Consider the following 132,136-nt stretch of genomic DNA (forward strand, 5'->3'; position numbering starts at 1 on the left):
ACGACGCTCCGATTGCCAGGCCGTCGGTAAAATTGTGTGTGAAGTCGGCTGCCAGGTTGAGGTAGCCCGACACCTTGATGTCTGTCAGTGGAGAGAAGGAAGAACTAAGGTCAAAGCTTACAGAAGAGGTCTTCAACATCCTTTAGACCGGGACCTCTAAGCTGAAAGAGAGAGTGAGTAGGGACCTCCTACCGCATATATATTGTATACAATTGAGTTGCATATTAAAGCAGTGCAGAATGGCTGAAAACTTCTTCTGTAGGATTGAATCAGCCGTTTCTGTTAGGAGGTCACAATGTTCTGACGGTGCCAGCAGCACATACTTGCGGGGACATGACTGACAAGTCAAAAGAACCGCACGTTTCAGCTCACAGGAAGAAACACAATTACATTCTTACCCTACATGCAAATGAAGGCCTTGATGATGATGATGATTGACACGTGTTTTAATAAAGGCCAAGAACACGTGTTTGCAGTTTCAGATGGCCGACAACAGAGTTGTCCTGAATCTAAAACCACTCCCAATGTTCACTTGTTATCAACGTGCCTACAGTAGTGGTTCTTCTGTAAAGTGTGTCTGAGTTCAGTGAAAAGCGCTCTATAAAATAGGTCTGGGTATCACCAGTGATCTCCCAAATCAATTCTGATTAACATTGGATTGCATACTGTACATTACAAATGCTTTATTAATCCCACCATGGGCAAATTCACACTGCTGCAGGAACAAGGGACTGGGGGAAAAGTACAAGACACAGATAAACAAACATTAATTATAAGGAAAATGCCACAGACTTCAGGGCATTTCACTCATTTCCTTCTTCATTTTTACACAATCTTTCTGTTTCATTGAAACATTTCTTTGCAAATAATTCTGCATTAAAAAATTGTAATTATTTGGTCATGCATCTTGCTTAAGGGTGGCTAAAGTCCTACAATTTGCTCCCAGCTCCCCCTTGCTGAGAGACTGGAGAATAAATTAGGTTACAAGTTTATAGAATGTATAAGCAAACTGTTGATCAGCCTCCATTAGGACAACGCATCAGGAAACACTTCCATAGTTATATATCAGCGGTTTCTGTTAAAAAGAGGTCACAACGTTCTGACCACAACGGTGCCAGCAGCACCTGCGGGCACATGACTGTCAATAGCATTCTTCCCCTACATGCCAAATAAAGGCTGGATGATGATGATAAATGGTTGACACGTGTTTTAATGAAACCCAAGAACACGTGTTTTCAGTGCCAGATAACTGGAGTTGTGCTGAATCCAAAACCACCTTGTTCACTTGTCATGAACGTGCCTACTGTAGTGGTTTTACTGTAAAGTGTCTTTAGCTACTTTTTCCGACAGGAGGGATTGTTGCAGTTCCAATAACATATCGTTCTTAGAACGCTTTTTTCTCGTGTTCTGACTGGACCAATTTGGGGATTATTAAGTTCCTCTGGCCACAGTTGCGCATAGTGGTGGTTAGACGGCTGTGTTATAATAACAAAAGGTCAGTTCCTATGGCCACTTGGCCAGCGCAAAAGCAAATGGAAAAAAAACGCTTTGGGGGAGAGTAGTTAGTAGAGCTGTTTAGAAGTGGACTGTTCCTATAACCACGTGGTCGGAAAGAGGCTATAGAGTTCTGTGAAACGCGCTTCATAAGTAGGGCTGGCATCGTCAAGGATTCCCCAAATTAATTCTGATTCACAGGGTTATGATTCGATTACATTAGAGATACAATTCAATATCAATTAGGTTAAGGAAAATTCAGTTGCAATACCAATTTTGCGTGGATATCAAAGAGATTCTTCTGTTGTTCAATCTACAAGCAGGGAGCAACCTGCCCATATTTGTTTTTTAAACACAGCAGGTTAACGTTAACATTAAGATCTGAACCCGCAAAAAGTTAGCTGTAAGTACTTTTTACCTACCACATTACCATAATAAAAGTCTAATTGCGGACTGTAATAACCAATATCAGATCAATCAAACAAACTACCGAACTCTACATAGTAAAGACTCCATGTTTTACCCTTGACTGAGTTTTACATTTTTATTTCAGAAGCTCTAAAAAAAGTAGCATTGTATTAGATTGTAGGGATGTTTCAGGGCAGATAGGTAATGTTTTATAAACTTGAAAAAAATTAATTTAGGCAGACAAATTAAATGGGGCACAAGTCTGAGCCTCTGGTAATAAATGTGCATAGGTCACTTCTATTCTGCCAAACCAGCAAGTTAATTGGGAATTATCTGCTTATGATTTTAAATTGTGAATATCTTGCGTGATGCGTCACCTCACTGCAGGTCAGTACCTGACCAGCAGAGGGAGCTGTGTGTTAAATCTGTGCAGATCTAGGTATGGTTCACCTGTGCTCTTCTCCTGTGTCTCCTCTTTCTTTGGCACCTTCTTGTCTTTGCTTTCTTTCTTCTTCTTCTTTTCCTTATCTTCTTCTCCATCACTGTCCTTCTCCTTGGGAGCATCTGAAATGTGACATAAAGTTCAAATTAGGCCCGTCTGCAGATCAACTATTGAGATTACGAGTAGTGGCTACAGAGGCCGATTTAATGACCATTTCTACGTTCATAAGTCCTTCAGGTCAATATATACTGGACATACAAATATACAAGATAACACATGCTAGAAACTGGAGACTTTCACTTCAGGGGCAATGAATACTTTGTCCTGCAGATGAATACTTTATGTACTGTATAACAATGAAAAAAGTCTTCTGTCAGGAAGAAGTTCCAGCGCCGTACCATGCGAGTGGCCGTGGGAATGTCCGTGGCCGCTGCCTCCCTTCAGGGCCCGCACAAACTTCTCCACAACCAGGAAGGCGATGATCCCACCGAGAACCCACAAACCCACTGACATCATGTGACCGTGGGCGGCTCCTGTGCAGGCAGAGGACAAATCAGCGCTGGTTAAAGCTGGGATACATGTGGATAGAGTTTGGTACATACTGACGGTCATTGTTTTCCACCCGTTTTGACTAATACCAGCCCATTGAAGCTGTAGGGTAGTTTAAATATATTTAGGATCTTTTTGTTGATTGTACTTTATCTTAAGTTTTACAGCCAATACAGAATACTTTATTATTTAAAGCGCCGTATTGCTGAAAGTGTTTAAACGTGTAATATGTCTGCATGGTATGAGCATGAGTATGTCTTTGGGAAAGAGCAGAAATAACTGGGATGCATGTACTGTATAACATGCAGATGAACCAAAACGCCACACAAACTCTGATTCTGTTCATCCCCTTCTTAAAGAATTCATAAAACTGCCCTCAGGAAGACGCTACAGAGCCGCCGCAGCAACCACGAACCTTTACAAAAAGTCTTTCATACCAAATGCGATAACTTTGCTAAATGTGTATCCCCCTCACACTGTTATGGTTGCCTGTGCCGTGCATGTTGTGCTGTGTATTGGATGCAAGGTGATTTACTATGATGTGTTGTTAACCAACCTATGAGGCCAAAGTCAAGTTTTCACATAAATGCACAGTAAAAACTAACTAAAAGATGAATGTTTCTTCTGCTGAATCCAGTATACAGTTGTGTTTGGCTTTTGTACATTTCGTTGACTATTTGTTACCTGAAATCACCCGTTAACAACACTAACTGAATGATACATTAGCTAAAAGGATATTGCTGCGTACCATGGGAGTGGCCGTGGTCACGTGACTCCTCACTTGCGTGCGAGTGTCCATGATCTTCTTCTCCGTGGTGAGAGTGGGGCTCTGTGCACAACAAATACGATACACAAGAGGAAACGGACATTAAACACAAACAGACAAACGGAACGTCCTGCTACCACGTCCGTTTTAGATGAGCATTCGGTTATTGGTTCAGACGAAAGGATTTTTTTGTATGTAGAGTATGTACACATACACAATATACAATATATACAATGGTGCTCATAAGTTTACATACCCATGCTAAAGTTGATTAAAAAGAGGAATAAAAAAATCATCTTTTGGAAATTGGAAAAATCCAACCTTTAAGGAAAACTATTTTCTTTGTGAATGAATAATGTTTAGTAAATAAAGAAATGCAGGAGGCATAAGTACACACATCCCTATGTTAAATTCCCATAGAAGCAGGCAGATTTGTATTATTAAAAGGTCAGTTACTTCATGTATCTAGGATACTATGCATCCAGATGAAGTTCCCTTGGAATTAAAATAGCCCCCCCCATCATCACATACTCCTCCCCATACCTAGAGATTGGTATGGGGAACTTTCCATTCATTCAAACCTTTATTTAACCAGGATAAAACACTTTTACAAGAGTGTCCTGACAAGTGGCAGCAGCATGTTTCAAATAGACAGAGACACTTACTTGTAAATACATAAACACACTTTCACTCATATTCAAACAACAATGTCATCATAAAAACCCCCGGGTCCTAAATCAATTTAAAAACAGTGGCATACAGACTACCTTTCTGCAAGGACCTTTAACAAGCCTTTAGAAGAATAAAATGAGACCAACTCCTTCAACTGGAGTTCATTTCATAGCATCATCTCTCAATGCAAATCAAACCAGCTATTAAGCTAACTGAAATAAAACCATGCCAATAACTAGGTATGGTGAAGGGGATCCTGTATATATTTGAATCCGTCTAAATTTCGCAGAAGTGTCAGAGATGGGAATCTAACTCTGCTGGTCAGTCTCCAGACAGCATGAAAGTGAGTTCTCAGAACAAAAAAACAATGTGAGCTGAAAGGAGAAAAAATGTCCTTCCTTTGTGTGTATGGAGTAAATTACCTGCCGTAGAAGATGTAAATATCAAACAGATCAGGGAATACAAGCTTCTTTGGATGGACTACCCACCCAAAGCGTGTGGAATGAGGTGGAGGAAGGCGTCTCCCAGCAGTCCACCGGAGGCGAAGCTGAGCAGCACTTTGAGCAGGTTCTGGTGCTGGTCGCTGTTGGACTGAACTGGGATCAGAAACAGGATGAGGAAAGGAGCCGCGCTGATCAGCAGGGTCGCTCCGATAGCCTGCGCACAGCGATGGAGGGAGGATTACTGATGATGAACGTCATCAACAAGGCAGCAGAAAGGACAAAACAGTTAGAGAAACAGTCAAACAGGAGTTAGACGAGGAAAGGAGCAGAACTCAAATGTTTTGATTATGACATTGTTGCATCAGCTCCAATAACACAACAATAAAGAAATCATTACATGGAAAGCCTGCTCCCGGGACGCTTACAAAGGATATAAAATGTTTGTTTTTGGCCATATATCAGTCTGAGTCCTGCTATTGGAGTTGAATGAAAAATAGAGTTGAGCAGATTTATGCTCAATTATTTTATATTGTAACGTGTTCAGGTAAACAAAATAACACGAACACGTACAACAGAATATGATTATGAAGCAACACAACCAGTTATGGGTTTTGAATGTCAATTTCACTAAATCACTGTACCAGCCCTTTAAGAACTAGTTCAACATGTGTGTGTGTGTGTGTGGGGGGGGGGGGGGGGGGGCTTACTGCCAAGAGTGAGATGAGACTATACACACCACTCCTTTGTCTCAGAGTGTTATCGATCCTCTCATCAAACTCTTAGCAAGAACACAAATAAGCATAATTTTCCCAAAATTTCTCAAACAAGTTCTTCAAAATGTTGATTTGACTTTGTGATCGGGCTCTTCTTAAACAGCCTTTTGCCCATTTTTAATCACGCAGGTTGACATATTCGTACTTTAACGGTGTAGATTGTAATGGGAGGAATCAGAGCTTTATTCAGTCTAACCCAAGTCTAACAGATAATAGATTTCCCTGGCCAAACAGACAACCCGTTTTAACCCATGACCAAACCTGTGTCCACAGCTCCACCGTGTCCCTTTTCTCTCCTTCTGCCTCCCTCTTCACCCTCTCCCCTCCGTGGGAGTGTGCGTGTCCACTCTCCTCCTTGTGCACCCGAACAATATCCTCCGCATCCTGATGAGCGTGCCCATGTCCGTGAGCGTGTCCGTGAGCATGTCCGTGAGCGTGTCCGTGATCGTGAGCGTGTCCGTGATCGTGAGCGTGCCCGTGATCGTGAGCGTGCCCGTGATCATGAGCGTGTCCGTGATCGTGAGCGTGCCCGTGATCATGAGCGTGCCCGTGGTGTTCCTCTTCCTGGAGAGGGATGTTGGCCTCGGCGCTCCACTTGCTCGCTCCGTGGAACATCTTCACGTCTTCATGATCGTCTTCTCCGTGGGAGTGGCCGTGGTGATGGTGGCCGTGGCCGTGGCCGTGGTCGCCATGGGAATGGCTATGGGCAGTGGTTGAATGTGAGGCTAACAGGAGTACTGCAGATGTGGCCAGTGTCAGTGCCAGCAGACGTATACAGCCCATATTATCCCCTTTGACAAAGAGAAAAGGGAAGAGGTCAGAATGAATAAAAACTCACTGGTCAGGCTGCTCAGAATGATATTAGTCACTATTAAAATCACAGTTTTGGAAAGGCGTTGCATTCGTTGAAGAAAAACAGGGAAACAAATCAACAGTGAAACTACTATAAAATGTGGAAAATTCCTTAATACTTTCCCGTTGAACCTTTTAAATTCCCCTTCAGAACACAAGACAAAATAAGAGTTTAAAATCTAATGTTCAAAAATAATCTTTTTGCTTGATTACAATGTTTTTGCGATTGTGAATAGCCAAAATTGCGATCGAGATACTGATAAAAAGATTGGATTTAGTTGCCCTAATAACCACTTACTTTAATAAACTCCACCAGATAATCAAGGGAAATGATTTATGTTTTGCCTTGCTACATTGTACACATTACTGTGATAATGCAAATAATAATAATGTATACTTTATTAATCCCGCATGGGGAAATTACCATGTTTTACTATTGTTATTACACACAGACCTGAATTACACACACATGCTCAGTTCCTATACATGCACTAATGGAGAGATGTCAGAGTGAGGGGGCTGCCCGTAGAAAGGCGACCCGAGCAGTTGGGGGTTCGGTGTATTGCTCAAGAGCACCTTGGCAGTGCAGGTGAACTGGCACCTCTCCAGCTACCAGTCCACTACCATACTTTGGTCCGTATGTGGACTTGAACGGAATTTTTGTTCCGTTACCCCACCTTGTGTAATCAAATTATCAGATGTAGTCAAACGTGTTCCAGATTAACACCACATCCTGCTTTAATTATCAGATACCCGTGCATCTTCACTGAGAAGGGGGTGTATGACCTGTCTGCAGGTAGAGCTCTTCTTTCTATAGATCAGATCAGCCAGTTTGTATGATGGTGCCAACATGGCAGCTAGCCAAAAAGCACTCAAAATGGAGATGCGTCTGCTGCATTAAAGTCAGTAATTGAACAAGTGCTCCAATGTGTCGTGTCCATAGACTGTTAACAGTAATAATATACAGTCTATGGTCATGTCTTAAGAAAAGTAGCAATACGACAGTCTAATAAAACCCTTGTACATCACTCTAATGTTACAGCCAGTACAGGTGGGCCTTATTTGAACTGCCTCATTGCTGCTGGGTATCATAACCTGTCATAATAAAACATAATGTATTAGTTTATTTATGTTTTGTGTTGATAATCTGAAGGATAACTCACTCTGCAGGTGACTACAGCTGTCACAATACATTTAGTGGAGTAACGAGTACAATATTGGATCCCAAACTGGAGAAAAATAAAGCAGCATTAAATGGAAATACTCAAAGTAAGTTAGGGTTAGGGTTATTGTAGTTACTGGAGTAAATGTACTTATGTTCCACCAGTGATTCATGTTATGCTCTGCTGTTCATTGGCTGCCTCGCCATGATGTAAAGCTGTTATAATATATAATGCGGACAGTGTGAAGGAGAGTAGTCATCAGTCTGTATCAGCAGGTATCGCGATACCTGCTGATACAGACTGATGTAACTGCAACGACACTATCCCCGTTAGCTTATTCAAAAATCATCCTTTTCACTTGCAAGTCAGAGTTAGCTTTGTTTTGAAATTGTGTTTACTCGGGGGCTTCAGACATCACGTGTGGCGGTAAAGCGGATAATCTGTTATCTTTCTTCTTTTTTAAGTGTTAACTTTAATCCCACAGTAAACAGCAAACACTCCATGTCAAATCGCATCTCTGGTTTGTACAAGTTGTACAGAAAGCTAAGGTTACTAGCTAACGTGCTAGCATGTTGCTGCAGCAGTAGCAACATGCCTAACTGCGACATACAGTAAAAAAACAAACAATTACTTCTTACCGGATTGTGTCCGATATCTCTGCCTACTGGGCTGCTGAATAACTCTCTGTTATGCGTACAGTGTGTTAGGTAAACTGCTAATGTTTCTGTCTGCCTTGATGCTACTGGTAAGACGTGGCATTTACTTTGAAGTAGGCTCATCAAGATCTCGCGAGAACGCACTCAATTCCATGTGTGCCTCCTTCTGTGTGTCCTCATCGTCCCTACTTAGATTTAAAAAATAAAAATAAAAAAACTTGTTTTATTTTCATGAGCATGTTATCATAACATGTGAACGTATTTTGCATTATTTCTTAAACTTTTCCACGCATAAATACTGGAATAATTGGATTTGGCAAGATGTAAGAAGAAGACACAGGATGTCTCAATAGAAGTATCGCGAGATGAACGTGTTGCGTTGTAGACTAATCACTTTAGGCTGCTAGAGACAGCAGCATCCTGGAGGAGAACAGGATGGAAGAAGTGTGTAGACTGGTTATAAATGTATGTATTGAAAATGGGCCTTTTTAGATTAAAACAGCATTAAAAAGCACATTAACTTAAATAGAATAGAATGCATTTTATTATCACGATAGCCTAAATACACATGTACAACAACATTAAATTATTTGAGTATTACCATTGTATACTATAGTGTACATTTTAGAGAGAAATAGTATAGGACTTTGAACTCCACAACACGTTGTCTCGCAGTAGTTTTGTTACTTTACCATTTTCTATCCCCTTCTCTCTAAATGTGATTATGTGAAGGTTTTGATAAATAGTTTCTTTATGAGTTGAAAATGAATTGCCACAAAACTGAAAGTGGTAGAAAGCTATAATATTTCCATTTGTCATTTCCAACAAGTCACAGTGTGAGGGACACGCCCTCCGCAGGTTCAGCATGAAAGACAAAATCAGCTGACTGTAGCTCCAGGCTCCTTATACTCAGCAAAACAAGATGGAGAAGTTATTTGTGCTGCTGATCTTCTGTCACGTTACATCTGCGGGTAAGATCCGTCGGGACTGCTGCAACTTGTTTAAAGTCACTTTGTAGCGCGACATTGGGAACACAGCAGTTGCACTTTCACTTTGTCACGACTTTACATAACAGCAACGCCATTACGTGTCTATGTAGGCTCTGACACTGAATGCATATCGTCACCTTCCTAAAATAATCGCCTAAGTCATTTTTTGACAAAAAGTATTTTCTTGCCTATATCATCTCCTCATGGTGCTGGCCACCTCTGGTACAATTTCCTACATTCTCAGTTGAACAGGTCATGTGATTCTACGCCTTTAGTATAACTGCCTAAGTCAAAATATGTTCGGTATTTGGTTCAGTTTTTTGTGTTTTCTGAAAAACGTGAAAAAACGACTTAGGCGATTATTTTAGGAAGGTGACGATATGTTCTCATTCTCATTAGGACCCGAACACTGAAAGGGCGATGGACGTATTGGTTTTGAAAAGGAGTTTTATTATTTTCTGCTGCGCAATCGCATCAATAAAAGGCTTAAGATGACTTTTTTTCCCCAAAACTTTATTAAAAAAGTAGGCTATATTCAAATATACTACAAATAATTGGCCTAATAATAAAATGTAGGGAGGTGTGGGGGGTGATTAAACAATATTAATTACAATTAGACAAAATGAACATACTCTTCAAAAGGGTCACCATACAATATGACAGTTGTGTTACTCTTTTCTTTCTATAGGTTTGAGAGACTTGTATTTATATTCCTTGAATTCACTTAAAAACGCTGTGAAATTGGGGGTAATATTAAAAAAGAAATTACAATTTGCCAGATAAAACCAATAGGTTGACAATTAATTCAATTTTCAAATGTTCATGTTCAAAATGAAAAAGAACTATATTTTGACGTTCAATATTGCTAGTATGATTGTTTTTACACAGAATGCAATGTGTAATTCAAGTCCATAAAGTAATTCAATGAATAGGCAACTGTCCCCCAATATCATTGCTTATAGTTGGTCTGACATAATTCAGTCAACATTATATATTACAGGGATTCCAACACATTAACTAGTTTTCCTTAATAATGATCATAACAATGCACAAATGCAAAAGAGCATGAGCTCAAATAGGGCTACGTTAAAAAAAAAGTTAGACAACCTAGATAATAGATAGATACTTTATTATATATTCCAACGGGAAATTCAAGGTCCCAGTAGCTTAAAGACACAACATACACATACATCATAAACAGGATGATTAAATGGCAAATCCACATGAATAACATAGACAATAAAAGAAAAGATATTAAATCAAAAAATCCACATGAATGTACAAAGAGACTTAGACTTCTCTTTATTAAGGGATGTAAGCATGAGATGCTTAGGGCTGGGGTAGGGTCTATATTTTAATATAAGCCTATTCTGTTTTCTTTTTTTTTATCCCATTGTGATTTAACAGATTTTAAATGTTTCTCTCTTTGTCCTGCAGTGAAACACTCCCTGAAATATTTCCTTACTGCATCTTCTGGAGTCCCTAACCTTCCAGAGTTTGTGGGCGCGGCGCTGGTTGATGAAGTCCAGGTCGGTTACTGTGACAGCAACATCAGGTCTGCAGAACCCAAACAGGACTGGATGAGGAAGCTGATAAAGGACGACCCACAACACCTGGAGTGGTATGCTCTGAAGTGTTCGGGGAATCAGCAGGTCTTCAGAGCCAACATTGACAGCTTGAAGCAACGTTTGAACCAAACCGGAGGTACAGTATGTTTATGTTCATCGGCCGTAGCCAGCCTAGTGGAAGGGGGGGGGCTTTTTAATCACCAGTTTGTGCTGGTATCTTAACGAGCACGCTTTTAGATGCACCGGAAATATTTACTACGATGTTGTCAAATTGGTTATCATGTACCACCTTTTTATTGGTCAAAAGGCAAGGCACGCCTCAACATTTATTGTTTTTGTTTTGAAGTTAGTTGCGTGGCTTGTTGATACATTAGTGTGTGGGGGGGGGGATCTCTGGGCACCTCACCACTCGATTCAGGAGCCGATTTGACTCTAAACCGATTATCAATGCCTCTCGATTGTGTGATTTAAAAAAAAAATACATATTAATCTGAGTTTGTTAGATTTTGACATGTGCAGTATTTGTCACACACAAGTTATAATGTTTTGTCTACTGAGGTTTTTTATTTTGTAGTCATACCATGCAACATGCTGAGTCACCTTCTCTCTCAGTGATCTTCCATGTCAGAGGCTCAGTCATGTTTAAAGGCGGAGAATCGGCTTCTTAGAACATGAAACACGAGGGGGTCGGATGTGATAAAGTAGATGAACAGCCTACTTGTGTTATTTTGTCTTATTAGATCATGTGCATGTATAAAAAAAAAATCCTTTTGGCCATTTTTGTGTGGGTTTTTTCTGCACTCTTGCCTAAACTCTAAGTTGTCCATTATCCCATCTTTCATCTTTCCGTCTTTCTGTCTGGAGACAGTAACCTTTAAATAAAAATCAACGCATTTCAAAAAATAATAATTATAATTGATTATTAACTCATCTGCATCGAGTATCGAATCGATCTAGAGAGAATCAAGCTGCATCTAAGAATCGATTCTTTTCCCCACCCCTATACATTAGACGTCGGATTGTTGGATGTCGCGTTGCCGTTAACACATTCCCAACAGTAGCCTGGTGCTTTTAACATGATTAGGGCTTCGGTTTGGTTTGGATCATTTTATTAGCGGCAGATTGAAATTATTGGCTACCGTTATTTTAAAAGACGCTTGTTAATTACAACAACAAAAAACAAGTTAACAAAAAATTAAATTATGGACCTTTGGCAGTGAATATAGCTTCCAGCTTCTCTGTGGTCATGGTCACCTTTGCTGTAGTCTCTCTCTCTCTCTCTCTCTCTCTCTCTCTCTCTCTCTCTCTCTCTCTCTCTCTCTCTCTCTCTCAGGTGCCCACATCCTACAGAGGATGAACGGCTGTGAGTGGGACGATGAGACCGGAGAAGTTATTGGTTTTAATCAGTACGGCTATGACGGAGAAGACTTTATTGCGTTGGACCTGCAGACGCTGACATGGATTGCTCCAAAACAACAGGCCTTCATGACCAAGCTTCGATGGGATGCTGAGAAAGCTAGATTAGAGTATAATAAAAACTACTACATCCACAAATGTCCTGATTGGCTGAAGAAGTATGTGCACTATGGGAGAAGCTTCCTGCAGAGAAAAGGTAATCACATAGACAAATCTACTGTTGTATGGGCTCAGTGTTCATGTGGCTTTTCTGTTTCTAATGCACTGCAACATTCAAATAAAAAGGAAAAAATAAATTAGATTAGATATACTTAATTGATCCCAAATTTGGAAATTTCAGTGCTACAGCAGCTGCAAAGAAAACTCCCTCACACTGTCTAACTTGCAGAAAATATGTAAAGTTTAACAGTTGGCAACGTTTCAGTACTAGACCATCTTTAGGCAAAATAGTGCTACAGCGTCAAAATATAAGACAGACAGCACACATACAGAATATACAGGAACAAATAGGATAGACTTATGGAACTATTCAAAAATAAAGATAAAAAACAAAGGAAAAAAGATGTAGATGCATACAATTCTAGTGTCTGCCTCTCTGCAGAGGTTCCCTCAGTGTCTCTCCTCCAGAAGTCTCCGTCCTCTCCAGTCAGCTGCCACGCTACAGGTTTCTACCCTGACAGAGCCATGATGTTCTGGAGGAAAGATGGAGAGGAGCTTCATGAGGACGTGGACCTCGGAGAGATCCTCCCCAACCACGATGGATCCTTCCAGATGAGTGTAGACCTGGACCTTTCATCAGTCCCAGATGAAGACTGGAGGAGGTACGACTGTGTGTTTCATCTCTCTGGTGTGGAGGACAACATCGTCACCAAACTGGACAAAGCAGAGATCAGGACCAACAGAGGTGAGACTGGAATCAGACGTGATGGAGCTTGGTTTGCTTGGAGCTATGGTCTTTGTTACCTTTGCCAAGGTGGTTATCTTTGTGGTCTTTTGTATTTATTTGTTTGCAGCCGATTTCAATAAATGTCGGTAGGTAACATAGGCCGTAATCCAAGAAAGAACTTCTGAGAAACTTGTGCGTATAATGCCAACATTTTAATTTCAACCTTATTGTCCCCAAGAGGAAAGTTGTCTCACAGCCAAGTAAAACACAGAACACAGGCTTGAACATAAAACTTAATAAATACATAACACATACAATTATGTTAAAAGATCAGCTAAAAAAAAGCAGTCACAAGTGGTGCCTGTATTGGAGACAGTATTGAGATGATAGAAATGAGGGAGAGGGAGAGACGGTGAGGAAAATAAGTATTTGAAAACCCTCCTATTTTGCAAGTTCTCCCACTTAGAAACCAAGGAGGGTCTGAAATTGTCATCGTAAGTGCATGTCCACTGTGAGAGACATAATCTAAAAAAACAAACATCCAGAAATCACAATGTATGATTTGTTAACTATTTATTTGTATGATACAGCTGCAAATAAATAGTATGCGGACCAGTGGTGACATTTACTGAGAGTTGCTGCAAAAGTTCCTTTTCACACGTAGGTGGCGCCACGAGAAAATGGTAATTATGTTAGTCTGTGCACCAGAGAACAATGAGAAAGAGTGAAGATCAAATAGCACCACTGTGTGGCTAATTGAAAAAGTGCCTGTACATTTTTGCTTTTAACTCCTAAATCCTAAACTCTGAAGTGTAGAAGCAATGGCTTGATAAGTTGTTACAATGTGAATGAACACAAAGTGTGCGTGTTGTGTGTCGGTTCCAGTTCGTCCCTCAGAGTTGCCGGCTGGTGCTGTTGTTGGAGTGGCTGTAGGACTGTTGTTGCTGTTGTTGTTGCTGCTGACACTCTGCATCTCTGGACTCTGGAGAAGGAACAATTATGGTGAAGAAAAAATATGTTTTTACTCCACTAATAACTTTAACATGAATACCGCTGATAGTCTCGTCCTATATTATGTGTGGTACTTCAGGGAAATCAATCCATTTATTATTGTTCTTCTTTTATAAATTCTGAAATGTAAAATTGTTTTCTCTCATCTGTATTTCAGGCTTCCGGCCTGCTAACAGTAAGAATTCTACCTTAAAATACACTCAAATTGATTTTCTTTTCCCCCGTGTGGACAACCAACTAATACCCTGTTCACCATAAAATAAATAATGTTCTGCAAATTGAGGACACTAATATGAGAAAAAATGTGTTTGCTACTTTTCTTGACAGGGTGACAGCAAAGATTAGAAGAGGAAGCTGAACTCTGAGTGAGGAGTCAACATTTTCCTTGACAGGTTTGTCTCTAAGAAAAATCTAGAGATTCCTGACTTGATGCACGACCGTCAGAGCTGAAGATTGCCCTGAAGAACTGTGGAGGCACACCAGCTCTGGTGCGACTGCTCCGGAAGACCACAGATGTGGAGATCAGAGAGTTGCTCACAAGTACAAACCACAATTTACAAATGCTTTGATGTTACTGAATGTGCAGCAGGGATTGATATCACAGGGAGCCAGGAAGTTTTCTTTTCACATAGCTGAAGATGTTCATATGCACTCAAACAAAGACACATTTTTCCCACATTATCACTATCATAATAGTAATAATTAATTATAATTAATACTAAAAGTCCAGCCTTAAGTTGACCTTTTCAGGTGCAGAAGTTTCTTACAAGTACTTCTCATGATAAAGTGGTCAGTGTTACAGTATAACACACATACTCTTAGGGCTGTATTGAGGACTACAGTATACAGTTTGAATCTTTTTCCAAATCAGTTAGGGAGATTGTAGTATTTTCCAACATATTTAACAATGAATGAAACTTTGAAGCCAACAAAGTAAATGAATAAAAAACAAACAAATCTAATCATCTAGAAATTTCTGAAATATCTGTAATTCTTAATCATTTCCTAAGAAGTTTCCTGGCAAGAACTACATCCTTTGATGATATTTATAGTGAAGGTAAGGGATGCAGTTATTAGGGGGACTAATGACCTTCATACAATCTTCTTAATCACATACAGATACGTATGTTGCCTGTCATTTACAACCACACACACACTCATATAAGGAACATTCACTAAATATCTGAATATTTGGCTATACACGTAAAGCGTAAGGTCACAGACATCCGGCAAAAGAGAAGGACACACGTTTTAGCAATGCTCATTTGGTGAGAATGGGGCCTGGCACCTCAGCATTAATCAATCAAATGAGCCGATAAAAACAGTGAGCATATGATCAACGTGCTTTCAATAATGAGCTGTGGTGAAAGAAGATGTTGGACGACCTGCAACTGCAACGTCCTGGTTCAGTTCGAGCTTTGGGATCATTTTGACAATACATGTGTGCAGAAATTGATAGCTACCAAATTAAACTTCTCTCTCAGATGCTTGGCACAATATCAGATGTTCTGCTGGAGGTATAGGGTGCTATTAGTTGTGTGTAATGTCACAAGTTGCTATGTGTAATTGCGTTTGCATGTAATAGACATGTATTGACATCTCTCTGTCCTTTTTTTTTAAAGAAGAATTTAAGATAGAACACCTTAAAGTCACTGTAAAGCCCCTGCAGAAATATTATGGGAATACGTTTCAGGCCTGAAAATACTAAAGTGTTTTTTAGATTTTACAACAAAAATGTATTTTTCAATTTTCTTTTACCCCCAACATAATGTTCACCTCTAACCTATAAACTGAACCAATGGGTTATGAACAATACTTAGTGACCAAACGCTGGTGAAGCACACAAGCGTGTGTTTCAGATCAAAGATAAAATCCTGCTGCCTTTCAGCTCAGGGAGAGGATGTCGTTGCACAGAAAGAAGTGACTCCGGCAAACAGCTGACTTTACTGACGATGATGAAAAATATCCTTTTCTTACAGCTGCAGCATGACATCATGTGTTATGCATTACTCTTTGCCAAATATAACATATGGTTATTACTTAGTAAAACAGTAGGAAATTTAATTCTTCTTCTTATTATCATTATTATACAAATTGTGCTGTTTAAATATACACATATTTTAGTTTCTTCAGAGCAAGTTTACTCTGGAGACCACAATTGATAACAACAAAAATATTCTTTGATTGCAAAATATATTTATTTTATTCATTGTCTTTGTTTTTTGATTTTTCAACTTTAAACACATTAGAAAAGTCACAGTAATTTTAGCATATTTACAGGATATATAGTTAATATGTGACAGTCTCATAACAATAGCTAAGCAGGCTGAGCAACAGGTGGTGGCGCACTGGATATTACACATGCATATAACACATGCATTTGGTGTGGGAGACCGCTGCGAGACATCCACCACGACACGGTGGTTCTTGAAGGTGACTACAGGTGTGTTTGGATCCATATCCAGAGCAAGCATAGCCATAGATTCAGTGGTCAGTGTTTTTGGTTAGAATTCTATGAAACCTCATGGTATTACCTGGTCTCCCTGGTTAACACCCAGGATTGTAAACTATGCTTTTAGTATCTAGTAATTGGTGACACAATACAGCTCGCAGGGTGATGAGAAGGATATGTATCAACTTGTCTAACTCTTGGGGTAATGGTGAGTAAGCTAAACTCCCAATAAGTGTGTTCTTTTAAGGAAACTAACGTGTGCAGGAGGAGCTGGGGATCAACCCACCAACCCTGCGATTAGTGGACGACCCGCTGCTCAAGTATTGTATCTTACCCGCATGTCTGTGGGAGGAAACCGGAGCACCCAGATTAAACCCAAACAGACAGGGAAAACATGCAAACTCCACACAGAAAGGCTCCTGTTGGATGGAGTTTAACCCTCCAGGAGCCTTTCTGTGAAAGGTCGATGCTAGCCACTGAGTCACAGTGCTGTCCTAAAACGTGTAACTCTTACCAATCTCACTAATCATGCCTAAACCTAACTAATAAAGGCAATAAACACTAGCCTATCACAGGTAGTGTTGGCCGCGTCACGACTTCCCATCCTTGGCAGGAACTTTACCTTATGTTTACGGAGATGGATCATTGAGGTGGCGGTGTGGCGTGATTTTTCTTCCATTGCACCGGAGACTACTGGAGATGGGAGGAAGGGGGGTGTACTTCATCTGACTCTTGGAATGTAGTGGGAAGCGATCATGGGTTAGGGTGTGCTTTGCTATGTGCCCAGACACATACGTCTTGTTTGATTTGTCCTCAGACGGAGGCAGTTTGCGAATAGGGGGCAAGTGGAAATGCTTGTCCTCCAACTTGAGCTTCCTCAGGTCATCTGTAAGCCGTTTGTTCTCCTCTTCCAATTCCTTGTGCTTCGCCTCGTACGCCGTGAGGACTGCACGTGATGCCATAACTTCTTTTTTCAAGTGTCCGTTGTGCCATTGACACTCTTGGTACTTTTTTATTGCGTCATCCGGCCGCCGTGTCAACTTGCACTTCAGATCCTCAATCTCCTTTTTCTGTTCCAGATTTTTTCCACCTATGTTTTTCATAGAGAGCACGTACTGTCTCTGCTGGTTGAACAACATTTTTACAATGGTATTCCTATTTCTCGTTTTACACCTAGTTCTCTCTCGGCGTGAACTAGCTGCATGCCGCTGCTGCATTGTGTCTTCGAAGTTATGCTCAAGCTGAAGTCTCTTGATCTGCGGCCTGAGAGACTTGACTGTCTCTGCATATTCCCTGATCGTTTCTTCTAGCTTGGCCTTCTCGGCATCCTGGAGGTTGAGCATCCGTGTTTGCTGCACAGCTTGTTCGTGGTACTGCTGCACCTCGAGTTCCAACTTCTCCTTCTCTGCTGCAATCTTGGCATATTCCTTCTCTGCCAGCTGATGGGCCTTGTCAGCAGAAGCCATGGAAAGCGTCTGTGCCGTCTTTGTTTCTGCCAGCTGCTCTCTCACGTTTTCCAGCTGGCATCTCAGAGAATCCAAATTCATCTTTACCTTGACCAGCTCTGTGGTCTTTAAATCGGCTTCACGGCAGTTGCCTTTCAGTTTTTGACGCAGTTTTCGAATGGTGTCGTTCATCCTATTCATTTCCGTCTGAGCCTTGAAGAAATTTTCCGTGATGAGTTTTTTCTCAGTCCTGATACTCTCAATCTGGATTGTTAGTCGTCTTTGCTGGCTTTCTGACTCAGTAATCAGATTTCTAACAGTCATAATCTCAATGTCTCTGGCCATGGTGTGCTTGGTGAGCTCTCTCTTCTTTTTTTGGAGTTTCATTTTGAGTCCACTGCAACTGTTGAGTTCATTTTCCAAGGACTCAATCAGCTTACGCTGTTTCTCTGCCTCTTTTTTTTGATTTTCAAAATCCACTACTAGGGATTTATTTTCTTGCTGCACAATGTCCATTTCGTATTCCAGGTCCGTACACGAATTGGTCAATTCCTCAATCTTACTCGTCAAGAGCGCTATCTCCTTTGAAAGTAGATGATTTTCTTTCTTGTAGATGTCCTTTTGTTTTTTGTATCTTATAAGTTCATTCTGTTGTCTCTCAAATTGTTGTTCTAGTTTCTTAAATCTGTCTTTAAATGACATCAGCTTTCCTGCTTCGTCTTTCCAGTGGTTTGCAGATAATTTCACTGTGTTTAACTCATCTGTTATCAAATTGAAATCTTTGTCCTTCTTTTTCAACAGTTGGTTCTGTTCTTCAATTTTTTGAGGGCATAACGTTTATTCCCCGTCAACTCTTGGACCTGATGACGTAACGTATGCACACGCGAGATTAATTCTTTTTTGTCAGTCTCTGTGTTGATCAGCTTTTCAATCTCCTTCTCCTTCTGCTCCCTGAACATCTTCTCCACAGAGAAATTGTTCAGATATTCCTGAGACTCCTTCGTGAGACGCGCAATTATCTTCTCTGAATTATCCTTCTCATCAGCCCTGTCGGTCTTTTCGTCCAAAAGTTCCGTTTTGACATTGTTTAGTTCTTGTCTTAACTTTTCTACATGCCTGTCCTTGCGAGCAATTACCTTTGTGAGTGTAGTAACCTCATTCTGTTCTTTTTTTAAGGCGATATCTGCTGCTACTAGTTTGGCAAGCCTTTTTTTCTGCTCTGTGTTTTGGTCCATTAACCGTTGCTCGTTGAGTTTTACCCTGGAAAGTTCACTCTTTAGTTTTTCTATTTTCATAGATTTAGTCTCAGTTTTTTCTACCGGCTTCATTGTGATTGTCTGTTTCATATATTCAATGTATACTCTAAAAGTCTTTCCTCCTTATTCTCTGTGTGACTGGAATTGCATTAACAAGCAACAGATACACGGGTCGATGTTTACCTCCTGTCAGGTGTCTTTCTCATGCACTGCGGCCCAAGGAAACTAAGTGTAAGGTAATTAAAGCATATACGCATAGTTTCCTGAAAATGAGAAATAAACTAGGACACGTTCAGCATTCTGTTTAAGTTAAAAAATGTGAAATGATCTCTAACAAGGTGCTCCCACAATAAAAGGTTGGAGGTACTCCAACATCAAACTGAAATGTGATGCTATGACACTGGATGCATCTTAAGTAAAAACAGTGGTGATGTCATGACATGCAAATGATGTCATCATCAAGATTAAAGGCATAAAAGGCAGAGATGATGCTAGACTGTTTTTTATGAGTTGTGATGATGTAACCTCTTTGGTTGCCCTGGGTGATATTGAGTTTTGCGGGTGATTTCAAAACTAAATCGTTGCTTTGAAGTTTTCCTCCAGTTAGGAAATGATCGACAGTAATCGTCAATTCGATCTAATAATCAGGTTGACAAGTAGACTTGTGCCAAAGGGGGCATTTTGCTTATTTTGCTTGTCATTCTAATTCTATTATTAATGGAAAGTAGACCTAAGGGCAACCCAACACCCCCGATACATTTGACACCCTATGCAATTGCCTAGGTCGCCTTTAGCAATCGCCATAGCAATGGTCTGATTTAAAGTGGGAAGCCTTAAGATTTCAGTTCTGGCTGATTCAGAATTTCTATTCGAGTGGAAACAGTGGAAATGCGCTGAGAGTTTGACAGTCTGGAGAATAGAGATAGAATGCATCTCCGGAGCTTTGCACAGGTTACCATGGTTACGCATCTTCAACAGGCAAAGAGGCTTTCAGGAAGTGACGTGGCGATGACAGCTCAGTGCGTCTACACGCTGTTTATTCACAGTACCGCAACAGTGTGCTGACTAGTTGATAATATTAAGTATGTAATGCATAGTATGCAATTTTGGACGCTTTAATGATCCATTCTGAGGAATATTTCCTGTTCTTGAACCTGTCTTTTTAAAACTCTTTTTATTTAATTTGTTTTTATTTAAATAAAGCATTTAAATGTCCAATCCAACATGTGTAGTTTCTGTCACCACCATGAGGAATTCTATTTCTATTTTTTAGCATTAGCACCAAATTACTTCTCTACGCATTGCTCTAAAATAATGTGGGCCTCACTATACTGCAAGCTGAGTTTATTTTAAACATTTTGAAATTAAAGACATGGGGATCAGTTACATGCAAATACCCTGAAAAAAAGAAAACTTAAGAAGAGACCAAATAGACGATTAACAGATTTTGCATTTGACATTCTGCTAATCAGCGTTACACACTCGTTTTCAGTGAAAGTATCTAGCACTTGCTCCAAAAGTTGCCAAATGACGTCAAACACTCATTTTCATAGTGGTGACCTCATCAGATATCATTTTTATAATTTAATCTCCGTGGTTGTCGGCCGGCTGCCTGCTGCTCACGGAGCAAGAGGAGAGGCAGAGAGACCTTGTGCTGTAGGCAGAAGAGCCGTGGACTGTGATTAATCTGATTAATCTAGTATGGATTGCAATCAAATTAAAATATGATATATCTCACTTTTCTGAAGTCACTCTTTTTAGAAATAAAGAGTAAATCTGGAGAGAAACTCACAGAGTTGGCAACACTGCTGCTAATACAAACTAACTTCAAACAGATAAATAGTTCTCTATCATTTCAGTCTTGGTATTTTTAGATAGTATTCATTTTTACCACTGTACACACAGAGCTGACAGACGTAGCTGCGTTAAAGATGACTCCCCACTCGGCTTTAGAGCTGCTCTGGCTTTTTGTTTTACACTCGAGACGTGATGCTAGTCGTACAGTGCGGTCTGGAAGTGGTAAAACTGTGGCACTTTTTAGTTGTTGTTGATTTTGATTTTCTTCAGCATGTTGGTTAAAAAGAAAAACAGTGACTATAAAAATGTAAGTACTAACTGTAGTGGATATGAACGCATTGCAGTAGTGTGTCAGACCCGGCTGGCAGAATAACCCAAACGCAGACAAGGAGAAGTTCAATGAGAGTTTATTGATACTAATCCAAGCACCAGATGACCAACCAAGGTGAAACAGAGGGAAATGCTGTGACGGCAGGTGAGTGAAGACAATCCGGGGGTGAAGAGTGTTGACGGTCCGTAGCAGGATAACTGGAGGTGAAGACAGAGAGACAGACGTTACAAAACACGAAGACAGACACGGAGCAAAACGACAACAGGCAAAAGTCAGATGAGGCGCCAAACACATACTGAGAAGACTAACGATCCGACAGGGACTGGATGTCAGGTCACGGTATAAGAGCTGGTGGTGATGATGATGAGACACAGGTGGGTGCTGGTGATTAGGCTGAGCAGGAACAGGTGATGAGTGAAGGAGGCCACACCTCCCCAGGTTGCATGGCAACAGGAACCATGATGCACAGACCGAGACAACAAACAAACAGACAACAGGATCAGAGCGGGGGATGCCTGACATAGTGTGTGAGAGCATTTCACTTTCACACTCCTGGATGTGGGAAACGTGTAGCACAAGTTGAACACTGCACGTGTGTCCATGTCTATATTTTTGATATTATACCAGCAGCACTGCGCAGTTTGTTTATCTGTGTCTACAGTACGATTTTGAGTGTGTCTCTTTGCCTAATGCCATCTGTCCCCCCCATCATGTCCATCTCTTTTTCTCTCTCCACATCTCTCTCCCTCTGTCTTTTTTCTTTACAATCGGACCGTAGAGAACTGTGTGTGCATCCTGAGGAACTTGTCGTACCGTCTGGCAGCAGAGACATCTCACAGCCAGCAAGGGGGGTCGGAGGAGCTGGACGGTCTGTTATGGGACACCGGCGGTAAGGACGCAGAGAGTTCAGGATGCTGGGGCAAGACGAAAACAAAGAAGGGACATGATCAGGTGGGAAAACAGAAAGTTGGAAGAAGGGAATATTTTTACAGTTCTTACTTTTTGTTATTGTTCACATACTGCTGGTGCTTCACGAGAGATAAAACTGGATGGCAGCCTCAGCTGAAAGTTCACTGAGTTTCTTGTTGTGTTAACTGCAGATCTCCAGTTAATAATGTGATGGATTATTATCATGGCTAATGATAACTTGGATTCATCGTTGTCTTACGCCATAAACACTTCTCTGATGAATATCCAGACAAGCTTTTGGACTGTGTTTGGTCTCAGCTGAATGCTGTTAACCTCTACTTGTTTGTACAAAAAGAGGGTCATATCCTGCAAGAATATTCGTAGGGAGCAATGCTAACTTTTGACGGTGTATTTGTGTGCCCGCGCACGTACGCATGCACGCACGCAATTAAAGTTGACTGTGTCTCCGTTCTGTGATAGGCTAGTCACAGTGCCAGTCACAACGCCTCTCCCCTACTCTATTCTGTGATAGGCTAGTCCCAGCGTCCCTCCCCTACTCTATTCTGTGATAGGCTAGTCCCAGCGTCCCTCCCCTACTCTATTCTGTGATAGGCTAGTCCCAGCGCCCCTCCCCTACTCTATTCTGTGATAGGCTAGTCCCAGCGCCCCTCCCCTACTCTATTCTATGATAGGCTAGTCCCAGCGCCCCTCCCCTACTCTATTCTGTGATAGGCTAGTCCCAGCGCCCCTCCCCTACTCTATTCTGTGATAGGCTAGTCCCAGCGCCCCTCCCCTACACTATTCTATGATAGGCTAGTCCCAGCGCCCCTCCCCTACTCTATTCTGTGATAGGCTAGTCCCAGCGCCCCTCCCCTACACTATTCTATGATAGGCTAGTCCCAGCGCCCCTCCCTACTCTATTCTATGATAGGCTAGTCCCAGCGCCCTCCCTACACTATTCTATGATAGGCTAGTCCCAGCGCCCCTCCCCTACACTATTCTATGATAGGCTAGTCCCAGCGCCCCTCCCCTACACTATTCTATGATAGGCTAGTCCCAGCGCCCCTCCCCTACACTATTCTGTGATAGGCTAGTCCCAGCGCCCCTCCCTACTCACAAAGATTTATTGTGTTGCTGTGTGCAACTCCGCACAAACACACTCAGGACACAGAGAAGTGAACAGCTCTCTCTGTATCTCTCAGGTCCGCGGGGATTTTCCCGTTAACATTTAGGGTTTCTTCAGCTTCAGGTTTGTTTTATACTTCGGTTTGAACTAGTACCTAGTAACCAGGAGACTTCTGGTAACGTGGGGTTTGTTTAGACATGGTGTTGGTAGAATGGGACTCGGGTTGCATCTCTGCCGTCAAAGTTTTTTGTTTTTTTTTAACTGCCTGCTGGCTCTAACCAGTTTTTTGAGTGTCTGAAACTTTCTTGCTGTGTTTTATAGAAAAGAATACAAGGCAGTTGCGGTATAAATAAATATTGCAAATTAAGATACACACACACACACATTCCAACCCCCCCCCCCCCATTATACATTATAATTGCAAGCACATTGTTGTATTTATTGTTGCAAAACTTGTTATATACTGTAGGCCTATATAGTTTGTTTGTTACCATGACAAAACCAATGACACTCAATGCTGATGCTGTCATGGAAAATTCTAATCAGCAATAAATATAACAATTTCTGATCAACCCATAACTATTTTAATATCTGATAAACCCCCCCATTTCAAGACAACCCGACCCACTTCCGGTTTAGGCCCCGCCCAGTCCGAGTACGGATCCGGATACAGATAATTCATGTGGTAAACAGATACAGATAATGCTGTACTCGCTCATCCCTAGTAAGCACTATTTCATTTTAACGTAGCTAACATTAGCTAAAACAATATTTCGACGTTTTCGCATGTGGAAGTTGGTGTTCTTTTGACAAATAACAAGCTATTTTAGCTACTAGCTAAGTTAGCTACGCCATGTCATGGTTTAAAGTAACATTAAAGCCTTAAAAACAGGCTAACATCGCACTAGCCGCCCTTTTCACGTTCATTTAAAATTAAAATACCAGTGTTTTAGCTAGCCAAATGTAGCTACTAATTTGACTAGCTAGCTAAGAACCATTACGTTAACGTTACACATGCCATTAACGTTAGCTAACGTTATCGTTAGGCATAATTGAACATTACCCTATATCCTTTACCGTTGATGCTAGCGTTAGCTAGCAAACAGTAACTGAGTACCGCACCTCAGTCATACTTTGCTTGTATCGGTTAGTTTTCTTTTTTTGGCTTAAATGGAACTGAAACCTCAACTGGGAACATAGTTTAAGACTTGAAAACTTGTTATCGAATCAAATGGTAAGGTACATTTGGAATATAGCGATAGGTAATATGTCAACTAGCTAGCTAACGTTAAATTTTATTTTTAAAAGGTGAAGAAGTTCAGGGGGCGTCTAATTGCCTGCTAACGGTCGTACTTATACGTTGTGATTATAAGGTTTTATTTTTACCCTGCTTATCATCAAATGGTACTATCTAGCTATGTAAAACAGTTTAGTAAGACTGTGGTTAGTTTCTGTACATTCGGTATGAACAATTAATCTGGTTAACAATTGATTTTAAAAACGGTTAAAAAACTGTTTGAAGTGCCAACGGTCATAAAATATCAGTTATTAGTGTTGAATAATATAAAGTATGAAATGTTCCATTACTATGTAATTATACATGTTTTCATGTATTAAGATGTATGCTGCAGTTGGGTTTGAAAAGATTATCTAAATCAGTGATTCAATGGTGTGGGCGCCATATCATGCTGTGCAATTACCATTGTTTGTCTCAAGAAAGATAGATCAAGACAACCCTTTTGTGTCCTCACCTACCCCCCTCTCTCCTCCCTGTCTCTGTAATATGGTTTAGAACAAAAGACTATTAACATATAGAAAGATACCGTTTGCTCCACAAGAAGGGAGCAAACTCCTGTCTCCCACCACCTGGTGTCTTAGACTGAGATAAGACCCTGGAATGCTGATTTACTGTATTCTGTTAGACCAGGGGTCGGCAACCCAAAATGTTGAAAGAGCCATATTGGACCAAAAAAAAACAATATGTCTGGAGCCGCAAAAAAATAAAAGCCTTATAGAAGCCTTATATTGAAGGCAACACATGCTGTATGTATCTATGATAGCTATATTAGCCTAATATCAAAATGACTAAGTTAACTACAAATACATAATGAGCCTTCATGATTAAATGTTTATTTTTACTAACGTGCATCCTGCAGAGAATGACGCACCACGTTACTACTCTGTTGTGCGATGTCGCCTCCAGTTTAACTTCATTACAACATTAATGAATTATGTTTCATTGCTTTGATGAAATTAATAAAGAAATCAGATTTTTGATTTCTTTTCTATTTTGAGGATTTGAAAAACAAAACGGAACGTGCATAACGTGCCCCTTATCTGGGCAACAGAGTGCAATAAAACGCAGCCTACATTTTTAAAAATAAAACATCAACCTTTTGAAAAGGTAAAGTATATAAAATCAAATGAATAGAGTTCAAGTTTGACGTCTGTGCAAATGCCAAGCAAGTCAGTGTAAGAGTAAAACGAAGCAGCATCCTCTTCTCTTCTGACACGCAACCAACGCAGCTACGCTCGGACCCGAGCAACAAAACACAATAATATCCCTAAGTGTCATTCCAAATATATACTGACAAAAATCAGATATCACCTTATAAAAACAGCCACTTTGTTACTAAAAATGTGCCTATGACAGGACTGTTCTTACCCGTTTAATGTGACTTCTGTTTTCGGACGTCATCGGGCATGTAAGATTTAACTTCAATCTTGACGCAGGACTGCAAGCTCTCATCTGTGAGGCGGGTGCGATATTTTGATTTGATGTAGTTCGAGAATATCTGCTCGCACAGGTGTGTCGGGTCACAGCCGCCGGTTTGTTTACACCAGCCCCCGGCCCTGCATCCCGCCGTACTGATAGAAACGTGTGTCGCAGGCTCTGACGTAAATCTTCGCTGACAGAAGAGTTGAAATTTAATATTTATTCTACACATTTTTACAACATTGAAAAACGTTAATAATGTTTGTGTCATGTTTGTTTTCCTACAGAAACCATATTAAAATAAAAAATATATTTCCCCCCCCCATGTTTTTCCATTTTCAAACATTTTTGAAAAAGCTTCAGGGAGCCACTAGGGCGGTGCTAAAGAGCCGCATGCGGCTCTAGAGCCGTGGGTTGCCGACCCCCGGTATAGACAAAAGTAGGATAATTATCTCAAAATATAGCTACATGATAATTTTTTGTATTCTCAGAATAGCTTTTAATGTGCTAAAGTCAGCTATTTTCTATAATAATTTGAACTATGTAATTGTCTGAGTACCCTTAAAAGTGCTTCATGACTAAAATGTATTGTAAGTAATTGTGTATGACTTATCTCTTACTTTAGCAATTCATGTAATTTGGTAAAGACATTTAAAGTAATTTTGTGTGACCTATACTGATCAGTTGTGTTAAATGGGTTAATGCAGGATCAACTGATTGGCACATCTTCCTGACATCTGTACTACGTACAACATATGTCAGGAAGATGTGCCTGAGATTGTAAAATGTAAAGCGGTTGTTGGGACTATGTATAATATACGTTAGAACGATGTATATGAGCCCGCATCTCTACGACGTATTATATACGTTAGAACGATGTATATGAGCCCGCATCTCTACGACGTATTATATACGTTAGAACGATGTATATGAGCCCGCATCTCTACGATGTATTATATACGTAAGAACGATGTATATGAGCCCGCATCTCTACGACGTATTATATACGTTAGAACGATGTATATGAGCCCGCATCTCTACGACGTATTATATACGTTAGAACGATGTATATGAGCCCGCATCTCTACGACGTATTATATACGTTAGAACGATGTATATGAGCCCGCATCTCTACGACGTATTATATACGTAAGAACGATGTATATGAGCCTGCATCTGTACGATGTATGGCATACGTTAGAACGATGTAAATATATATACGTTGTGGAAAGAGCGGCTGCACGTCGCAGAAACGTATAGCAGCGACGTCTCGGGGACGTCTTGCCAGTGAGCAGACGACCAAACTACTACGTATCCCCGCCGTATTTTGATTACATCGCCAATACATCGTGGAGACGTATATGTGCTTACTGGGTTGATGCCCATTTCAATGTGAAATAAAGGTCCTTCTAAAGCTACATTTGTTTTTCTGAAGTAACTATAATAGGAACATCCAGCATTGTAGTCATACAAGAAGACATCGGTAATTTCATAGAATTTGTAATTAATTAAAAGTGCCTTTTTATGTTGGCTTTAATACACATAAATATAACTTAAATGTTACCATACTTGCTTTTCTTGTGTATTTTGAACGTTTTTAGTAGGTAATTGAAAATGCACTAGGTGCCGTTTAATCTGTGCAGGGCAATTGTAAAATAACGTACAATCACAAATTGAAAAGGAGAATTAAACAACTTACTTAATTGCCGTAACTGTAAGGATTAAATCAAATGTGTCATGTACATTTGATTTAATCATTACAGTTACTGACATTTTCAAAGTATGAAAACTAAAAACCATACAAGGACATGCAATGTCTATATTTAATTCTAAGAGTACATAAATACATAAAATATACAAGACCCTTTATGTGAAATTACCAAAAATACTTTCACCTGTGAAAGTGGTGACTGCTAGAGTATATTCATTATTTTATTCCAGTTTAATATTCATAAAATAGTTTTAATCCACTACTTAATGTTACTACTATCACCTATCAAACTACAGCAGAAACTAGGTCAACCACAATAAATTGAACCTCTAAATACCAAGTGCCAAAAGTTGGTCCGTCTTTTCAGCAGAAGAAGCTGAACCAAAAATGATTTTCAGGCATGATTATAATCAGAACACATTTGAGAACTTTGGATGTAGTCAACGCAGTCTGTTTTCGACATCCAAATGAAATGGCACCAAATACACCGCTCTACACCAGGTCTTCCTTCTGGAGGCTGTGGTCATTCAGTTTTCAGTGTGGATACCTTTGTAGTAATAGTAAAAGACAAACATGTAGTTAAGGCATGGTAGATCACAATGAATTATATTAATATATGAGCTAATATATGAGGCACACTAAATACTGCATTTTAAATTAATAATACCTGCTTGTGCATGAAAAACTGATCTTCCTTAAGTGTGAACTGCAGACGTGACTTTTCGTGGTTCAATTTGCTGGTCTCTCTCTCCTCCTGTTCACCAACCATTGCTTCAGTCTGGCATCATCAAAAGGAAGTCTGTTTGGAAAGAAATTCATGTTTATACATCCCAAAGGTGTATATACTCTCAATTTACACTAACAAGGCACCATATCTGCTGTATGCATCTGTAATGAAAATGATTGAAATGTATATTTAATAGATTAATATACTGTAGTACCCCAATGTAACTTTACAATAATGTCTAATTGTTTCATGTGCGCCATTTTATCGCTAACAATCTGACCCACTCCCCTGCCCGGAGACCTTCAAGTCAACGCGCTCCCCCCCGCAGCTTTGTCCGTGTGGTGATGCTGTGTGGGTGATGGGGTATGTGCCTGGTAACCTCTCGCCCAAAAAAATACGCATCCCCAACTGGGGTGGGGTGTGCCGGGCTTGCCCTGGCCGTCCTTCCCTCGGCTCTGGGTAACGTTGCCCAAACTTTCGGGATACATATATTTGAGTCAAAAGTAGGTCTACGTTTGACGTAAAATTCCGCCAAACGAAACTCAGATATGAGGGGTTATTTCTAAATCACACTCGGCCCCAAAAATGATCTTAACCCGTGCTAATAGGGTTTATGAATTTGCAATATAACGTTAGCTACATCAGGCTTTGATTTTAAGCTAACGTTACCGTTACATGCACATCGATTAGCACTAATACCACCTATTACAGATCACAGGCGAGATCGTTGCATATACTGTATTCGACTGTAACATTAAATACATAGAAATACATACATAGACTGTATGCGTTTATACGGTCTGCATAGTATTATTAGTTAGCCCGCTAGCTTGCTTAGCAAGGTGCAATCTAATAGCTAGCTAACTGATATTAATTGAGATGCTAACGTTAGCTAACGAAAAACTGTATTAAATCAAGATATAATTTTACTTACCGGAAAAACAACTGCGGATTCCTTTGAGTGTCTTGCCGTGCAACCGACCGCTAAACAAGACAATATTATCCGACCAAAGTGTCAGTCACTGCGATGAAACGTGGGCAACCCCCGTGCCATGGACAAGCATTGCCAACACTCTATCATGATTGACAGGCCGAGAACTGTCAATCACATCATAGCCACGCCCTAAAACAACCCCTGCTTTATCGCCGATTTTAAAATCTACGAGACCGTAATTTAAAAAATGATCATCATTCTGTGTTGCAGAATACTTAAAACTAGCGATCGAGAGCACAAATTCATTATGAAGATGTTTACTGAGTTAATGAATCAAGTGAGAAGTGGCTCATTTCTCCATAGACGTCTATAGAAACCGACCTCTTTTGCAACCACGCGTGTCGCCCTCTGCAGGAATTCAGATAGAATGCAGGTTTAAGTTACTTGTTACACTTTGCCGAACCGGATGCTCTGTCCATCAATAATATACAGTCTATGGGATCAACCCACCAACCCTGCGATTAGTGGACGACCCGCTGAGCATTTAGGCTGCTCAAGTACTGTATCTTACCCGCATGTCTGTGGGAGGAAACCGGAGCACCCAGATTAAACCCAAACAGACAGGGAAAACATGCAAACTCCACACAGAAAGGCTCCTGTTGGATGGAGTTTAACCCTCCAGGAGCCTTTCTGTGAAAGGTCGATGCTAGCCACTGAGTCACAGTGCTGTCCTAAAACGTGTAACCCTTACCAATCTCACTAATCATGCCTAAACCTAACTAATAAAGTCAATAAACACTAGCCTATCACAGGTAGTGTTGGCCGCGTCACGACTTCCCATCCTTGGCAGGAACTTTACCTTATGTTTTCGGAGATGGATCGTTGAGGTGGCGGTGTGGCCTGATTTTTCTTCCATTGCACTGGAGACGACGGAGATGGGAGGAAGGGGGGTGTACTTCATCTTGCCTTCAGAATCAGACTGACTCTTGGAATTTAGTGGGAAGCAAACACGGGTTTGGGTGTGCTTTGCTATGTGCCCAAACACATATGTGTTGTTTGATTTGTCCTCAGACGGAGGCAGTTTGCAAATATGGGGCAAGTGGAAATGCTTGAACTCCAACTTGAGCTTCCTCAGGTCATCTGTAAGGCGTTTGTTCTCCTCTTCCAATTCCTTGTGCTTCGCCTCGTACACCGTGAAGACTCCACGTGATGCCATTAACTCTTTTTTCAAGTGTCCGTTATGCTTCTGACACTCTTGGTACTTTTGAATTGCGTCATCCGGCCGCCGTGCCAACTTGCACTTCAGATTGTGCTTGTGCATGGTGCACAGAGGTAGGCTTGTGCGGGAGCAGGGAAACGACTTTTATTGTCTTGTCAAAAAAAAAAAAAAAAAAAGGCCGACAATGCGTCCTCCACAGGATATATCAGCATGCTGCGTTGTGATAAAAATGTCCTCGGCCCACACGTTGCAAATCGCTAATGTAACGTCATTTTCAGACACCTTGTAGAACTGCCAGTCTTGCCTGACTTGCCTTTCAGTTTTCTACGCAGTTTTCGAATAGTTTTGTTCATCCTATTCATTTCCGTCTGAGCCTTGAAGAAATTTTCCGTGATGAGTTTTTTCTCAGTCCTGATACTCTCAATCTGGATTGTTAGTCGTCTTTGCTGGCTTTCTGACTCAGTAATCAGATTTCTAACAGTCATAATCTCAATGTCTCTGGCCATGGTGTGCTTGGTGAGCTCTCTCTTCTTTTTTTGGAGTTTCATTTTGAGTCCACTGCAAATGTTGAGTTCATTTTCCAAGGACTCAATCAGCTTACGCTGTTTCTCTGCCTCTTTTTTTTGATTTTCGAAATCCACCATTAGGGATTTATTTTCTTGCCGCATAATGTCCATGTCGTATTCCAGGTCCGTACACGAAACAGTCAATTCCTAATTCTTACTTGTCAAGATCGCTATCTCCTTTGAAAGTAGGTGATGTTCTTTCTCATAAATGTCCTTTTGTTTTTTTGAACAAAACTTTCAAGTTCATTCTGTTGTCTCTCACATTGTTGTTCTACTATCTTAAAGTAGATAATTAGTAGTAGTAGTAGTAGATAGTAGTTAATCTCTTTTTAAATGGCATCAGCTTTCCTGCTTCTTCTTTCCAACGGTTTGCAGATGATTTCACTAAATTTAACTCATCTGTTATCAAACTGAAATCTTTGTCCTTCTTATGCAACCATTGGTTCTGTTCAATTTGTTTGAGGGCATAACATTTATTCCCCGTCAACTCTTGGACCTCGTGACGTAACGTATGCAGACCCGTCACCAGACCTCATTCTTAAGGGGGGCATATGAAATGCATGGGAGGGCACACTTATTATTAGCCTACAGTACGTATACTTAAAATAATTGTATACTCTATTCGCGCAGCACGTAATCATCACGTTAAACATAACCAACAGCAATATGACTAGATAGCCTATAGCCTACACCACATTACATAGAAGTAATTTTATGAATATCCATAAAACACTTGACCATACAACATATTAGATGTAACACCAGTAGCATCTCTCAAACATTGCATTTTAAAGCAGTCAACAGAGATATATGCATTGCCATGACACGCACACACACACACAAACTACCGGTACTCTCTCCAGTCCCTCCTGTCAGTACAGCGGGAGGCGGCGTTTCTCCGAGCAGAACCTCCTCATCAAAATGTCCTTCCACTCGGACTTAAACTTGTGAGTGAGGTCCTTTTCAAAAGCAAGCTGAATCAGCTGGGCCTTGCGGTTGTGCAGCATACTGCGCCGATGGTCTGAGAAGACGCTTTTGAGCGTGGAAAATGAGTTTTCACACATTGCTGTGGAAGCTCCTAAAGTTGGGCAAGGGTGTAGGCTGTGAGAACCGTCGGCATAGCCTGGAGTGCACAGTTGAATGTGCTGAGGATGTTAGCTATTAACAATCTCATGAACTCAGTCTTTTCGTCTATGTCACTTTGTGGCTGACCAACTGTTTCTTCAATTGCAAATGTGGGCAGTGTCTTCACGCAGTCAGAAGCGCTGTTCACAAGTGTCACCGCAGTGAACAAGTCCATATCTTCGGCCTGTAGTAGTCTCTTAGGTGGCTCAAAAAGTGACAACAGTTTCATAACAAGGTGCGCAATTAAAAGAAAACTGCGCTGCGTAATGGCACGAAGCAGCCCCGTAGCCTCAACGCGCACCTCCGCTCCAAGGCCTCGTGTGTTTTCCACCTCGGTCAGTAATGTGGATATGTTGTGAAAACTCTTCATCACAACTTTGACCGTTGCCAAGTGGCCAGTCCATCTCTGGTCCAAGAGACGTTTCAGGGTATCGCCTTTGTACATAATAGCCACGGTTGGCTTCCTGATGAAGAAAACTCATCCAGTTTTTAAAAATTCGCGGTAACGGTTGAGTGGCTACATGGACGTTAGGCAACGTCACGTACGTAACCTAACGTTCTTTTTAGTAAGGCCGTGATAGGCTCTTGCAGTGTAGATTCCCATCAATCAAACAAAATCACACCATTGTTTCTTTATATATTAATGTTTTAATGATAAAGAATGCAACATTAATGCAAGACAAAATTAGCAACTATGATAATATAGAATTACTGTATTTTTTAAAGAGATCTGTGCCTCAAGTGGGGGGGGGGCACAAGCATTTTTGGGGGCGGGCCCGGCCCCCTATGGCCCGCCCATAGCGACGGGTGTGAACGTATGCACACGTAGATTATTTCTTTTTTGTCCGTCTCTGTGTTGATTAACTTTTCAATCTCCTTCTGCTCCCTGAACATCTTCTCCACAGAGAAATTGTTCAGATATTCCTGAGACTCCTTCGTGAGAAGCGCAATGATTTTCTCTGAATTATCCTTCTCATTAGCCCTGTTGGTCTTTTCGTCAAAAAGTTCAGTTTTGACATTTTCTATAAAATTGCTCCTTCTCCAAGCACCACCCCTTTTAAAGCCAGCAGACCTGGATCCCTCCCGGGTGTGGACTCTAACTGGTAAGCTCAAAAGAAAAACTGGTTATATAACAGAATTAACATCCAAGAGTAACTCATAGTGCGCGCTTGCTAAAAGCTGCTTCTGTATAAATCAAATAAAGTATGATGTATGTGAAATTAAACAATGTCCTGTAAGTTATTTGTAAGTAAATAAATGGTTGCAACAAATGAAGGTGTATAAACAAAAGCGTATAAACTAAACCTAAGGAAATATAAGTGCATGAAGTTACTGCTCTTAAGCTGGTTGTGTGGCCATGGCTGTGGCCATCACAATATCTTATTGTTGAGGTGTGTTTGTCCACAAGTTCATGTGGGAAATAGCTGTGGTCAACTGATGAACAATTCAAATCAGCAAATTAAAATATGAAAAAACTTATTTTGGACTAAATCAAGATTTGGATATTTTACAGGTGTTTTGTAAGTAACTTCAAGCAAACTTCAAACAAACAGTGGCTAATGTATGTTAATAAAAATAAAGTAGAACACATGCAGAAGACAACGTGTTAAACACGTTTATTTCGGATCAGACGGCAGCTGATTTGACACATGAGACACATTAATCTTAGCCTGGCTGTTAGCCTGCTCTGGACCAGGCTAGCCGCAAAGAATAAATCTCCATGGTTACTTGGCTGGGCTTAATTCAATCTGGTTTCGTGCAACCGAGTCCAAGCTAAATTCATCCAGGATAACTTGAATATCCCGGCTTAATCCCTTATCCTAGTTTCGTGCAACAGGGCCCCGAGGTACAGTATGTTTATGTTCATCGTCCCGTAGCCAGCCTGGGGGGGGGGTCTTTTTATGCACCAATTTGTGCTGGTATCTTAACGAGCACGCTTTTTGATACACTGAAAATATTTCCTACAATGTTGTCAAATTGCTTACCAATATCATGTACCACCTTTTTATTAGTCAAAAGGCACGCCTCAAATTTTTTTGTTTTGTTTTTTGAGCGCATGAAGTTAGTTGCGTGGATTGTTGATACATTGGTAGGGGGTACACACACACTTAACTTGATTGCCTTTGTAAAGGTGAAGTCCAGCAAATTGGAGGAAAAACAAACAACCTCTTCCGAAAAGTCTTATATACAAGGTGGTTCACGCAGGGACAGGAGTCCACAAAAATACATCAAGAGATCAATAGGCAAACAAAGATATATGGCAGATATATAACCTCCTTCATCTGTCATTCACTCATGGTTCTGTGTATGTGTGCATGTGTGTGTGTGCGTGCACGCTTCCAAGCGTGTGTTTCAGATCAGAGATAAAACCCTGCTGCCTTTCAGCTCAGGGAGATGAGGCCATTCTCTGCACAGCAAGATGTGACTCCGGCAAACAGCTGACTTTACTGATGATGATAAAAAATATCCTTTTCTTGCAGCTGCAGCATAAAACTGCACAAATTATGTACAAAATAAATAATCATCAGCTGTCAATCAGTGTCCAAGGGATGTTCCAAATAAGAGAGAGCAAACATCATTTAAGAGGAATATTTGTATATAAAACAAAACCTATAAGAACAAATGCTAAATATCACTGCATCTCAACTAAAGGAGTTACTTTATGGAACAGCTGCTGTGAAGAGATGAAATCATCTATAACAATGAGCAATTTCAAGAGATTATTTAAAATTAATATATTAAAGGGATACAAAAAGGACTTAAAGTGATGAGATACTTATATACCGATACGTCTATATACTGGTATGTTTATATGCTGGTGTGTCCATATGCTAGTGTATCTACATACTAGCATGTCTATATACTAAGTCTAGTATGGCTGTGTTATGTAATCTGCTATAGATGGTATAGAAAGTAGAAGAAAGGAAAAAAAAAAAAAGAGGGTTTATAAGTGTTTGTGTATGTATGCATCTGTGTCTATGATGTGTAAATAATAATGTGTAAATAACTGAAGAATAAGATTTACTAAAGGATAAAAGTAGAGAAAGGGGGTCGGACTTGATAAGTTGTTTATCAACTTCTTCCTACTCCTTTTGAACATGGAAAATTTGTGTTGCGTTTGAATGACTTTCAATATTGGAAGACTGTGCTAAAAAGTACATGACCTTATTTATGTCATTTTAATTATATATGTATGCAGGAATGCATTATATAAATCTTTTATTTTAATATTGTTTTTTTTGTTTTTTTTATGTTCAAATAAACTATTAAACTAAACTAAACTAAATCATGTGTCATGCATTACACTTTGCCAAATATAACATATGGTTATTATTTAGTAAACCAGTAGGAAATGTCATTTTTCTTCTTATTATTGTTGTTACTATACAAATTGTGCTGTTTAAATATATACATGTTTTAGTTTCTTCAGAGCAAGTTTACTCTGGAGACCACAATTGATAACAACAAAAATATTCTGTGATTGCAAAATATATTTATTTTATTCATTGTCTTTGTTTTTTGATTTTGCAAATTTAAACACATTAGAAAAGTAAAAGTAATTTTAGCATATTTACAGGATATAGCTAATGTGTGACAGTCTCATAACAATAGCTTAGCAGGCTGAGCAACAGGTGGTGGCGCACTGGATATGACACATGCATATAACACATGCATTTGGTGTGGGAGACCACTGCGATACATCCACCACGACACGGTGGTTCTTGAAGGTGACTACAGGTGTGTTTGGATCCATATCCAGAGCAAGCATAGCCATAGATTCAGTGGTCAGTGTTTTTGGTTAGAATTCTATGAAACCTCATGGTATTACCTGGTCTCCCTGGTTAACACCCAGGATTGTAAACTATGCTTTTAGTATCTAGTAATTGGTGACACAATACAGCTCGCAGGGTGATGAGAAGGATATGTACCAACTTGTCTAACTCTTGGGGTAATGGTGAATAAGCTAAAGTCCCAATAAGTGTGTTCTTTTAAGGAAACTAACGTGTGCAGGAGGTGCTGGGGATCAACCCACCAACCCTGCGATTAGTGGACGACCCGCTGAGCATTAAGGCTGCTCAAGTATTGTATCTTACCTGCATGTCTGTGGGAGGAAACCGGAGCACCCAGATTAAACCCAAACAGACAGGGAAAACATGCAAACTCCACACAGAAAGGCTCCTGTTGGATGGAGTTTAACCCTCCAGGAGCCTTTCTGTGAAAGGTCGATGCTAGCCACTGAGTCACAGTCCATCCATCTCCATCCATCTTCGACCGCTTATCCGGTATCGGGTCGCGGGGGCAGCAGCTCCAGTAAGGGACCCCAAACTTCCCTTTCCCGAGCCACATCAACCAGCTCCGACTGGGGGATCCCGAGGCGTTCCCAGGCCAGGTTGGAGATATAATCTCTCAACCTAGTCCTAGGTCTTCCCCGGGGCCTCCTCCCAGCTGGACGTGCCTGGACCACCTCCCTAGAAACCCCCCCAGGAAGCATCCTTACCAGATGCCCGAACCACCTTAACTGGCTCTTTTCGACGCGAAGGAGCAGCGGCTCTACTCCGCGCTCCTCTCGGATGACTGAGCTTCTTACCCTATCTCTAAGGGAGACGCCAGCCACCCTCCTGAGGAAACCCATTTCGGCCGCTTGTACCCTGGATCTCGTTCTTTCGGTCATGACCCAGCCTTCATGACCATAGGTGAGGGTAGGAACGAAAATTGCCCGGTAGATCGAGAGCTTTGCCTTCTGGCTCAGCTCTCTTTTCGTCGGTGCGATAAACGGAATGTAATACCGCACCGGCTGCTCCGATTCTCCAACCAATCTCACGCTCCATAGTCCCCTCACTCGCGAACAAGACCCCAAGGTACTTAAACTCCTTCACTTGGGGTAAGGACTCACTCCCTACCCGAAGAAAGCACTGGATGTTGATTGACCCTGGAGGTTGAGCATCCGTGTCTGCTGCACAGTTCAGTTCAATTCAATTCAATTTTATTTATAGTATCAATTCATAACAAGAGTTATCTCAAGACACTATACAGATAGACCACACTCCAGAATTTTTAGGCAGAAACCTCGGTCAGACCCAGGCTCTTGGTAGGCGGTGTCTGACGGGCCCATGGCGACAGCTGCTACCCTGATTTTGGAGCCTCTCTGATCCAAGGAAACATGCTGGGGAAAAAAGAACATAAGGACTCTGGGGAATGACTCCCCAGAGCTAGGTTAGTAACAAGCATTTCTGGGACATGGATGCACATAAACGAAAAGATGGAAAGATAGAGGAGAGAGGAGCTCAGTGTATCAAAATAAGTCCCCAGCTGTCTAAAACTATTATTACAGCAAAACCAAGAGAGACAAGGTATTATATTCTTGATTATATGATAGCTAAATCTGAAAACAGCTTGTTTGTTGTACTGCTGCACCTCGAGTTCCAACTTCTCCTTCTCTGCTGCAATCTTGGCATATTCCTTCTCTGCCAGCTGATGGGCCTTGTCAGCAGAAACTATGGAAAGCGTCTGTGCCATCTTTGTTTCTGCCAGCTGCTCTCTCACGTTTTCCAGCTGGTATCTCAGAGAATCCAAATTCATCTTTACCTTGACCAGCTCTGTGGTCTTTAAATCGGCTTCACGGCAGTTGCCTTTCAGTTTTCTACGCAGTTTTCGAATGGTTTCGTTCATCCTATTCATTTCCGTCTGAGCCTTGAAGAAATTTTCCGTGATGAGTTTTTTCTCAGTCCTGATACTCTCAATCTGGATTGTTAGTCGTCTTTGCTGGCTTTCTGACTCAGTAATCAGATTTCTAACAGTCATAATCTCCCCAAGGTACTTAAACTCCTTCACTTGGGGTAAGGACTCACTCCCTATCCGAAGAAAGCACTCCATCGGTTTCCTGCTGAGAACCATGGCCTCAGATTTTGAGGTGCTGATCCTCATCCCAGCCGTTTCACACTCGGCTGCGAACCGATCCAGAGAGTGCTGAAGGTCACAGACCGATGACGCCATCAGGACCACATCATCTGCAAAAAGCAGCGATGAGATCCTAAGCCCACCGAACTGCTACCCCTCCCCGCCCCGACTACGCCTCGATATCCTGTCCATAAATATTATAAACAGGATTGGTGACAAAGCGCAGCCCTGGCGGAGGCCAACCCTCACCTGGAACGAGTCCGACTTACTGCCGAGAACCCGGACACAGCTCTCGCTTTGGCCATACAGAGATTGGATGGCCCTGAGAAGGAACCCCCTCACTCCATACTCCCGCAGCACCTCCCACAGTTTCTCCCGGGGGACCCGGTCATACGCCTTCTCCAGATCCACAAAACACATGTAGACTGGTTGGGCTTACTCCCAGGCTCCCTCCAGGATCCTTGCGAGAGTAAAGATCTGATCCGTTGTTCCACGACCAGGACGGAGTCCGCATTGTTCCTCTTCAATCCGAGGTTCGACTGAGTCACAGTGCTGTCCTAAAACGTGTGACCCTTACCAATCTCACTAATCATGCCTAAACCTAACTAATAAAGGCAATAAACACTAGCCTATCACAGGTAGTGTTGGCCCTGGTCACGACTTCCCATCCTTGGCAGGAACTTTACCTTATGTTTTCGGAGATGGATCGTTGAGGTGGCGGTGTGGCGTGATTTTTCTTCCATTGCACCGGAGACTACTGGAGATGGGAGGAAGGGGGGTGTACTTCATCTGACTCTTGGAATGTAGTGGGAAGCGATCATGGGTTAGGGTGTGCTTTGCTATGTGCCCAGACACATACGTCTTGTTTGATTTGTCCTCAGACGGAGGCAGTTTGCGAATAGGGGGCAAGTGGAAATGCTTGTACTCCAACTTGAGCTTCCTCAGGTCATCTGTAAGCCGTTTGTTCTCCTCTTCCAATTCCTTGTGCTTCGCCTCGTACGCCGTGAGGACTGCACGTGATGCCATTACTTCTTTTTTCAAGTGTCCGTTGTGCCATTGACACTCTTGGTACTTTTTTATTGCGTCATCCGGCCGCCGTGCCAACTTGCACTTCAGATCCTCAATCTCCTTTTTCTGTTCCAGATTTTTTCCACCTATGTTTCTCATAGAGAGCACGTACTGTCTCTGCTGGTTGAACAACATTTTTACAATGGTATTCCTATTTCTCGTTTTACACCTAGTTCTCTCTCGGCGTGAACTAGCTGCATGCCGCTGCTGCATTGTGTCTTCGAAGTTATGCTCAAGCTGAAGTCTCTTGATCTGCGGCCTGAGAGACTTGACTGTCTCTGCATATTCCCTGATCGTTTCTTCTAGCTTGGCCTTCTCGGCATCCTGGAGGTTGAGCATCCGTGTTTGCTGCACAGCTTGTTCGTGGTACTGCTGCACCTCGAGTTCCAACTTCTCCTTCTCTGCTGCAATCTTGGCATATTCCTTCTCTGCCAGCTGATGGGCCTTGTCAGCAGAAGCCATGGAAAGCGTCTGTGCTGTCTTTGTTTCTGCCAGCTGCTCTCTCACGTTTTCCAGCTGGCATCTCAGAGAATCCAAATTCATCTTTACCTTGACCAGCTCTGTGGTCTTTAAATCGGCTTCACGGCAGTTGCCTTTCAGTTTTTGACGCAGTTTTCGAATGGTGTCGTTCATCCTATTCATTTCCGTCTGAGCTTGAAGAAATTTTCCGTGATGAGTTTTTTCTCAGTCCTGATACTCTCAATCTGGATTGTTAGTCGTCTTTGCTGGCTTTCTGACTCAGTAATCAGATTTCTAACAGTCATAATCTCAATGTCTCTGGCCATGGTGTGCTTGGTGAGCTCTCTCTTCTTTTTTTGGAGTTTCATTTTGAGTCCACTGCAACTGTTGAGTTCATTTTCCAAGGATTCAATCAGCTTACGCTGTTTCTCTGCCTCTTTTTTTTGATTTTCGAAATCCACTACTAGGGATTTATTTTCTTGCTGCACAATGTCCATTTTGTATTCCAGGTCCGTACACGAAACGGTCAACTCCTCAATCTTACTCGTCAAGATCGCCATCTCCTTTGAAAGTAGATGATTTTCTTTCTTGTAGATGTCCTTTTGTTTTTTGTATCTTATAAGTTCATTCTGTTGTCTCTCACATTGTTGTTCTAGTTTCTTAAATCTGTCTTTAAATGACATCAGCTTTCCTGCTTCTTCTTTCCAATGGTTTGCAGATGATTTCACCGTGTTTAGCTCATCTGTTATCAAATTGAAATCTTTGTCCTTCTTTTTCAACAGTTGGTTCTGTTCTTCAATTTTTTTGAGGGCATAACGTTTATTCCCCGTCAACTCTTGGACCTGATGACGTAACTTATGCACACGCAAGGTTAATTCTTTTTTGTCCGTCTCTGTGTTGATTAGCTTTTCAATCTCCTTCTCCTTCTGCTCCCTGAACATCTTCTCCACAGAGAACTTGTTCAGATATTCCTGAGACTCCTTCGTGAGAAGCGCAATTATCTTTTCTGAATTATTCTTCTCATCAGCCCTGTCGGTCTTTTCGTCCAAAAGTTCAGTTTTGACATTGTTTAGTTCTTGTCTTAACTTTTCTACGTGCCTGTCCTTGCGAGCAATTACCTTTGTGAGTGTAGTAACCTCATTCTGTTCTTTTTTTAAGGAGATATCTACTGCTACTAGTTTGGCAAGCCTTTTTTTCTGCTCTGTGTTTTGGTCCATTAACCGTTGCTCGTTAAGTTTTACCCTGGAAAGTTCACTCTTTAGTTTTTCTATTTTCATAGATTTAGTTTCAGTTTTTTCTACCGGCTTCATTGTGATTGTCTGTTTCATATATTCAATGTATACTCTAAAAGTCTTTCCTCCTTATTCTCTGTGTGACTGGAATTGCATTAACAAGCAACAGATACACGGGTCGATGTTTACCTCCTGTCAGGTGTCTTTCTCATGCACTGCGGCCCAAGGAAACTAAGTGTAAGGTAATTAAAGCATATACGCATAGTTTCCTGAAAATGAGAAATAAACTAGGACACGTTCAGCATTCTGTTTAAGTTAAAAAATGTGAAATTATCTCTAACAAGGTGCTCCTACAATTAAAGGTTGGAGGTACTCCAACATCAAACTGAAATGTGATGCTATGACACTGGATGCACCTTAAGTAAAAACAGTGGTGATGTCATGACATTCAAATGATGTCATCATCAAGATTAAAGGCATAAAAGGCAGAGATGATGCTAGACTGTTTTTTATGAGTTGTGATGATGTAACCTCTTTGGTTGCCCTGGGTGATATTGAGTTTTGCGGGTGATTTAAAAACTAAATCGTTGCTTTGAAGTTTTCCCCCAGTTAGGAAACGATCGACAGTAATCGTCAATTCGATCTAATAATCAGGTTGACAAGTAGACTTGTGCCAAAGGGGCATTTTGCTTATTTTGCTTGTCATTCTAATTCTATTATTAATGGAAGTAGACCTAAGGGCAACCCAACACCCCCGATACATTTGACACCCTATGCAATTGCCTAGGTCGCCTTTAGCAATCGCCATAGCAATGGTCTGATTTAAAGTGGGAAGCCTTAAGATTTCAGTTCTGGCTGATTCAGAATTTCTATTTGAGTGGAAACAGTGGAAATGTGCTGAGAGTTTGACCGTCTGGAGCATAGAGATAGAATGCATCTCCAGAGCTTTGCACAGGTTACCATGGTTACGCATCTTCAACAGGCAAAGAGGCTTTCAGGAAGTGACGTGGTGATGACAGCTCAGTGCGTCTACACGCTGTTTATTCACAGTACCGCAACAGTGTGCTGACTAGTTGATAATATTAAGTATGTAATGCATAGTATGCAATTTTGGACGCGACGCTTTAATGATCCATTCTGAGGAATATTTCCTGTTCTTGAACCTGTCTTTTTAAAACTCTTTTTATTTAATTTGTTTTTATTTAAATAAAGCATTTAAATGTCCAATCCAACATGTGTAGTTTCTGTCACCACCATGAGGAATTCTATTTCTATTTTTTAGCATTAGCACCAAATTACTTCTCTACGCATTGCTCTAAAATAACGTGGGCCTCACTATACTGCAAGCTGAGTTTATTTTAAACATTTTGAAATTAAAGACATGGGGATCAGTTACATGCAAATACCCTGAAAAAAAAGAAAACTTAAGAAGAGACCAAATAGACGATTAACAGATTTTGCATTTGACATTCTGCTAATCAGCGTTACACACTCGTTTTCAGTGAAAGTATCTAGCACTTGCTCCAAAAGTCGGCGGATGACGTCAAACACTCATTTTCATAGTGGTGACCTCATCACATATCATTTTTATAATTTAATCTCCGTGGTTGTCGGCCGGCTGCCTGCTGCTCACGGAGCAAGAGGAGAGGCAGAGGGACCTTGTGCTGTAGGCAGAAGAGCCGTGGACTGTGATTAATCTGATTCATCTAGTATGGATTGCAATCAAATTAAAATATGATATATCTCACTTTTTAGAAATAAAGAGTAAATCTGGAGAGAAACTCACAGAGTTGGCAACACTGCTGCTAATACAAACTAACTTCAAACAGATAAATAGTTCTCTATCATTTCAGTCTTGGTATTTTTAGATAGTATTCATTTTTACCACTGTACACCGAGAGCTGACAGACGTAGCTGCGTTAAAGATGACTCCCCACTCGGCTTTAGAGCTGCTCTGGCTTTTTGTTTTACACTCGAGACGTGATGCTAGTCGTACATACAATTGATTGCCCCGTGTTCTGTCTGACAAAATGTTGAACATCAATCCAAAATATTTTAGTACACAGACAATGGAAGAACAAATGACAGATTGTTTCTTCTTCCAGTTCACAGAAAGTACAAGAATATTCAATATCAAGTTTGAATCTCTTTGGTGTCCCTTTTGCTGGATATATTTAATGCAGAATTTTAAAAGAAACCTCTTTTCACACGGCAGATGGTGTGGGACAGGAAGTCGAGCACAGAGACAAAATAGAACACCCGGTTAATTTTCAAAATAAAACAGACCGTGCACATGGCGGATCATGTTTCCCTGCACTACACCTTGAAAACCCAGACCCACAGGATTAGACAGTAGTAGAGCATTTTGAGAGCTACTCTGTCATAATTAAAACAACATGAGACTTGTACAAGCTGATATGTGACTGACAGGGGAGACAGTGGGACACAATGGGACACAATGGGACACAGGTGCAACACATTAGGGCGGGGACAGGTAATCACACAGGTGGGAAAATAAACAACAGGAAGTAAAACCAGACAACACAAGGGAGAACAGAGAACTTTCAAAATGCAAACATTATTGGAATAATCACTTTGAGAATATCACTTGGAATTTGATTTGAACCTATTATAATAAATATGTTGTCAGTAATAAAGTTACTGAAGTGTATTTCAAAATTGTCCATTGAATTTACCTCAGAAATCAAATTTAAAAAAAATATATAAATCTGATCTTTCTGCATATTTTGTGGAGTTTGTTTGTTTTGTGAATGTTTTCATCTCAGATTGTTCTGGATTGATGTGCAGGATGTATTTCATGTATTGTGTGTGGCGCTAGGATAAAATTACAAAGTAGAGAAATTATTTTTTACTATGAAGGAAATTATGTGGATAAATGCCAGGTTTTCACTTTTTATTGTGAAAATCTTATATCCATAAATTTAAATGACTGAAGGAAGATTCACCAATTTAAAAATGACATGAAATTATATTTGAAAACTTTAAAAGGACAAATAAGAAAGCCATCCGGACTCTGAACATTTACAATGCCTTACAACCATAATGTTAATTTCATGCAACCCTTTTTTCAATGTATGTAACCGATGTGAGTCGAGTGCAGATGTGAGTCGCTGATGGTCAGATTTAAACGGTTTACAGCATAACGTGTCATATTGAAATTAGTGAAATCCATTAAATAAAATGTTCTCATAACATACAATAAGAGAAGATGGAAATCATTTCAGAAACGTTTTATCTACTGTATCTGTGATGTTTGATTGCTAACGTTAGCTCAAAACGCCATTCAAGTGACAGCCTTTGATTGCTAACTTGTAGCCAGCAGTGAACAGCCGTGTTATGTAGGTCCATTTTTACTCTATTGACATTACAGAAGTCTAACGTTAGCATCTCTAATGCTACTTGTCGCAAAGTGACGCATGAGCTACTGACATCTGCACTCGACACATTGGGTAGAGACACAGCCTCCACTAAGTGTAGCTCAGATGGCGCCATTTTTATGCTACCTAGTACTCACCCGCCGTTAGCATTCCATAGACTTCCATTCATTTTGATGTCAATTTGACAGCAAATACCTTTACATCTGAACCGTTTAAAGACTCTATTTGTCTGTTGTTTATTTCTAATGAAATTCAACAATGTATAAAAGGCTCCATTACTTTGTATCTCACCTAATGGTTCCATAGCAGACGTTTTTGTAAAAATAGGCTTGTGTCATAACCACGTAACTTACTGTCGCATAGTAAAGGAATTACTGAACATTACAGGAGAAGCTTGCAGGCAGTTTCAACTTACATTAGCTGATTTGGTTTAATTACTAACGTTAACTAGCATTTTAGTTAGCAACAATTAGCCTGTGTCTATGTTATCTCCTAACATATACCCACACTCTCCGTTTCTGCTGATTGGGAATGATTGAGATTTCTCTTGCACAGCTACCAGAAGACTTACAACTTTTAGACACATTGCTCACGTTGCATCTACGTCTTCAAGCTCAGTTGGAGGCTGCGCTGTAACGCCTAGCCTTCACCGGAAAGTGATGTTACGAATCCCACTATGGCCACGCCAAGACCTGCCCTTCAATAGCATTTATTGGCCAGGCGTCCATGCTTACGCAATGTAACGTAACCCCATTTGTTCAGGTCCTATCCCGTGACCAATCGGCTATCCTAACCTTAACCACTCAAGGTCAAGTGCATAACCCCAGCCAACCGACCACTATGGCCACGCTAAGACCCATTGGCATTGGGATGGTAATTTTGCTAACGGAAAAGTGCTTCTGATAGACCTCACTGGTCTCCGTTGGTAACAATGGCGTCACATTGTCCATTTCTTATACTGTCTATCAGTTTTATCCTCAGTTCACCCTGGTGAAAGTTGTGGGTCAGTTTCGCCGAGTAACAAGTGACGTTGATCTCAGTCTAAATTCCCATTGGCCAGATGAATGTTGATGACAGCGCTTTATCCTCAGCTGACCCTGGGGCTCGACCTGGAAGGACGGAGTCTGTTCCTCTGGATCTTAAACATAGAAGTTGTTAATAAGTCGATCAATGCTTCAGAAGAGACAGCTCACAATGAAGACCTGGATTGGTCTGCTCCTCCTGGACCTCATGGTACAAGACGCAGCAGCAGGTCAGTTTAGACCTTTTTTTTAAGTATGTTAAAAAAACAAAAAATGCTAATTGTCTTTATTAACTGTATTTATCAGTTTAAGGTTTTTTTGATAGTCAGTGTTTATTTGTAGGACTTCCTTGCAGATTATAGAAATGTAAACTAACCAAACCATTATCATAGTTCATGTCAGTAGACTAACATTATATCCTGTTTGTGCAAATCTTTTGTTGGTTAGCATAATTTACACATTTGTTAAGACACTGTGCTACTGTGGAATTTTTGTCTGTCAGTCATGTTTTTGTAAGCTACTACTAATAGAGAGTCAAATACAACAAAGCAATATGAATCAAGTTGACAATTTATTAAAAGTTAAATTTAGTACATTGAAACCACGTTACGTTTATACTGTGTGTACAGTTGTGATTTCATGTACGAGGTGCATTTGTGTTAGGATTCATTAAGTAATGTTAGGTTTGTGTGTAGTTTTATTTGTGAGTCGGAGTCTGCCAATACAGAGTTTATTGTGCCCACCAGGCTTCAAGTGCCAGAGATGTCACAGCTTAAAATACAAATGGTTTTCACACAAAATTATCAAAGATTACTTGAAGCTGTAGTGCGTAGTTTCTGTCTCCCCCATGAGGAATTCTACAGTAATGACAACAACACTCTTGGTGCGTCCACATGATACAAGCCTTCCGTGATCGCTCGTGCGCCCCCGGCCCTCCTCTACGCAGTTGCTAGTAGCCAAGGAGGACATTGAGGATTAAAAAACATGATGGACTTTTCAGAAGAGGTCGTTATCTTCACTTGAATTTCTGCTTGGGACAGTCACCGGACGCCACAATCTTCTGAAGATGGTCAGACTGAGAAATCCAGAGAGAGTGTGGAGCTGAGTCTTAATTAGCTTTGTAGCAACTAATTTGGGAATGGCTTGAATGTAACGGACTTTCATTAATATCATAAAGTTACGCACTAAAGCTTTAAATATGATTCTTAAATTTACATATATCAAGATAAAAAAAAACGGAGTCAGATATTTTCCTTTTTTGTTAGTTTTTAAAACAGAAATACTCAAACATTTAAAACCCTCTGACAACGACATCAACAAAATTTAATTATAATGAAAAGCAGTTTTTTGGACAAAAATTCTCAGAAATATTAAAGTAAAGAGTTTATGAAGAAAAACCTTTTTTGCATTTATTGACTACTCAGCAGAGATTATTCGGCTGTCTTAATGTAAAGTCGTTTTTGATTCGGTGTGCAGAAAAAATACATTGTTCAGTGATTTAAACAACTGTAGAAACTGAAATTATGACATTCATGTTTTAATTCATTAACTAATTATTAATTCCCGCAGTCATTGTCGAAGTGTCCTTGGGCAAGACACTGAACCCCGAGTTGCCCCCGGTGCTGCGCATCGGAGTGTGAATGTGTATGAGTGTTTATCTGATGAGCAGGTGGCACCTTGTATGGCCGCCCCGGCCACAGTGTATGAATGTGTGTGAATGGTGAATGTTTCCTGTAGATGTAAAAGTGCTTTGAGTAGTTGTTAAGACTGGAAAAGCGCTATATAAATACAGCACATTTACATGTTTTCTTACAGTGACTCACTCTGTGAAGTATTTATACACGGTGTCTTCTGGAGTCCCAAACTTCCCAGAGTTTGTGGCTGTTGGGTTGGTCAATGACGTTGAGATGGATCACTATGACAGTATCACCAAGAGAGCAGAACCCAAACAGGACTGGATGAGCAGAGTCACAGAAGACTATCCTCAGTACTGGGAGACGCTGACAGGGATCTTTGTGAGTGAGCACAGTTTCTTCAAAGCCTACATTGAAATTATAAAGCAGCGCTTCAACCAAACTGGAGGCTTGTTTATGTTTCACTATACTGATAAAATGTATATTTTCATTTTGTATTTTAGTAAACAGAAGTTAACACACACAAACACACAGGAGAGTTTGAGTTGTCCGGTAATTAGTCCCCATTGACTGCAAAAGAATCATGAGGACTGAAATTGTAATAGTCTCCGGTCAGATTTCCCTCTGCACAATTTGAATGGTTTAAATAAGCTACAATAATTTTCATGTATTTCGTTCTATTAAATAAATGAAAGAAACGAAAGAAAATGGATGTAGACTGTAGCGTATATATGGTAAAGGAAAAAAACTACTGTACATGTTGCACTTGCCTCTGATATCAACAGAGAGGCACAGCATTTACCTTGAAGTGCAAAGAAGTTTAATGACACAGATCAACCTTCTTCAGGCTACAATGTAACACGTTACTGTTGATATCACATTACAATCACATTATAATCACATTACAGTTACTTATTACTGCTTCTTTAACTATCTTCATAATGTGATGTTAAAGATGTGATCAACTGATAATAGATGACTCTCTCTCTCTCTCTCTCTCTCTGTCTCTCTCTCTCTCTCTCTCAGGTGTCCACATTCTCCAGAAGATGTACGGCTGTGAGTGGGATGATGAGACTGGAGAGGTTAATGGTTATGAACAGATTGGTTATGATGGAGAAGACTTCATATCATATGACTTAAAGACAGAGACATGGATCGCTCCGAAACCACAGGCTGTCATCACCAAACACAAGTGGGACAATGACAAAGCTTTGATAGCTCAGAATAAACACTACTTCACCCAGATTTGTCCTGAGTGGCTGAAGAAGTTTCTGAACTATGGGAGGAGCTGTCTGCTAAGAACAGGTAGAATCACATGACCTAATGTCATAAACAGATGTTTATTAATCCCAAAATGGGAAATTACAGTGTTACATCAGCAAAATATCAGACACACAGCACACATACAGAATATACATGAAATAACAGGATGCAGTATACATGAAATAGTAATGTACTGTAACGTGAACTCATGTTGCCAACAATAAAATTCAGCAGCAGTTGTTAAGCTGCCAATAGGTGATTGTGAGCCAGGGACAGGCACCGTCAGAGGACTTTCAGGGGCCGTAGTAGTGGAGTTTAGCCAGAAAAACTGAGCGTCAAGCAGCAAGGACAGTTACATTATGCACCAAAACGACAAGTTAAGTTTAGGAAAAACATTGTGGTTGGATTGAAACATTCCCGAGGAATGAACGAGTAAGTACCATCTGCTATCTTCACGAATCGTACCCTGGACACAACAATGTTAATATTTCTTTGTTTAGATTAGATTAGATTAGATTATACTTTATTATCCCACGACGGGGAAATTCTGTCGTTACAAGTAGCAGCATAGCAGCAACAGCAAAAAACAAAAACAAAACAATAACACACAAACAAGTAGCACGAAAGAAATACAAGGCAAAAATACAGGCAAGAAATACAAGGCAAGAAATACAGGCAAGAAATACAAGGCAAGAAATACAGGCAAGAAATACAAGGCAAAAAATACAGGCAAGAAATACAGGCAAGAAATACAAGGCAAAAAATACAGGCAAGAAATACAGGCAAGAAATACAAGGCAAGAAATACAAGGCAAGAAATACAAGGCAAGAAATAGACAATGAAAATATGGTAGACTGAGTAAGTAAAATGCCGTCGAACAAAAGGAATTTTAAAGTGCGGTTGCCATGATAAGAGAAACAATATTGCGGTGTAAGTGACGTTAAAAATTAAGTTGGATGTGTAATTAGAGCAAAGAAGCAAGAGTCGGTAGCATAATTTAAATTATATTAACCTGAGATCATAAATATTGAAAAGTAAGTACTTGTAATAAAATAATATAAATACCAATATTAAAGATAAACAGAAAGTGTGTGATGTAGATGGGAGAAAAACAGGAGCAGAAACTACAACACTATCAGGTAGAGCAGGTGTTGTAGAGTCTGACAGCGGCCGGGATGAAGGACCTGCGGTACCTCTCATTCTTACACCGTGGGTGTATCAGTCTGCTGCTGAAGGAGCTGCTCAGGGACCCCACAGTGTCATGTAGGGGGTGAGAGGTGTTGTCCATGATGGATGTCAGCTTGGCTAACCAACAGTAACATTACAATAAAAATATGAACCATTTCTTTCTTTCTCACACTTCCAGTCCTCCCTTTTTTTATCCATGTCACCTTCATTCTCTTCTCGGTTACACTTCGATGCTATATTAACAGACATAGAAGCCTGTGCTCATGTGGAGCTCTGTTCCCAACTAACAGACACACTGGTTCGGCTTAGAATTAGATTTAGATCCTGAGACTTTAATCCTTTTGGGATGACTCCCGCAAGGAAATTGAAATGTCCAGCATCCGTTTTTAGCAAGAAGAGTCCAGTATAGAGAGAAAAAGAGAAGACAGTATAAAGATAACAGTAATAATAACAATAAAAACAATAAAATAAACAATAGGAACCGCTAAAAACGCAACAACCTCACCCTAAAATACTGGCATTGTTGTCAGAAAAGATAGTATTTTAACTTAGCATGTTTCCTTAATATCTGATGACACAATGGGCTAATGTTTGGATTTATTAAGTAAATATATTACATATTGGACTTTAAAATGCATTAAATCAACAGAAAAGATTAATAAGCAGTAAATAATAATAATAATAAAGTCTTTGTCTCCACTGTGCAGAGCGTCCCTCAGTGTCCCTCCTCCAGAAGTCTCCGTCCTCTCCAGTCAGCTGCCACGCTACAGGTTTCTACCCTGACAGAGCCATGATGTTCTGGAGGAAAGATGGAGAGGAGCTTCATGAGGACGTGGACCTCGGAGAGATCCTCCCCAACCACGATGGATCCTTCCAGATGAGTGTAGACCTGGACCTTTCATCAGTCCCAGATGAAGACTGGAGGAGGTACGACTGTGTGTTTCATCTCTCTGGTGTGGAGGACGACATCGTCACCAAACTGGACGAAGCAGAGATCAGGACCAACAGAGGTGAGACTGGATCAGGTGGAGATGGAAAACAACGGGGCCGGGACCAAATGCTTTCGTCACGATTCTTTTACGATACATGGGTGGCGATTCGATAGTATTGAGTTTTGCAAGTTTTTTTTTAAATTCTTCAACAAAAATTAAATAATACACTTCTAGAGACAGTACAATATACTATCTGACATTTCTAAAAACGTATTGTTTTCTCTGTAAAAATAATGCACATCAGTCAGTCTGACATTTATTTAATACGTAAAGAAGTACACAACATTTATTTTCTGCAAGTTTTTGCTTTCAGTCTGTTTTGCTGTAACTGGATATGATGTAGTGGCTGTCTGCGATGCCATATAAACAGACAATATGAAGGTAAATCAATGGTAAAATAAATAAATAAAATTGATTATGAGGAAAATATCAAATTTTAAAAATTGTTAAAACCAATCATGATACATGCGTGAATAGGAACTCATGGTGTACCTTCATGTCTGATGCTCTCGTCCACCACGCTGTTTTACACAGCTACAGCATGCTATACTCTGCAAATAGTGATGCTGGAACCTTTCTTGTTCGTTTGGCAAAGCTCAAATTAATGTTTTTAAGTAGATTTTTAGCAAGGAAGAGGAAAGCCATGCATGAGAAATGTACAGCGGTCAGGTTGGTCCAGGTGGAGATTTTCTGTAAACTAACACTTCCTTCAGTAGTGGTAAAGAAACATCTTGGTCAACCTTAGTGACACCTAGAGCTCCGGTCTCCTATAAACCTCGTGTCCTAAACCAGAGAGTTCATGTTTCTTTCTTCAGCCCGTCGACAGGAACCCAGGGAGGATTCGGAGCTGTTCAAATCCCAGCCGGCCTCTGATGTCGACGCCTTGGGCAACAAACGTTACGTAGGTAAGTTGAACTTAAAGGGTTAAATCAGGAAGTTCCAAATGTAAGATATGTCATGATTGTTGAACTGCCAATAATAATGTGGCTTTGAACAGCAATCATACTACTTTAGTTTGAATTTATTTTCAATTTCAGCAAATTATTTCAATTGTTCAGCCAGACCTTTTAGCTAAGTTTTTCTATTATTTACATAAAACTTTTTGCAAATCATTTGAAAAGTTTATGCATAACTTTAAGCTAACTCGTTCAGCCGTGTATTCAGTACTTTCAACTAACAATTTCAGCCGCTTTTACAATTCTTTTAACTATTTCTACCGTTTAATAGGAGAGGGGGGGGGGATGAAAATCAACTTCCTGACAGGTCCAAATTGTTTCTCTTTACTTGAGGTCAATGAAAAATATTCATGACACAATTGTAACGCTTTATAATGTAGAAAACCACCTCTTAATGACAGTTTCATGTAATGTTAACACATAAAGCTAAATCATTTATTAAAAATTGATAATCAGGCTTGTCATGACACATTTATTTATGGTTATGTTGTCTAGGTTAATGTCAAGTTGTCATAACACAGAGATTGTTGTCTTTGTTAAAGTCACGTAGTCATGATATAGACATCTCGGACAATAACTCTGCATTAAAAGTGTCATAATTTAGCAAATGACACTTAATGACAGTCGTGAAGTCTCAAAATGACTCCTTCATTTTCATGTCAGGTGTCACGTCATAATAATGATGGCGTCATGTCAGTCTTATGCACACGCCTTCAAATAAAGTGTTACCAATTTATCTTTTTAGATGAAACAGAAGTTTCATTTGGAACATCATTTGAAATTGGGGAAAAAGGTAATAAATAGCAATATATCACAGAATATTGGAATATGTTTAAAATTGCAATAATATTTTATCTTGACATAAGTATCACGATATATTGTATATATCTATGTATTTTGTGTATATATATTGTGAGGCCTGTGGTGATTCCCACCGTTTAATCATTACTTTTAGCTAACAATTTCAGTTGCTTATTCAACTCTTACATAACTGTATCATGTAAAGAAGTAACAATTCCAAATTTTGCTGGACATTTATTTGTCTCTTTTTGTGAAATAATGTTATATATATATAATATAATATTATTACTTTTTCTAACACATTAAAGTTTAAATCGTTGTGAGACGACGGAGCAATAATAATAAGTAAACCAATATCAGCGATTATGTGAAAAACATTGCGGTTAGACAATTATTTAATAATAGTCCCTGACCTAGCAACATGTAGGCCTAGCCTATATTTTTAATTAAGTCATAATTTATATTTTTGCAAACTAGTTAAGCTTCTCCACAGTCTTTGTTGAAATGTATTAAATTTATTGAAAATGTTTCTGGTACTAGATATAAAAATATAAAACCCTCTATTCCAGACTCAAGCAACACAAAATTGTGTATATATCTATATCTATAGATATATACACAAATGTTTTCATAAAAAACATTAATTTAATTATTAAAATGTTCCAACAATTCATAAATAAGTTACATAAATTATTGACAAGCTTTATAACTATACATTACACCTTTTGACGGGCATAATGCCTCCAACCTATTCTTTAACCCCCTGACCCCTGGTTGGGTGTCACTGGGTGAGAAGCTGAAAACCTTTCCAGATTGCTGAACCCTGAACCCTGAACCCTGAACCCTGAACCCTGAACCCTGACAGTGTTTGATCTTTCCGATCCCTCCCCTCTTCCTCTCTAAGCGCCTCACGTCATCTACCAAATGGGGAAGAAACCCAACGAGCCCTGCTCCATCACCTCTTCTCTCCACTACTTCCCCAAAGAAGAACCCGGCGAGGTGAACGTGACGGCTCCGCCCAAGTCTCCGCCCTCCAACCTCACCGTGGTGATGGTGGAGGGATGCCCGTCCTTCGTCATCCTGGACTGGGAGAAGACGGACAACGACACTACCGGTACCAAGACGACTTAAGATCAAAGGAAGGGTTTTCTCTTAACCCGGACTCTATGTTCTATGTTTTCTAAGTGACTGATGATAAAAACTCTTTCAATTTGGTCCAGTATTAAGCGAGTCAAAACAAGCTGCAATGTAACGTTAAACCTCAATTTGCTTCCACTAGAAGTGCTGTTTTTGCCAGTGACCGGCTCAGATTATTATTCCAAGTGTCTGACAACATTATGGAAAGAATACACTTGTTTACGCTTATTATGATGTTTTTAATAATCATTAATTTTCTAAATTTGTGTTGCTTTTTTCACCACTCTGCTTTATTTGAAATAAACCCTTAATTCACACATGTACTTGTGAAAATATACTGACTCTATACAGGCTAAAAGTATTGTTTATTTACATGGAGTCTGGTGGGTTTGGTGATGTTGATTTCAGGGTTTCATCTTTTAAAATAATCTTCCTCTTTACCAACATGGTCTATCTCTGCAGGATCCTTTCCATGTTGTTGTCTCTGAGCCTGTCGGGGGCTGAAACCTTTAGTGGACCAAACCGACTGTTTTTGGTCAATACTGGACAAAAAAAACAGAGTCCAGGTTGAAAAAAACCCAGTTACCTTTAACTAGTGAGGTCTTTAGGTGTAAGATTAGCATCTGATGGTTGTGATTATCCTCTCCTCAGATTATGAAGTCATCTCCACCATCGGCGAGCAGGTTTTCATCCTGACCACCAACCAGACCCACACCCCTGTGGAGAACCTCAGACCTGAGACTAGGTATGCTTCATTTAGTTTACCAGAACAACACATTAAACCCAGATTTAAAAGGAAATCAACAATAAATAATTAAAATACATTACAATCATTACAAATAAAAATAAGTATTGATAAACCCAAATTATAAAATAAAAAATAATTAAAATACATTACATTTATTACAAGTACATTTTTTAAAATAAATTAAAACGTTAGAAATGATAAATTAAAATATTTTTTTAACATAAAGAATAGAATTATTCTGAGCCGATGGTTTCGTTTCACACATGGAAAACAGGCAAAAGCAACAAAAATCTCATTAAAAAAAAAAAAAAAACATTAAAAGGGACAACAATCTCAAATTAAGCTACAAAAATGTTAGAAAAGCCACAAAAAGCTCAAAAAAGTGACACGAAGACCAGACTTAGACCAGAGCCCAGTGAAACTAGTGACATCCAAAGTACTGGTGTATCTGGTCTAAGGTTTCTGAAGGATCGGGCTTTCCATGAAAGGTTTTCTGAGATTCATTTGTTGAGTTTAAGTCTTTTAAAGGTTTTATTTGCACATCGTGTTTCTTTACTCTTAAGAACGGTTTAGAAAGTTTATTTTAAAAAAAAGAAGCAGATTTCAGAGTCCTCCATCCTCAGACATCACCAGTTTTTCCTGCCTAGTCAATTATTTTAAATAAATGAAATGATTAAACCAAAACAAACAAATAAAAATTAAAATAAATTCCACTTATACAATAATCTAAAATAATAAAAAAAGTTAATTGAAATTATTAAACCAAAATAAAGAAAATAAATTAAAAATGTAAACAATAGACAAAAAAATTAATTACATTTAAATAAATAAAAAAGAAGTGTTTTAGATGATTTAAAGGACATTAAACATACATAATTAAAAACCAGCATGAGCTCTAATCCGAGGAGCTGGAGAGGATTATCCTGCTGATATTTCATCTCTTTCTGTAAACTCATCTTCAGTAAATTGAGCCATTAATCTTTTCTCTGTTTCTCTGTGTTTTCTGACAGTTACGAGTTTAAAGTGAAGCCGAAGAACGTGCTGGGTGCAGGTCCTCCCAGCGAGCCGGTCTCCTTCAACACAGAGTCTGGTACAGGAACAGTTTCACTAAATCTCTACATTTTAAACCTGAAGTTAACTGAGCAGCTACAGAATGGCTTTAAAATACAGTAAAGATGTTAAAACGCTGTCCTCTTTGTTTCCTCCATCAGCCGACCCTCGGGTGAGCGACAACGTTTCAGGTACGATCAAGGGCGGAGGTTTGGTTTAACATTGTAACTGGGGGGTGTGGGGGGGGGGCATTTTGAGTGAAAAACACTTCATTTCCTTAATTCTAGTGATTTTTTATTCAACAATGCATGGTGCAGATGTCTTTATTTACGGAAATGAAACTATTATCCTGTATTGTTCAAAACGTTCTGCATATTCAAAACATTACACATGCTTCGAGGTGATATTTTTTAGGGATCATGTACAGATCAAATTAGAGAATGAGACCTTAATGAGTCTATCTCTATTTCCACACTCCTGTTGTGATCTTGAACCCCCTTTTTTTCCTGCAACTTTTGGGGAGTGTGTTGTCTTTCATATTTCTTTGAGGACAAATATACCTCTTCTAAATATTTTTTTTTTTTTAAATATATCCTCTGCTTCCTCTCCAAAATCTACTCCTATGAATACTGTTAAAAAACAAACATCCAAAGTGTCTTTAAACTTTATTTACGGACCTGTGAAACTTTCCGCTGATGCATGTGTGTCTGATGTGAGCAGGAAAAGACGCCATCTGGACTCTGTTCCCCTTCGAGACGGACTCGTACTCGGACTGTCACGGGAAGAAGTACGTGAAGAGAACCTGGTACAGGAAGTTTGTCGGCGTCCAGCTCTGCAACTCGCTACGCTACAAGATCTACCTCAGCGACTCGCTCAAAGGTGAGTGCCGTCAATTCTCTCTTCATTTTTTATGAGACAGGGAGCGATTGTCGGCCCTCGTCATTCATTTTCAATGAGACGATCGTGCAGGTAGGTGGGCGGGGCTATCTGACAGGCGGGGCTATCCGACAGGCGGGGCTATCCGACAGGCGGGGCTATCCGACAGGCGGGGCTATCCGACAGGCGGGCTATCCGACAGGCGGGCTATCCGACAGGCGGTGCTATCCGACAGGCGGGCTATCCGACAGGCGGTGCTATCCGACAGGCGGGGCTATCCGACAGGCGGGCTATCCGACAGGCGGTGCTATCCGACAGCGGTGCTATCCGACAGGCGGGCTATCCGACAGGCGGGCTATCCGACAGGCGGTGCTATCCGACAGGCGGTGCTATCCGACAGGCGGGCTATCCGACAGGCGGTGCTATCCGACAGGCGGGCTATCCGACAGGCGGGCTATCCGACAGGCGGGGCTATCCGACAGGCGGGGCTATCCGACAGGCGGGGCTATCCGACAGGCGGTGCTATCCGACAGGCGGGGCTATCCGACAGGCGGGGCTATCCGACAGGCGGTGCTATCCGACAGGCGGTGCTATCCGACAGCGGTGCTATCCGACAGGCGGTGCTATCCGACAGGCGGGGCTATCCGACAGGCGGGGCTATCCGACAGGCGGGCTATCCGACAGGCGGTGCTATCCGACAGGCGTGCTATCCGACAGGCGGGCTATCCGACAGGCGGTGCTATCCGACAGGCGGTGCTATCCGACAGGCGGGCTATCCGACAGGCGGTGCTATCCGACAGGCGGGGCTATCCGACAGGCGGGCTATCCGACAGGCGGGGCTATCCGACAGGCGGGGCTATCCGACAGGCGGGGCTATCCGACAGGCGGTGCTATCCGACAGGCGGTGCTATCCGACAGGCGGGGCTATCCGACAGGCGGGGCTATCCGACAGGCGGTGCTATCCGACAGGCGGTGCTATCCGACAGGCGGGGCTATCCGACAGGCGGGCTATCCGACAGGCGGGGCTATCCGACAGGCGGGGCTACCTGACAGGCGGGCTATCCGATAAAAAAATTGTCGGCGTTAATTAATTAATTAACGCGATAATAACGCGCTAAATTGCCCAGCCCTGATATGAAGGATATTTATTCCATTATAAAAGTAAACAAAAACATAAAAGGTCTCTATTCTCCTTTCTGTCTCTCACCCTTTTCTCAACTCATTTTCTTATCCCCTCCTAGGATAAGAGAAGAGAGAGAGAGAGAGAGAGAAAAAAAACCACAGCATCTTAGCTGAACAGACCAGTGTAGCAATTCACATAAGATTGATATGCATTTTACTCGGCCAATTGGCGACCCAATAAAACGGGTCCGCGACCCATTTTGGGTCCCGACCCTAAGTTTGGGAAACATTGGCCTAGAGAATCAGATGTTTGTGAAAACATGGAGGCCACAATGTTTTTTTAATTTTTTTTCTGAGTAATTTGAAATATTTGAAATTCATGTTATGTCTGTGTATGTTTCTTGGCGGAGGCGTTTGTTCACAATAAATAAATTTATTCATATTGAAATATTTTCAGTGAACCAAAGTCGCCGACATCAGACGTCAGTTGTTAGCAACGCGTCACCAACTGGGAAACTGTTAGAAATCTAGCCCGAGTTTCCCACCTCTGATTCCAACAGGAAGTGACGTGAAGGGGACGTTTATTAAGTCCATGAATGCGCCAATAGACAGTGGGGGGGGGGGGGGGGGGGGGGGCTTGTGTGTCAGATGACCCAAGACCAGATTTATCGGGTGACGTCACGTACAGTTTAACCCTTGTGTTGTCTTCCCGTCAAAATTGAAAATCAACAATTTTGTTGATGCTTTTTATCAATTTATCGACTTTTTCTGACACTTTTCTCCTTTTTTTCAATACTTTTGACGCATTTTTTCAACGTTTGTCACTTTTTTGACCTTTTCAACTATTTGTAACACTAACTCATTTACTTTGGAATTTGTGGTCAATGAACCTCATTATAGGAAATTATACCTAATGTTTGAGTTAGAAAAGCATAAATTAGGAATTATTTAGACTAAAATTAAAGGAATGTACACCGATGGTTAATTACAGACTGGAATATGTCAACTTTTACTCAATACTACTTTAAAAACACTTCCATTTTTTTTCAAATGCCATAAAATTAAATAAGACGCCCCAAATTTAATGAAAGTAGAGATTTGTACTTGGCAAAGAGCGCTGTGTGGAATCAGTCACGTTATTTTGGGTAGTTATAAAGAACATTGATATAGGAAAACAAGTCAATTTGACCCGAGGACAACATGAGGGTTAAACTTAAATTAGAATTACAGCTATGCTAATTTAGCTAACCTTAGCTATCAATAATTACACATATTGTATCTGAAGCTTAGCTGAGTCTTTCTGGTTCTTGGACCCTGCAGGTAAATTCTACAACATCGGGGATCAGAGCGGCTTCGGCGAGGATCACTGTCAGTTCGTCGATTCCTTCCTGGACGGAAGAACAGGACAGCAGGTCCAAGCAGACCAGCTCCCCCCAAGACCCGGTAAAACCATTCATTCATTCATTCATTTATTTATTTATTTATTTATTTAGGCCTGATACTGTCCAAAACAACAAAATTATAATTAAAAATATAAAAAGAAATAAAAAATAATTGAAAGTAAATTACATTTATTGCAAATTAATCAGATTCTGATTCAGAAAGGAGTTAATTGCCACGGTAAGAGATACGTAAGTTGTTGAACATTAATAGGGAATAAACAATAAATACAAAAACTGAAACAAATTTATACAACAGTTTAGTTTTGGAGCCAAATATAATAATAATAATAATAATAATAATAATAATAATAATAATCCATTTTATTTGTAATGCACTTTACATTTAAGACAAACCTCAAAGTGCTACAGGTAAGATCATAAAAGCAAGATAAAAACATCAGTTTAAAATACATATAAATAGTCAAACGACATTATTGAGCAAGGTTAAAACTCATAGGTTCTGCTAAAAAGAAATGTTTTTAGTCCTTTTTTAAAGGTCTCAATAGTTTGTGGTGCCCTCAGATGGTCAGGGGGGGCATTCCAAGTCCGAGGAGCGGCAGAAGGCTCGATCACCCATGGGGCTGAGCTTAGTTCTGGGAACAAATATGTTGTTTTAAGTGTTGAGACATCGGGTGTTGTTCCTTGTATGTACATTAGGTGTCGCTGTGGTATTACCTGGGGCAAGGTTATAAAGGTAAGCTCCAAATTGTTGTGGCAGGTATTTGTCCCGGGAGGGCAAATGGTTTTTACCGCTGTCGCTGTGACACTAAACGCTGTGATGCTAGGACAAAATGCTGTCTTATTGTTTATGGATTTAACACTGAAAACTGAAAGAAGGGACATTCTGCACAGTAAACCAAATAAACAGTTATTCTGCAACGCAACGTTGTCACTCTGGGTTGATCTACCTCAGTAGCTAACAGTATAAGACTGAGCTCCTTTAACATCTAGTGTAAGAAAAAAGAGACTGAATGGTTTGAGTGCAGAATGCAAATATATTTATACAGTGGTAGTGTGCAATGGGCTGATGTAGTGTCCAGGATGGAGGTTAATGCAAGTGAGTGACTAGGGATGGGGAAGACGTAGGTCAGTGACTAGGGATGGGGAGGGCGTAGGTCAGTGATTAGGGATGGGGAGGGCGTAGGTCAGTGACTAGGGATGGGGAAGACGTAGGTCAGTGACTAGGGATGGGGAGGGCGTAGGTCAGTGACTAGGGATGGGGAAGACGTAGGTCAGTGAGTAGGGATGGGGAGGGCGTAGGTCAGTGACTAGGATGGGGAGGGCGTAGGTCAGTGACTAGGGATGGGGAGGGTGTAGGTCAGTGACTAGGGATAGGGAGGGTGTAGGTCAGTGACTAGGGATGGGGAGGGTGTAGGTCAGTGACTAGGGATGGGGAGGGCGTAGGTCAGTGACTAGGGATGGGGAGGGCGTAGGTCAGTGACTAGGGATGGGGGGTGTAGGTCAGTGACTAGGGATGGGGGGTGTAGGTCAGTGACTAGGGATGGGGAGGGCGTAGGTCAGTGACTAGGGATGGGGAGGGTGTAGGTCAGTGACTAGGGATGGGGAGGGCGTAGGTCAGTGACTAGGGATGGGGAGGGCGTAGGTCAGTGACTAGGGATGGGGAGGGCGTAGGTCAGTGACTAGGGATAGGGAGGGCGTAGGTCAGTGACTAGGGATGGGGAGGGCGTTGGTTGGGGACTAGGGATAGGGAGGGCGTAGGTCAGTGACTAGGGATGGGGAGGGCGTTGGTTGGGGACTAGGGATAGGGAGGGCGTAGGTCAGTGACTAGGGATGGGGAGGGTGTAGGTCAGTGACTAGGGATGGGGAGGGCGTAGGTCAGTGACTAGGGATGGGGAGGGCGTTGGTTGGGGACTAGGGATGGGGAGGGCGTAGGTCAGTGACTAGGGATGGGGAGGCGTAGGTCAGTGACTAGGGATGGGGAGGGCGTAGGTCAGTGACTAGGGATGGGGAGGGCGTTGGTTGGGGACTAGGGATGGGAGGGCGTAGGTCAGTGACTAGGGATGGGGAGGGCGTAGGTCAGTGACTAGGGATGGGGAGGGCGTTGGTTGGGGACTAGGGATGGGGAGGGCGTAGGTCATGACTAGGGATGGGGAGGGCGTAGGTCAGTGACTAGGGATGGGGAGGGCGTAGGTCAGTGACTAGGGATGGGGAGGGCGTTGGTTGGGGACTAGGGATGGGGAGGGCGTAGGTCAGTGACTAGGGATGGGGAGGGCGTAGGTCAGTGACTAGGGATGGGGAGGGCGTTGGTTGGGGACTAGGGATGGGGAGGGCGTAGGTCAGTGACTAGGGATGGGGAGGGCGTAGGTCAGTGACTAGGGATGGGGAGGGCGTTGGTTGGGGACTAGGGATGGGGAGGGTGTAGGTCAGTGACTAGGGATGGGGAGGGCGTAGGTCAGTGACTAGGGATGGGGAGGGCGTAGGTCAGTGACTAGGGATGGGGAGGGCGTAGTTTTCACTGCATGAGGTTCAGTTTGTTCCTCTGTTTTGTTGAAACAAAAAACAAAAAAACAAAAAACAAACAAAATGCAATTATTACAAATTAATAAAAAATGTAATGATTAAACAGAAAATGATAAATGAAATAAATGTAATTATAAATTAATTAAAAATTAATTAAAAGTAAATGGGCAAACCGAAATAAAAGATAAAATAAGATATAAAATGATTAAAAATAAATTAGTTATGAAAAGAATTCAATCAAAAATAATTATAAATACATTAAATGTTAGAAAAATAAAATGTACATTTTACATTAGTACATTTAGTTCCTGGTTTGTTTTAGGTTTCTACAGAGCCGTGCGTCAGGAGCCCGTCCACTTCGGACAGATCGGAGGACACTCCCACGTCAGCTACGTCTCGTGGTATGAGTGCGGGACGCCCGTCCCTGGGAAATGGTGAGCAAACGTCACGTCTGTTCTCGGAGAAACTCCACGACACGACCTGCCGTCGTCAGGCTCGGAGACAACGACGGCAGGAGACGCCGTCACCCTGAGCTGTAAAACACGTACAGGACGTACTCTTCAGGGAAGACATAACAATAGAGCATCTTTAAATGTAGCACGCATTTTTGTCACTTTTGAGCTTATTTTTAGCATTTTTTATCATTACATGGTACCACCTCTACTTGCCTTTTTGTTTTTCCATTGTTAAAAAAGTCCCTGGTACCTGCTAACAGGTACTTATTTATCATAACGCGTATGCTCTGATTTGAACGGTTTTCTGCTGACTGCATGATCCGACTGACTAGCTGTGCTAGCGGGGGGGGGGGCTATGCGTGGTTTTTAGCTGCTGCTGCGACAGCTCATGTGTCCGTGCGATATCATTAGTCTTCTCTAAGGTTAAAGGTGCTCTGGGCCATGTTGGGTGACGTTACTTCTTGTTGACGATCAAAGTATTTTCAAACTTAACGAGACTAGCTAGCCCTCCACCCTCCTCATCCTGTACCCTCCCCCTCCCTTCTGTGCTTCCTCACACTAACCCCCCTGTTAGGGAAATCACAATCTGCAATTTCATTAGCAGTCTTATTAGTTCTGTTAGAAATGGGTCGGACCCCCCTCCCCCCCGATAGAGGAAACATCAGTTCAGGGATGAATTCAAGAAAACATGTTTCTTTCTTAATGAAAAAATAATGTACAGGTAATTGAGGAAACAAGGTCAAAAACAGGTCAGAGAACTCTTTTAAATGTAGTGAAACTTTCTATTATAACATGCAGAAGATACGGTTTAATCCTTGGGTTGTTGTCACCGTCCATTTCGGGTCAAAATATAAAAATGTTTTTTATACGTGAACTTTTTCTGACTTCTGTTTTTTTTTTTAAAGCTTTTGGCACTGTATTAAATGTTTTTGTCCTTCTTTTCCATGCTTTTTTTTTAAAGACATGGTCAATAAAATGGCATTATACCTATTTTTTGAGTTTGAAAAAGAACATGAATTATGTTGTCTAATAGAATAGTTAAGATCAGAGGATGTTGAGTGAATCACAGACTGGTTCATGTCACAGTTTGGTCAGGATGCTGCTTTGAAACCATTTAAACATGTTTTTTCAAATGCAATGAAATCAAATAAAACAACCAAAATTCAGTGGAAGTAATCATTAAGCTTACCAGAGAAGAACATGGATGCATGTTTGTATATGTTGTATGGCTTCCATACAACGTACATACATGCATCCATGTTATTTGGGGCAATTTGGTTGTTAAGAAACTCATATTTCTGATATAAAAAAACTTTGAAAACGGGTCAAAATTGACCCGATGACAAAATAAGGGTTAATCAGAAATATTTGACACAAGGAGAGCTTCTAAAGGGGTTGGATATTCATTTAATAAGTTGTGTTTTAATGTGACCTTTAAACATTTAACCTCCACAAAGCGTCTGACACCATGGTGGAGTTGTCCTGATGTGTCTCTGTCTCTGTGTCCTGTCGTCAACACTAATACGCTCTCTGTAATGGTGGAGACATCATCTGCAGTCTTCACAACAAGGTTTTATTCACAAGAAGCTGCTTTTATGTGATGAACTGGATTTTCTTCTTCATTTAAAAATGACACCAGTCAGACATCATGTGTAAATAAAATATAAAGATGAAAATAATTTCTAATATGGAGTTGTAATCTGTTTATTTGAATTTATGGCTGATTTTTCTTTAGACCTTTTTCTTTGAGGTGTGTGTGTGTGTGTGTGTGTGTGTGTGTGTGTGTGTGTGTGTGTGTGTGTGTTTTTGGAGAAGAAAACTACATATATTTTATGTAATAATGGTTTGATAACATCAACCGTTTTTCCTGAAGGTATTTTAAGGTTCCAAGCAGCAGTGAGGCTGTTCACTGACAATAAATACATTCTACATGGATTTGATATTATTAGTCTTAATTTCAGAGAAGATACAAGAATCGTCCACAGGGGGGCGCTGCCATTCTGCTGACTGCTCTGGAGACAGACTCAGGGAAACAATGTGACTATTGTCTGGATAAAAGATGGGACACATTGATATGTTTGGGTAATAATCATGAAGAATAACTCAGAGGAAGAAGGGGGAACAAAAGAGTTTTCTGATTCAACATTAACTCTAGAAATATTAATATGAGTAATATTAAGTAATATTTGACTATTTTCTAAGGCAAGGCAAGGCAAGGCAGCTTTATCTGTAGAGCACATTTCAGCAACAGGGCAATTAAAAGTGCTTTACACAAAATCATTAAAACAGATAAAACACAAGTACAAACAGTTAAAAGTCATAAGCATTAAAATCAATAAGACACATGAATAGACAGTTAAAAACAAAATAGAAACATTAGGACACATAAAACACAAGAATAAAAGTTACAGTGCAGCATAAGAAAGAATGAGCATTCATTTAAAGAAAGGCAGCATCAAAAAGGAAGGTCTTCAGCCTTGATTTAAAGAACTGAGAGTAGCAGCGGATCTGCAGGTTTCTGGGAGTTTATTCCAGATATGAGGAGCATAGAAACTGAAAGCTGCTTCACCCTGTTTAGTTCTGACTCTGGGGACAGAAAGCAGACCTGTCCCAGATGACCTGAGAGGTCTGGGGGGTCATAGTGTAGTAGCAGATCAGAAATGTATTTTGGACCTAAACCGTTAAGGGATTTATAAACTAGCAAGAGTACTTTGAAATCAATTCTTTGAGACACAGGAAGCCAGTGTAAAGACTTCAGAACTGGAGTGATGTGATCCAGTCTCTTGGTCTTAGTGAGGACTCGAGCAGCAGCGTTCAAGTGCTTCTCCAACTATAAGAAACAGAAACCGAGTATGAACGGAGCCAAAGCGAGAGGAAAATGAGAAGCAGCATCAGGTGTTCCAACATCAACAGAGGTGTAACATTTCTCTTGGTGAAGCAGTTTTCAGCGTCCACAGCTCCCAATCAGCCAGGAGCATTCAGCTCATCTACTCACTGCAGCATCAATAAAGCACTCTGGGATTTGATGTTTGTTGTCGATGTTTTTGATCAGGACTGTTTTCAATCAGCCGCGCAGAACAAAAGAAGAAGAAGACACTACTGCACCCCCCACAAACTGCAGAGTATCTGATCTGTAGCTGACGGTGACCTCTGACCTCCCAGAAGATTTAATACATGTCTGCACATTAGATTATATTTCATATCTTACATGACATTACACCAGTCTACGGATCCTTCTGGAAGATCTGAGCAGCAGAAGGTAGAATATTCCTCTGGGTTCGGGTTATGTGTGACCAGAGAAACCAGAATAAAGAACCACACGTCTCCCCGTCCTCTAACAATTAATATTATAATATTATATTATACATGATTATATTATATGAATATTATATTAGTTTATTAGATTATAAAAGGGAGACACCCCAGGTGAATAGGAACAAAATAAAATGAACTAACAGATGTCAACAAGAAACCTCCCCACTTTATTTTACTACACTTTGTCTATTTGCACCTGCAAATATCTTAATTTCCCCAAAGATTAGCATTAGATAATGCTTCATTTGCATATTTAAACATAACATTTCAGAAAACTTGTAATACAAAAATATATGTGTCAGTATATGTAATTAACACCTAAGTGTGTATTTTGTATGTTTTATCCCAATAGTCTGAAAGAAGACATGCTGTGGAAGCAAAATAACCCAAAAACTCAAAATTGAAAAACTGCTGCTTTTGCCCAGGGTGTCTCCCCTTAAGACGACACTGTGTGGATTAAGTTGACACATTTTTTTTTTTCACTATTTATGTTATGTAAGCTACGATGTGGATCTATGTGGATCGTAATAAACTAAACTAAACATAAAAATAAAGTCCGGATCTTGTTGGGACACCATCCTCTCACACAGGCTGAAATAACATCATGTTACTTTCTCTTTCGTTCATAACCTGTGTGGGTCTGTTCCACCTGGTAACCCGTGACGTAGGCGCTCAGTCTAAATTCCCATTGGCTCAGATGAAGGTTGATGACAGCGCTCCGTCTGGTTTTCTCCTCAGTTGACCCTGGTGCTCGAGCTGAGAGGACGGAGTCTCTTCCTCTGGATCTCCAACATAGAATATTAATAAATTAAGTTTCTCAGAGCTTCAGAAGAGACAGATCACGATGAAGACCTGGTTTAGTCTGCTCCTCTTGGGCCTCGTGCTACAAGACGCGGCGGCAGGTCAGTTAAGACTTTTTATTATTATTTATTAGTAAAATGCAAAAGAAACAAAACGCTTCTTGTCTTTATCAACTGTATTATTGCGTTTAAGGTTCTGTCTTTGATAGCGTTAAAGAATATGTAAAAAACAGCAAAGTCATGAGTTGAAGTTAACGTTATTATCCTAAATCATGTCTTTTTGGTCGATATCTCCATATTTTGTTAAAGATATCACTCTTTATGTCTCTGCTGGAGGAGGACAGCCTTTAGGGACATTCTGGAAGGACAGAAGTGTTTTTGAGACATTATTTTATAATATCCGGAGCATTAAGACCGAAACTGTCTGATCGATCTTAACGTTAAAATGGCAACATGACTACGCAGAAAACACACATGCACGCACACACACACACACACACGCACATACACGCACACACGCACACGTACACACACACACACACACACGCACACACATACATATACGCACAAACACACACGCACACGCACACACGCAAACACACACACACACACACACGCACACACATACATACACGCACGAACACACGCACACGCACACACACACACACACACACACACACGTTAAAACAGAGTTTCTGCGCCAAAACTGTATTTAGTGCACGTGCCAATTTCCATCTTTGTTGTTTTGAACTGTTTTATGTAAAAAGTGTTTTCGTTAATATAGTTAATGTCATAATTATGATATTAATTCAGAAATTAGGCTACTTCTTTATATTGAACCCAATAATAATAATAATAATATGTATTATTCTATATAGTATATAACCTGGCTCCCTCTCATAATAAATAAATAATATTTAGAGAATAATTTGACAACATGTGAGCACAAAGAAACCTAAATACATAATAAATAATAACCTTCTGAAGATAAATATGAAGTTCATATCACCTGCTGTCTGACCTCTAATCATATCATCTTTAAGATATATTTGAAGCTTAAACGGCTCCACGTGTGCTCAGATTAATATATTTATTTGTGATTTAATGGATAGATTGTATTGATGAGTTGTTGATCCGTCTTGTTGTCGGGGTTACAGGGTGGGGGGGGGGGTAGAATAGATAGAAGAGCCGATTGTTCATTAGATGGTTACACTGATTGTTTTTATCACTTTAAAATGAAAATGTCAAGTCATAAAACAATAAATCTTTGAAGATATTCATCAGATAAACTGAAACATGAATATAGTTCACTGAGTTTATCTGTTTCCAGCTTGGAGAGAAATCATCCGTATTATTATCAGATATCATCTTATTGCAGATATATATCTATATATCTATATATATATAGATATATAGATATATATCAGTGTATATATGTCTGGTACCAGGGACCAGTGAACCAGGTCTGAGCTCATGTAGAAACAGAGTCATCATGACAGAGTCCGTCCACCAGAGAGCACAAGTTGGTCTCAACCTCATGTTGTCCTCTGGTCACTTTCACCCGTTTGGAGTTAATTTTATTTTTTTGGCTCAAAAATGTCTGTCGAAATAAACACTGAACATGTCAACAAAAAAAATATCAAGAGGCCCCACGACACTGAAAAGTGACAAAAATGTCGGAAAAGTTATAATAATGTTGATAAAAAGTGACCAAAATGGTTTTTTTAGGGTTGACGGGAAGAAACACAAGGGTTAAACTGGGAAATAAATAAATTATTATAATAATTATTATAAATAATAATTATGTCATGGGTATGTATTATATATATATATATATATATATATATATAATATGATAGACATGTGTCTTATATTATAATATATATTTTTTTTTTTTAAAGACTAAAATTTGAATGTTAAAAACACTCCGTAGCATTTGTATTTATTTAATTTTTTAACTTTTTGTTCTTTGTTCAAGTTATTAATGGTCAGTGAAACGAAATATCGTGTTTTTAATTTATTTATATGAAGAGATGTGATTTTTATTTTGAGATTTATTTCTAGTTATTTGCGATGGGATTTGTTTTAAAATTCTATTATTCATTTTTTTCATTGTTTATTTTATTTTTTATTTTTGTTATTTGTGATTATAATTTCAGTTATGTTTTTGATGAGAGGACACATCTGTTGTTTTGTAGTTTATAAAGGAATATTTCCCAGTCGTTTCTCTGCAGCTCGTTCTGTAACACATCGGGAGAACATCGTATCCTGAACTTAACATCGTGACTGGGATCGTGAGTTTAGCGCATCGTTACGTCCTAGTTCTATAAAAACTGACATTATTTATTCATGTTTCTTACAGCGCCTCCCTCTCTGAAGTATTTCTACACGGCGTCTTCTGGATTCCCAACACTTCCCAGAGTTTGTGGCTGTTGGGTTGGTTGGACGTTGAGATGGTTCACTATGACAGCAACACCCAGAGAGCAGAACCCAAACAGGACTGGATGAGAAGAGTCTCAGAAGGTGATCCTCAGTACTGGGAGACGCAGACTGGGATCTGTGTGGGTCAACAGCAGACCTTCAAAGCCAACATTGAAGTTGCAAAGCAGCGCTTCAACCAAACTGGAGGTTTGTTTTATGTTTCACTTTCTACTGATAAAATGTTGTTTATATTTTATCCTTTTATTTTAATAAACCGTTAACACACACACACACACACACCACACACACACACACACAGATTAAACAATTTGACGTCTTTCATTAAGACAAAAGTCAAAATATTTTCTAGTTCCAGTTTCTCAAATATGATCATGTTCATCTTTTCTCTGTTTAACCTTTAAAGCAGCGAGTATATATAAATATGACGGGAAATTAATTCATTGTTATTTTTATATGTATCGAGACTTAAACGTCACAAGTTGATGTTTGTTTTTCAACATATGACCTTTATTTTCTAACTTCCTCTTATCGTCCATTTAGGGTTTACATTTTACATTGTGTCCTTTTTTATAGTTAATAAACTTTAAAAACATTTCATAAACAATTATAAATTACACACAAATTATAGCGTCGTTCTTTCATGTTTTCCGTACGACATTAGTTCTAAAGTCAATATAAAAAAAAATATAAAAAAAACAACAACAACAACATTATTAATGTAATTTTTACTTGAATATGAAGAATGAAAGCAGCAATAAAAGAAGCGAATGAAGAGAAGTTCAATAAATTCTCCTTAATAATCCCCTGCAGTGGGCCTCAGGACTAATAAATAATATAATAATAAATAACTAATAAAGGGGCAATAACACTAGATTCTTCTTTTTATATGCTGTCATTCAACATGTGCAATAATAATATTAATGCTGCTTTCAAACTCCTTTTTTAATTTATGTAATGTCAAATTTAAATGTAAAAAACACTGTAGCATTTGTTTTTATTTTATTTTAAATATTTTTTAAACCTTTTGTTCATCTTTTCTCTGTTTAACCTTTAAAGCAGCGAGCATATATAAATATGATGAAATTAATTCATTGTTATTTTTCTATGTATCGAGACTAAAACGTCACAAGTTGATGTTTGTTTTCCAACATATGACCTTTATTTTCTAACTTCCTCTTATCGTCCATTTAGGGTTTATATTTTACATTGTGTCCTTTTTTATAGTTAATAAACTTTAAAAACATTTCATAAACTATTAATTATAGCAACGTTCTTTCATGTTTTCCGTACGACATTAGAAAAAGAAAAGTAAAAAGCTGAACTTGATCTCCCGAGACGCGTTGCCATGTAGGATGTCAGTTTAACATTTGATGACAGTTGGAGCTCCTCTTCCTCGTCTTCCTCACTGGTTCCTCCTCTGAATGTGATGACCTCCAGACTCCACCTCTCTCCCTCTCCTACTAACGGCTGACTCAAATCCCTGAAACACGACACGCTGGCGAGTTGATCACTAATCCACATTTACCCTGCTGGGGTCCCCGGGTCCAGTTTGACCCGTTATCAACAAGCTCTAGACCACTAATGTGGGTTTCTTTAACCAGATGTTCTAGAGAAATAACGGGGATGGTTCGGTGCAACGCTCTTTACGAGTAACACACACGATCAGTTCTCCTCTCTCATTGGATGTGTGTTTAATCAAAGTCACAGCATTGGAAGAAACTCACTGGTTAAAATGAGGTTAAAACGCTTCAAAAATGTCTAAAAACAACAAAAATGTCAAAAGTGCAGAAACAAAATCGACAAAGACATCGGAAAAAAGTGAAAAACATCCCAAAATTAAAAAAGTGACACAAATGTCAGAAAAAGCTTCAAAAACAACGTAAAACAACTAACTAAAACATCAAGAAAAGCGCTGAATAAATCGGCCAAGACTTCAGGAAAAGTGACTTCCTGTTTGGATTTAAAATGTTAACGGGAAGACGACACGAGGGTTAAAGGTCAAATAACAAAGAGATGGATGTTTCACATCTTTATCTTATTGAATATCTGTAGAGAACAGGCCTCACAAACATGAGTCTGTGGTGAGTGATCAGCCTGTTTCATGCCCATATATGGGCAGTGCCCCCCCCCCCCCCAGGATACAGGCATTCAATGCCTCATTATCGAGTTATGAAAAGGTCATTTAATCTATCCAAGAATAAACTATCCTTCACTAAACTATTTCTAAGACTAAATCAATCTAAATATAACACACGTACCTCATGACCAGTGCCCCCCCCCCCCCCCATAAGCTGCCATTTTGGATTTTGATCCAATGTTTGTAATGTTGGCTAAAAGTCACATGACCTGATTACATGACCCCATCCCCCCATCAGTGTTTCTAATCAACTGCAACCACATAATGCCCCCCCCCCCCAGCTTGTCACATGACTGCCCCCCCCCCCCCCCCGATACAGAAACAGTTTAAATGTCATTTAATATGAAACAGCGCTGAGTGTTGATCAGACGAAGAACTATTAGAAGATTTCATCTCCGACTCTCACAACTTCTGACCCACATTTTCCTCTAGTTCATTTTACATTAGACATTTATTTAGGATTTATCACAAATAATCTTTACACAATCAATGATGACGAGAATAAATCATTTAAACGCTAAATATTTATCAGAACTACCGATTAGATTAACTTTACTTGGCCACGGTGTGTTTGTGTCGTAATAAACATACGCAGCGATGAAACTATCATCAATAATCTATCAGTTGGTTACAGGAAATTAATCAACATCAATTTTGATAATCAATTATTGATTTAAGTCTTTTATTAAAAAGAAATGTGAGAATTTTACTAAATAATAAGTAATTAATAAATAAATAATTGATAATGAAAATAAATCTTTGTTTGAGTTATCAACTGTTAACAGATGACTGACTCGCTCTCTCTCTCTCTCTCTCTCCTCTCTCTCTCTCTCTCAGGTGTCCACATTTTCCAGTGGATGTACGGCTGTGAGTGGGACGATGAGACTGGAGAGGTTAATGGATTTGAACAGGATGGTTATGATGGAGAAGACTTCATATCATTGGACCTGAAGACAGAGACGTGGATCGCTCCAAAACCACAGGCTGTCATCACCAAACACAAGTGGGACAATAACAAAGCTAGGATAGCTCAGAAAAAACACTACTACACCCAGATTTGTCCTGAGTGGGTGAAGAAGTATGTGGACTATGGGAGGAGCTCTCTGCTGAGAACAGGTAGAATCACATGACCTGATGGAGTTTAATGGACACAACAATGTTAATATGTCTCCTTTGTCTCTAACAACATTAACATTACAATAAATATTAAACAACAGAGACCCGCTGCGTCTCACTTTACACATTTTCTCTTTCTCTCATGTTCTCACTTCTCTTCATCTCTCTGCCTCCTTTACTCCATTTTCTCTCTCACTTATCACCACTCTTTTTCTTCATTTTCTCTTTCTTTCTGCCGTGTTTCTATCTGTCTCAGTTTTTCTCTTTGTCTTTCTCTGTCTTTCTCACGCTCACTGTCCTCCATTTGTAATCCATCTCCCGTCTCCTTTTCATAGTTACACTTCAGTGAGAATTATTTGCATTGAACACATAGCGTATGTGTTACTAATCAAACAGAATGATACTATTGATATAGGCTACAGTAAATATTAATAAAGACCCTCTAAACTGTCTTTGTCTTCACTGTGCAGAGCGTCCCTCAGTGTCTGTCCTCCAGAAGTCTCCGTCCTCTCCAGTCAGCTGCCACGCTACAGGTTTCTACCCTGACAGAGCCATGATGTTCTGGAGGAAAGATGGAGAGGAGCTTCATGAGGACGTGGACCTCGGAGAGATCCTCCCCAACACGATGGATCCTTCCAGATGAGTGTAGACCTGCCTTTCATCAGTCCCTATGAAGACTGGAGGAGTACGACTGTGTGTTTCAGCTCTCTGGTTTGAAGGACGACATCGTCACAAACTGGACAAACCAAAGATCAGGACCACAGAGGTGAGACTTCTGTCAGAGGAGATGAAGGAAACACACATTTATTTTCCTCTAACAGTCCCTGTACTTCATGTATTTATGTGTTGGGAGTTTGTTTCTTAAATGGTTTTGTTTTCAGTTCTTCAGCTTTGATTTAATGAAAAAGAAACATTTCCATAATGAATCATAATAAAGACTTTTGTAAATGTAACAGATAATGTCTGTATCCAGGATTGTGGTCTGGTTGATAAATGGAGGTTCTTCTCTTCTAACCTGCTTCATCTGTTCAGGTCTGGACTATTTTTTGTTTTCTGCTCAACAGAGAAGCCCACTGACATGACCGTCCCCGTCATCGCTGCAGTGGTTGTTCTCGCTCTCGTCCTCCTCGCTAGTGTGATCGGAGTCCTAGTTTACAGAAAGAAGAAAGGTGAGACACTCAAACAGAGAGATTGCCTCATTTCTTTCTCAGTATCTAGATTTTAGACTTAAAATGAATCATTTGATCCAGACTTTAAAGGTGAAGCCAACAACAGTAAGCGGTGTGAGGCTCAGTGCATATCATCATGATATGACTACAAGAGACGAATATATGTATTTTAGTTAAACATTTAATATATGTATTGATATTTCTTTATATTGCTTATATTCTTCAAATATTATGTTTATTGTGTGTTTACTTTTAGATTATCTAGTTATATTTTATTTATTAGCATTACTGATAATCCACTCAGAGACTAAACGTTACAGCGTACATTGATGTTAAAATGTTGACATGTTGCCAGGACGATCTGAAATGTTCTGCATCGTTTTCATGAGATGTTTTGTTCTGATTTTCAACTGTGGCTCTAAAAATCATGTTTTTTTCTTTATATTTCAGCTGAAGCGACTCAACACAGTAAGTAGAACTTGTTTTGTACTTACGTTTCGTAGCTTTCGTTCTGTTTGTATTCAAATGTTTCAAGTGGATTAGATGCTCATGTCTATAGACACTAAGTGCAATAGTTAAACTATCGTTAATTCCTATTTCACCCAAATTTAAAGCAGCCACGCCAACCACACATTCAGCTTTTTCAGCTACTGCTGTCAGCAACCGCCTTTATTCTGAAGTCAGACAAGCAGACATAATTAGTTTAAATAATGATAAATATATTATATTAGGTATAGAGTAGTAACATCGCCAACTCTTAACATTAGCACATTTTGCAATAACAACTATAAACCCGATGGGTTTCTCTGCCTGGGGATTTATTTTGCTCTGTTTCTGTAGACGTGATGCTTTCGTCTGACGCTTACACTACAGGAACTTTGATCAGCCAATCAGATTTAGATCTCTCTGTCTTCTTCACGATTTTTTTTTTTGTCTTTTGTTCTTCTCAGAACCAGCTGCTACTTCAAGAAACTCTTCTGGGCCGATCTACAGCAACGTGCCACTGAACGGTAACTAATGGCTCTGTCCTGGCTCTGTCTGCCTTCCACATCACCTGCTGCACTGATCATCTTCATGTCGTACCACAGCAACCCAACCTGTCAGTTCACTAGCAAGGACCACACCATCAACCACATACGTCTGGAACCATTTAATAATGAAAGATGATTGGAACGCGAGACGTAAAGTCGCTTGTAGTCATCTGTTGACTTGACGTTGACTGTGTTGTGGGGGGGCTTCAGTAGAGAATCCGCCATAGATCCCGGGCACAATGGACCCCTTTAGGACCTAAAGGAGAGGAGCAGAAGGAGGGTGGGAGAGAGGGGTGGTGAATGTGAGAGTGAATGAGAAGAGAGGGTCAGGTGGGTATTTATAGGAATAATGGAAGAGGCGTGTTAGAGGTGTGGCCATGCTCCTGAAACTATGCTAGGTAGCCTCAGTAACTGTCTTTTGTTCTGATAAAGTGAGACAAGTCCAATTATTTAACGCCAAGATTTGGTCCAGTGAATGAGGCTAATGTAGGAACACACAGAAGTGGGGGATGGTGCTGCACTTGTTCAGAATCACTCAATAACTTTGATAATATTAGTTAGTTTCAGCCCTAGTGATGACAAGGACATCTTGAAGTGCGTTATGCTCTCCATACTGTCAGATTCCAATGTCAGTGTCAGCCGTCATGTTTCATACACCGTGTGTCACAGAGATAATCTCCTCTTCATCTGACAGATGAACACATCAACTTTCTATGTCTGTGTCAGTCTGTAAATCTATCGTATCTGGGATTTTTAAATCCTTATGTGATTGTTGTGCTAGTGATCTTATATTTTGTTCTTTTCAGGGTCAGACTCTTCTTCAGGTAGCTCTCAAAATGCTTCTAGTGAAGGTGTAAACAGCAGCACACCACTGAGCACAGGTAACTACTGGCTCTGTATTTATGCATGTTTTGAGAAATTACAAGCATTTCCTGTTACAGTACATCCCAGTGGTTTCACAGCTTTCTGTAATTTATACATTAAAGAGATATTACTCTTTGCACTGTTCATTTATGAATGCTTATTTTTATATTTGTCCCCACAGGTACGGATTGAAGAGGAGGTGAAGAAATTGGCAACATTAATCGTTATTTACAAAGTTTTTCCACAATCTGTAATCCAAACAAAAGGGCCACCTCACCACCAACATGGATTGAATATTGCTTATATTTATGGGGTCAGAAAGCTGGGATAATCAATATTTGTTTATGAAAAAGTGATCAATTGACATATCTGTGATCTGCTATCTGTAATGTGAAAGGTAACGCAGTGACGATCCCACTGAGGATGATCACCGACTCTGGTTAATGGAGAAATGAAACCTATCTACGTACATACATTCCCATCTCCATACATACACTCCTAGGGTGTGGCAACAATATGAAGATGTAACCCTTGAGATGACAGATATCTGTCAGCCAGTAGAGTTCTCTTTACTATTTCTAGTGAGAAAGTCTTCCTTTGGTTCTCTGGTTGGATCAGATCACCGGGGGCAACGCTGCAGATCAGTCAGCAACATCCAGAGACACGCTGCAGAGATTAGACACCTGAAATGTAAATCTGTTACTCCTGGACCACACACACACACACACACACACACACACACACACACACACTATATATGTCAGTTCAACATTTATTTTCCAGTTCTGTAAATAGTTAGTTTGTATATTTCTTTAAAACTGAAGATGGTGTTAAATCATAATTTATGTCTTTGAGATTTCTCTTAATTAATCAGTAATATCTGTCTTTTGATCTGGTTTGAAACATTATAATTTAATTTTAGCTGAGACAAGGGCTTGTGGGATGTTTTTACTGATTGAAAGGTAGTAAATATTTCCTGCTATTTTGGGAGGAGGGACATTTTCTCTTAAATTTATAAACATAAAGAAACAGTGATGCTCCAAATCACTTCCTGTGTTGGGTTAAGAATGAATATTGAATGAAGATGTCCTGATATTTTATTGCTTTTGTACCTCTGTTTTGCTTTTCAATAAAGTCTTTAATACTCCAGATCTGTTATTTTATGATTCCACTGGGTGTGGCACGTCACTGGGAATAAGGTATATTTAAAGGTGTGGATGGCGGGGAACACACGGTTCTTACCGTCCCCGTGAACACGCCACAGCTCTTTATTAATCACGTGATGGAAATCCCCCGGAAGTCCTCGTGTCATCCAGCTAGACCGACCACGGAGAGCTGCTGGGAGCTCCACTTCCATATGTCACTGCTAATGGAAGTGGAAAAGAAACACGTGGACTCTCGGAATTGAAATGAAAGCCTGTTTCAGAGCTGTTGCTTCATATAATTAGGATATTTAAATGCTGTTAATTAGAAGAAATTGCGACGCTCTGAACCTTTAAAGTGCGGTGTTGTGCGTGCTGTCGGCGGCCTCCGCATAAGGCAAGGCAGCTTTATTTGTAGAGCACATTTCAGCAACAGGGCAATTAAAAGTGCTTTACACAAAATCAGTTAAAAAAACAACAAAAACAGATAAAAATCAAGTATAAACAGTTAACAATAAAAACATTAAGCAACCAAATTTATTCTATAAGCTCTAGACTGGGGGTGGCAGTAGCTCAGTCCATAGGGAGTTGGGTTGGGAACCGGAGGGTCACTGGTTCAAATCATGGACCCAAAAAGTTGGGAGTGTGGATTGGTGGCTGGAGAGATGCCACTTCACCTCCTGGGCACTGCCAGGTGCCCTTGAGCAAGGCACCGTACCCCCCCGACCGCTCAGGGCGCTGGTTCAGCTGGCAGTCCCCCCACTCTGACATCTCTGCATGTATAGTGCATGTATAGGTCCTGAGCATGTGTGTGTATTTCAGGCCTGTGTGTGAGTACTAACAAAAAGTGTGTACACAGAGTGCAGTACAGTAATTTCCCCCATTGGGGACTAATAAACAAATTATCTTATCTTATCTTACCTTCACACTAATTAGTCCATGTTAGTGCTCCTTTGGTGATCCCCCTCAGTGTCTCTACCCTTCACGACTTTATTTTTAAAGACGTTACTTTCGTCTCCTTGGACTCTTATTTACACTAAATAAGCCGATCTAGTGTTATCTTTCGCGTCTACTTAACCTTTGTGCAATTTTCAGATCTTTCGACACTACACATTCACACTTTTTCTTTAAAGTGCTACCGTTCGAGTCTGTCTTTCTCTGTATTACACAACCTGTATGCTTATTCCTTTCCTCAACAAAATTCATCATAAGAAATTAAACATTAAAGAAATAAAACCGATAAAACACATGTAGGCCTACCGTTCGAGTCAGTTAAGTTAAGTTTGATTGACACTTTGACCTGACGACCTTAACGCACCAAGATGAGAGCAGAGGAAGAAAAGTCTCAGACAAGGCCAAGAGTTGGGGGCCACAGACGGAAATGATAGTCCTGATGAGTCCACTTCTCTTGTTGATGATTCACAAGAACATGAACAGCTAAGGGATGTGCCATTTTGTAAGAAAATCTGCAATCCCAATTTATTCAAGATAATAAAATTAAGCTTAACATTAATGAGGTTCTTTCTGGAAAAATGACATTTCAAACTGTGTCTGATGTGAAGAAATGTCTCAGCAAATATACCACACTGTGCTATGAGGCTTTAGAAAGTCGAACTACTCTGCTGGAAATGCCGATGCCAGACCCTGAACAGACAAGCAACAATACAGGTGTAAAGGGTGTGACGTCATGGCCCGGTGAAGGGCGGAGCTTATTTAGGGACACAGGTGTTTGTTTTCTTTAGTAACCCCCTGACTCTTTTAGAACGTAGACTGTTAAGATGTACAAAAGATGTTCCTTCCTTCTGTATGTCCATTTTCTTCAATAAAATTGGAATAAAAAAATAATTAAAAAAAACATTTAGGGACACAGGTAATTCTCTCTCTCTCTATCTCTCTCTCTCTCTCTCTCTCTCTCTCTCTCTCTCTCTCTCTCAGTTTCAGGAAGTGTAGCGGGGTGTAGGCGCCGCGTGCAGGCCAAACATCTCAGCTGTTTAGATGAGCTCAGTGTTGGAGCAGAGGTAATGATTGGAAGTTATGAACCGGTGCCATTGCACTTTATTTCTTTTTTAAAGTCGCTACTGTGTCCACGCTGGCGCTGTTGGCCGTTTTCTATTCGTGTTTTTAATCTATGCAAACTGTGTGAATAAATTCCATTTATATTTTGTACCTGGCCCCCCGTCCCGGTTTGTTCTGGACACTTACCTGTTTTCAATCACTACACTGGTTTGTACAGAAAACAATGGAACAAATATATTTGAGAATGATGTGAAGCAATGATTGGCTGATGCTTAAAAGGACAATGAGAATCATGATGTGCTGTCTATAACAAATTATGACATAAAGCCTGAAGATAGTATTTCCAATATTTCAAGTAAATGGTCAAAACATAGATCATTCTGCTGTCCATTCAAAGGTTTCCAGTGTTATTCTGTATGTTTAAAGGCAAAGGGCTGCACTTTTAAAGTCTGCAGCTGCTTTGAAACAAATGCCTGACATTGACACTGAAGAAGAAGTCCTTCAAACTGAAAAAGTAAAGCTGGACAGGGAACCGCTAGAGGTTGGCACCAAGTTGGCTGCTGCTACAGCTAAATAGTCTGTTTGAAAATGAATGTGGTGATGAAGATGTGATGACTAAGAGGATAATGAATGCCTATCTTCATGCTCACTTGAAATCACAAACATGAAGTTATTTGAACACAGCTCCTGTCTTGCAACGTCCTAAAGCTGTCTCTGTCCAACAGGACCGGTCTCTGCCACTGGCTGTACGGCCTAAAGAAAGACCACTCATTCCACAATCCCAGTCTTCAGTAAGATCTAGTAACCCTGTGTCTTCAGTGTCATATGTACCGTCCTCTCAGGTCTGAAGTACGGGGGTGGGGAAGATGTCCTCAGACCACCAAAGCTGCACCAGCAGGACTTCATCCACTGACCTCACAAGTGAGTACACGTATGCAATCACAGTCGCATCGTCCTCATTCCTCTCTTGACAATGTTCAACACTCTACTCTGTACGACCTCATGCAACAGCAAACTAACTTCACTGCTCAGCTGGTTCAGAACCAAGCCTTAGCCTCTCTTCCTCCACGAGCTATCCCAGAGTTTGATGGCAATCCATTTAAATATGCTGCCTTTATTAGAGCTTTAGAGCCAGGTATTGAAAAGAAAACTACAGATAAACAAGAAGGCCTCTGTTACCTCAAGCAATATACCAAAGGGACGCCAAGAGAACTGGTTCGGAGTTGCTATAACATGGCTCCTGGTCATGGCTATGAGAGAGAAAAGAGTCTATTGAAAGAATATTTTGGAAATTAAATGAAAATTGCTGTAGCCTATATGGAGAGGCCAACAATGAGGGTTAATGACGATAATGCTCTGCACTCTTTTTCAATCTTTTTAAAGGACTGTTGCAATGTCATGGAAGACTTGCAGCATATGGATGAGATCCAATCTTCACCTGATAATGATGAAGTTGCCATATAAACTGAGGGAAAAATGGAGGTCTGTCGCCTGGGAGATACAGGTGCGCCGTGGTTACAGAGCCACCTGGCCTTCACTGAGCATCAGGTAAAGATTCTGTCTGATCCTCTTTGGTGACCTACAGGGTCCGCAACCAGACCCTTCCTCTAAACCCAAGAGCAGATATACAGGTGCTGGTCATATAATTAGAAAATCATGAAAAAGGTGATTTATGTCAGTAATTCCATTCAAAAAGGGAAATTTGCATATTATATTCATTCATCACCCACAGTGTGATATATTTCAACTGTTAATTTCTTTAAATTGTGATGATCATAACTGACAATTGATGAAAATCCCAAATTCAGTATCTCCAAAAATTAGACTATTACTTCAGACCAATACAAAAAAGGATTTTTCGAAATGTTGTCCAACTGAAAAGTATGAACATGAATATTATAAGCATGTACAGCACTCATTACTTAGTTGGGGCTCCTTTTGCCTGAATTCTTGCAGCAATGTGGCGTGGAGTCGATCAGTCTGTGGCACTGCTCAGGTCTTATGAGAGCCCAGGTTGCTCTGATAGTGGCCTTCAGCTCTTCTGCATTGTTGGTCTGGCGCATCGCATCATCCTCTTCATAACACCCCATAGATTTTCTATAGAGTTAAGGTCAGGTGAGTTTGCTGGCCAGTTAAGAACAGGGATACCATGGTCCTTAAACCAGGTACTGGTAGCTTTGGCACTGTGTGCAGGTGCCCAGTCCTGTTGGAAAATGAAATCTGCATCTCCATAAAGTTGGTCATCAGCAGGAAGCATGAAGTGCTCTAAAACTTCCTGGTGGACGGCTGCGTTGACCCTGGACCTCAGAAAACACAGTGGACCAACACCAGAAGATGACCTGGCACCCCACACCATCACTGACTGTGGAAACCTTACACCGGACTTCAAGCAACATGGATCATGTGCCTCTCCTCTCTTCCTCCAGACTCTGAGACCTTGATTTCCAAAGGAAATGCAAAATGTCCTTTCATCAGAGAACATAACTTTGGACCACTCAGCAGCAGTCCAGTCCTTTTTGTCTTTAGCCCAGGTGAGACGCTTCTGACGCTGTGTCTTGTTCAGGAGTGGCCTGACACCAGGAATGCGACAGCTGAAACCAGGTCTTGCACACGTCTGTGCGTGGTGGTTCTTGAAGCACTGACTCCAGCTGCAGTCCACTCTTTGTGAATCTCTCCCACATTTTTGGATGGGTTTTGTTTCCCAATCCTCTCCAGGGTGCGGTTATCCCTATTGCTTGTACACTTTTCTCTACCACATCTTTTCCTTCCCTTCACCTCTCTATTAATGTGCTTGTACCCAGAGCTCTGTGAACAGCCAGCCTCTTTAACAATGACCTTTTGTGTCTTGCCTTCCTTGTGCAAGGTGTCCACGGTCGTCTTTTGGACAGCTGTCCACTCAGCAGTCTTCCCCATGATTGTGTAGCCTACAGAACTAGACTGAGAGACCATTTAAAGGCCTTTGCAGGTGTTTTGAGTTAGTTAGCTGATTAGAGAGTGGCACCAGGGGTCTTCTATATTGAACCTTGTCACAACATTCAAATTTTCTGAGATACTGAATTTGGGTTTTCATTAGTTGTCAGTTATAATCATCACAATTAAAAGAAATGAACATTTGAAATATATCACTCTGTGTGTGATGAATATAATATTCAAATTTCACTTTTTGAATGGAATTACTGACATAAATCAACTTTTTTTTAATGATTTTCTAATATGTGACCAGCACCTGTACTGGAAGAGGCCAAGCTACTGTTGCTGCCATTAATACTGCCTTAGGACCAACCACATCATCAGCTTGGCACCAACAACGCAGAGGGTCAGCTTCACAGAGGAACAACGGAGAGTCGTGCTGTGTGTGCAGGAGCCAGCATTCAGTGGAGAAATGTTCAGTTTGATGGGATGACACACAGAGAGAAGCTGGACGCTCTGAAAGTAGGCTGAGTGTGTTTCAGCTGTCTGAGGAGAGGTCATATGAGCAGGGAATGTGACAAGCCTTTAACATGTGATATATGTAAACACCAACATCCAACTGTCCTACACATGGGATCTAAAACACAGGAAGTGTCAGTCAATAATGCACTTGTGTCTTTGGAGACATGTGGCCGTACTGGGGCCGGAAGTGATGGATATGTTCTCTCTATTGGGCCGGTACAGGTGAAGGCCAAGTCTGGGAACACCTATGTCTTTCTAGACCCTGGGAGTTCAACATCTTTCTGTACCCAACATCTCATGAGAAAACTGAATCTTTCAGGAGTCGAGACATTCTTCTCCGTACTCTTGGCCAAGAGAGGTCTGGAGACACATTCTTGCTCGGTGATCTCGAGGTTTTTGGCTTTAATGAAGAAAACTTCCTGGACTTACCTGAAGTCTATACTCAGGGGACCATGTGAGTAGAAATCCCATTCCCACTCAACAGGACCCTGAGGGATGGAAATACCTCAATGGCATAAAAGGTCCCAGTCTTGAGGCAGAGGTGGAATTGCTGATAGGCACCAACTCACCGAAACTCATGGAACCATGGGAAATAATAAATAGCCAAGACGAAGGACCGTTTGCTGTCAGGACTCTACTGGGGGGGGTCGTGATCGGTCCGCTGAGAGGTGGCGAGCCGCGCAAAGGTAAGTTTGTCCGTCGTGCTGTCACTGCCAAGAGGATCTCAGTCTTCAAGCTACAGGGTGATCTCTGCAGCGCCACACAGGAGGACAGTCGTCTGGAGGATGGGAGGGTTGTGAAGCTTACTGAAGCAGAAAGCTCCGTGAACAGACTGCAGAGAGACCTGGATGTGCTGCTGCAAGACCAGATTGATGTTTGGACCCGGCGACCGCTGGTCGGACTCACAAGGACTGATTTTACTAGATCATCAAAGACTACGAGCTCCAGGGTCGGGAACCGCAGGACAGAAAGACCAGCCGGTGCCGAGTTGGAGATGAAGCGCAGCTCGTCTCCTCTGGTCCGGGAGAAGCTGCAGCCGGCAGATAAAACTGCTCCGTGTAACCTGGACGGCGTCTCGGGTCCGGCTGTCAGTCTTCAGACTGAACTGGACCTGGAGACGCTGAAGCAGAAACTCAACCAGGAGCTGCACATCAAGCTGGAGACAAAGGTGAAGCACTCAGAGCACAGCCTGGAGGTGATGAGGCGGAGCATGGAGGTGGAGCAGAAAGACATCTCTCAGGCCTTCAAGATGGAGGATCAGGACGCTGAGACGGAGCAGCAGGTGAAGCCGCTGAAGGAGAAACTGCAGACTCAGATCCAACATGGTGGAGGAGGGTGGAGCAGCGTGCGGAGCTGGATCAGGACTTTGCCCGAGAGACTGGTGACCTGGTCCAGAGACTGAGCGCTGAGAAGGAGCAACGACAACACCAAGCTGAGTGCCCGTCTCCATGGAGACCAGTAGTCTCACGCCAGAGCACTTTATTAATCAGCACTGGGTGAAGAACTATTTTATATGAATTCTCCTTTTTTACTCTTATAATAAACGGGACCTAAGATATTTTGCTACGCGTTGAGAACACCATGCCATCCATCCCGAGGCTGATAGGATAGATAACACCTACACATGATTATATATCAACATACTTTCATTTAAATTATGTTTATTTTTAAATCAAGAATGTTCAGAAGATAATTCTTATGGGCACAGTTGTCTGTTACTAAACCTTTTAAAATAAAAAAGGCAATTAAAATTAAAATGTGGGATGTTTCCATTCATAAGTTTCTTAATATTCCTATAAAGTCCTTAAATGTTTCTGATTATAAAATAATTACATGAATATAGGGACAGTTTCTCTCTGTGTTTCTGCAGACATTAAACAGCAATACATAATTTATCTTTTATTCTTGTTTTGCTGTTCAGTCAAACTTCTAATACTCCAGGTGTCTGGCTCTGTTGGTAAATCCATGCATATGATTACTGTTTTATGTAACTTATGAATATTGGATTCAGTGTTCTCACATCAGCCTTAATGAACGTGACCCTCACCTGTAGATGTTGGATCATAAAGGTATTGATCAGCAGTGATATAGACTCAGGTAAGAGGCACATAAACAATATAAATATTGTCTGGATAAAAGATGTGACACATATTGATCTGTTTGGGTAATAATCATGAATAATAATGACTCAGATGAAGAAGTGGGAACAAAAGATCTGAGTTTTCTTATTAAACAATACCTCTATAACTTTTATAAGTAATATTTGACTATTTTATGAAGCGCTTCACCAACAATAAGAAACAGAAACCGAGTATGAACGGAGCCAAAGCGAGAGGAAAGTGAGAAGCAGCATCAGGTGTTCCAACATCAACAGAGGTGTAACATTTCTCTTGGTGAAGCAGTTTTCAGCGTCCACAGCTCCCAATCAGCCAGGAGCATTCAGCTCATCTACTCACTGCAGCATCAATAAAGCACTCTGGGATTTGATGTTTGTTGTCGATGTTTTTGATCAGGACTGTTTTCAATCAGCCGCGCAGAACAAAAGAAGAAGAAGACACTACTCCCCCCCCCCCCCCCCCCCCCCCCCCCCCCAAACTGCAGAGTATCTGATCTGTAGCTGACGGTGACCTCTGACCTCCCAGAAGATTTAATACATGTCTGCACATTAGATTATATTTCATATATTACAGGACATTACACCAGTCTACGGATCCTTCTGGAAGATCTGAGCAGCAGAAGGTAGAATATTCCTCTGGGTTCGGGTTATGTGTGACCAGAGAAACCAGAATAAAGAACCACACGTCTCCCCGTCCTCTAACAATTAATATTATAATATTATATTATACATGATTATATTATATGAATATTATATTAGTTTATTAGATTATAAAAGGGAGACACCCCAGGTGAATAGGAAAAAATAAAATGAACTAACAGATGTCAACAAGAAACCTCCCTACTTAGTTACTTATATTGACACATTTATTTTTGTATTACAAGTTTTCTAAAATGTTAAGTTTAAATATGAAAATGAGGCATTATCTAATGCTAATCTTTGGGGAATTTAAGAGAAACTTGCAGGTGCACATAGACAAAGTGTAGTAAAATAAACACCTAAATGTGTATTTTGTATGTTTTATCCCAATAGTCTGAAAGAAGACATGCTGTGGAAGCAAAATAACCCAACAACTCAAAAGTTAAAAACTGCTGCTTTGTCCTGGGGTGTCTCCCCTTAAGACGACACTGTGTGGATTAAGTTGACACTTTTTCTCTTTTTCACTATTTATGTTATGTAAGCTACGTTGTGGATCTATGTGGATCGTAATAAACTAAACTAAACATAAAAATAAAGTCCGGATCTTGTTCGGACACCATCCTCACACACAGGCTGAAATAACATCATGTTACTTTCTCTTTCGTTCATAACCTGTGTGGGTCTGTTCCACCTGGTAACCCGTGACGTAGGCGCTCAGTCTAAATTCCCATTGGCTCAGATGAAGGTTGATGACAGCGCTCCTTCTGGTTTTCTCCTCAGTTGACCCTGGTGCTCGAGCTGAGAGGACGGAGTCTGTTCCTCTGGATCTCAAACATAGAAGTTATTAAGAAGTTGTTAATAAGTTTCTCAGAGCTTCAGAAGAGACAGCTCACAATGAAGACCTGGCTCGGTCTGGTCCTCCTCGGCCTCGTGCTACAAGACGCGGCGGCAGGTCAGTTAAGACTTTTTATTATTATTTATTAGTAGAATGCAAAAGAAACAAAACGCTTCTTGTCTTTATGAACTGGATTATTGAGTTTAAGCTTCTATCTTTGATAGCGTTAAAGAATATGTAAAAATAGCAAAGTCATGAGTTGAAGTTAACGTTATTATCCTAAATCATGTCTTTTTGGTCGATATCTCCATATTTTGTTAAAGATATTACTCTTTGATGTCTCTGCTGGAGAAGGACAGCCTTTAGGGACATTATGGAAGGACAGAAGTGTTTTTGAGACATTATTTTATAATATCCGGAGCATTAAGACCGAAACTGTCTGATCGATCTTAACGTTAAAATGGCAACATGACTACGCAGAAAACACACATGCACGCACACACACACGCACACACGCACACACACACACATACACACACACACACACACACACACGTACACAAACACGCAAACACACACACACACACACACACACACACACACACACACACACACACACACGTTAAAACAGAGTTTCTGCGCCAAAACTGTATTTAGTGCACGTGCCAATTTCCATCTTTAAGTTATTTTTAACTGTTTATGTAAAAAGTGTTTTCGTTAATATAGTTAATGTCATAATTATGATTTTATTTCAGAAATTAGGCTACTTCTTTATATTGAACCTAATAATAATAATATTAATATATGATATATAGTATATAACCTGGCTTCCTCTCATAATAAATAAATAATATTTAGAGAATAATTTGACAAAATGTGAGCACAGAGAAACCTAAATTCATAATAAATAATAACCTTCTAAAGATAAATATGAAGTTCATATCACCTGCTGTCTGACCTCTAATCATATCATCTTTAAGATATATTTGAAGCTTAAACGGCTCCACGTGTGCTCAGATTAATATATTTATTTGTGATTTAATGGATAGATTGTATTGATTGAGTTGTTGATCCGTCTTGTTGTCAGGGTTACAGGGTGGGGGGGGGGGGTAGAATAGATAGAAGAGCCGATTGTTCATTAGTTTTGTTACACTGATTGTTTTTCTCACTTTAAAATGAAAATGTCAAGTCATAAAACAATAATCTTGAAGATATTCATCAGATAAACTGAAACATGAACATAGTTCACTGAGTTTATCTGTTTCCAGCTTGGAGAGAAATCCTCCATATTATTATCAGATATCATCTTATTGCAGATATATATCTATATATAGATATATATAGATATATATCTATATATATATAGATATATATCTGTATATATATATATAGATATATATCAGTGTATATATGTTGTCTGGTACCAGGGACAGTGAACCAGGTCTGAGCTCATGTAGAAACAGAGTCATCATGACAGAGTCCGTCCACCAGAGAGCACAAGTTGGTCTCAACCCTCATGTTGTCCTCGGGTCACATTTCACCCGTTTGGAGTTAAGGTTTATTTATTTTGGCTCAAAAAATAGTTCGTCGGAATAAGCGCTGAAAATGTCAACAAGAAAAATATCAAAGAGGCCCCCACGACACTGAAAAAGTGACAAAAATGTCGGAAAAGTTATAATAATGTTGATAAAAAGTGACCAAAATGTTTTTTTCAGGGTTGACGGGAAGAAAACACAAGGGTTAAAACTGGGAAATGTTCAGATCAGTGTAGATCTGGCTCTAAATAATTGTTATAATAATTATTATAAATAATAATTGCCATGTGTCTGTATATATATACAGACACATGTGTATATATATATATATTTTTTTTTTAAAGACTAAAATTTAAATGTAAAAAACACTCCGTAGCATTTGTTTTTATTTTTTTACTTTTTGTTCAAGTTATTAGTGAAACGAAATATCTGGTTTTTAATTTATTTATATGAAGAGATGTGATTTTTATTTTAAGATTTATTTCTAGTTATTTTGCGATGAGATTTGTTTTAAAATTCTAAGTATTCCTTTTTTTTATTGATTTTATTTCATTTATTAGATTTGTTATTTGTGATTTATAATTTCAGTTATATTTTTGATGAGAGGACACGTCTGTTGTTTTGTAGTTTATATAAAGGAATATTTCCCAGTCGTTTCTCTGCAGCTCGTTCTGTTAACACATCGGGAGAACATCGTATCCTGAACTTAACATCGTGACTGGGATCGTGAGTTTAGTGCATCGTTACGTCCTAGTTATATAAAAACTGACATTATTATATTCATGTTTTCTTACAGCGACTCACTCTCTGAAGTATTTCTACACGGCGTCTTCTGGAGTCCCGAACTTCCCAGAGTTTGTGATTGTTGGGTTGGTCGATGACGTTCAGATGTTTCACTGTGACAGCAACACCAAGAGAGCAGAACCCAAACAGGACTGGATGAGAAGAGTCTCAGAAGGTGATCCTCAGTACTGGGAGACGCAGACTGGGATCTGTGTGGGTCAACAGCAGACCTTCAAAGCCAACATTGAAGTAGCAAAGCAGCGCTTCAACCAAACTGGAGGTTTGTTTATGTTTCACTTTCTACTGATAAAATGTTGTTTATATTTTCATCCTTTTATTTTAGTAAACACGTTAACACACACACACACACGTACACACACACACACACACACACACACACACAGATTAAACAATTTGACGTCTTTCATTAAAATAAAAGTCAAAATATTTTCTAGTTCCAGTTTCTCAAATATGATCATGTTCATCTTTTCTCTGTTTAACCTTTAAAGCAGCGAGCATATATAAATATGATGGGAAATTAATTCATTGTTATTTTCTATGTATCGAGACTAAAACGTCACAAGTTGATGTTTGTTTTTCAACATATGACCTTTATTTTCTAACTTCCTCTTATCGTCCATTTAGGGTTTACATTTTACATTGTGTCCTTTTTTATAGTTAATAAACTTTAAAAACGTTTAATAAACAATTAATTGTTTACTTATAGAATTATTTATTGTTGCAAAACTTGTTATATACTGTAGGCCTATGTAGTTTGTTTGTTACCATGACAACACCACTGGTCTGAAGCTCAATGCTGATGCTGTCACGGAAATAGTTTCTAATCAGCAATAAATATAACGATTTCTGATCAATCCATATCAATTACATGCTTAAAATAACATACCGGTTAAAGCCCCGCCCATTTCCAGACAACCAGACACACTTCCGGGTTGAATATTACCACTTCCGGTTAGGCCCCGCCCACTCCGAGTACGGCTACAGATACAGATAATTCAATACTCGCTCATCCCTAATAATTATATTAACGCTGCTTTCAAACTCCTTTTTTAATTTATGTAATGTCAAATTTAAATGTGAAAAACACTAAAGCATTTGTATTTATTGTATTTTAAATATTTTTTAAACCTTTTGTTCATCTTTTCTCTGTTTAACCTTTAAAGCAGCGAGCATATATAAATATGATGGGAAATTAATTCATTGTTATTTTTCTATGTATCGAGACTAAAACGTCACAAGTTGATGTTTGTTTTTCAACATATGACCTTTATTTTCTAACTTCCTCTTATCGTCCATTTAGGGTTTACATTTGACATTGTGTCCTTTTTTATAGTTAATAAACTTTAAAAACATTTCATAAACCATTAATTATAGCGACGTTGTTTCATGTTTTCCGTACGACATTAGAAAAAGAAAAGTAAAAAGCTGAACTTGATCTCCCGAGACGCGTGGCCATGTAGGATGTCAGTTTAACATTTGGTGACAGTTAGAGCTCCTCTTCCTCGTCTTCCTCTCTGGTTCCTCCTCTGAATGTGATGACCTCCAGACTCCACCTCTCTCCCTCTCCTACTAACGGCTGACTCAAATCCCTGAAAACACGACACGCTGGCGAGTTGATCAATGATCCACATTTACCCTGCTGGGGTCCTCGGGTCCAGTTGGACCCGTTACCAACAAGCTCTAGACCACTAATGTGGGTTTCTTTAACCAGATGTTCTAGAGAAATAACGGGGATGGTCCCGTGCAACGCTCTTTACGAGTAACACACACGATCAGTTCTCCTCTCTCATTGGATGTGTGTTTAATCAACGTCACAGCATCGGAAGAAACTCACTGGTTAAAATGAGGTTAAAACGCTTCAAAAATGTCTAAAAACAACAAAAATGTCAAAAGTGCAGAAACAAAATCGACAAAGACATCTGGAGAAAGTGACAAAACGTCCCAAAAAAATGAAAAGTGACACAAACGTCAGAAAAAATTTTAAAAAATGACACAATTGTCAGAAAAAATTCAAAAACGACGTCAAACAACCAACTAAAACATCAATAAAAGCGACGAAACAAATCGGCCAAAACTTCAGGAAAAGTGACTTCCTGTTTGGATTTAAAATGTTAACGGGAAGACGACACGAGGGTTAAAGGTCAAATAACAAAGAGATGGATGTTTCACATCTTTATCTTATTGAATATCTGTAGAGAACAGGCCTCAAAACATGAGTCTGTGTGTGAGTGATCAGCCTGTTTCATGCCCTTATATGGGCAGTGCCCCCCCCCCCCCCCAGGATACAGGCGTTCAGTGCCTCATTATCAGAGTTATGAAAAGGTCATTTTAAATCTATCCAAGAACATAAACTATCCTTCAACAAAACTATTTTCTAAGACTAATCATCTAACATATAATAACACATACCTCATGACCAGTGCCCCCCCCCCCCCCATCAAAGCTGCCATTTTGGATTTTGATACAGATGTTTGTAATTTGGCTAAAGTCACATGACCTGATTACATGACCCCATCCCCCCATCAGTGTTTCTAATCACTGCAACCCCATAATGCCCCCCCCACAGCCTGTCACATGACTGCCACCCCCCCCCCCCCCCGATACAGAAACAGTTTAATATCCTTTAATATGAAATAGCGCTGAGTGTTGATCAGACAGAAGAAACTATTAGAAGATTTCATCTCCGACTCTCACAACTTCTGACCCTCATTTTCCTCTCGTTCATTTTACATTGTAGACATTTATTTTTGATTTATCAACAAATAATCTTTACACAATCAATAATGACGAGAATAAATCATTTAAAGGCTAAATATTTAGCAGAACTACCGATTAGATTAACTTTACCTGACCACGGTGTGTTTGTGTCGTAATAAATAATAAACATACGCAGCGATGAAACTATCATCAATAATCTATTAGTTGGTTACAGAACATTAATTAACATCAATTTTGATAATTAAGTATTTTATTAAAAAGAAATGTGAGAATTTTTCTGTTTACCTTTTGTTTAAATTTGTTTGGTTAATTAATAAATTAATAAAAAAATTGTTGATTATGAAAATAAATCTTCATTTGAGTTTCTAACTCTTAATAGATCTCTCTCTCTCTCTCTCTCTCTCTCTCTCTCTCTCTCTCTCTCTCTCTCTCTCAGGTGTCCATATTTTCCAGTTCATGTACGGCTGTGAGTGGGACGATGAGACTGGAGTCGTTAATGGTTATTATCAGTATGGTTATGATGGAGAAGACTTCCTATCATTTGACCTGAAGACAGAGACATGGATCGCTCCGAAACCACCGGCTGTCATCACCAAACACAAGTGGGACAATAACAAAGCTGAGATAGCTCTGTACAAACACTACATGACCCAGCAGTGTCCTGAGTGGGTGAAGAAGTATGTGGACTATGGGAGGAGCTCTCTGCTGAGAACAGGTAGAGTCACATGACCTGATGGAGTTTAATGGACACAACAATGTTAATATGTCTCCTTTGTGTCTAACAACAGTAACATTACAATAAATATTAAACAACAGAGACCCGCTGCGTCTCACTTTACACATTTTCTCTTTCTCTCATCTTCTCACTTCTCTTCATCTCTCTGCCTTCCTTTACTCCATTTTCTCTCTCACTTATCACCACTCTTTTTCTTCATTTTCTCTCTTTCATTCTGCCGTGTTTCCATTGTCTCAGTTTTTCTCTTTGTCTTTCTCTGTCTTTCTCTCACCCCCTGTCCTCCATTTTTAATCCATCTCTCCTCTCCTTTTCATAGTTACACTTCAGTGAGAATTATTTGCATTGAACACATAGTGTATGTGCTACTAATCAAACAGAATAATACTATTGATATAGGCTACAGTAAATATTAATAAAGACCCTCTAAACTGTCTTTGTCTCCACTGTGCAGAGCGTCCCTCAGTGTCCCTCCTCCAGAAGTCTCCGTCCTCTCCAGTCAGCTGCCACGCTACAGGTTTCTACCCTGACAGAGCCATGATGTTCTGGAGGAAAGATGGAGAGGAGCTTCATGAGGACGTGGACCTCGGAGAGATCCTCCTCAACCACGATGGATCCTTCCAGATGAGTGTAGACCTGGACCTTTCATCAGTCCCAGCTGAAGACTGGAGGAGGTACGACTGTGTGTTTCAGCTCTCTGGTGTGGAGGAGGACATCGTCACCAAACTGGACAAAACCAAGATCAGGACCAACAGAGGAGAGACTTCTGTCAGAGGTAATGAAGGAAACACACATTTAGTTTCCTCTAACAGTCCTGTACTTCATGTGTTTTTATGTGTTGGAAGTTTTGTTTTCTTAAATGGTTTTGTTATCAGTTTCTTCAGCTTTGATTTAATGAAAAAGAAACATTTCAATAATGAAACATAATAAAGACTTTTGTAAACATAACAGATAATGTCAGTATACAGGATTGTGGTCTGGTTGATAAATGGAGGTTCTTCTCTTCTAACCTGCTTCATCTGTTCAGGTTGGGACTATTTTTTGTTGTTTTCTGCTCAACAGAGAAGCCCGTTTACATTTACGTCATCGCTGCAGTGGTCGTTCTCGCTCTCGTCCTCGCTGTGATCGGAGTCCTAGTTTACAGAAAGAAGAAAGGTGAGAGACTCAAAGACAAAGTTCTTTTCTTTCTCAGTATTTAGATTTTAGACTTACAATGAACTCTTTGATCCAGACTTTAAAGGTGCAGTAGGTAAGATGTGTAAAACTAACTTTCTGTGATATTTGCTGAAACTGGCCCTATGTTCAGAGACATTTATGTCCCTTTAAGGCCGACCGGCCCTTTAATGGCCCTCAGCCAACAGCTGAGTGTGGATAGTGTTGTTTGGTTTTTGAACTTTAGGAGTGCCATGAAGAAGAATAGATCCATAAAAAAAAATATCATGAGTAAGAAATAAAAGATTAAATAATTTAATACAAAGAAATGTTGCAACTTAAAGAGAAATTGGCTAAATAAGTAAATAAAAAGAATAAATGAGAACTAGAAAATTCCGCAGAAATTTTAACAATGTGCCTATTACTTGGTGCAAATCCGAATATCAATTAAACTTAATATAAAAATAATAAAAGGGTCTTAACCCTTCAGAGATATAACTTTTTAAAACGTATTTAAGATACTATTATTTAAGTTTCTGTTTCCCAGAAACAGCTATGAGGTAGCTAGCGCTAAACCAACCAGACTCACACTTCTCCTTCCTTCCTTCCTCTCCTCCTCCTCCTCCTCTCCTAGTCTGTCTTCTATAAAACAGCTGTTGGTGTTGAGGCCTGAAGTCAGTTAGGAGTCAGTCAGTTGGTCAGTTTTTGTGTGTGTGTGTGTGTGTGTGTGTGTGTGTGTGTGTGTGTGTATGTGTGTGTGTGTGTGTGTGTGTGTTTGCTTGGTACACAGTTAACAGTTAACGATCGGAGCACCTGCTGTCACCATCTATTCAGACACTGAACAAGCTCTCCAACAAATGATCATATCACCAAAAGGATATAAGATATCAATAAAATAACGTTCCCGTGAGCACCAGAAGGCCTTTGTGAACATTATGATGTAAAATTCATGTGGATAGACTTAAAACTGTGGGCGTATCAACGATTTAAAAAAGTGCTTCGCTCTGCGTTTTGCTCAGAAATGTGGACAATGTTTAACATGGCAGTGAATGGAGGAAGATTTGGAACTCTTGTCATTTGAAAGCTCGCTGAGCAAAAAGTATAATTCATGTTGCATAAGTGAGCACATTCCTTGAAACTAGACAAGTATATCTACGTTTTGATGCATGAATTGTCCATTAAAAGTTGGCGTGGGAGCAAGTTATAGAGAGAAAACAAAGATGATTTTTTTATAATCTCCCTGCTCTCAACATTCTGCCACATACACAGTAGTAGTTAGTTAATTATCTCCGTGCCAGGAGGCACACAAGGCTTGGACATCACTCCTCCACTGGGTTCGGTTTGCAGCTGCACGTCGTGCTTTATTCCATGTGTTCCAGCCTGAACCGTTACGTTCCATTTCCACCATTCGCCGCCAAGTTGTTTTTGGGCGGCCTCTTTTCCTTCTTCCTTCAGGTGTCCACCCGAAGGCCACAGCACAGTCGTCCGTTCTGTCCTTCCTCAGCACATGGCCGATCCAGTTCCATCTCCGTCTCCTCACCTCCTCACTGATTTTCTTTGTTCCTGCCATCTCAAGAATTGACTTGTTGGAGACGTATTGTTGCCATCGAATCTTGAAAATCTTCCGTAAGCATTTGGTCTGGAAGATGTCTATCTTCTTCTCCTCTCCCTTGGTTAGTTTCCAGGTCTCGCATCCATAAAGCAGAACCGAAAGGACAAAGCTCTTGAAAAGGGAGGTTTTGGTCTTCCTGCTGATATCGCTGGCTTGCCATATGTTTGATAGCCTTTTGAACTGTGCGCTTGCCAGTGCCACTCTTTTCTTGACATCCGCTGTGCCTCCACCATCCTTAGTGACGTTTGCACCCAGATACGTGAAGCTCTCTACCTCCTCTACCTGGCTTTCTCCAACCTTCAGCTTGTTGTCGCTTTTGCTGTTGGCCTTCATTATCTTGCACTTCCAGTTGTTCAGTTTTAGGCGAACCTTGGCTGCATTGTCCTCTAATCTGGTTGTTTTGTGCTGAAGGTGATCCATTGTTGAAGATAGAAGGGCAAGGTCATCTGCAAAGTCAAGGTCTTCCAGCATGGTAGTGAAGTCCCATCGGATTCCAGTTCTTTCACCCTCCACTGTTCTCCGCATTACCCAGTCGATTACCAGGAGGAACAAAAATCCTGACATGCAGCACCCCTGCTTCACTCCTGTCGTCACTGGGAACCAGTCTCAGTCTTCTGAGGGATTCCATACTGACACATGATGGTCCAAAGACTGTCTCGGTGTATGGAATCAAACGCTTTTTCAAAGTCAACGAAGTGGACGTACAGTGTAGCATTCCATTCGTTGACTTGTTCCAGGATATTCCTAAGGATGAATATCTGGTCGACAGTTCCTCTTCCTGTCCTGAAGCCGGTTTGTTCTTTCCGGAGCGATGAATCTACTCCAGTTTGTATCCTGTTAATGATATATACACATACACAAACATTGGAAAATCTGAGACGGTCTGAAAACGGGACGATACGTAAACTGTGATTTTGGAGAAATCGTGCTTGATATCTGAATGCCCATTCAAGTCCCATCTTCGGTCTTGTCTTCGGTTTAAACTTTTAATCATGTTTCTACGTTAAAGTATGGCGACACAGCATGGCCCCAAAAAGGTGAAGTTTTGAGCGATGTTGAGCGATTTCCCGAACATTTCCCATTCAAGTCTATGGGAAATTTCGCGAAAACCGCGCAGCAAATCTCGTTTGAAAGTCATAGCACACCCTTCCCAACACACAATGTATTGTGTGTGTGCGCGTGTTGCCAACGCTCCGGCACTAGTAGCGGGACAAAAATCTGGCGGAAGAATAATAAGTATGGGCAATAATAGTCATCAACACACTGAGTAACAGTTATCTCTACACCATCCTGGTTGTTTCAGAGCAGTTTCATGGCATCATCATACTCTCCATGTTTCTTTCCTTCTGTACGAGAGCATGATCAGAAAAGAAGTTAAGTAAGATGAAAACAGAACGGTAGAAGAGATCTGAGTGACTAGAAGAGGAGATAATATCCACTGGCGAGGTGTTAGAAGATACTTTGCCAAAAATAAAAAATAAATGATTTGTTTTTGCTTATAATTTCAGCCAAATGCCCTCCGTCTCCTGACAACAGCTCTGAGCTCTCTGAGAAACTGAATCCAGATTCTAAATCCTAAACCCATCACCCTGCAGATGGTGAGTAGCTTCATACGGGACATGAACTATTATCAGCTGTTAAACAGAGCTTCCTTAAACTCTGTCAGACCTTCTGGGATTGGTTCTGTGTGCACTGGGACACCTCTGGGACACATTGGAGCTGGAAAGAACATCTGACTAGGGGCGCCTGGGTAGCTCACCTGGTAGAGCGTGCGCCCAATGTACAAAGGCTCAGTCCTTGTTGCATCGGCCGCAAGACGGCCTCCGACCTGCGGGCCCCCCCCCCCCCCCCCTTCACATCTTCAGCTGTCGTATATAATAAAGGCCTAAAATGCCCCAAAGAATCTTTAAAAAAAGAACATGTCTGACTTTCTGTTGATTTCCACAAAAAAGGTGAAGCTGTGAAGAGAGATTATTTAGAGAAAGACACTTTCAGAACCCTTCACGTCAGCAGATGAAGTTAATATTAAAAACTCAAATATGAACCTTTAGAAAAACAGTGAGACTAATTTATATAAATGGTGTTGCACCAAATTAAAATAAACAAATTGTACTTCTAAAGCATTTAAATACTAACATGTTAACACATAAATTACTGAATTGTTGATATTTAGGTCTAAATGATATTGTATTTATGTGGCTTTGTGGAATTTATCTTATTTTGTTTCTATTATATATATGATTAATATTTTTGGAAGATGATTTCTTTTTTTAATGTATGTTTCTTCTTGTTTGTGTCTTTAGGTTTATGGATGCATGTTGCACTGGATCAAGCGGCGGAGCCACGTTCTCCTCCATAAAGTTATTATATTATTCATCATCAGATCATAAACTGGTAGAATCAGGGTTGGGGTTTAGTTGGAGATGCTCATTGATTGGAAGACAGAGAAGACACATTAGAAAAAAAGGTTGATAAATATTTTCTAAATATGATCAAAATGAAATAATAACATTAAATGATTTGGATCATTTAGTTTAATTTAAAGTGGTGTTTCCTCTGATAAAATATTTATTTAAATGTTAATAAATTAAAATGAGGATGAATATTTTTGGAGAGGAGAAAAAAAAAAACTGATTCAAATCAATGAAAGCATCTCGGCACCCTTCATACATGATAAAGATTTGTGTGTTTATCTAAATTAAATCCACCATAGTTACAGTTTGATTCTTCTGCTGTCGGGCGTTTCTGGTTAAATTAATATTGGTAACACGTTAACGCATTGGTTACACATAATCACACAGACACACATTCCCATCTCCATACATACACTCCTAGGGTGTGGCAGCCATATAATACATAATATAATATAATATAAACCTTGAGATGACAGAGATCTGTCAGCCAGTAGAGTTTTCTTTACTCTCGGCACGATGAGAGTTTTACATCACTGGTGAATTATTTTACAACATGAAATCAATGCTACATAATATACAATGATAGGTTGTATCAATGTTGCCCCCCCCCCCCACACACACACACACAGACACACACACAATGTTAGCTTCAATTCAACATTTATTTTCCAGTTGTGTAAATAGTAAGTTTGTATATTTCTTTAAAATTGAAGATCTGGTTTGGTTCTGTCTTTCAGGTTTGTCTTAATAAATCAAGAGTGCATTGATGGTTTTTGTTCATAATATATATCTTTTGATCGGTTTGGAAACATTATGTTTTAATTTTAGCTGAGATAAAAGGTTGTGGGATGTTTTCAGTTTCTCGGCTCACTGATAGAAATGTTCTTGTAAGTATTTCCTGCTTCTATTTTGGGACGAGGGACGTTTTCGCTCTTATTTTTATAAACGTAAAGAAATTGAAGAGTGATTCCAAAAATCCCTTCTTGTGCTGTGTTAAGTAGATGACTATTTTACTCATTTTGGGGTTTTGCTTTCCAATAAAGCTCTCAATAATCCACATTTCTGTGTCTTTTTGTGATTTAACTAGCTAACTAGTTCATCTGAAGAGTCGGAAGAACAAAATCAATCTCTACAGACAACCTTAGGGGGGAATTGACTTTTCACATGACTAGATGACTTTGTTTGTTTCAGAGTTTGTATCTCATTTTTCTAATAAGAAAGGTCTTGACACAAAATTAGAATGTTTCTCATAGAAGGCAAACAGGCTTATACATGAAAACAGTTTTGTAGAGTAGAACAATGTAACTAATGTCATGCTGTTATTTGCGATTCTTCATTGCGTTTTATTTGATTATTTATGTGAAACACTTGGCGGATCCATTCAGCTGTTCTTCAGGCTGTACATGTGCTTTGGTCTCCCCTGTAGAAACCTGTAGCGCTGAAATCTGCCTGGCAACCGGTTGGTTGGAAAGTTGCCGCCATTAGGGCGAGACTTTCAAAAAGACAAATCACAAAATGGCTGACAGTGTGCATAGACAGTAGTAATATGTAAGGTAATAAAAGCGGATATGACACTGTGGCTGTATCTCTGTGGTGTAATAGAGAAGACTCATGTGCATCCTCAAACCTCAGTGTCCATCTATACATTTATGTATGTGTGTGTCTTTGGATGTGTGTATGTGGCGAGAAGCTTTTGCCTAACCAGTTCAGCACCATATCGGCCAAACTGGAAAGTCCCTTCTATCTTTCTTTCACTTTCTTTCTTCTCTGTATTGTGTAATCAGAGGCGGCCTGACTCAGCCAAACAACGGCAGAGCTAAATGTCTGGTGACTGAAAGCATTCTGGTTTTACCTCTCTATCTTTTAGGTTAGCAGCTTCTGGTGATTATGTTCAGCAGCTGTCAAAGTGATATAGTCGATATGATACAAAACACCTGTCACACAGCCTGACGTAGAGCAACAACTGGTGCATGCTCCTCTATAATGACTTTGTTAACATTTAGACATTTGACTGATGACCCCACCCAGATCAACAGGTTGTAGTTTGGTTTTGGTTTGGTAGTTTTCACTGAGGATACTTTAACAGAACAAGTGGCTGTTGCGGATAAGCAGATGAAGATGGATGGACGGATGGAAGTGGCTGTTGATCAAACTTGTGCCCTTTTTACAGGATATATTTTCCTTCCAACAGGCCCTGTATTGTATTTTAGATCAGGTGCCAAAGGGCCAGCTGTCCTGAAAATAAACAGTGATGAGAAAAAATATTCAGATCCTTTAGGCAAAAATACTGATACAACATGTGAAAATATTCCCAAACTAATAGTTTAATTTTAAACCATGTATTGTATTTCTTAAACGTATTATGTTATATGTAAAGTTAAAGTAACTCAAAACTAAATCTGTAATGGAGTAAAGTGTTTGTCTCTGAAATGGGCTAGATGTATAAAACACACATGGCAGATGCTCAAGTAAGTGCATTAAAATTGTCCTTAAGTACTGTATTTGAGTAAACTTACTTACTTTCTCCCACAACAGAATAAGCATTACCTTTTTTTTTTTTTAAACCTATTGTACTTTCTGAATTTTTCTTTCTATTGTATATTTTCTGTTGTATTTTCTGTCCCTTTATCACTTTGGCTGATTGGTACGATCACCAACCCAGAAGAACTGAAGTGCAAATCAAAAGGGAGTCACTTTAAGAAGAGAAAGAGTCACATTAAGAAGAGAAAGAGTCACTTTAAGAAGAGAAAGAGTCACATTAAGAAGAGAAAGAGTCACTTTAAGAAGAGAAAGAGTCACTTGAGAGATTAGCTTCGCTGTAACAGAATACTTGCTTCGCTTCTCATCCTTAAATCAAAAGTAACGAAGGAACTGATGCAGCATGAAACACAACAGAAATGACACCGATGTAGCCTCTTTTCCACACTTCATCTCATTTTGTCTGACAGATGTTTGATAAATGAGTTCCAATAGCTTCACCAAGTTCAGCTCTACAGAGGCAGACTGTCCATCAAACGGTCTCCAGCCAACATGTCACTTCCTTCTCAGACTTGGTGCAAGACTCATTTTTGAGTCCATACTCATTTTTGAGTATGGACTCTTTAAGTACAGTTTATTGTTAAAAGAAAAATCAGGCAACAGGACAAAATCGGCATGTGGTAAGTCTTTCTACTAGTGGAACATGTGATGATTACACACAGGTGAGACCATGACAAGAGTGTTTTAGGTTAAGATGCCTATTGATGGCGTGTCACCTGCCTACAGGATTTGTCAAATAACAAAATAAAAATCATGATTAAATTGACATACATATTTTTTTAAGATTATTTTTGAGCATTTTGGGTCTTTATTTGACAGAACAGCAGATTATACGAAAGGGGGGGGGGGAGACATGCAGCAAAGGGCTACAGGTTGGAGTCAAACCGGACCCGCTTAGTCGAAGAGTAAACATCTATATTTGGGCGCCCCTCCACCAACTGATCCATCTGGGCGCCCAAATTGACATAGGCCTACATTTTTTTTTCTCACATTACAATAACACTTGATGTTATAATTGAAGACTAGAAGATGATTCCGTTACAAATGAGGATGAGTGTAACGAGTCAGTTTAGAAATCCTGAATTGTTCTACTTCTAAATTTAATTCTGTGGAGTTCAGGGAATCCTGACGTCCTGCAGGAAAAAAGAACTGAAAGTGGATGAAATACAACGCTGGTCTCGAGGTGACAGAGCAGGTCATTTGAGGACGAGTGTTGCTGAGAAATGGCAGACAATACAACTTCAGTAACCCGCAGAGCAGCTGCTTTAGTTTTAGCAGTTTGCGTCGACCTTTGCTTGTTTTACGCATCGGGATGTGTAGTGACGCACAGCGTGTTTTTGGACTCTTGCGCGTCTCTGGGTTTCTGCGGCTCTACGGTGTTTGGCGCTCATGCTCTGACCCTGCTCATCCTCGGAGACCTCAACCCGTTCTGATTCGGGTTTTAACGGCGCACAGTCTGCTGCCCGCGGTGTTTGAGACGGAGCCAAAGCTCTGTACCGTGAGGAGACACAATGCGGCATGTTGGCGGATGTGCGTGCTGGCTGCTGTGTACCGGGGCGTCGCTAGCCGGTGCGCTGTTTGGGAAGTCACCATCCCGGACACGAGATGCGGACAACGGGAAAGAGAAGAAGCAGAAAGCCAGAGTGCTGTTTATGAGAGTCCTCACCTGTACAGACCCGACTGGCTACTGCTGCTGGAGGGCTGCTGTTCCTGACGCTCGCTGTTTGTGTAAGTGATGATGATGGTGAAGATGATGATGATGATGATGATGAATTCAATAGTAACTAGATGCTAAGGAAATGGATTGACAATTGTCAGTTATCAACATCATAATGAGAGCAGCTGTCAGTGTCAAGTCATCATTGCATTTTTCTTTTTACATTGAGACTAAAGTTGGAATACAAACTCAAAATATAAACTTAAAATAATTGCCTTGTTTTAACTATTTAAGAAACTTGGACATGTTTGTTTATTCCATATTTCTGTATTTGTCCTTACTTACTTAACTTGTTGTATTCTTAATCTTTGATGCACACTGCTGAAGAGATGCTGAACAGATTCATTGTACTCCACATGAGCACAATGACAAGATCTATTATCTATCTATTATATATATTATCTATCTATCTATCTATCGATTATCTATCTATCTATCTATCTAATCTATCTAGCCTGGACAGTTACTACTCTGCTCTTGGGATACACAGGACCACATTCACAAAGATGACAACCAATGTTGATATTCAAGGCTGATGTATTTTCAGTTCTCTGTGTGTCTGATTGTGTATCTGTGTTTCTCTTCTCAGGTGAAATGTTCATCCCGTCTACACTGGGAGAGTCATGGACCTCAGCAGTCAGTACCAACCAAAGAATTCATATCTGCACTTCTCTCATGGGCCGTAATCTGGGAAGGTATGGGGTCGTGTTTTTCACTTCACGTCCCATCCAGCATGAGTCTTTGGCTGACAGCTGATCTCTAACTGACTCTCTCTTGTGGTTTATCAGCTCTGTGAGGCAGGCTGCAGGGGGGTCTCCTACTCGGTGCCATCAGTGGCTACACATGCAGAGTGAAAGTCAAGCTGTCGGGGCTTTGACCAAACAGGAAATTGGATTTTTGAGACCACAAGACAGGTAAGGCTTTATTATATAACGTGCAAATACACTGTATTCATAATGACATGGAAGGTCAGATAGACAATTAGATCAAACTAAACAATAATACAAAAAAGACAAGAGAAGATAAACTAAAAAAGGACAGATTATAGCAGGAATACGAGGATGTAACAGGACAAGGACTTCTGACAGATGATCATTTCTATTCTTTTTTTGTGGAGGTGAAATCACGTCCAGGTTGTCTAAGACACCAACTTGATGGGAAGAACAGTGGGTCTGAACGTCAATGTGCTGCTGAGGACATCATCAAGACCCTGGGCATGATCTCCCTGATGATGAATCTGTCATGGAAGCTCACTTCCTCGTATTAATGGAGACGCCCATCACTGGCCTCATTCAGAACATCTATGACCCACACTACCAGATAAACGCAGATTCACATGTATATGATATCCGTACCAAGGAACTCTTTCAGGCTTTTAACTAATGAAACAATCCTTCATTACTGATTTTGCATAATATGGATCCTTATGTCTTCAAAAGTCAAATGGCGCTAAGAAAGAACAAACTAATATTTAAAACAATTGTTGTGCCTATCTTCCGTGACTCTAACGCCAAAGTTTTTATAGACGTTTAATCAGATGAAAAATGATTTTTTTTTTCCTTCCCCCAATGTACAGGGCTCGACTTTACCCTTACTTTAAAAAATTAGCTGAGTTAGTAAGATAGAAAATAAAAGAATTATTTCTTCCTTAGCGGCTAACCCTGGCGGTGCAGGACTCCATGGCCGTGGCAAATGAAGTCGCGAATGAGGGTTGTCTTGGTATCCATGTGGTCCGGAGCTTTAACTCAGAAAAACACGAGGCCCGTCGCTATGATGACCGCTTGATGGGACACAAACAATCAAGACCCGTCGGGACACTGTCAGGGCTGTTTACCTACTCGCACGGAGGGTGAGAAGTTTTAATTTAGATGGTAGATTTAAAAATCTTTTATCATAGAGCCTAGTCTTGATCATTTCTTTGTTTGTAAACCCATTAACAGTTTTGTTCCCCGGTGTGTGCCTGTGTCTATAGATAACAGGGTTGGCCATGCGGTTTGTTATACTACGGCAGGCTGTTCATCCAGAGTGGACAGATGACAACTGGCAACCTGGTTTCCTTCATCCTCTACCAATCAGACCTGGGAGACAACATCAGGGTATGCAGAGCTCTTGTTTTAATAAGCACACACATACACTTTACTCACTGTTAAAATATAATAGAAAGAAGAAAGAAATATTTTGAGATTACTTTCAAAAGAAGAGTAAAGTTTGGAGCTTTCTTGTTCTCAGGAAGGATATCCATTGGCTCATAGCTTTTAAGCAAAAATAAACACACAGGTGCTTGCAAATATAATTCCATTAACATGCTGCAACTCTGACTCCATAAATGAAATCATGTGTTATTAATTAATCAGTCTTATGACTGCCATCTTCCAGACTCTCGCCTACATCTTTGGCGACATGCTGAACTCGGTAGGGCTGCTGGAAAGTGTTTGAGTACCTGGACCGAAACCTCAGGTCAGCACGGAGGGAACACTCAAACATGATCAGCTGACGGGAAACATCAGCTTCCGCCAACTCAGTTTCGCCTATCCTGCGTCCCCGAACAAAACGGTGTGCTGCGGTGAGGTCTGACCACCAGGTAGACCAGAGTCATTCTCTGTTTCAATTGGACATTTCATTAACTAAGTTTGAAAAGAATATTGGAAACTATAGAAAGTGACAAACAAAAGGGCATTATTAACAGCTTTTCCCTCCCAAGTATTACAGCTATCTCTAAACTACACATGTATAGTAAACTACAATAAACTACATACATGTATAGTAAAACCAACATAAACTACATACATGTCTAGTAAATATAAAACTACATACGGTATAGTAAAAAACTATACACTACATACATGTATAGTAACTACCTAATAAACTACATACATGTATAGTAAACTACCTATAAACTATATACATGTATAGTAAACTACCTATAAACTATATACATGTATAGTAAACTACCTATAAACTACATACATGTCTAGTAAACTACCTATAAACTACATACTGTCTAGTAACTACTATAACTACATACCGTATAGTAAACTACAGACATCATTTCTTGTGTTCATTGTGATCTTCTTGTTTCAGGAATTTCTTTGGAGCTGAAGGCAGGTCAGATGACAGCACTGTGGGTCCATCTGGAAAAGGAAAAAAGCACCTGTGTAAGTCTGCTTGAGCGATTCTATGAGCAGCAGAGTGGAGAAATCCTATTGGACAACGAACACTGAAGTCTATGACCACCGTTCCTCCACAAGAAGGTGATTCATTGTTACTGCTTTTCAAATGATGAACACCACTCTCTTCTTCTCTCTCGTCTGTGTTTAAACTGTTTTTCAAGTAGTCAAAACAATAGAATCTACTGTGAACAGCATAGAGCATTTAGACAATTAGACCAGAAGGCAGTCTAACCACGACCATTACTGGGAGAACTACCACTGTTAGAAAATCAGTAGAAATAAGGGCTAATTTACTGTGTTTATACAAATTTTCTAATGATTTTTCACAGGTGTTTCGATATTTAGATTTTTTGTATTAACAGAAATATCCGTTAGAGGTACAGAGGATATACTGAAGTTAACAGATTTTTTTTGAATTAACAGAAGTTTGTAAACTTAACAGAAAGGGTATTGGTAATTTTCTGCCAGGACATTTTCTGTTTTTCTACAGATGTTTTTCTTACAGTTTCTGGTATACACACCAGATAAATGCATTATGTTCATGGCTAATCAGTGAGATCATAATATTATTTAATTAAGACCAGCAAGCTGATAGCTGATAGATGTATAATATATTTAAATGTGTCCGAAGATTTGAGTGTTACTTTTGGTTTTTATATTTTTAACACAAGTTATTCCTTCAGTCAGGCTGATGAGAGTGTGTTTAACAGATTGCGGTGGTGAACCAGGGGCCGGTGCTCTTCTCCGGCTCCATCAGAGACAACATCGCCTACGGGCTTGATGAATGCTCATTGGATGAGATCCAGGAAGCGGCACGCAAAGCCAACGCCCATGGCTTTATTATAAACCTGGAAAAAGGCTACGATACAGGTAAAGCTGTTACCCTTTGTGTGGTTTTGCATGTCTGAATGCCTGGATAGAAACCTGCAATACAAGATGTTTTACTTTTTATTTAGTTATCTGAAACATTTATGTAGATTCAATTTGTGCATTTTAAAGGCTAAATATAGTTTTTTGGGGATTTTGGGGGGTTGGTGCTCATCGTACCTCTAGTACTTCCTCTAGTACTTGAGTTTTGAATTCCTCGTATCTTTCTGCATCATACCTGAACACCAATCTGTTATGATTTTATAATATCCATTTCTCAGAGGTGGGTGAGCGTGGCGGCCAGTTATCGGAGAGCGAGAAGCAGAGGATCGCCATTGCTCGAGCTCTGGTCAGACAGCCACAGGTCCTCATTCTGGATGAAATCACCAGCTCTCTGGACGCAGAGAGTGAAAACAAGGTAATAAATCCCAACTTTTAACAGTGAGTTGAAGGTGGATGATGACCTAAAGACTCTTCTTCACCAGAGGGGAATAGATTCTAAATGGTTCTCTGCACCTGTGAACTCTAAAATAGGTGTTAGTGTTTAATAGATAAAGGAAGTGCTGCACACAAAATGTTGTCACATATCATTCATTGTTCAGTTAATCAGGAATTGAGAATTGCCCTATTAAAACCAAGCAATATAAAGTGCATGCCTTCCTTAGAGTTTCCAGGAGGATAATGAAGACCTGATGAACACAAATAAATGCACCATGTTTTTATTGCTTAGAGCTCAAAGCTCGAGAAGAAACTAAACTTGCTTAAAATATGATTAATGTGCTGTGCTAACTTAACAAAGCATTTAGGCTACATCTCAACATCGATATTGCCGAATTAGGCCTACATGTGGGATAGTTACAGAGGAATTGTGCTTAATAGAAAAGTCAAACAAACTATATACAGTATTGTATGACCAATCTTGAAGTAATGTTATAGAATCCATCTGAAAAGTAACATAATTAAGACTGTTTGTTGACTTCTTGGTCACTAGTCTTGTGTGTACGTGTTGCGTCCTTCATTTTTGCAATTTTAGTCCTTCAAACGAGCAGTATAGTATTTATATGTTTCTGAGTCAGCTACTGATATGTTCATATATTCATAAGTAGGTATGATGAATTGATGTAACTCCTTGTTTGCTTTTTCTTCTTTCATATATCCCTTTACATATCAGAATTAAACCTTAATGATTCTTCTGAAATAATAAATATTTCTGTAAATTTGACTCGTCACAGATCCAGCAGGCGCTGGCTCGTTGTCCCAACCAGACCCTGCTGGTGATCGCTCACAAGCTGAAGACCATCGAGAAGGCCGATCAGATCGTTGTGATGGGTGACGGCAGAGTGGAGGAGCGAGGGACTCACCAGGAGCTGATGGACAGGAAGGGGAGCTACTACAAACTGAGAGAGAAGCTCTTCTCCGAGGGAAACCCCCCACAGTGACACGCTGCTGTCACTGAGCTGATGTTTCTGAGAGAGGATTGTTCTGCTGGGCTGCATGTGTTGGACCGCAGGCAACAGCAGCTAACCTGATCAAAATGTGAGCTCGAGTTTATGTAAAGTTATGTAAAAATACTGTACATTTTTAGTAGGTATATTGAAAATGAAAGAGTATGGATGAATGTTTTTTTTTTCCAGAAATGTACTGTTTAGTAAAATGTACTAAAAAGTACCTTAAGGTAAGAAATATACTTCTGTTCTTATTTATTTGCTGATGGTTGGAATTTCATTAGATAATGTAAATTAATTGAATTAAATGTAAAAGTGACATGATGATATGTATATATATATATATATATATATATATATATATATATAATATATATTCCATTTGATGTCCTTGTTTTTGCTAACGATGAATAAAGGTTTGACAGCACACCGTTGATGCCATAAACCTTCATTTATGATCAGAGGGGGCAAAGGTTGCTTCATGGATATGTCCCAAATAAGAGATTGATCAACAGCATCCAACATTTTAGATCACTAGATATGAGATTTATCCGACATTTTAGATCATAGTCAATGATCTCCGTTGATCCCTGCTTGAATGTCAAAACATAACTGAATGTTTTTCAAGCCTTGCGCCAATATATTTATTAAGACTTTTCACCAAACACATTCAGGGACAAATTAAAATGCAATTAAAGACCAATATTTTATGTTGCATGCAAGAATTTGAACTTTATACAGGCCCAGTTGGCTCAGCAAGATGCTTACAGTACGGTGGGAAGCAAAGACATCACATAACAATTACTCAAATTAAACTATTTAAATATTACATATAGCATGTTATATTATGTCTTTTGTGTCTATTATATTGTGGTTTTAAGCCACTCGACTGCACGTGGATGCAGTGCATCAAAGCTCGGTATGGTGGGGGTTGGTTTTTATTGTTTGAGCCTCCCTGGAAAGTCCCTGACTACCAACAGGTTTTCTTTCTGTCAGTTAGGCTTTCTGGAAAGTTGCCTGGTGATATGTGTCATAATCACCAAAGGTACAGTGAAGTGATATACGCCATCATGTCAAAACACCAACCCCCTCTATCGATAAAGATCAGGCTCGGCTTATAAAACGTACAGCATGTCACAATTTTGTCAAGATGTCTGTGCAGCCACAAAATGGAGACTGAAGTCACGTGACAGACGAGTTAGGCATTTGTTTCTGCTGGAGTTGGATGACCGCATGATTTAAAAAAAAAAATGGAAATGTGTGTGTATGCATGTGTTTATGTGAGCGTAGGTAGGTAGATATACTGTACATATATGTAAACATGTATAAATAAGTGAAACATAAGATTTTTTTGTATTTAACTTAATTTTAATATTGTGTACATGCACTTATGTATCTGTTATTGTGTTAATATGTAAATACAGTATATGTGTATGCATATTCTGTATGTACTGTATGTGTGGATATATATATATATATATATATATATATATATGAATAAATGTTTATACTGTGTATGTATATATGTCTATATATATACTGTATATATTTATTTTACATGTTCAAAATAAAAACTACAAAACAAAAACAAAAAAACTCATATATCCTGAGAAGATTGATGTTCTTGTTGCCCAACTGCATTAGGAAGTTACCCTAAAACAGCTTCATATATACGTTTTCAATCATTTAAAACATGTCACAACTTTAAGAATTGCACATTTCTATACTTGTTTGCATGCAATGTCTCCTAACTTTAGATGAACTTATTTTCATGATTTAACATGAACTGAATGGTGATTGGTCTGCTGTTTGTTTGCTGCTGGTATTTTTTTATATCCCCTGGATGGATTAATAATATGGTTGTGACTGCTGAGTGTTTGCAGGCAATTTTCACCACATGAAACATGAAAACTTATTTTTAAGTTGGGAGATAGAATCCGGCACGGTGACTCATCAGCAGAGATGCGTGCTTGTTTTCTATCAGCAACTGCGTGCCGCCTGCGGCTTACAAAGGTTACCGCCATTAGGGCGAGACTTCCAAAAAGACAAATCACAAAATGGCCGACAGTATGCATAGACAGTAGTAATATGTAAGGTAATAAAAGCGGATACGACACTGTGGCTGTATCTCTGTGGTGTAATGGAAAAGACTCAAGTGCATCCTCAAACCTCAGTGTCCATCTATACATTTATGTGTGTGTGTGTGTGTGTGTGTGTGTGTGGGTGTGTGTGTGTGTGTGTCTTTGTATATAAGTATGTGGCGAGAAGCTTTTGCCTAACCAGTTCAGCACCATATCTGCCAAACTGGAAAGTCCCTCTATCTTTCTTTCACTTTCTTTCTTCACTGTATTGTGTAATCAGAGGTCGCCTGACTCAACCAAACAACGGCAAAGCTAAATGTCTGGTGACTGAAAGCATTCTGGTTTTACCTCTCTACCTTTCAGGTTAGCAGCTTCTGGTGATTATGTTCAGCAGCTGTCAAAGTGATATAGTTGATATGATACAAAACACCTGTCACACAGCCTGACGTAGGGCAACAACTGATGCATGTTCCTCTATAATGACTTTGTTAACATTTAGACATTTGACTGATGACCCCACCCAGATCAACAGGTTGTAGTTTGGTTTTGGTTTGGTAGTCTTCACTGAGGATAATTTAACAGAACAAGTAGCTGTTGATGAAGATTTAAGGATTAATCAAACTTGTGCCCTTTTTACAGGATATAGTTTCCTTCCAACTGTCCTAAAAATAATCAGGGATGGAAAAATACTCCCAAAAAAAGTTGGAGACCACTAGTTCAATATTTAACCATGTATTGTATTTCATAAACTTATTATATATTTATATGTCAATTTTTAAAGTAACTTCAAACTAAATATGTAATGGAGTAAAAATTGTTAGTTTCTGAAATGGACTAGATGTATAAAACACATGTGGCAGTGTGTAAGTGCATTAAACATGTCCTTAGTACTGTTTTTGAGTAAATGTACTTACTTTCTCCCACAACAGAATACATTTTACCTTTTTTTAAACCTATTGTATTTTTTCTGTTGTATTTTCTGTCCCTTTATCACTTTGGCTGATTGGTACGATCACCAACACAGAAGAACTGAGGTGCAAATCAAAAGGGAGTCACTTTAAGAAGAGAAAGAGTCACTTGAGAGATTAGCTTCACTGTAACAGAATACTTGCTTCGCTTCTCATCCTTAAATCAAAAGTAACGAAGGAACTGATGCAGCATGAAACACAACAGAAATGACACCGATGTAGCTTCTTTTCCACACTTCATCTCATTTTGTTTGACAGATGGGTTTAAATAGCTTAGAATAGAATAAAATAGAGGACCCATATTGCTAAATAAAGTCTCAAAAAGTAATGTACAATTATTGATCTTGGAGAATAAAGCCATTCAGATAAGTTATGTTATAATATAAAGCAGAGAAATCTTTTGTGTTGCTTTACAGTCAGGTAAACCCCCACTTTCTTTTCATAAATCCCCTAACTTCCCCTGGGGAATGAAGCAGTTGCAACATTTATTGAAGCACAAATTACTCCTCCTCAGTTAATGATAAAGACAAAGCATTCAATAAAACACCCATCACATGATCAAATGAGGGAAGTCCTGCCTTATGAACAAAGGAAATACTAAAACACTGATCTGGTGTCGGTTTTAGACTTCGGAGAACAACTATGGTCAAACAGAAACTGATCTTCTATCAGCTAATAAAAAAACATGCCAACCCTGAGCTGAGATCAAGCCTTTAAAGCAGAGTAACAGCGCTCCAGTGGTTGTAGTTGGCACTTTTACCATCAGCCATGTGATTTCTCGGAAACAGTCTGTTTGGCAGATTGGTAAATTAGGGGATTCTCAGGAGGCAAGAAAAGGTGGAACCATTGATCTCGGCTGCCATCTAGTGACAGCAACAAGACAGTAATAAAAAGCATCCCTGACACATGAACCACCAAGGGTTGTGAAGTGGTTATCAGTGACATTTAGCAGTATTTTCAGTTCTTTAAACAGTGTAGGTTTTGTGTTGTGGAAGATCTTGTGATGTGTGCAGATTCACAGGAAACCACCAAGGAAACCAAGTTTCAGCTTGTATCAGAGAGGTGCCGGTGAAGAGCCACATGAATGTTGATAAAGAGATCAGTTCCTCTGGTTTAAGACTCAGTGTTGTGGTTTATTTTTTATCTTGTAGCCAAGGGTCACCAGATATACTGGATACGATCTGTATATTTTATCAAAAGGTTGAAAATACAGAGACGGTATTAGAGACAGCTTGAGGGAATGGTGTCAATTTCAGCTACAAGACAGTCTCTCTCACCACCACACTACACTAGCACATGTGTTATGAATAAATGAATCATTTAACAGTGATTCAGAGGTTCAGGCTTACACCGGAACAGTCTGATTCTCAGTGTGTCAGGAGCAATATGGTAGCAGGGTGACATCATTTACTTATTGAGAGTTGAAATGAACAGCATTAGTGAGAGCAACAGCACCCCGAGTGCTCATCTCAGACACGTTCACCATGCAACCAGACAACCATGTGATTTCCTGGAACTCCTCAGTCTGGTGATCTGGCGCTTTTGAAAAAGAAATGTAGAAAAGATCTTGAGTGCCCCCAAGTGGGATAAAATAAGAAATGAATTAAATGCATTTACATAAGATAAAACAACCTTACATTACACAGTAAGATGTTTTTGAATGTGTGCTTTCAGAACAATCAACATAGGAACCTCTTCAACATGTTACCAACAGGTACATCCATTGCAAACCCATTTTTTGATAAGGAAAGTTTTCTTCAAACTCTCTTCAAATGTTTTAAAATTTAACCCAGCTCCCAAAGTATGACACCAGCAGGTTGATTTGGTTCTCCTTGGCTCCTTGCACAAGGGCCAAGACACTGTATTTATGTTATAGGAGGCAAATTATCAAGCGTATATCTTGTCATACAAAGTTCTATGTTGGTGGGATTGTCAGACAGAAATGCTTTTTAAATCTTTAAAACTATTTAAGGTTTTAATCCCTCAACATAAGGTTGTCTCAGTTCTCACCCTGATAGCTTTAAGGTTGTTAAAATCCTCTTATTCCACACTGTTTGACATTATCACATGTGCATTGTGTATCAGCTTCTTTAAGATCATTATCATAGGTGTATAAACACTTATTTAAAGTCCATGTTTTTGTCGGTGCTCCATTGCACCAAATGGAAATATTCTATTGGCCTCATTTATTACACATTTTCCCAAATCTTTGTTTAGCTTGCCAGATTGACTTTGAAAATGTTGGGATCTTCAGTAAAATATAAATAAAGTCATGTGGATGTGAGGAGAGATTGGCTGCACAGAATGTGTTTTTAGGAGAGGGAAAATCATGCTTCAAGAGTTTAAAATAACATTATAAGCTATGTGGCACTGTAATTGTGTCAGTGAAAATCATGACCTCCAATGCAAGTATATAGCTCTTTGCAGACCTTCAATGTCACTTCAGTGCACATTTCACTCTACAGTGTTTGAATGTATTATCATCGTTGTTATTATGAAGGCAGGAATCTCAGTGAGTGAATGAGTGAGTCCCTCTGTCTGGATAAAGACGGTTCTCCATCTTTGAACATGGTGACCTGCCTGCATGTCAGATATCACACCCCAGTTGCAGTGGGCTGTACTGTAATACCTCCCCTGAGTATTTCACCTTTGACCTCTGTCTTTCTGAGTGCAGATGCTGGATATACCATCTTTCCAACCACACTCTTCTTCATTTCCCTAAAATCAACTACCAAGAGCGGAGCTCCTGCAGAAACACCATTGCAAGTCAAATTGTACGAGTTTGTCACAACACAATACGTTACTTCCGTTAATTACCCCTGCTTTAAAGCGAAATTATGTGACTTTTTTACCTTAAATAACAATTTCCATGGTGACAAATTTACAGTAAATCAGAATCAGAAAATGATTTATTGCCAAGTAAGTAACATGTACATTAAATTTGCCATGGTGCTTGGTGCATGAAACAAATAATAAATACAGAAAGTAGCTGTTAAACATAAGAAAAAGAGATTGAATGGTTTAGTGCAGAATGTACAAGAATATTTAGGTGCAAAAAGTTTAAGATGTAGCCAGTATACAAATGGCAGGTGTGTCCAGGTCCAGGATGTAGGTTAATGCAAAGTGTAGTGACTTGGTTTGGGTGGGGGGGGGTATTAAGAGTCAGTGGGGGACGTGTTAATAAGAGGGTAGGGGTTCAAACCGTTTGGGTCTGGGGTGAAGTTAGCCTTTGAGCTAATACGTGCTAACTACTGTAGCCGAGGGCAATAAAACAAAGAAACATGGAGGCTCCATTATCTGAACCAATCATAGACAGTTAAAGACTCACTTTATCTATTATTAGCTCGTAGGCTACCTTGACAACAGCAGCACAAACAGTAGGCTCTAGTAGGCTAGACTATAGCCTCACTTTTACCGTTTTTATCCTTCACAATAAAAGCCCAATTTAATTTCACTCAGAGCATTCCGTTAGAGGAAACTCCATAACTTATTTAGCTATATTAGTCGCGTGTAAGCACAAATAACTTAGCTAATGAATAATGGGATCATGTTTAATTGTGATATTTTCTGGACAGATCATTCGATTTCATTCAAGGAACTATAACGCCATATTTTGTAGCATCAAAGCAGGCTATCAAAAACAAGGTTGGTTAGGCTACATTTAGGCTACATATATATATATATATATATATATATATATATATATATATATATATATATATATATATATATATACTAGGTAAACTCGAGCCGATTTTGTAAAAAAGCTTATTTTACTTTCACTTTCGTTCATGAGCTCATTGTGTCAGCTGTACTGAAGTGACGTAGCTCAGTCTTAATTCCCATTGGCTCAGACAGAGAGGGATTCAACGTGATCATAGCCTCAGTTGACACTGGTGCTCGAGCTGAGAGGACGGAGTCTGTTCCTCTGGATCTCAAACATAGAAGTTGTTAAGAAGTTTCTCAGAGCTTCAGAAGAGACAGATCACGATGAAGACCTGGCTCGGTCTGGTCCTCCTCGGCCTCGTGCTACAAGACGCGGCTGCAGGTCAGTTAAGACTTTGTAATGTGTTACTCAGGTGTAGACCTGCCACTAGTGAAACAAACCTCCAGACTTCTTGGCACTTAAGAAGTGGTGCACGTCTGATAATTTTCAATAAATAAAAAATTGTCAAGGGAAACATGCTTCTTGTCTTTAGAAACTGTATTCATGAGTTAACTGTTCTTTTCATAGTCGTTGATCTAGCTCCAGGAAGCAACAACTCATTATCTTAAAGTTCTCGTTAGTACATCCAGTCTTGGAATGGTAACCTAATAACCTAATAAGCCTAACCCTACACGTCGTTCTCTCAAGTCCCAAACCTCCCAGAGTTTGTGGTAGTTGGGTTGGTTGATGAAGTTCAGATGGTTCACTATTCACTCTTTCTCCCTCTGAGACGTCCAAACTGTCCACATGATGATTGGCTGTAAGTTATTTATTAAGTTAATTATTGGCTGTGGCTTCCATCGAGCCAATAACAGCGGGAGGTGTAGATCCTCTGTTTTGGAGTCTGGATCAGTGTGTCTCTGTGGTAAAGATGTGATATCAACTGGTAACAGAAACTGGGCTGTGATCTCTCTCTCTCCCTCCTTCCCTCCCTCCTGGGACTCCACATGCTCCAGATGATGGAAGGCTGTGAGTGGGATGACGAGACTAGAAGCACCAATGGATTTAACCAGCATGGTTATGATGGAGAAGACTTCATAGTATTTGACCAACCACGATGGATCCTTCCAGATGAGTGTAGACCTGGACTTTCATCAGTCCCAGCTGAAGACTGGAGGAGGTACGACTGTGTGTTTCAGCTCTCTGGTGTGGAGGACGACATCGTCACCAAACTGGACAAAGCAGAGATCAGGACAACAGAGGTGAGACTGGAATAGGAAGTGACTGAAAGATGTGTTTAGTTTTACTTCAGAGCATTCTGGGAAACGCCGGCTTCTCAGCTGATTTAACACCTGATTGGTTTACAACATGATGACGTTTTATATAAACTTTTTATTGTTATTGAATCGGAGGGATTTTAACTGCTATTTGTCTGATGTAAAGACTTATTCTGTCCAGAACGGAGGAGCTGTCATCTGTTGCTGATTTTAATGAACAACAGACTGTAGATGACCAGTGATTTGAACAGATTTAGTCTCTGACTTCTAAATCTAACTATCAACCACACATGTGTTCTGGACAAAGCCACACTGAGAAAGGTTGTTTGCTCAAGGTCATAGAAAAAAAAAGCTAGGAATAGACGAATAGCCAAACAGACACAGCTGCTAATGTGGTGATGGGGTTTACACAGCCTTTACTCACACTGTACACGCATTGCATTTCATTATCACTTTGTTTTTAGATATATATTGCCATTTTTCAGAGAAAATTTGCTGATTGGGGGTCCACATCAGCCAGCCTCAAAATTGTAAAGGTCATTACAATGACATTACCCTTCACAGAGGATGAAAGCCAGAAATGTCAAATTGCTCAGCAGCCACATCATCACACAAATGGAGCAGAATGCACTGGAAAATCATGAAAGACGTTTATAAGTGACAACTTAATGAGCAGAAGTCTAGGTCAGCTTTTTTTGGCAGGTGTGAAGGGGGAAGATTTTATGGACCATGACATGTAGTGAAAAACACACAGATATTCAGTATGTCCGAGCTACAGTGCATTATCACTGTTTAAACTCCATTCAGCATCCTGTAAAAAAGCATTCAGTGTTCCTGAAAAGGCAGAATTAATGGTAGGCTACTGCGTAACAGAACTATCAACCACACATGTGTTCTGTACATATGACTTTAAAACAAAACAAAAAATAGCAATTTAAATCCCTCTGATTCAAAAGTTTATATAAAACGTCATCATGTTGAGTCGATTGTGAACCAATCAGCTGTTAAATCAGCTGAGAGGGCGGCGTTTCCCAGCATGCTGGGGGTCCTGGGTCTTGCAGTTGGTGAAAGGCAACGTGCGGCCGCCTTGCTCTGGACCGGGCCTGTCCCCCCTCGGAGAAAAATCCCAGAAGACAAAACAGCTGAACCGTCTCGGTCCTCGGACCCGTCTTTATCAGAACAAGATGAAGAAGTTTCTGTTGTTGCTTCTCTTCTGTCACGTCTCATCTGCAGGTAAGATCACATTTGAGTTATTTTGCATTACTTTCCTGCTTTACTGGAGTTAAGTTTCACTTTCACTTTACCTCGAGACTGTCATGTCTTAGATTAACGGAATCATATTATAATTAGGCCATCGTATTTATGATAAAATAATGATATACGTCTATTTATACTGAACCTATAAACCATGTTTGTACTTCGGTAAAGTTAGAAAGACATTCACAGATTCGAAATTCCGGGATCAATTACTCTGAAGCGAAATGTTTTTAAATCACTAACGACTCATCTTTCCTTTTGTAGTAACGTTAACAACGAGCTACAAACTCATTTTCATCCAAACGAACTGTCCTTCAATCTAGAGAAATAACATTGTTCTGCACGAGCAGTCGGTGGAGAGACGGCAGTGAGATGAGGGCTAGGGACCGTCTACAAATTAAAACACCGACAAGAGATACAAGAGAGAAATATTCATTAATTTACTTATTAATAAATAAGGTAGTGCCTCCATACTTACCTCGATTATTACTTGTCTAATGGTAGTTGTACTACAGCACTTCTTTTTTTTTAAATAACCCAAGACATAATTTTGGTGAATTTCTTTTGCCAAAATCATTCAATAGTTATTATATAAATGATGATTCAGGTTTCTAAAAGGGCTAGACACATAGATATGGGACTGCTGGTTGTATTACAGCAGTTATTTATCAAAAGGTAACCATATTTCTAATTTTGGTGAATTTCCTTTGCCAAAATCATTTAATGTGTTATTACATAAATGAGATTCAGGTCTGTTCGGGGCTAGACACTGAAGCCCCCTGCTGTGGTTACTACAACAGTTATTTATCAAAATAACCCAAAACATATTTTTGGTGAATTTCTTTTGCCAAAATCATTCAATAGTTTATTATAAAATGGGATTCAGGTTTCTAAAAGGGCTAGACACATAGAAGGCCCCCTGCTGGTTGTATTACAACAGTTATTTATCAAAAATAACCAAAAACATAATTTTGTCACCTTACTTTCGCAATATTTATTGTTTTCCTCTATTACCAGATCTTTATTATTCTGTGTTTTCCAGTTGTTTAATGATCAAATCTCTCACTCCCTTTCGATTTCTTGTCAATATGAGCCATAGCCAATGACGGGTGTTTTTGTATCATCTTGTCCAAATATTTTAATAGAGAGTTCAGACCAGATTTCCGAGGAATACCCTGTTTCTCGGGTTGTAATCTTAGCACTTTTCATAGTTTTTACCAAAGCTTCAATTCCACCAGCCATTGCCCATAAGCATTTCCTTTGAGCTTTCTTTACTTTTTTAATTCTCCCCATTGTCTTCACATGTCCTCTAACCTAGGGAAAAGGCAAAGTTAAAACTTTTGTCAGGATAAAGTGAGTTTTAGTAGTAAACTGTAGTTTGGGAAGTAAAATAAGGCTACCTAATATGTAGAGATACAATTTATACTCCAAACATTACTTAAACACCAAATTTACACAACTTAAGATCCCTAAGGATAACAGGTAAACAGTGTATGCTACACACACAGTGTATATGTATATCTAATGTTAAATTAATTCTCTGTTGGAGATATTTCTGGTTTCATACTATACCTTACTATACTGTAAATAAAACAAATTCTACCACTACAGAACTGCTTAAAAGGTCAAAAGGTCATTATGTAATTTTGTATGAAATAATTTTTGTATTTCAATAATTAAATTTTGGGCATTTTCGCCTTTATTTGACAGCTGAATAAATGAAAGCAGAGAGAGAGTGGGAATGACATCCAGCAAAGCGCTGCAGGTCGGAATTGAACCCACAGCTGCTACAAGAACTGAGCCTCTGTACATGGGGGCACACGCTCAACCAGTTGAGCTACATAGACACCCCTACATCAAATACTTCTGACAGAACCATCCGCGAATACTCTTACTCTTCAAGGAAAACAATACACTCTCTGAATGCTCTGTCTGTAGTTTGTGCTTCTAAAGTTTAATGAGGCTGATTATCCTCAAGGTCACAGTGGGTCAATATATACACCAAGGCCAAGGTTTTACAAATTGACTCACTACAATGAAATAGCTTCTTTTGGGTTAAGGATTATAAGGAATGGTTACAATTTGGCTTCTAAAATCATCTTGATGTCTTAGCATTACAGTCATATAAATGTATTCAAATTACAAGACGGTTTATAACTCCGTACCGAAAAAAAAGCTAATTACCCAATTTCTACAATGGGTAAATAAACAACAAATAACACTCTACTTTTCTTACACAGACTCAGTCCTTGTTGCATAATTGTCTTACCTAAAGGACATTTGCTGCACGCTCTCTATCTCCACTTTAATCATCCTATACATTAAGGCATAAAAGCTTTATTGTCTCTCCAATTTTTCTGTCTTACTCTGTCCTATCAATAAAGGCAATATAAACATTTCAAAGATACTATTTTTAGAAGAAAAAAAACCCAGAGAGTTCTTAATACCCGAGAAGAAAGATGATACAATAATGATTACTTACATATCCATGGAACGGGAAAGGTGGAAATCTTCAAGTAAATTTACAAAATCTTGATGATCCCATCAGAGTTTTGCAGTAAGATTAAATATGTGATTACTCACTAAAAACATAATTGAAAGGTTGCTCTTGATTGGCTGGTGACATTGTCACCCCTTGCACTCTTCATTTCATGGTTAAAGGGAGTGGACATGCAGCGAGGACATGATCTAATGTGTGATCACTGCAGGTAGAAGTTAATGGACAGTGCCTATTTTTAAAAACAAACTGTGAAGTACAACAAAGCAGGGGGCCTTCTATGTGTCTAGCCCTATTAGATACCTGAATCGTTGTTGATATTATAACTAGTAGATTATTTTGGCACAAGAAATTCACCAAAATAAGAAATATGGTTATTTTTGATAAATAACTGCTGTAGTACAACCACCAGTCCCATATCTATGTGTAGCCATTTAGAACCTGAATCATCATTTATATAATAACTATTGAATGATTCACCCAAATTATGTTTTGGTTATTTTTATAAATAAATACCATTAGACAAGTAATAATCAAGGTAAAGGAAGAAGCAACCTTATTTAATAAGTAAACAAATGAATATTTCTCTCTTGTATCGCTTGTCGGTGTTTTAATTTGTAGACGGTCCCTAGCCCTCGTCTCACTGCCATCTCTCCACCGGCTGCTCCTACAGAACAATGTTATTTCTCCAGATTGAAGGACGGTTCGTTTGGATGAAAATGAGTTTGTAGGTCGTTGTTAACGTTACTAAAAAGGAAAGATGAGTCGTTTGTGATTTAAAAACATTCGCTTCAGAGTAATTGATCCCGGAATTTCGAATCTGTGAATGTCTTCTGACTTACCGAAGTGTTTTGTCCTGCAGTGAAGCACTCATTTAAGATTTTCATCACTGCATCTTCTGGAGTCCCACACCTCCCAGAGTTTGTGGCTACTGGAGTGGGGGATGATCTCCTGGTGGCTTACGCGACACCAACAAAAAGATACTAGAACCCAAACAGGACTGGATGAAAACATTTTCGAAAACCATCCTCAGCAGTGGGAGTTTTACACTCAAGCATGTTTTGAGAGTGAGCCAAACGTCTTCAAAGTCCAAATGGATCTCTTCAAGCATCGCTTCAACCAGAGTGGAGGTACAGTATTTATGCATGTTACATTTAACTCATATTGCTAAAACTGTAAAGTGACCTTAACTCATCCCCACCTTGAGATAATTCTAAACATCAATAGTCAAAATATCTTCACAATAACATAGACAGGAAGAGGAAATAGAAGACATTTCCTTCACAGACGTGTTCGATAATTGGACTCAAGGGCTTTGTCATCTGTCTTTGAAGTTTTTTTTCAGGATTTTAAATGTTTCTTTGGAATCTGAATGTTTGTGTAGTGAAATAACTAGATTTTTATTTTGCATGTTGGAAAATTGGAAGCCTGCCCAGGCTTTTTTCATCATGTACAGAATAAATATTCTGTTAACAAAGTCAACTTTCATTGCACAAAATCAGACTAAGTGTGTTGAACGTCAAAATGTAACGTGACTTGAAAACAGCGTGAAGTTTCTTTTTACATCACACTTTCAGTCATTATGACCACGACTACGGTCAGAAACATTGTGTCAAAATATGAACAATAATGTCTCTGTCAATTGGGTTATCTGCTAAGTCAAACAGTGTTATGTTTTATTTTTTGATGTGTTGCTTTATATGATCATTTTAATTTATGTGAAGTGTCTTTAAGATGTATTATTATTCGTATTAATAATTATAGTCTGTCTGTCAGGTGTCCACATTGTCCAGAGGATGACTAGCTGTGAGTGGGACGATGAGACTGGAGAGGTCAATGGTTTTAATCAGTATGGTTATGATGGAGAAGACTTTATATCATTGGACCTGAAGACATTGACATGGATCGCTCCAAAACCACAAGCTGTCATCGTCAAACACAGATGGGATGCTGACATATCTTCGACAAAATACAATGAGATTCTCCTCACTGAGATTTATCCTGAATGGCTGAAGATGTATTTGGACTACGGCAAGAGCTCTCTTCTGAGAAAAGGTAGAATCACATTTCCTGATGTAGTTTCACATTCATGTAGTCATCCCAGACTGAACTGTCATTGTGTTATCATTCTGACATCACCTTCGTTTTGTTCGTTTTCTGTGGCGGTAAGATTTTATTTTGCGCTCCTCATTCCGTCTATTTACCGTGCTCTGACATTACCTTCCATCAAATCTGAGATTGTGATCACCAGTGCACAGTTAGAGTACGGTAAGAATGTTTACCTGCAATGACAGGTGTTGCTCTGCTGTAGACTAGAAACACAATGCCACATCCTTCTTTAGGGACTGTTTATTTAGTGGTGGTGGTTTCTGTCAGTATAGGTCTACAGACAATATGGAGGTTGTGTAACTGATGAGCTCACAGCTCAAGATTGTTTAATAAATAATTAACAGGCGTGGTTTACTTAATGGGCTGTGTACTACTTATCTTATAAACTTATGTGGGTCATGTTACACTTAAAGTAGTTTCTTCTTATCTCGCTCTCTCTCTCTCATCTCTCTCTCTCCTCTATCTCTCTCTCTCTCTCTCTGCAGAGCGTCCCTCAGTGTCTCCTCCAGAAGTCTCCGTCCTCTCCAGTCAGCTGCCACGCTACAGGTTTCTACCCTGACAGAGCCCTGATGTTCTGGAGGAAAGATGGAGAGGAGCTTCATGAGGACGTGGACCTCGGAGAGATCCTCCCCAACCACGATGGAACCTTCCAGATGAGTGTAGACCTGGACCTTTCATCAGTCCCAGATGAAGACCGGAGGAGGTACGACTGTGTGTTTCATCTCTCTGGTGTGGAGGACGACATCGTCTCCAAACTGGACAAAGCAGAGATCAGGACCAACAGAGGTGAGACTTCTGTCAGAGGAGATGAAGGAAACACACATTTAGTTTACTTTTAACAGTCCTGCATTTAAATTATCTAATAGTTGTATATACCATTTTTAAAGATGAAGTATTAAAAATGACATTTAACAACAGCAGGACAAACAGATAATATCAGTATACAGGTGTGTGGTCTGGTTGATAAATGGAGGTTCTTCTCTTCTAACCTGCTTCATCTGTTCAGGTTGGGACTATTTTTTGTTGTTTTCTGCTCAACAGAGAAGCCCACTGACATGACCGTCCCCGTCATCGCTGCAGTGGTTGTTCTCGCTCTCGTCCTCCTCGCTAGTGTGATCGGAGTCCTAGTTTACAGAAAGAAGAAAGGTGAGACACTCAAACAGAGAGATTGCCTCATTTCTTTCTCAGTATCTAGATTTTAGACTTAAAATGAATCATTTGATCTAGACTTTAAAGTCTGGATCTTTTAACTTCAGCAGAAAGAGGTGTGAAGCTCAGAGCTGCAGTTTATGATTTGATAAAAAAAGAATATATTCAGATATTGGCATTAAGTCAACAACACCACATGTAAATTGTACCTGTTGGGACGCACTGCACTAAGATACACTCATATCCGTTGCAGACTTATCTGCAGTTAAATGGCACTTACAATATAAAGAGAAAAGAAGAGATGTATCTATCTGTATGAGTGACCATTGTGAGAACTAAATGATTTGTCTTTTGTTTTATATTTCAGCCATACGCCCTCCAGCTCCTGACAACAGTGTTGAGCTCTCTGAGAAACTGAATCCAGAATCTAAATGATAAAAACACATGATATGGATGGATATGAGAAGACTGGAGGTGATTGTATTGTGTACTGACTGCATCGTTCCGTGGTGTGTGGTGTGTGTGTGTGTGTGTGGGTGTGTGTGTGTGTGTGTGTGGTGGTGGGTGTGTGTGTGTGTGTGTGTGTGTGTGTGTGTGGGTGTGTGTGTGTGTGTGTTGTGTGTGTGTGTGGGTGTGTGTGTGTTTGCTTGTACTGAAACACATGCTCTTTATCTTTTAACATCTTCAAGTAAGTGAGTTGCTTCATATGGGACTAGTGTTGTCCCATATGAACCTGGTAAAACAAAGCTGCCTTAAACTCTGTGAAACCTTCTGTGAACAGGATGATCTATTATATACAGTAAATAATAATAATAGTAAATAATACAAGTCTTTGTCTTCACTGTGCAGAGGTTCCCTCAGTGTCTGTCCTCCAGAAGTCTCCGTCCTCTCCAGTCAGCTGCCACGCTACAGGTTTCTACCCTGACAGAGCCATGATGTTCTGGAGGAAAGATGGAGAGGAGCTTCATGAGGACGTGGACCTCGGAGAGATCCTCCCCAACCACGATGGATCCTTCCGTTGAATATTCACTGTGTGTTTGTTTGTTTACCTAGCAGACATTTTCATAAATAGTGTAGCAGTTTTCTGTGAAATTTGATGGACAGACCATAAACTAAGAAAGAACTTAATGAAACATTGGTGTATTTAGTGCCACACCTCAATATGTTAAAGACACAGAAGTGACTCCTGAAAACCAGTCAACAGGACAAGGTAACAACTGAAGTTAGTGACTGAATTAACCCCAACTTTGTATATTTAGTATTTTCTTGCTTGAAACATCCTGAGGGACTGAAACACGTTTGCCTGTCTTTGTCTTTTCCTCCTGTCCTCCTCAGAACAATGATTACATTTCTCTGATTAACACCACCCTTTCAATCCTTGTCTCTGCCATGTGTCAGCGCGTTAGATATTTGTGATGCAGCATATTGTATCAGTATTTCAGTAGTTTGACTGTAGTACAGACCGGGATAAATACTGTTTGCCAGAGTCAGATCTCAGACTGAAATGTGAACCCACAAGAAATATGACAAGACATACTCCATAGGGAAGATGTTGATATGCAATACTTTATTTTTATGTAAGAAACCCAACCAAAATATGTATACTTTATTTATACAGTATATTTTTTATATATATTTACAGTAATGTTTTTAGCTTTCTTTTGAGCGACAAAAGTAAAACTTTTGTAATATTGTAAACATAGTTTTTATTCTGCTTAATAAACCCAGATCCTGAGTTAAAATCAGCCATTTGTTCTTGTTTGAGTGGATCTTCTCACTGCAGGCCACTGATTGGGTGGATGACCCTTTTAGGGGCCAATAAAAAGGTTTACTAACTGCTATAGCATGGAGTACAATGGAAAAAGTAAAAGTTGTTAACTTATTAGTATATTAGCATCATTTAATGTATTACATATTGTTTTTATGTTTCTCTTTTATTCACTTTAAATATTTATTTGTGTACCTTTTCCCAAATTGGAGATACTGAACAAGGTCTTTTTAAATAGTCCACTTGGGTTATTGTCCTTGTCAAAGATTAGCGTATGTATATATAGGTAATGTTTAAAGACATTAAACACAAAATATATAGACCATCATACACAGCCATGTGTGTCTCAATAACTTCCCCCTAGAGGACAGCAGAACCCTGAAAACTGAACCAGAATTAGCTGTAGAGTAGCTGTGTGTGTGGCTGTGACTGTGGTTAGAGGGACTGCTTTTTACCCTCCACTTTAGCTAGTCATTCATTTTCAGAAAAAAAATCATAAACCAAATAAAGGTATTGAACCAATGCACACCCACACACATCAGGATTTAAAATTACTTATTTTGTTAAGATAACAGCTGATTAGCCTTATAGTTAACAGGAACAAACATGTATGTTCAACAGATGGATGTACTTCTGTTCTAACCTGATGTATCTGTGCAGGTCTTTAGTTTTTTATTTTTTACAACAGAAGTCCAGTCACATGATCGTCCATCACTGCTGTGGTTGTTCTCCATCTCATTGCTGTCTACTGGAGTCATTGTTTACAATAGGAAGAAAGGTGAGAGACAAATAGAAAAATCAGCTGCTTAATAAACTTTTTTTTATCAGTTTAATTGAAATGTTTGAGTTGATGCTTTTATCCAGGTTGTGTTTGAATTAAATTAAAACAAGCATCAGTTTCCTAAATCCAACAACTGAAAGCAGGGAGGGATTCATTTTAGTTTGAGTAGAAGAATCATATTTATTGATATTCTGGCATTTCCAACTGTAAAATGATCTCATTTTGATTTCAGCCAAAGGCCCTCAAACTTGTAAGTAAACAACTTTTATTGTATTTAACAATCTGACACACCACGATTAAAGGGTTTCATGTTATTGTGCTAATTTCTTATATAAAATGTTCATACATTTACTGTTTATAAATGCTCAGAGGATGAATGCTTTCCAGTTGCACCCTAACAGGGTCTCTGACCTTCCAGGTCCTGACAGCAGCTCTGAGAAACTGAATCCAAAGACCTGACTCTCAAAATGGTCTACTTTGATACAGTATGTGTCATCTTTAAATAGCTTTACAGAACTTAAACTGAAAGAATCCCTGCAAGAAAAGGAAATTTAATTACAGTGTATGGGTTTGAGATTATAAATGTAATGGTTTGATTTTTACATGCATTTGTAGATTTTATATTTGTGTCATTTTTGAACAAAAGCTTTAGAATAACTTGATATAAATATTGAATCTGGTGGGACACATCAACGGATGCAACTCATGAAATGTTTTTCTTAATTGCTAACTATTGGTTATGGGTAAGACTAGTGGAACCAGATACTGTGATGGTGGTTTCACTTCTCAGTGATTCATGGCATTCACATAAAGTTGAGTATTTATTTGATTTAATCATTCATGAAGGTGCCCATCAGACCAGTCTGGTTCCAGCCTCTGTAGTTTAGTCTGAGTGGATACAAGTTAGATCAGCAGCAGAGAATGGCTCTTTGCTTGTGTGTGATGGATTTAAAGGAAGCTTAAAGATTCCTTCAGACAGGGTTAGAGAATGATGTCGCCTGTCAGAGCTCACTACCACAGTCACTACAGGACCTAATGAAGGCCTCGTAGATATTCTCTAACTTTTAGCACGTTTTACTGTGTATTGATAGGCATGAAGTAAAGTCCAGATCTCAGGAACCATCACCTTATCATGGGGGAGAGGTTTGTGTTGTCTGCAGCTTGGTGGTCCTGGTATGGTCTCCCATGGCAAAGTGGTCTCAGGTGAGGGTCCAGATAAAGACTGGGTCAACGAGGAAGAGGTGGTTACCCTGCCCGGAGGAAGCCCGAGGCCCCCGTCTGGAGCCAGGCCCAGATGGAGGACTTGTCAGCGAGCGCCTGGTGGCCCGGTTTACCACGGAGCCTGATCAAGATCTAATGTAATGCTTTATTTTGGTGCTGATGTTTTGCTTTTCAATAAAGTCCCTAATTTAGATTTTTACTGTGAGTCATCTTTGACTATAGTTGCAGTAACTTTTAAATTGAATGTTCATTGTTCACGAAGAGAATGGATCGTAAAGACTTTATTTATCTTCTCAATCAAGTAGCAAATAGTATGTCTGAGTTGTGATACAATAGCCTACATTACATTATGTCTTTAAGTGTGCAACGCCACTTCTTCTCCTCTCTTGTTATGCCAGTGACGTATCACAAAGTTTAACTGCTAAACTTTCAGAAGTTTAGTCTCTCTGGCTACACATCACTATCAGCCACACAACGTGTGTTCTGTACACAACATGACTTTAAACAGACAAATAACAATTTAAATCCCTCCGATTCAAAAACAAAGTGTATATGAAACGTCATAATGTTGAGTCGATTGTGAACCAATCAGCTGAGAGGCGGGTGTTTCCCAGCATGCTCTGGGTCTTGCGGTTGGTGAAAAGCAATTGCGCTGCCTTGCTCTGGACCGGGCGTTGTCCCTCCTCGGAGAAAAATCACAGAAGACAAAACATCTGAACCGTCTCGGTCCTCGGACCCGTCTTTATCAGAACAAGATGAAGAAGTTTCTGTTGTTGCTTCTCTTCTGTCACGTCTCATCTCCAGGTAAGATCACATTTTAACTATTTTCTTTACTTTCCTCTCAGCTCTGCGTTTTGTTCCTGTGTAGCTCTGGAACTCAGCTGGAGTCTTTCACTTCACCTCGAGACTATCATGTCTTAGATTAACTGAGTCATAATAGTGTCATCGTATTTATGATAAAATATGTCTATTTATACTAAGATGACCAGACGTCCGCGATTTCCGGGGACAGTCCCCGATTTTGGTGACCTGTCCCCGGAAATGTCCCCGGTTTTTACTGTGATCGACAGACCCGAAAGCGGAATAAAAGAAAAAACACTGACCAAACGGAGCCGATAGTCGCTCCAGACCGCCAGAGCCGCCGCTGCTCAGAGATCAGGTGTTTTAGAAAGACGTGTTTTTTTTTTTTTTTTTTAAAGCCAGAAAGACGTGTTTTACGATGCTAAAATCACTGATTATTTACATGGAGTCTGGTGGGTTTAGCCAACGCAATTTCGCGGACTTTTATGTTTTAAAAAGGATCTTAATCTTTAATAGAAAGGTCGACCTCCTTAGAAATCCTTTCCATAACGTTGTCAGACACTTAGAATATTAATCTGAGTCTGTCAGCAGCAAAACGAGCACTTTTATGAACGTAAATACAAGCTGCATAAATATCCTATTAACTCACACTGTAGCTTGTTTCTGCCGACTGGAGCGATCTCGTTTAATACTGCATCATGTCAAAGGAAAATATGTCCTCGTTTTACTGTATCTGATGCTCAATGAGCTACTGCAATAAGCTGTCAGATAATGTAGTGCAGTAAATATTACAACATTATGAAATATTAGGACTTTTATCTTGAAACATTCCCCTCTGAGGTGGAGTGAGTAGGAAGTAGCAGCAGGGGGGTCTAGGATCAGACTTTGGGGGGGCTCAGCCCCTAATGAAACAGCTCTAGGTCTAGTGTCCCCGTTTTAAGTTTTACCAGATAAACATGACGTGTTTTGGAGGTATATACTCTTCTGAGCTGAAAATGTCCCCGGATTTTGTCTGAGAAATCTGGTCACCTTAATTTATACTGACTTTGTAAACCTTGTGTGTCCTGCAGTGAAACACTCACTCAAGATTTTACTCACTGCATCTTCTGGAGTCCCAAACCTCCCAGAGTTTGTGGCTACTGCAGAGGTGGATGGTCATCTGGTGGGTTACTGCAACACCAACAAAAAGATACTAGAACCCAGACAGGACTGGGTGAAAACATTTTTAGAAAACAATACTCAGCTTTGGGAAATGTTCACAGCTGAGTGTTTTGAGATTCAGCCTAACCTTTTCAAAGCCACGATGGATAACTTGAAGCAGAGCTTCAACCAAACTGGAGGTAATACTTCACTGTTTACTGCTAAACTGTTCTACATCTTCATTTTATATTAAAGTGACCCCAACTCATCTCCACTTTGAGATAATGAAATTCAAAACATCAATACATAATATCTTAACATACACTGGAAGAGGAAAAGCAGTAATACAAGACATCCTTTATTTCCTTCATTGACCTGTCAGATAACGAGACTGAGGGCTCTGTCTGTTTGTATAATTGTTAAAATATTAAATAACTAAGATTTGATACTGTATGGAATATTTGGAATTAACTTTACCAGCCTGTCTAGGATTAACGTTTGTCATGTAAATATTAAACATTCTGTTAAAGAAAACTTTCATCGCACAAAATCAGATTAATAAATTCAAAGTCTTTATTAGTAATTAATTATGAAATTAGAATTATAACATGTAAGGTTTGTGGTCAAACATCTGAGACAATGTGCTCTTAGATCAGGGGAAACCCGGCTGTTTCCCATCATGCACTGGAGTTTTGCAGTCGGTGGAGAGCAACTAACTGACTCTAGAAACTTCATCTGACCCACTTCACCCTGTTGTTATTGTTATTATTATTATTATTATTATTATGTGTTGTAGTAGTATTAGTAGTATTATGCATTATTGTAATGACAGTCTCTGTCTCTCAGGTGTCCACATTCTCCAGAGGATTACTGGTTGTGAGTGGGACGATAAGACTGGAGAGGTTAATGGTTTTAATCAGTATGGTTATAATGGAGAAGACTTCATATCATTCGACCTGAAGACATCGACATGGATCGCTGCAAAACCAGAAGCTGACATCGTCAAACAAAGATGGGATGCTGACATATCTAGAATAAAATACATTGAGATTCTCCTCACTGAGATATTTCCAGGATGGCTGAAGGTGTTTTTGGACTACGGCAAGAGCTCTCTTCTGAGAAAAGGTAGAATCCCATTTCCTGATGTAGTTTCATGAACACAACAATGTTCCTCCAGTCTGCTCAGACTGACCTGCCATTTTATTATCACTCCAATCAGTCTGACATCACCTTCGTTTGGCGGTTTTCTGTGGTGGTAAGATTGATCTAGCCCTCCTCAATCAGTAGAGACCCACAAGTTAGAGTGCTCTGACATTACTTTCTATCAATAGCCAATGACTCCAGTGCACAGTTAGCATACGGTGAGTAAGTTGAACTGCATTGACAGGTGGTCTGTCAGTTGGTCCGTTTGTCCTTCAGCCTGTTACAGACTCACTGGATGGCTGTAAAATACTGTACATATATTCATGGTCCCCAGAGAATCGATTGTAAAACTTTGAACCTCTGACCTTTTCAGCTAACGCCATCATCAGGTCAAATCCTTCTGTTTATCCAGTAATTTAATTTATGACCAAATACCTGCAAAACTAATGACATTCTCTCATCCTCAGCTGTACTTTAGGTTTATGCTAATGAGGAAATATTAGAAAGCTAACATGCAGAGCTGAGATTATAACCTGCCACACATCAACATGCTGGTAAAATGAGCTCAAAGCGTCGCGTACCTCAGAACAACCCAGAGCTGCTAGCACGGCTTCACACTCCTAGTGTTGTTGTGTTGAGGTTTATTTACTTATTTATTTTACTTGGAAGATTTTCCACACTCTGTTAACAATTCCCTATGTATTTTTCTTCATTTTTCTTTTTACATTTTCTTTCCATTCACGTTTGTTCGATCTCTCTCTCTCTCTCTCTCTCTCTCTCTCTCTCTCTCTCTCTCTCTCTACAGAGCGTCCCTCAATGTCTCTCCTCCAGAAGTCTCCGTCCTCTCCAGTCAGCTGCCACGCTACAGGTTTCTACCCTGACAGAGCAATGATGTTCTGGAGGAAAGATGGAGAGGAGCTTCATGAGGACGTGGACCTCGGAGAGATCCTCCCCAACCACGATGGATCCTTCCAGATGAGTGTAGACCTGGACCTTCCATCAGTCCCAGATGAAGACTGGAGGAGGTACGCCTGTGTGTTTCATCTCTCTGGCGTGGAGGACGACATCGTCACCAAACTGGACAAAGCAGAGATCAGGACCAACAGAGGTGAGACTTCTGTCAGAGGTGATGAAGGAAACACACATTTAGTTTCCTCTAACAGTCCTGCATTTAAATTATCTAATATTTTATATACCATTTTTAAAGATTAAGTATTAAAAATGACAAACAGATAATGTCTGTATACAGGATTGTGGTCTGGTTGATAAATGGAGGTTCTTCTCTTCTAACCTGCTTCATCTGTTCAGGTCTGGACTATTTTTTGTTGTTTTCTGCTCAACAGAGAAGCCCACTGACATGACCGTCCCCGTCATCGCTGCAGTGGTTGTTCTCGCTCTCGTCCTCCTCGCTAGTGTGATCGGAGTCCTAGTTTACAGAAAGAAGAAAGGTGAGACACTCAAACAGAGAGATTACCTCATTTCTTTCTCAGCATTTAGATTTTAGAATTAAAATGAATCATTTGATCCAGACTTTAAAGTCTGGATCTTCAAACTTCAGCAGTAAGTGGTGTGAGGCTCAGAGCTGCAGTATAATTATAATATGATGACTAGAAGAACCAAATTCATATTTTGGTTAAACAGTTTATTATTTATGTCTTCGCATTTCATCTTACTTGCTTCAGCTTTTCATAAAGTATGTTTAAAGATGGTTAACCTTTAGAAAATAAGTATATTTGTTTGTCAGTGTGTTCCATACACTAAGATAGTTATTACCAACCAGGGGTATGTGTACCCCAGGGGTACCTCTGCTGTTGCCAGGGGCTACGTGGAAAAATTCAGCTTTCCTGAACATTTACAAACTATGATTTGATTAAAAAAAGAATATATCTAGATATTGGCATTAAGTCAACAACACCACATGTTGCAATTGGGTAAGAGAAAACTAGTTATCAAGCGAGCACACGTTAAAAGTTAAATACTTCAAATGATTAGTTATAAGTAAAGTACTGGATACATGTTAGAAATAGTTAGCTAAAAGAAACGATAGTGGATAAATGGTATTCAGCTTCACTCTAAGTAGTAGTAGTAGTAGTAGTAGTAGTAGTAGTAGTATTGCAGACCAAAACCAACCTTAATATTTACAGTTCAACTTTATGAAAACTTGTTTTATATAATGAAGTGTTATACATTTGGAGCATTCATTGGGAATTGATGAAGGGGTACGTGAGTTCATCTGACAGGGCTGTGGGGGGGGGGGGGGGGGGGTACTTGTTGGGACACACTGCACTAAGATACACTCATGTCCCTTGCAGACTATCAGCAGTTAAATGGCACTTAAGGAACACTTAGTTACTTTTCTACTGGAACAATCTCTGTCGAGATTATTTCTATACAAGGAACAAATGGATTAATAAAACCCATGATTATAGTACTAAAGAGAAAAGAAGAGATGTATTTATCTGTATGAGTGGCTAGAAGAGGGAATCATATCCAGCGGGGGAGAAGGGACCATTGTGAGAACTAAAATGATTTGTCTTTTGTTTTATATTTCAGCCAAACGCCCTCCATCTCCTGACAACAGTGTTGAGCTCTCTGAGAAACTGAATCCAGAATCTAAATGATAAACACATGAATATGGATGGATATGAGAAGGACTGGAGGTGATTGTATTGTGTACTGACTGCATTGTTCCTAGGCTTTTATTTCTTTATATATATATATATATATATATATATATATATATATATATATATATATATATATATAATGTGTTGATTTTCTTACTTGTACTGATATACACGTGCTCTTTATCTTTTAACATCTTCAAGTAAGTGAGTTGCTTCATATGGGACTAGTGTTGTCCCATATGAACCTGTTAAACAAAGCTGCCTTAAACTCTGTGAACAGGAATGATACTATTAATATACAGTAAATAATAATAATAGTATAATAATAAAATTCTTTGTCTCCACTGTGCAGAGGTTCCCTCAGTGTCCCTCCTCCAGAAGTCTCCGTCCTCTCCAGTCAGCTGCCACGCTACAGGTTTCTACCCTGACAGAGCCATGATGTTCTGGAGGAAAGATGGAGAGGAGCTTCATGAGGACGTGGACCTCGGAGAGATCCTCCCCAACCACGATGGATCCTTCCAGATGAGTGTAGACCTGGACCTTTCATCAGTCCCAGATGAAGACTGGAGGAGGTACGACTGTGTGTTTCAGCTCTCTGGTGTGGAGGACGACATCGTCACCAAACTGGACAAAGCAGAGATCAGGACCAACAGAGGTGAGAACAAAAACAACAAAAATCGCTGTCTCTGAGACAGCGTGGACATTTACCCCCCCCCACCCCATTGAGGTCACCGAGGTCCGGACCTTGAAAGCTTTGTTTACAGACATTGTCATAAATAGTGTAGCAGTTTTTTTATGAATTTTGATGGCCAGACCATAGCTGTAGCTCAGTCCTTTGGGAGTTGGGTTGGGAACCGGAGGGTCGCTGGTTCAAGGCCTGCACGGACTAAAAAAGTATAGTGGTGGACTGGTAGCTGGAGAGTTGCCAGTTCACCTTCTGGGCACTGCCAAGGTGCTCCTGAGCAAAGCACTGAACTCCCAACTGCTTGGGGTGCTGTTCCATGGGTAGCCCCCCCACTCTGACATCTCTCCATTCGTGCATGTACTGAGCATATGTGTGTAATTCAGGCCTGTGTGTAGTGTGTGTAATAACCGTGTAAATTGTAATTTCCCCTTGTGGGACTAATAAAGAACAATGATTACATTTCTCTGATTAACACCACCCTTCACATCCTTGTCTCTGCCATGTGTCAGCGCGTTAGATATTTGTGATTCAGCATATTGTATCAGTATTTCAGTAGTTTGTACTGTAGTACAACACGGGATAAATACGGTTTGCCAGAGTCAGATCTCAGACTGAAATGTGAACCCACAAGAAATATGACACAACATACTCCATAGGGAAGATGTTGACATGCAACACTTTATTTTTATGTAGGAAACCCCACCAAAAGATGTAGAATACTTTATATATATATTTTTTATTTATATTTACAGTGATATTTTTAGCTTTCTTTTGAGCGACAAGAAAGTAAGACTTTTGAAATTGTAAATATTGTTTTTATTCTGCTTAAACATTTTTTTTTTAAGAAAAGTTTTGGTCTTTAAGAATCTCAGCCAACACTTGGCACGTCAGATGTGTTTGATATTCTCATATTTTGTATTTTCTTTTAGTATCATTGATGTGAAATAACTCTTACATTAAACATGCATCATTCAGTTTTTTATTCTGCTTAATAAACCCAGATCCTGAGTTAAAATCAGCCATTTGTTCTTGTTTGAGTGGATCTTCTCACTGCAGGCCACTGATTGGGTGGATGACCCTTTTAGGGGCCGATTAAAAAGGTTTACTAACTGCTATAGCATGGATTACAATGGAAAAAGTAAAAGTTGTTAACTTATTAGTATATTAGCATCATTTAATGTATTACATATTGTTTTTATGTTTCTCTTTTATTTACTTTAAATATTTATTTGTGTACCATTTCCCAAATTGTTGACATTGAACAAGGTTTTTTAAATAGTCCACTTGGGTTCTTGTCAAAGATTAGCATATGTATATTTAGGCTATGTTCAATATCTATTTCATTTTGTAAGAACACAACATACATAGGCCGTCATACACAGCCACGTGTCTCAATAACTTCCCCCAGAGGCAGCAGAACCCTAAAACTGGGGAGAGAGAGAGAGAGAGAGAGAGAGAGAGAGAGAGAATTGCCGACTACTACATATCTGCTGGTGTAGTAATTGTAGCCAGGTGGAGCTGATGATGATAATTGGGCAACACGCGGCACCTGTTGGCTCAGCGCCTGGTTGGAGTTACCTGCGGCCAGCTCACTGGGGACCCC

General features: G+C 39.8%; 6 protein-coding genes, 2 long non-coding RNA genes and 3 pseudogenes across 15 annotated transcripts in view; 7 read left to right on the forward strand and 4 right to left on the reverse strand.

The window, feature by feature from the left end:
- Positions 1–8,365, reverse strand: part of LOC116676721 (zinc transporter Slc39a7) — a 10,510-nt gene extending 2,145 nt beyond the window's left edge. The window contains exons 1-8 of one of the 5 annotated variants that reach the window (XM_032507633.1): positions 8,201–8,365; positions 6,064–6,338; positions 5,809–5,961; positions 4,820–4,988; positions 3,642–3,722; positions 2,743–2,877; positions 2,353–2,466; positions 1–81 (exon numbers count right to left, since the gene is read on the reverse strand). The exon at positions 1–81 is cut by the window's left edge and continues 115 nt beyond it. In XM_032507633.1, coding sequence (XP_032363524.1) covers positions 1–81; positions 2,353–2,466; positions 2,743–2,877; positions 3,642–3,722; positions 4,820–4,988; positions 5,809–5,961; positions 6,064–6,330 — 1,000 coding nt within the window. In that variant the 5' untranslated portion in view covers positions 6,331–6,338; positions 8,201–8,365. Of the gene's footprint in view, positions 82–2,352; positions 2,467–2,742; positions 2,878–3,641; positions 3,723–4,819; positions 4,989–5,808; positions 6,339–8,200 lie in introns of all 5 variants that reach the window. The other 4 variants (XM_032507631.1, XM_032507630.1, XM_032507629.1 and 1 more) reach the window with 4 other exon arrangements.
- A 760-nt stretch (positions 8,366–9,125) lies between these two features.
- Positions 9,126–14,359, forward strand: LOC116676728 (major histocompatibility complex class I-related gene protein). The gene is made up of 6 exons (XM_032507636.1): positions 9,126–9,189; positions 10,645–10,911; positions 12,109–12,387; positions 12,793–13,095; positions 13,963–14,079; positions 14,246–14,359. The coding sequence occupies exons 1-6, from the start codon at positions 9,141–9,143 to the stop codon at positions 14,344–14,346; spliced, it is 1,116 nt and encodes a 371-aa protein (XP_032363527.1). The 5' UTR covers positions 9,126–9,140; the 3' UTR covers positions 14,347–14,359.
- Positions 14,360–16,863: 2,504 nt separating this feature from the next.
- On the reverse strand, positions 16,864–19,579 carry LOC116676718 (tax1-binding protein 1 homolog). The gene is made up of 2 exons (XM_032507624.1): positions 18,869–19,579; positions 16,864–18,704 (listed from the first exon to the last, which is right to left on the reverse strand). The coding sequence occupies exons 1-2, from the start codon at positions 19,329–19,331 to the stop codon at positions 17,170–17,172; spliced, it is 1,998 nt and encodes a 665-aa protein (XP_032363515.1). The 5' UTR covers positions 19,332–19,579; the 3' UTR covers positions 16,864–17,169.
- A 1,881-nt stretch (positions 19,580–21,460) lies between these two features.
- Positions 21,461–27,489, reverse strand: LOC116676730 (uncharacterized). Its single transcript, XR_004328815.1, has 3 exons — positions 26,070–27,489; positions 21,666–22,283; positions 21,461–21,566 (listed from the first exon to the last, which is right to left on the reverse strand). It is a non-coding gene; the product is annotated as an uncharacterized LOC116676730 (long non-coding RNA).
- Positions 27,490–45,538: 18,049 nt separating this feature from the next.
- On the forward strand, positions 45,539–61,708 carry LOC116676720 (target of Nesh-SH3). 4 transcript variants are annotated; one of them, XM_032507625.1, is made up of 12 exons: positions 45,539–45,709; positions 47,295–47,558; positions 48,140–48,418; positions 50,272–50,574; positions 51,372–51,461; positions 53,218–53,427; positions 54,102–54,195; positions 55,209–55,288; positions 55,410–55,439; positions 55,969–56,127; positions 58,567–58,689; positions 61,492–61,693. In XM_032507625.1, the coding sequence occupies exons 1-12, from the start codon at positions 45,628–45,630 to the stop codon at positions 61,605–61,607; spliced, it is 1,830 nt and encodes a 609-aa protein (XP_032363516.1). In that variant the 5' UTR covers positions 45,539–45,627; the 3' UTR covers positions 61,608–61,693. The 4 variants fall into 4 exon arrangements, with proteins under 4 accessions (XP_032363516.1, XP_032363518.1, XP_032363517.1 ...); XM_032507628.1 differs by having other exon boundaries at positions 45,588–45,709; positions 47,295–47,561; positions 61,492–61,708; XM_032507627.1 differs by lacking the exon at positions 47,295–47,558 and having other exon boundaries at positions 61,492–61,694.
- Positions 61,709–65,703: 3,995 nt separating this feature from the next.
- LOC116676723 (H-2 class I histocompatibility antigen, Q9 alpha chain) lies at positions 65,704–96,622 on the forward strand. The gene is made up of 10 exons (XM_032507634.1): positions 65,704–65,794; positions 84,749–84,795; positions 87,010–87,276; positions 90,172–90,450; positions 90,923–91,243; positions 91,531–91,623; positions 91,823–91,826; positions 94,556–94,566; positions 94,741–94,830; positions 95,536–96,622. Exons 1-9 carry the CDS (start codon positions 65,784–65,786, stop codon positions 94,809–94,811), a joined length of 1,104 nt encoding a protein of 367 aa, XP_032363525.1. The 5' UTR covers positions 65,704–65,783; the 3' UTR covers positions 94,812–94,830; positions 95,536–96,622.
- Positions 65,769–75,647, forward strand: LOC116676726 (class I histocompatibility antigen, F10 alpha chain-like; annotated as a pseudogene).
- A 2,717-nt stretch (positions 96,623–99,339) lies between the features above and the next one.
- Positions 99,340–105,498, forward strand: LOC116676719 (antigen peptide transporter 2-like; annotated as a pseudogene).
- Positions 105,499–114,524: 9,026 nt separating this feature from the next.
- On the forward strand, positions 114,525–130,390 carry LOC116676724 (major histocompatibility complex class I-related gene protein-like; annotated as a pseudogene).
- On the forward strand, positions 119,704–120,447 carry LOC116676725 (HLA class I histocompatibility antigen, alpha chain F-like). The gene is made up of 2 exons (XM_032507635.1): positions 119,704–120,004; positions 120,260–120,447. The coding sequence occupies exons 1-2, from the start codon at positions 119,788–119,790 to the stop codon at positions 120,418–120,420; spliced, it is 378 nt and encodes a 125-aa protein (XP_032363526.1). The 5' UTR covers positions 119,704–119,787; the 3' UTR covers positions 120,421–120,447.
- LOC116676729 (uncharacterized) lies at positions 121,235–130,529 on the reverse strand. The gene is made up of 2 exons (XR_004328814.1): positions 130,332–130,529; positions 121,235–121,347 (listed from the first exon to the last, which is right to left on the reverse strand). It is a non-coding gene; the product is annotated as an uncharacterized LOC116676729 (long non-coding RNA).
- Positions 130,530–132,136: the final 1,607 nt, after the last annotated feature.

The sequence above is a fragment of the Etheostoma spectabile genome, unplaced genomic scaffold, assembly GCF_008692095.1.
Source record: "Etheostoma spectabile isolate EspeVRDwgs_2016 unplaced genomic scaffold, UIUC_Espe_1.0 scaffold00003701, whole genome shotgun sequence".
NCBI classification, from domain to species: Eukaryota; Metazoa; Chordata; class Actinopteri; order Perciformes; family Percidae; genus Etheostoma; species Etheostoma spectabile.

Excerpts from the sequence above, each read along its gene's own strand:
- LOC116676728 (XM_032507636.1), top strand. The coding sequence starts at position 9,141 with ATGGAGAAGTTATTTGTGCTGCTGATCTTCTGTCACGTTACATCTGCG. Across the intron at positions 9,190-10,644 it reads CTGTCACGTTACATCTGCGG|TGAAACACTCCCTGAAATAT; the intron begins GTAAGATCCGTC and ends TTTGTCCTGCAG. Across the intron at positions 13,096-13,962 it reads AGAGATCAGGACCAACAGAG|TTCGTCCCTCAGAGTTGCCG; the intron begins GTGAGACTGGAA and ends TGTCGGTTCCAG.
- LOC116676718 (XM_032507624.1), bottom strand. The coding sequence starts at position 19,331 with ATGAAACAGACAATCACAATGAAGCCGGTAGAAAAAACTGAGACTAAA. Across the intron at positions 18,705-18,868 it reads CAAAAAAGAATTAATCTCGC|ACGAAGCAGGAAAGCTGATG; the intron begins GTGTGCATACGT and ends ACCACTGGAAAG.
- LOC116676723 (XM_032507634.1), top strand. Across the intron at positions 84,796-87,009 it reads GCTACAAGACGCGGCGGCAG|CGACTCACTCTCTGAAGTAT; the intron begins GTCAGTTAAGAC and ends GTTTTCTTACAG. Across the intron at positions 91,244-91,530 it reads AGGAGAGACTTCTGTCAGAG|AGAAGCCCGTTTACATTTAC; the intron begins GTAATGAAGGAA and ends TCTGCTCAACAG.
- LOC116676720 (XM_032507628.1), top strand. The coding sequence starts at position 45,628 with ATGCTTCAGAAGAGACAGCTCACAATGAAGACCTGGATTGGTCTGCTC. Across the intron at positions 55,440-55,968 it reads GGTGAGCGACAACGTTTCAG|GAAAAGACGCCATCTGGACT; the intron begins GTACGATCAAGG and ends TGATGTGAGCAG. Across the intron at positions 56,128-58,566 it reads CCTCAGCGACTCGCTCAAAG|GTAAATTCTACAACATCGGG; the intron begins GTGAGTGCCGTC and ends TGGACCCTGCAG.
- LOC116676725 (XM_032507635.1), top strand. The coding sequence starts at position 119,788 with ATGTTCTGGAGGAAAGATGGAGAGGAGCTTCATGAGGACGTGGACCTC. Across the intron at positions 120,005-120,259 it reads AGAGATCAGGACCAACAGAG|AGAAGCCCACTGACATGACC; the intron begins GTGAGACTTCTG and ends TCTGCTCAACAG.